Below are 132439 nucleotides of genomic sequence, written 5' to 3'. Positions count from 1 at the left end.
CCATTCAATACACTAATCTAGAGATGATTATAAAATCTTTTATCTAGTAGTTTTCCATATGAAATCGGCTTAGTTGTTATTTACTGCATTTTCAAAGATTATTTTACAAACATTAATTGAAAAAAAAATCCATCTATTTTCTACTTATTCTTCAGGACTGACTTTATATACTTCCTCTGCCGCATTTTGACTCCCTGATTCCCCTAGTTGGACATAAATTCTTCCTTTCTGGAGTTCCCACATAACCTTATTTGTATGTCATTATTGTACTTCTACCTTGCATTATAGTTACTTGCATATATTTATATTCTTCACAGGGAACATCATAGAGCTTTGTCCACAGTGGAAGGAATAAATGAACAAAAGACTGACAGTATAAAACGTAATAACGCTCTGGGGATACCAAGAGAGTTCTTACATACTCATCCCTGTTGCTTGTGAAGAGATCACCCAGGAAACAATATTTGTGCATGTTTTCTGAGCTGGGGGCCAGAATTACACCAGTACTATCCCATTTGTGTAATGGGGCAAAGAATTTCTTAATAGTGAAGTCTTTATACAAAGAAACAAGGGTTCCTGCATACAAATTCTTGCTTTCACAGTCATTAAATAGGGGAAACATGGTCAACATGACAAAGACAACTAGCTTGCACACACAGTCAAAGGCTATTTGCAGGGTTTGTCATATTGGCAGTGGTCAGAGTAGTCTTTGAGAAAATCCATGTACAACTTACATTTTCAAGATTATGAGCATAAAATTCCTGAGTCAGAAATGACTCTGCTACTCCAGGGGTTCTAATACTTCTAAAATCAACCACTACTCATTTACTGAGCTCCACAGTGGGCAAACCATTGTGGGGAAACATCCCATTTCAGGCATTGTCTATTCTACACCAAGGGGATTATTTAAAACTATCCATAAATATATTATAAAACATCATCAATATAATAAAATATGTGATAGGTGCTATGTGAACAGTATAGATGGTAAAAATTCTAAGGATTTAGAAAAGATGTTGACCACCCTAGGGATGGTCTAGGGAGACTTGGATTACATTTTCTTATCAGACACATAGCCTCAAGGGCCTTTGGCTTTAAAGTTCTTTCTTTCCTTTTCTTTCTTTCCTAAGAGTTGGTTTAACGTGGCCAATCATGTTGGAAAATAAATGAATAAATTTAATATGGCGTCCAACCCCAGCTGGTTTTAATAGTCTGAATTGCTTTTAAGACAAACTTGTAAGAACAAGTAAAGAACTTCCTGCCAAACTATATGAATGCCATCTGGCCTGAAGTGAGATCTTGGTGGTGGTCTAAGTCCTTTCACAAGGAGAGTACAATGTACCACAACTATTCTGGCAGAGCTTGGAGGTCGGTGGGGGGGAGTTGCAGAAATCTCACTAGAAATGTTAAATGAGGAAAAGGACCAGAGATGACTGAATAGACAATATCTCTGGAGAGCCAGGAGCTTTCATGTATTTCAGAGAGTTTGCTATGGTGAAACCATATTAATAGTTGAGTAGAACACGAACTATGGAGTGAAATTAGTGGGACGGAATCAGAAAGAAAACAGAAGAATGCTGTCTGAGGATTGTATGTGACACCAGTACATAAATCAAAATTTGCCAATCTTTGAATGTTTGTTTAGCATACTATGAAGTTATTAAAATTACCATAGAGACTACCTAGTCACATGGAAATATGTTCATGAAATGCTAAAAATTTAAGAGATAAAGATATAAGTTCAGCTGTACAGAATGCAAAAGTGCAAGTGAAAAAGACTGGGAAGAGTTTGGACCCCAAAAGATGAGTTATTGTGTTGCATGATGGAGTAAAGGTAATTTTCTTTCATCCCCTTGTATTTCCTAAAATGTCCATAGCTTGATTATATTATTTTCGTAATTTAAAAACATAGTACCTTTATTCAAGAAATATTTCATGACTTCATGGTTTTTTCAAAGACATATTGTTTATTATCTCTACACTCAAGGAATGTTGAATCTAGTAAGGGGGTAAGACATAAAATCTTACCAGTAGTGTGCAATACATAAAATAGGAGAGCCATAGGAAGTCAGATGAAAAACATCACGTAGGACTGTCATGATCATGAAGGCTTAATGAAGGCAGTGAAGTTTGAACGCGAACTTGAAGGACAGGATTTTAATAGATTGTGTTGAGCATGAAATGGCATTCTCTGTGGAGAAATTGTGCAAGCAAGAGGGCAAAGATGGAAAAGCATAGCTGTTTTTGTGGAAAAACAAAGATTCACATTGCTCACTGAACAGAGTAGCAAAGAAAAATGTGACTTGAAAGTGAGGCTGAGGCCAGATTTTAATGTATCTTTGCCAGGCTAGATGTTGGATTTACTCATTTCATCTTAATAGCTGAATGTATATTTTACTTCAGGGTTTACAAGGTGCAAAGTGTTTTCACATTCTATTTTTTTTTTAAACATCTTTATTGGAGTATAATTGCATTACAATGGTGTGTTAGTTTCTGCTTTATAACAAAGTGAATCAACTATACATATACATATATCCCCGTATCTCCTCCCTCTTGCATCTCCCTCCCACCCTCCCTATCCCACCCCTCTAGGTGGTCACAAAGCACCAAGCTGATCTCCCTGTGTTATGCAGCTGCTTCCCACTAGCTATCTACTTTACACGTGGTAGTATACATAAGTGCATGCCACTCTCTCACTTCATCCCAGCTTACCCTAACCCCTCCCCATGTCCTCAAGTCCATTCTCTACATCTGCATCTTTATTCCTGTCCTGCCCCTAGGTTCTTCAGAACCCCCCCCCTTTTTTTTAGAATCCATATATATGTGTTAGCATACGGTATTTGTTTTACTCTTTCTGACTTACTTCACTCTGTATGAGAGACTCTAGGTCCATCCACCTCACTACAAATAACTCAATTTCGTTTCTTTTTACGGCTGAATAATATTCCATTGTATATATGTGCCACATCTTCTTTATCTGTTCATCTGTTGAGGGACACTTAGGTTGCTTCCATGTCCTGGTTATTGTAAATAGAGCTGCAATGAACATTGTGGTACAAGACTCTTTTTCAGTTATGGTTTTCTCAGGGTATATGCCCAGTAGTACGATTGCTGGGTCGTATGGTAGTTCTGTTTTTAGTTTTCTAAGGAACTTCCATACTGTTCTCCATAGTGGCTGTATCAATTTACATTCCCACCAACAGTGCAAGAGGGTTCCCTTTTCTCCACACCCTCTCCAGCATTTATTATTTGTAGATTTTTTCATGATGGCCATTCTGATTGGTGTGAGGTGATTCCTCATTGTAGTTTTGATTTGCATTTCTCCAATGATTAGTGATGTTGAGCAACCTTTGATGTGTTTGTTGGCCATCTGTATATCTTCTTTGGAGAAATGTCTGTTTAGGTCTTCTGCCCATTTTTGGATTGGGTTGTTTGTTTTTTTGTTATTGAGCTGCATGAGCTTCATGCAAATTTTGGAGATTAATCCTTCGCCAGTTGTTTCATTTGCAAATATTTTCTCCCATTCTGCGGGTTGTCCTTTTGTTTTCTTTAGGTTTTCCTTTGCTGTGCAAAAGCCTTTAAGTTTCATTAGGTCCCATTTGTTTATTTTTGTTCTTATTTCCATTTCTCTAGCAGGTGGGTCAACATGGATCTTGCTGTGATTTATGTCATATAGTGAACTGCCTATGTTCTCCTCTAAGAGTTTTATAGTGTCTGGCCTTACATTTAGGTATTTGACCGATTTTGAGTTTATTTTTGTGTATGGTATTAGGGAGTGTTCTAATTTCATTCTTTTACATGTAGCTGTCCAGTTTTCCCAGCACCATTTATTGAAGAGGCCGTCTTTCCTCCATTGTATATTCTTGCCTCCTTTATCAAAAATAAGTTGACCATATGTGAGTGGGTTTATCTCTGGGCTTTCTATCCTGTTCCATTGATCTATATTTCCGTTTTTGTGCCAGTACCATACTGTCTTGATTACTGTAGCTTTGTAGTATAATCTGAAGTCTGGGAGCCTGATTCCTCCAGCTCGGTTTTCCTTTCTCAAGATTGCTTTGGCTATTCGGGGTCTTTTGTGTTTCCATAGAAATTGTGAAATTTTTGTTCTAGTTCTGTGAAAAATGCCATTGGCAGTTTTTGTTTCTTTTTTATAAATTTATTTATTTATTTATTTTTGGCTGCGCTGGGTCTTCGTTGCTGTGTGCGGGCTTTCTCTAGTTGTGGAGAGCGGGGGCTACTCTTCGTTGCAGTGCACGGGCTTCTCATTGAGGTGGCTTGCGTTGTTGCAGAGCATGGACTCCTGGCATCCTGGCTTCAGTAGTTGTGGCACATGGGCTCAGTAGTTCTGGCTCGCAGGGTCTAGAGAGCAGACTCAGTAGTTGTGGTGCACAGGCTTAGTTGCTCTGCAGCATGTGGCATCTTCCCGGACCAGGGCTCGAACCCATGTTCCCTGCATTGGCAGGCAGATTTTTACCACTATGCCACCAGGGAAGCCATTGATGCCAACTGCAATGCCACTGATAGGGATTGCATTGAATCTGTAGATTGCTTTGGGTAGTATAGTCATTTTCACAATGTTGATTGCAATCTACGAACATGGTATATCTCTCCATCTGTTTGTATCATCTTTAATTTCTTTCATCAGTGCCTTATAGTTTTCTGCATACAGGTCTTTTGTCTCCTTAGGTAGGTTTATTCCTAGATATTTTATTCTTTTTGTTGCAGTGGTAAATGGGAGTGTTTCCTTAATTCTCTTTCAGATTTTTCATCATTAGTGTATAGGAATGCAAGAGATTTCTGTGCATTAGTTTTGTATCCTGCTACTTTACCAAATTCGTTGATTAGCTCTTGTAACATCTTTAGGATTCTCTATGTATAGTATCATGTCATCTGCAAACAGTGACAGCTTTACTTCTTCTTTTCTGATTTGGATTCCTTTTATTTCTTTTTCTTCTCTGATTGCTGTGGCTAAAACTTCCAAAACTATGTTGAATAATAGTGGTGAGAGTGGACAACCTTGTCTTGTTCCTGAACTTAGTGGAAATGGTTTCAGTTTTTCACCATTGAGAACGATGTTGGCTCTGGGTTTGTCATATATGGCTTTTATTATGTTGAGGTAAGTTCCCTCTATGCCTAGTTTCTGGAGGCTTTTTATCATAAATCGGTGTTGAATTTTGTCGAACGCTTTTTCTGCATCTATTGAGATGATCATATGGTTTTTCTACTTCAATTTGTTAATATGGTTTATCACATTGACTGATTTGCGTATATTGAAGAATCCTTGAATTCCTGGGATAAACCCCACTTGATCATGGTGTATGATCCTTTTAATGTGCTGTTGGATTCTGTTTGCTAGTATTTTGTTGAGGATTTTTGCATCTATGTTCATCAGTGATATTGGTCTGTAGTGTTCTTTCTTTGTGACATCTTTGTCTGGTCTTGGTATCAGGGTGATGGTGGCCTTGTAGAATGAGTTTGAGAGTGTTCCTCCCTCTGCTATGTTTTGGCAGAGTTTGAGAAGGATAGGTGTTAGCTCTTCACTAAATGTTTGATAGAATTTGCCTGTGAAGCCATCTGGTCCTGGGCCTTTGTTTGTTGGAAGATTTTTAATCACAGTCTCAATTTCAGTGCTTCTCATTGGTCTGTTTATATTTTCTATTTCTTCCTGGTTCAGTCTCAGAATGCTGTGCTTTTCTAAGAATTTGTCCATTTCTTCCAGGTTGTCCATTTTATCGGCATAGAGTTGCTTGTAGTAATCTCTCATGATCCTTTGTATTTCTGCGGTGTCAGTTGTTACTTCTCCTTTTTCATTTCTAATTCTATTGATTTGAGTCTTCTCCCATTTTTTCTTGATGAGTCTGGCTAATGGCTTATCAATTTTGTTTATCTTCTCAAAGAACTTTTAGTTTTATTGATCTTTGCTATTGATCTTTGCTATTGTATCCTTCATTTATTTTTCATTTATTTCTGATCTGATTTTTATGACTTCTTTCTTCTGCTAAGTTTGGGGCTTTTTTGTTCTTCTTTCTCTAATTGCTTTAGGTGTAAGGTTAGGTTGTTTATTTGCAATGTTTCTTGTTTCTTGAGGCAGGCTTGTATTGCTATAAACTTCCCTCTTAGAACTGCTTTTGCTGCATCCCATAGGTTTTGGGTCGTCGTGTTTTCATTGTCATTTGTGTGTAGGGTTTTTTTGATTTCCTCTTTGATTTCTTCAGTGATCTCTTGGTTATTTAGTAGTGTATTCTTTAGCCTCCGTTTGATTGTATTGTTTACAGATTTCTTCCTGTAATTGATATCTAGTCTCATAGCATTGTGGTCAGAAAAGATACTTGATACAATTTCAATTTTCTTAAATTTACCAAGGCTTGATTTTGTGACCCAAGATATGATCTATCCTGGAAAATGCTCCATGAGCACTTGAGAAGAAAGTGTATTCTTTTGTTTTTGGATGGAATGTCCTATATATATCAATTAAGTCCATCTTGTTTAATGTATCATTTAAAGCTTGTGCTTCCTTATTTAATTTCATTTTGGATGATCTGTCCATTGGTGCAAGTAGGGTGTTAAAGTCCCCTACTATGATTGTGTTGCTGTCGATTTCCCCTTTTATGGCTGTTAGCATTTACCTTATATATTGAGGTGCTCCTATGTTGGGTGCATAAATATTTACAAGTGTTATATCTTCTTCATGGATTGATCCCTTGATCATTATGTAGTGTCCTTCCTTGTCTCTTGTAATAGTCTTTATTTTAAAGTCTATTTTGTCTGATATGAGAATTGGTACTCCAGCTTTCTTTTGATTTCCATTTGCATGGAATATCTTTTTCCATGCCCTCACTTTCAGTCTGTATGTGTCCATAGGTCTGAAGTGGGTCTCTTGGAGAGAGCATATATACGGGTCTTGTTTTTGTATCCATTCAGCCAGTCTATGTCTTTTGGTTTTAGCATTTAATCCATTAACATTTAAGGTAATTACTGATGTGTATGTTCCTATTACCATTTTCTTCATTGTTTTGCATTTGTTACTGTAGGTCTTTTCCTTCTCTTGTATTTCTTGCCTAGAGAAGTTCCTTTAGCATTTGTTGTAAAGCTGGTTTGGTGGTGCTGAATTCTCTTAGCTTTTGCTTGTGTGCAAAGGTTTTAATTTCTCTGCTGAATCTGAATGAGATCCTTGCTGGGTAGAGTAATCTAGGTTGTAGATTTTTCCCTTTCATCACTTTCAATATGTCCTGCCACTCCCTTCTGGCTTGCAGAGTTTCTGCTGAAAGATCAGCTGTTAACCTTATGGGGATTCCCTTGTATGTTATTTGTTGTTTTCCCTTGCTGCTTTTAATAATTTTTTCTTTGTATTTAATTTTTGATAGTTTGATTAATATGTGTCTTGGTGTGTTTCTCCTTGGATTTCTCCTGTCCTGTATGGGACTCTCTGCACTTCCCAGACTTGAATGACTATTTCCTGTCCCATATTATGGAAGTTTTCAACTATAATCTCTTCAAATATTTTCTCAGTCCCTTTCTTTTTCTCTTCTTCTTCTGGGGCCCCTATAATTCGAATGTTGGTGCGTTTAATGTTGTCCCAGAAGTCTCTAAGACTGTCCTCAATTCTTATCATTCTTTTTTCTTTATTCTTCTCTGCAGTCGTTATTCCCACTATTTTATCTTCCAGGTCAGTTATCCGTTCTTCTGCCTCAGTTATTCTGCTATTGATTCCTTCTAGACAATTTTTTATTTCATTTATAGTGTTGTTCATCATTGTTTGTTTGCTCTTTAGTTTTTCTAGGTCCTTGTTAAACGTTTCTTGTATTTTCTCCATTCTATTTCCAAGATTTTGGATCATCTTTACTATCGTTACTCTGAATTCTTTTTCAGATAGACTGACTATTTCCTCTCCATTTGTTTGGTCTGGTGGGTTTTTACCTTGCTCCTTCACGTGCTCTGTGTTGCTCTGTCTTCTCATTTTGCTTAACTTACCGTGTTTGGGGTCTCCTTTTCGCAGGCTGCAGGTTCATAGTTCCCATTGTTTTTGGTGTCTGCCCCCAGTGGCTAAGGTTGTTTCGGTGGGTTGTGTAGGTTTCCTGGTGGAGGGGACTGGTGCCTGTGTTCTGGTGGATGAGGCTGGATCTTGTCTTTCTGGTGGGCAGGACTGCGTCCAGTGGTGTGTTTTTGGGGTGTCTGTGACCTTATTATGATTTTAGGCAGCCTCTCTGTTAATGGATGGGTTTGTGTTCCTGTCTTGCTAGTTGTTTGGCATAGGGTGTCCAGCACTGTAGCTTGCTGGTCGTTGAGTGGAGCTGGGTCTTAGCATTGAGATGGAGATCTCTGGGAGAGCTTTCACCATTTGTTATGATGTGGAGCCAGGAGGTCTCTGGTGGACCAATGTCCTGAACTCGGATCTCCCATGTCAGAGGCACAGGCCTGACACCCAGCCAGAACGCGAATACCCTGTCAGCCACACGGCTCAGTAGAAAAGGGAGAAAAATAGAAAGAAAGAAAGAAAAAAATAAAATAAAGTTATTGAAATAAAAAATAATTATTAAAAATTTTTAAAAATTTAAATAGTAATAAAAAAAGAAAAGGAAGAAGAGAGCAACCAAATCAAAAAACAAATCCACCAATGATAACAAGCGCTAAAAACTATAGTAAAAACAAAACAAACAAACAAAAACCAGACAGACAGAACCCTAGGAGAAATGGTAAAAGCAAAGCTATACAGACAAAATCACACAAAGAAGCATACACATACACACACACAAAGAGAGAAAAAGGAAAAAAAAAAATCTATATATAAAAAAAAGGAGGAAGAGAGCAGCCAAATGAATAAACAAATCTACCAATGATAATAAACTCTAAATACTAAATTAAGATAAACATAATACCAGAAACAAGTTAGATGCAGAAAGCAAACCCCAAGTCTACAGTTGCTCTCAAAGTCCACTACCTCAATTTTGGGATGATTCGTTGTGTATTCAGGTATTCCACAGATTCAGGGTACATCAATTTGATTGTGGGGATTTAATCTGCTGCTCCTGACGCTGCTGGGAGAGATTTCCCTTTCTCTTCTTTGTTGGCACAGCTCCTGGGGTTCAGCTTTGGATTTGGCCCTGCCTTTGAGTGTAGCTTGCCTGAGGGTGTCTTTTCCCCACCCAGACAGGACGGGGTTAAATTAGCAGCTGATTAGGGGGCTCTGGTTCACTGAGGCCAGGGGGAGGGAGGAGTACAGAATGCGGGGCGAGCGTTCGGGCAGCAGAGGCTGGCATGACGTTGCACCAGCCTGAGGCACACTGTGTGTTCTCCCGGGGAACCCTGGAAGTGGGATCCTGGGACCCTGGATCCCAAGACCCTGGAAGTGGTGGGCTGCACAGGCTCCCGGGAGGGGAGGTGTGGATAGTGACCTGTGTTTGCACACAGGCTTCATGGTGGCTGCAGCAGCAGCCTTAGCATCTCATGACCGTCTCTGGTGTCCCCGCTGATAGCCGTGGCTCGCTCCCATCTTGAGCTCGTTTAGGCGGTGCTCTGAATCCCCTCTCCTCATGCACCCTGAAACAATGGTCTCTTGCCTCTTCAGCAGTTCCAGGCTTTTTCCCAGACTCTCTCCCAGCTAGCTGTGGCACGCTAGCCCCCTTCAGGCTGTGTTCACGCAGCCAACCCCAGTCCTCTCCCTGGCATCTGACCTCCAAAGCCCGAGACTCAGCTCCCAGCCCCCGCCCGCCCCAGCGGGTGAGCAGACAAGCCTCTCGGGCTGGTGAGTGCTGGTCGGCACCGATCCTCTGTGTGGGAATCTCTCCGCTTTGCCCTCTGCACCCCTGTTGCTGCGCTCTCCTCCGTGGCTCCAAAGCTTCCCCCCTGCCCACTCGCCATCTCCACCAGTGAAGGGGCTTCATAGTGTGTGGGAACTTTTCCTCCTTCACAGCTCCCTCCCAGAGGTGCAGGTCCCATCCCTATTCTTTTGTCTCTGATTTTTCTTATTTCTTTTGCCCTACCCAGGTACGTGGGGAGTTTCTTGCCTTTTGGAAAGTCTGAGGTCTTCTGCCAGCATTCAGTAGGTGTTCTGTAGGAGTTGTTCCACATGTAGATGTATTTTTGATGTATTTGTGGCGAGGAAGGTGATCTCCACGTCTTACTCCTCCGCCATCTTGAAGGTCTTGTCTCCACATTCTTTACATGATTTTCCCAGTAATGTTTTGAAGATGAGATTATCACTCCATATACAGATGAAAAAACTGAAGTTGGAGAGACTAACTGATTCCCCAACGTCACAGAGTAAGTTCCTTCCCCTGCTTACTCTTCCCAGTGGTTCATTCAGAACAACAATATAGCATTTGCCATAATGCACCATCATTAATTGTTCACTTTCCCCTCCAACACATCCTATTTGCATTTGGAAAAAGCAGTCAATCCACCAGGAATTCCTATGAGACTTCAAATGTTTAAGAAATTTATTTTGTGAGCAGGAGAGTATGGTGGTTTGAGGTGGCCTAAGATTAAAGTCTTAGTTTGAATCCTTGCTCTGCTACCTATGAGCTGTGTAACTTTATCAAATAGTTTACCCTTTCTGAGCATGTGTCCTTACCTTTCACATACAACTAACATTTACTTTATAGAGCTGTTTAGAGGAAAAAATAAGAAAACATGTATAAAATGCCTAGTAGAGCGCCTGGCCCATAACAAACGTGAAGTTAGTGGAAGTGTTATGTTGTTTGTTATAATATTGCTGACATAACTTTGAATTCATAACTAAACCCTATTCCTTTATTCCTTTTCCCTAATTTAGTTCAATCAGTTCCCAAATGGCCCAGATTTGAGGGATTTGATGGGAAGCCAGGAGCCTGCCTTCTCTGTAAATGTAGGATGCCTTGGTCCTGCAGCCAAATGTTCACCTTCCCTCCTGCCTATTCCCATATGTCATTTTTTTGTATGTAGGGGATTTGGAAGGTCACAGAGGAAGAGTCCACTTAATAAGTGAAAAAATGGAAGGAGAGGTCACAATGAAGGATCACTTTGCCTGAAGTGATATAATTCCCCTGTGCCTGAATAGACAGTCTTAAATGTCAACTCACTGCAGCCATCTTGTTTTGTACATCTTCAGTGAGCTGAAAACACTAAGGTAATGCTGCTACTCCTGCTAGTGTTAAGAACTGACATTTACCAAGTCCTTAATATATGCTAGGCAACAGCCTGGAATAGAATGGAATAAGCCACTCAAGCTTCAATTTGTAGAAGACTTTTTCCTTAGTCCTATTCCATTGTGCTGCATTCTTGAAGCACATTATCAGGACTTATCTCTAGAACTGAACCCTGTGTTTTTACACCAAACCTATAGAGCCAGCCAATAACGCCATTAAGAAACCCCACCCAATATGTGGCCCATATTTAATGCTTGATGCAGAGCAGCACTTTACAGCTGTACAAATCAAACAGATTATTTGGATATTTTCTTCTTTTTTTTTTTTATAAATTTATTTATTTATTTTTGGCTGCATTGGGTCTTCGTTGCTGCGTGTGGGCTTTTCTCTAGTTGTGGTGAGCGGGGGCTACTCTGTTGCGGTGCACGGGCTTCTCATTGCGGTGGCTTCTCTTGTTGTGGAGCATAGGCTCTAGGCGTGTGGGCTTCAGTAGTTGTGGCACGCAGGCTCAGTAGTTGTGGCTTGAGGGCTCTAGAGTGCAGGATCAGTAGTCATGGTGCACGGGCTTAGTTGCTCTGTGGCACGTGGGATCTTCCCTGACCAGGGCTCGAACCCGTGTCCCCTTCATTGGCAGGTGGATTCTTAACCACTGTGCCACCAGGGAAGTCCTATTTTCTTCTTATATTGACCTTTCTGCTGCTTCTTATTGCCATTTTATTTTCCACCAAAGTTCCAAATCCTCTAGGTCAGGCGCTTCTAGAAAGTCAGGCTTGATCAGTCATGGTCTTCCTCCTACCTCATCTACGGGAACTCAGTCTGTTAAGATACCCAGCAGTGTGTATTAATTGGCTTTGGTATGCTTTACCAATCTTATTTTGGCTGGTTTGCTTGCTCATTTAAAAATATTTTAACCTAGAGAACCAGGTTTAATCAGAAGCCTGGCATTTACAGTGATGCCTTTTGGGATATGTTCAATAAACACTTGGTATTACAATGTTGATAATGATGCGTTTGTTAAGTGATGTAAGTGTCAAGCAGCTGGGAAAATAGAAATTTGGCCCTCACAGGGGAGAACAAACACAAGTACTAATTTTAAGACCACAGACACAGCCTAAGTAATTAAAAAATCTGGTCCTACACTCACTCCTCCAGGTTTAGCCAGTTTTAGTTTAGTTATGGACTTAAAATAGGTGGTCCCTTGGGATTAGGAAAAAGCCAAGTATATTTGCTTAACTGATCATGATAACTGGTCAGCACTAGAGCTTTTGGGGCTTCAGAGTATATGAAAGAAGTTCTGCAACAACTAGCCATTGGCTCAGGATAAGAAGCTACTATAGAGAAGGGTCTTTTCTGCTATGCTACACTAGCATGGAGAACTGAAGATTCAGTGGGCAAAAGAAACTCCATTTCTCTTGCTTCTGTAGAATACTACAGAGGGTCAAATGACCCTCTAATTATCAGTTTAATCATTAATAATGGAATATTTGGCTGGGAAGCATTAAATTCTTTCTAGCTTGCAGCCTCTTTACCTGGAAGCTTGCCCAAACCTGCAGCCACGTGCCTCAGTTACTCCTACTGTCTTCCATAACCCAGTCCTTTCCTTGCCCTGTACAGCTTCTTTTTCAGGTTTCTAAAAAGAAAATAAAATGGAACACTATATATTTATATAATTGCCCTAATTAAATATGTGATTCATTTATCCTAAGTGTGCAAGTATTGTTTAATGCGTATCATGCTTCTAACAATTTCTATAAATACTTGGTTATCAGATCTTGGATAAGTATGCCTTATTGCAACACTCTTACAGTGGAAAAACCAGATTCAATTCATGATTTTTAACTCACAACACTTTTCTCTGAAACATTCCATAATTTTTAACATTGTTCGCACTACATACATACTACATATTGCCAGGAAGCTAAATAAACTTGTAAAGTATATCTGCAGAATAAACATATTTATGCATTTACCTATTACAAACCTTCAAACAATTTAATGTGTAGATTTATACACATGCTTTGTAAGTCAGAATAGGAGAGACAGTTGAATTAGTACATAAAGTTTTTATTTCAAGTTTTCCCCTTCCAAGCAAGCTTCATTTACACATTCTAATACTGTACAAAATTTACATTCTCTGTGACTTATTTATTCACTTTTCACTTTCTAATAGTTTGTGCCTTTCTGAAATACAGAAAGCTTTACTTATAGTTCTCATAAATGCTTTTATTTATTTTGGCTAGAAATAAAAAATAAATGAACAACAAGTCCAAGGAAAGCAAATCCCCTTGTAGAAATGGTGACTTTCAGAAGAAATGGGGACCGTTGACGATAAAACGTTTTGAAGGAGACCTTGTATTCTTCATGACGTCAGATGGGATTTTCTCACAAAGTACTGTAACTTTTCTTTTTTTCTATATACTCATATGCGATCAAGGAAAAAAGAAATGAAAGTTGATTGCACTGGATATATATATATTTATATATATATTTTTACAACGGATCCTTTGGATCTGAACATACAAATAAATACAAAAACAACAAAGATTGCACTTTACTGTAGAAACGGCATTGGATTCTAGTACACCCATCCATCTGGACATGCTCCGCAGTGAAAACTTATCACCAAGGCATTTTTAATCTGTGGCTTCCCTGTGCGGTTGTTTTTGAAAGACACACTTGTTGAGGGATTCAACAACATCTCTGGGTGATTCACAAAATATTTTAGGCTTTGATTTATTCCTAACTATTGTTGTGCCAGCTCTGAAGAGCTTGAAAAGCAAATCCGCGTTCCTGCTAGCTTTTCTCTTTTGATGGGCCGTATTGACACTGTCTCATGCTCTCCTGACCTTCTGTTCCTAAATTCCTCATGCTTCTCAAGACAGCTAGCTATTGCTCGCTTAACTGAGCCCAGGCATCTCTGGTGACAACAAAGAAATGTGATGAGTTGGGGGGAAGAAGGAGGGTCCGTCATGGGCTTCTCTAGAGCCACATCTAGAGCTTTTTTTAGAGCCGAAGGTGAGGAAGAGGGGGAGGTATTTTGTGGACAGAGAGAAAAGGGGACAGTTCTTAAGAGAAATCTGTCTTTTCGTCCCTGAATTTCCGAAAGCAATCTCTCAGTTTTCATTAGGCGTTAAGTTTGGGTCAGATGTGCTATTTACAGAATATTCAATATTGCATGACTGTCTTTGTCAGTCCTATATTTTTGAAGAAAGACCAGGTGTATTCACGATTTATATGCTGCTCCAAAAGAGAAAGCGTGAGCCTCTATAAACTGAATAGTGATACAGCGTATTTTGTCTTAATGTTTCTGATAAAATGGAGGACACAGAAATTGTGACTCTGGCTAGCCTGGAACCTACAGGGCAGAAAGCAATTGCTACAAGAGCCAATATCTTTCTCTTCTACATTCCCACGAGGTGCTGTAAGGGGCAGAAGGTATATGAAATGAAGTTATATGGAAACAAAAATGTTCCTCTTTAATCTTATATGATTTTCTATAACTGTGTTGCCTACGGAATCTGTGAAGTAGCCACAGGTTAGGAATATAGAATCAAGTGGCAATTTCTGTAATGTGGTGTGAGTATTTTGATGGGTCAAATTTTGAATCATTCATGAACACAATATCCCCAAAACTTCAACATAGATCACATGCAGGTAGACTACAATGCACAATACTGATCTTAGGTCTCTCTGGGGGGCACTCTCCTGTATTTTATCTTTCTCCTTTTGAAAGTTGAGATCCATGTGAGGAGTTTTTGTAAAGCTGGGACAAGTTAAAACCAGTCTGAAATGGAAGAGTCTGTCACCACAGGAAGTTCGGTGTAATCCGAGTTACAGACAGCGTACCTGTTCAAGAATAGGTCTTTTCCTTTTGTAGCTTCTTGTAAATCATCAGAAACCAAGAATGGGGTTTCGGCAGTTGTACCATTAGGATGTATTGTTCCTATTGTAATAGGGATGTCACCCGTCATTGCTTCCTAGAATGTGATACTGTTCATTCCAGGGTTTCCTGGTGTTATTTGTTGTAAGGTACACAGGCAGGCAGGATAACTGTTGCACAGGCTGGGCCTGCCAGGGGTTCTGCTACGTCTCCTTCAAGTTCTGTCCAGCTGCCTTTTTCTGGACAATAGCATATTGTAGATGACTTGTAGGCTCCCTGGAATGGCAGAGCAGAGAGCCTTTAGAGAATTGCCACAGCAAGCTTATTTATCACATTTACATTAGGAAGACAATATTTTTTCTCTGCTCTTGCTAAAAAATTCCAAATGAAAGCAATGGATTTTAAACCATTGTACTCTAAGGAAAAATTTGGGATTGGCAAGATTTCAAAATCTGGGTTTTTGTATGTGTGTGTGACTAATAATAAAAGTCAAGCACCTACAACACCCTAGATGATTTATAAATCCCTTATGATAACTTACCTCAAGTTGGAAATTATCCCTCTGGTTTAAGTTTAAAAAAAAGAAAAATTTATCTTAAATATTCAAATAAAAGAAGTAAATTGGATTTTAGATTGTCACCTCACTTTTCCATTTTTATCTTACTACTATAGAGAATCAGAGATGGGGTTCAAAACCAGTTTAAAATAAACTGGAAATGAAGACGTGCCAACTTCTTCACACACTGACTTATTTATTTTGAAAAGGCCACATGAGAAATAAAAAATGTCTTTAATCTTGTTTCCTTTGTCAACCTCTGAGGCTAGTGCTTGTATAATATGTCCCTTCCTAAACCAAAGCAGCTTTGTTTTTACCATAGGCAAGAAACAAACAAAAATTCCAACCAACATAATCGTTTTCTGAAAGTGTATTCCTGGTGTCTGATTCCAAACATACATACTCTTGCAGCTATCAATTTCCACTAGCGAAAGAGCACATGTACCAATATCTAGTGATATATGTCAATACACATTCACTTCCATATAACTAATAGCTTTTTTAAAGCTCCTCCAAACTTTATATAACAACCTTGTTGGATGCAAAAGAAATAAAACTAATTAATATTATTAAAATCCCAAATTAATCTTATAAAACCAACACATATAAATAGGAAAATATAGGAACGGTCATCATTTAAAAAGTGACTGTGTAGACCATTAGACCCTATGTGTCTTCTGATGTGATGTTATTTGAATTACACAGCCACCTCCTTACGTGTTCTTGCTAAAATAAATAAATAAATAAATAGATAGACAAATAAATAAATAGATAAATAAATAAATGGTACATAAATAACCAAAAAATTTAAAACAGAGAAAAGCTGAACTTAAGTCCTTATCTCTAGCTTCCAGTCTATAGGAAATAGGGAGACAGAGGACTATTTTTAAATGACAACATAGGAAATCATTAGGCAATTCGAGAGTATCAGATATTCTATAAGGTAACTGACCTTGCTTTTTCAACATGACAATGGCATGGGACAGGAAGAAGGGCAGTAGTAATTCTCCAGATTGTAAGAGATGTATGAGATATAATAACCAAATACAAGTGAGACTTTTTGGATCCTGATTTGAACATACCAATTTGAAAAATACACTTTTATTCAAGTCAATGGGATAAACTTGAAAATGGATTGCATATAAAGGAATTATTGTTAATTTTATTGAGTGTGATAATGATAGTGTGTTTACATAAGCAAGTGATTTTTTTTTAGAGGAATACTGGAGCATTTAGGGTGAAATAACATGTCTAGAATTTGCTTCAAATTGCTTCAACCAAAATTTTTTAAAGGGAGGATAGATGAAGTAAGTACTGCAAAGCACTGATGGATGTCAAAGTTGGATGGTGCGTTAACAAGGGCCCATTGAATCCTCAGTTTTTGTGTATGTTTAGAAATTTTCATCATAAAGAGAGGGGAAAGTGGAAAGCAATGGCAAATTACATAATCCTAAATAGAATTTGTGGGTAACTGAACAATGAATTTCCATTTTTTATGCTTAGCTGGTCAGAAACTTTTCAGACTCTCCCAGTCAAACAGTTTTAATAGAACATTTGTAAAAACCACTTCAGTCTGACTTTTAGTTGGAAAGCATGGGGGTGGGAGGGAAGCAGAGACCTACCTCACTTTGCAATACAATTGACCAGATAGCAAGACAGCTCTACAGCGACCACACTGATTCTATTTTATGGCTTAAAGCAATTTACTGCGTGCATATAAACATGTTACTCTTAAAAGGTACTTGTGTGGGTGGTAACACATTTGGAGAGAAGCAAAAAGGAAGCACAAATAAAAAGGAAGAGGAGGTAGATATGGACACATACCATACTCCAGCTGTAGCCTCCCACAAGGTAGATGCTGTCATCTAGCACTGCACAGCCAGGACCACTGCGACCCTCCAAAATGGGAGTCTGGAGAATATTCCACTGGTCACCTTTTGGGTCATAGCATTCCACGAGCATCACATCGAGGTGGGAGAAACCTAAGTGACATAGCAAAATGGAATCACCAAAGAATAAACTCTCAGGGTCCCAGTTTAAGGCTGGGGCTTCTTTTTGCAAAAGGACTAGGGCTAAGAAGTAGATGATTGTGTCTTTGAAGACACATGGATAAGCTGACTGGTGAAATTGGGAGACATGTCAGAAAGACCTAAGAAACAAACAGACAAACAAACAACCCTCGCCCCCCTCCACCTCGCCACCGAAACTCCAACCCTGGATGCTTTGGATTACTTTAAAGCAAAAATGCCTGGCTAGATGTCATTGGTAAAAGCTGATTTACCTTGGAGTATCAGTAAAGGTTTACTTAAACCTTATTAAAAAAGGTTTAAAATAGTAATAGCTAAAGCAAGCATTTTATAGACTGCTTACAATAAGCTGGTTGTTTTCTAAGTGCTTTGTATAAAGGAGCTCATTTAACCCCCTCAAGCACCCTATAGATAGCATTATGTTCATTTTATAGAGGAGAAACTGAGGAACAGAGGGAGTTAATGACCTGAGTTAGTCATACAGCCATTAGATAGGCTGAGATTTGAATCTGGGTGAACAGGCTTCAAAGGTCACACTTTTACAGACTAAGCTTTATTGCTTTTCTTAAGTGAATACTCACTTAAGTGAATATTCAAATATTCATTTGAGTTCTCTCAAAATCTTTTACTTTTTTCTTTTTACAGTCTGATTATATGTATAAACAGCTGTGATGATGTGAATGGTTTCCAGTACCTACTAAGGATCAAGGTTTAGAGCAGGGGGCTATCTTCCGCTGAAAGACTTTTCCCACTTTTGATAAAATTTCTCAGTGGCTGGAGCAGTTACTAGGTTGCAGAGAACAGCTCATTTCCCCAGACTCCACCGAAGCCCTGTCTTTCATTTAGGGAGTGAAAAATCCTTAATGGGAGCTTCAGGGTCACCGAGCAGACCAAACCTTTAAGGATTTTTTTTTTTTAATGGTTAAACACATGCTATGGATGTTTGCTAGCTGACATATGGTAAATTAGTCAACATACTGGTGTCTTCAAAGTAACTAAAGAGATAGACCAAAAATCAGAAAAATTTTCACTCTTGAAGTGGTGGACAGACTATTTCAGGCCACTGACTTTTTACGTAAAATAAATCACATAAGGGAGGAACACATTTGGGATAAATCACATTTGGGAGCAAGAGAGCAATGTGCTTACTGCGACCCTATGATGCAATCCTTTCCTTTAACATTAAGAGTTTGATGATAATTGTTGAAGCGTTTATATGAAATGGGGATTTGGGCAAGTTTCCCTATCTATCTATGAGGATATGTGTGCCTTCTCTGTACCGAGTACATACGTTGACTATAACCCTCACAATTACCAAGGAAAGGGTAATTACCCCTTTCTTACAGACATGAGGTAAATGTCTAGAGTAAGATCACACAACTCTAAGTACATAACTGGGATTCAGACCCAGGCTTAGATGCAAAATCCATACTCTTTCCTCCTTTCACAATGTCTTCCTGAGCTAACCTAATTCTGATGTGCATGTGCTATTTTTCATTTAGGTTGTCATTACCCAAGCCTTTTCTGTTCAAGTATAACCTTAAATACTAAAAGTTCCTAAAATATTAGGCATTCTTGTGCAAAAGAAATTAGTAGGAGTCATATTTTAATGCAGAAAGCTACAAAGTTAATATAAAATATGTTGATGTAAAGGAATGAATGGTGTATGGATTGAAATGAAAGAGCACCAGTGAGGGCAAAAAAGAATGAAAAGGGAAGAGTTTGAAGCAGTAAAGATAAATTCGCTTCCACTGAGGAGATCTCTAAGGTGAGAAGCAGATCTAGACCAGAATATTGACATTTCTGATTGAATATGAACTTGGAAATACTTACTTAAAAATTACACTTGTCCAGTATTTATTACATTTAGTGATAATATGTATTATGAAAAATAGAAAAAATGTCTATATCTAACTCATGGTTTAAGATGGGTATATGATTGGAAAATAAATGCACAGAATCGTGTTATATGCCATACCCAGATGGCTTGTTTCTCATTTTGTTCAATTTCAAAGATCATGGATGGTCAGAGCTGGAAGAGATTTTAGAGAACAACTTGACCACCTTCTTCATTTTCAGATGAGAAAACTGAAGCTCAAAGCAGTTCAATAATATTCTCAATATCACAGGTCTCTCCGCTTTCCTGTCAAATTCAGTGTTATACACATGCACACAAACTACAAAAAAGTTGCAGTCACATACATACACGAGGAGGGAAACAAGCCAAAATATGGCTCTAAAAAGACTATGCTTTAAATGTTACTGATTAAAAAAGCAAATGGAAAGAATTTGAGAATCATAGATGGTTCGATATTCAACTCTTCAAAGAAATAATTCTAAATTTAGACATGAAATTCTACTGTTTTCTTTAAGAAAAATCACATACACGCTTCTTTGTGCTTCTCTGACTAAAGTTCTTTATGATTATTACAAAAACAATTTTCTGGAAAAAATCCATTACTATAATTTTGGTGATAAGGAATCATTTATTTTACTGAATTCATTGTTACAACAAATTGTTTGTGCTTTTCAGTTATTAATGCTCTAGTCTTTTAATTTTTCTGTAGACATCATTATTCATTTCTTTAATGTATGTGGTAACTTCAAAATAATCCTATCTGCAGGAGAGCCAAAATAAGTGCTTGCCCAAGCCAAGGGTACTGCTAAATTGCAAAGAGTAGATTTTATTTGGTCAACCTGTTTTTTTAGTTGATTAACTATGATTATCTAACAAGAAACCCCCTTAGCAAGAAACATGAGATGCAAATGTTATTGTGATTTAAAAAAAAAGACCTTTCAAATGATTTCCTCCAATTGCATACAAGCGATCATTCATTACAGCCAAAGTGTGGATGGCGCGTTTTGTGTTCATATCTTGTTTTCGAGCCCAGACATCCATGACGGGGTCATAGCAATACAGCCATGGGACATATTCTCCATTGTGTACACCCCCTGTGAATTAAGCATAGACACACAAGTCAAGAAAATGCCTTGGAACTGAACTTTGTAACACAAAGTGGATGAATGACTTGCCTGAAATGTATATTTTCCCATTGTGCACTGCTCCCGCATGAGCTGCCAGAGGCTGTGGCAAAGGGGACACATAACGCCATTCATTTGTTTCTAGGTTATAGCACTCCACGCTGGACAAGTAGCCAGTTTCATTCCGTCCACCAATAACGTATAAATGTTTGTCCAACCGACACGCGTAGAAACTGGCTCTTCTACAATGAAAAAAACCAAAAAACAAAACAACCCAATGTAAATCACAAAAGGAGTCCAGTCAGTCACAGGAAGGGGGGACATCCTGCTTCAGAAAGGGGTGCAGACCTTTGGAAATTACGCATATAGCTCCCTTCTAAATCTGAGACCTTGTACAGCAACCATCTGCAGTGCCCATGCTGGTTAAGATTATCGATACTAAAGTCACAGTAGAGGAGAAATTGACAAACTCTTTGTTTCAGCTCTTTTTATCTTGCTTTTTATACACTGTTAAAGTGTTCACTAATGTTTGGGATATTTGGTACCTTGTAAGGATATCACAGCTCAATAAGACAAAGTGAAAAATGAGGTAGATAATGCAACAATAATAAATTATCTTGACATTCACTTTCTTTATGGTCCTTCAAGGGTCATTGTTCCCAATTTATAAGAGAACTACATCATCAAAATTTTTCTTCAATTATCATGTTTTTCTTTTTTCCTCCCAGGACGACTGCAAATAGAGAAACTTTTTCAACTGAATATAGTGTTGAAATCTTGCTCTTATATAACCCATATTAGGAATTTCATCTATGTAGCTTTTGGTGTTGATTCTTACGAACCTATAAGGATATTTTAAAGTCTCTTTTCAAGAGAAACTATTTATTAAATTATCCCACCTGCCATCAAAGGCAAAAGACATGCAAGCTGTGTTGAAAGGACTGGAGACAGGGAGGCCAGTTCTGAGGGAGAATATAATCTAGGAGTGAGAGATTGAGGACCTGAATTAGAGTTTTAGTAGAAGACATGAAAAGAGGTGATGAAAGATATTTTAAAGGAGGATGTAAGGCTTAGTTACTAATAATATATGAGAGCTGAGGGAGAAAAGAGGTTGGAAGAGGACTCAAAGATTTGGAGTTAGGATGACTAGGTTGAAATCTTAAGCAAGTCCTTGACCTTTTGCTTCTTTTTTTCTCATTCATGCTACAGGAATAATATACTTCATAAGGATAACGTATGGTTCAATACTGAAAAAGTACAATCATGAAGTGCCAAGCCCCTCAGAGAACATAATTTATGTTTGTTGAATTAATGGTTTTTATAAAAATTGATGCCAAGACTCTTGGGCAATGTCAACAGCAAAATAAGGAGCCCTAGAGCTTTTAAATCAGGTAAACCTATATTGTTTGGAGATTTTCCAAGTTGTGTTTACTAAGTGTCAAAACCTCTGGGAAGCAGTATATAGCATCTTGATGAACAGTTTGTTCTCTGGAATCAGATTGCCTGGCTATATGACTTATTGGGTGTGTGGGCTTTGACATGTTACTTAACCCCCTCAGCCTCAGATTGCTCATCTGTAACATATGATGGTATCTTCCTCGTGGGGTTGTTTGTGAACACATGCGTAAAGTGTTTGTCATAGTGTCCAACATTTTGTTCATGCTCAGGAACTATCAGTTGATATTATTTGGATAAAAAGGTTTTAAAAATCAGCTATCAAGATGTTTGCATATAAACTTTTCTGAATAGTATTTTAAGTGATGACTAAATTCTTTAGTGTTTTTATATAATTTATACCATAAATGTATGGCCTATGTTATGGATGGTGATATATGCAGTTTTATTTTCTTTTTTCCAGCTTTATTGAGGTATAATTGACAAAACTGTAATACACGTAAAGGGTACAATGGGATGATTTGATATGTGCATACACTGTAAAATGATTTTCACAATCAAATTAATTAACACGTCCACCAGCTCATGTAGTAACTTTTTATCGTGTGAGAACACTTGAGATCTACTCTCTCAGCAAATTTAAAGTAAACAATACAGTATTATTAACTATAGTTACCATGCTGTACATTAGATCCTCAGAATTTACTTATCTTATAATTGAAAGTTTGTACCCTTTGACCAATCTCTCCCCATTTTCCCCACCCTTATCCCCTGGCAACCACCATTCTAATCTGTTTCCTTAAGTTTGACTCTTAAAATAAGATTCCACATACAAGTGATATCATACAATATTTGTCTTTCTCAGTCTGGCATTTCACTTAGCATAATCACCTTCAGTTTCATCCATGTTTGTCACGCAAATGGCAGAGTTTCCTTCTTTTCTATGGCAGAATAATATTCCATTATATATATTCACCACATTTTCTTTATCTATGTATCTGTCAACAGACACTTAGGTTGTTTCCATATCTTGGCTCTTGTGAATAATGCTGCAGTGAACATGGGAGTGCAGATATCTCTTCAAGATACTGATTTTGGTTCCTTTGGATATAGTGTATGCGAAAGTGGGATTGCTAGATCGTAAGGTTCAGATAGTCCTGAAGTCTGAAGTCCTGAAGTCTGAAGTTCAGATAGAACCTTTTCTGGATAGTCCTAGAATTGTTCACATCATTGATAATTTGAGAGTAATATTTTGGCTATGATTTTTTTCCCTATATTTTCTTGATGGTTTTGAAAGAAATATGTGCTGTACAAAACTCGGAAAGATGATGAAAGGAAAAAGAGAGAAGGATAAGAATAGGAAGGAGGATAAAGAGCAAGTGAGATAGATTTCATTAAATAAGGGTTGTTGTTATCTTGGGCCCGTGTCTTCTGAGGCATATATGAAACTCCGAAATTGTGAAAAGAATTTTTTAATAAAATGTCATGTATTTTATATATATTTATGTATATATGTGCATTTTTTGGAATATGTTTGGAGAAAGATTTTTGGGGGAAGTTTTTAATCAGATTATCAAGGGGATTAATAACCTAAAAAATTTGGGATTTCCTGGTATAAAGAAGTAAAAACTCATCTAAATATAAAATTGGGTTTAAAAACAATAGCAAAATTAAGTGCACACAGATGGACCACTGGTTCCTTCCATTTCTCTAACCAGATTTCAATTGCTCTCTTATTGAATATGATAGGTCAAGGTTATTTTACTAGCGCTTTTACCTTCCCAAGTTAAAATATTTGATTGAAAAGACCGACTCACGTCTACAAAAATCTGTACTAAAGTAACACAGATATTTCTTTGCATCGTTGACACCAGGGTAGGTCAGTGTCCCTCTTTCATATGATTCTATGACAGGTTTTGGGGCGTCTGAAATCATTAATTTACTAATGTTACTAATAGGCCATCTTTAGTGGGCCAATCCCATAGTTTGGACCATGTGGGTAATGTACTATATTCTGAATTCTCCTATGTATTATGTACTATATTCTGGTTTAGAAGAGAAAAATGTTAGTCATGACAAGTATGAAAATCCTCTATTTAATGAAGTTTAGATAGTGGAGAATAAGAGAAAGATCTTCTTTTGGCAGTGTGAACTCCTTTTATCTTGTCTAAAGTTCAGTTTTCTCACTCTTTCTGTTCTGGCTCCTTCGTTCCTCTCTTAACCCGAGGGAGCCTGTCGGAACTCTCTATTCTTAGCCCAGGCGTTCCTAATTTGAGGCTCCGTGTACTCCTAGCTTTATCCACACAGTGTCACTGTTAGGTTCTGAACGGGGGGGAAAAAAAAAAAATCAGTAGGTTTCACTTCCTGACTAAAAGTGCATTTTTATGCAGAAATTTTAATAGCGAAGGTTCTGAGTCTCTGACTTATTCCCTTGCATGCCCAAAGTGAGAATTCACGAAATGCATTATAGAAACACTGGATAGTTAATGGTCTATCAGCAACTGTGAACATTTGCTCGAGGCTAAAATTTTACCGTACCAGGTCTCTCCTGGGAATGCTCCCTGCCCCACCTACCCACATGAAGAGCACACCTGATTAGGCTGTTTTATTTTGGGGAAAAAGGAAGCTCAAGATTATTGAAGATTTTTTAACGGAATTATACTATTTGTATTTCAAATTGTTCTTCTCTCTCTCCTCCACCCCTCCATCCCCTGTCCCAATGCCAGAGAGGATATTTAATGAATTGAGATAAGTTTAAAAAGACTACCAATGACCTCTACAAATATACTTTGAAACTGTGTATTGTACAGATCTTTACAAGTTCTTTCTGACCCTTAGGTCAGAAAACTGAGATTGTATCTCAGTTTCAACTTTTGACTTTTACCATCATGTTATAAACAACAGATTTTTAAAACACAGTATTGTCTCCCATTGTTTCTTGTAAGGCTGCTAGAAACATAGTATTTAAATTTGGAAACATCTTTATTGTATTTGCTTCCAGCTTTTCACTTAGTCTGTGAAACTTAAACTTTGTTACCGGTGCTCTCCAAATGGCTTTCTCTCTCCCTCCCTCCCTTCTTTTTCTTTTCTGTTTCCAAGACTAGCTAGGGGGTAATATCTCCACAAGAATAATACCTAAAATGTCTACTTTTTTGGAAAACAACATTAAAGTCACCAAAGCATTTTTATTGATCCAAGTGTTCATTTTTGCCCTCTTCTTACTGAAGAATCAAATCCTAAATCTGAGACCAAAACAACTCAACAGCTTTACATTTATCTTTGTACTTTTGTCTAATCACTTCTGTCCGTAACCTCATAGGCAGCAGGCATACAATTCATGAGTTGACCTATGGTTGAGTAAGCCTGGAGGTCACGTGCCCATTTCTCTGCTGAACTGGGAGGGTGTTCTGCACTTTTCATAAATTTATTTATTTATTTATTTATTTTTTGCTGTGTTGGGTCTTCATTTCTGTGTGAGGGCTTTCTCCAATTGCGGCAAGTGGGGGCCACTCTTCATCGCGGTGTGCGGGCCTCTCACTATCGCGGCCTCTCTTGTTGCAGAGCACGGGCTCCAGACGCGCAGGCTCAGTAGTTGTGGCTCACGGGCCCAGTTGCTCCGTGGCATGTGGGATCTTCCCAGACCAGGGCTCGAACCCATGTCCCCTGCATTGGCAGGCAGATTCTCAACCACTGTGCCACCAGGGAAGCCCCTGCACTTTTATTATATTCTTTTGGACGCTCTGATTAGGTAAAATAATCCTAGGAATTTTCCCAGCCCGCTCTGTAAGAGTGGGTGACCCCAGAGGTGGCTTTCAATGTGTTTCTATTATTCTCAATCAGTTTGGTAACTTCTCAGCATAGTAACAACTCCTCAGCAGTTAGGCAGCAGCTAATGGAAGGAGGGAGGTGGGGAACTTCTGGTGAGTTTGACTCATGATCTATACAATGCAAAATTAACTCAAATGTCTCAAGAAACCTCTTTTCTGATCTGAAGAGTATCTCATATATTTTAGATTTTTTCCCCTTCTTTGTTTAATCACCAATTAAACCATGCTGGTAGCTAACTGTACTTGCTATGTTGAATGGAAGCTCGGGAATGACAGAAAAATTTCATTTTAAGTTATGGATTGCTGCCTAGGTCAACCAACCCATAGGAGATATGGAGCTAGAAGATTGACTGGGCATTTGTGAGATCTGCCTTTTCCCATTCAGCTCTGGAAGGAGCTCTTTATTTGGTCTATCGAGTTGATTGTTCTAAATCTAAAAAAAAACTTCTTTTACTAGGGACCTGACATGATATACCATAATGACTTCGAAAGAAACGTTAAACAGTCCATCCTGTCAACGGTGGCTGCCGGGTGCCGACAGACCATGGCAGGTCTTTTTATCAGGTCAATGAGCTGCTAAAAATTGTCTAAGTAGGACCCTGCCATGATAGGCCATAGCGCCTCAGAGTAAGTCATTATAGAATATCAAGTAAACAATACACATTTAAAAAAATTACTAATTAGGTTTTGCAGCAATACTTCTCATCCTTAGGGGCTCTACAGTGAGATAATTGACCGCGACGTGAGTTATGCCTCCCAAACCCAAGGCGTGAAGGTTAATTATCGTGGTGAACAGCCCCCAGCAAAGGCGACCATAGTGATGAGATGCTGACATTTCAAACATGTTATTGATGTGTATTTTTAAAATGTTTTTTTAATAAAATTTTTTGGAATGGTTTTGATTAAAGGGTAAAGTGATGCAGCTACAATAACAGCAACCAGAAAATAACCCCAAAAGGAGAGAAACAAGGTACTTTGGAGAAAGACATCAGGAGAGGCTTTTATATATACATGTATACACAACAGGAGGATTGAGAAGTTTGTCAGGATATTAACTGACTCAGAATAATTTCTTGAGGTACCTTACAACTAGACATCCCCTAATAGTGTCTGTGGTCCTTAGACTATATTGTGCCTCATCATTTTCAATGTATAGCTTTTAGTCTCCTGAAAGAGAGTTTTAATATGCTTATATGGAATGGGAAGTTAGATATTGTTTCTTTAGAGCAGAGATTCATACTCTCTTTCTGTAGTAATGTACCTTTTTGAGGAATGGTATGATCTGAAAATTTCTTTTTAACTTTGAATTTATGATTAAGGATTTAACTTGATCTCAGTGTAATCTGATTGAATGTTTAAACAAGGAGATGTTAAGGTTATGAAGGAAATAAGAAAGAAAATTATTTCTTAGTCCAATCGAGAAGAGGAAATAGGTTGTAGCTTATCGTTACTATTATATTGGAAAATTTGCTCAAGAAGATGTTGAGCTATTATTTGAAAAGAACCAAGTGTTCAAACTTTAGTGTGTGAATTTACATGTGCATATTAAGACATGGTGTCCTGCCTAAGTAACAGTCAGGAGAACTGAATATGTATAAACATAGTTGCCTTATTGTCCTCTGATGCCAGGAGAACTGGGTGAGATAACCACTGCATACATTAAAAATGAGAGGACACTTTGCAAAACTGTTTTCTTTGTAAGCTAACAAATCACCTGTTTTTGAATGTACGATGGGGAGATATCTGAGGAGGTAAATGTAATGAATTTGAGACTGTGAGACCTGAAAACTTCAATATTAAAATTTCTGCATCAAAGTATATACATATCATTGTGAGAATGGTGTTTTATATTTCAGTGGTAAGATTTAAATATATTATAACTAAGAAGAGTGGAATAGCCAGTGAAATTGTAGCTCTGCTTGTCAAAAAAAAAAAAACAAAAACCAATTCAATGTGGAAAAGGAAGACAAGTCATGGAGGGCATTATGCTAAGTGAAATAAGTCAGACGGAGAAAGACAAATACTGTATGCTATCACGTATATGTGGAATCCAAAAAATACAACAAACTATTGAATATAACAAAAAAGCAGCAGACTCACAGATATAGAGAACAAACTAGTGGTTACCAATGGGGAGAGGGAAGGGGGGAGGGGCAAGATAGGGGTAGGGGATTAACAGGTACAAACTATTAGGTATAAAATAAGTTACAAGAATATATTGTACAACACAGGGAATATAGCCAATATTTTATAACCATAAATGGAGTATAACCTTTAAAAATTGTGAATCATTATATTGTACACTTATATTGTATAGCAACTATACTTCAATAAAAAAGTGAACTTTAGTAACAAAAAAAGGAAGACAAGTCATACAAATTTTTTCTTCCTCCATTGGGACAAATAATTGACTTATTTGATTATTTTTTCCATTGAGTTAATAAGGCAGTTAGTCTAAGTTGGCCAGGCCAGGTTTTGTATTTGACTCCTGTGTCTTTCATTGGCTCTGTTTAGCGTACCTTATCATGGAAAACCATTCAGCATCCTTGCTTCCAGTAAAGCAGCCACAAATGTTTCAGACCTAAGAAATAGACACTTACCTTTCTTGCATGGGCGGAAGTTGTATCCAGCTATTAAATCGGGGATCATATCTGCTGACAAAATTTGTACTGTGTTTTCCTGTAAAAATATATTTGAGACACTTAAAACTTAAATTCCTTTGTTGTTTTGCACATTTAAAAGTATTTTATAAGATGCCTCTGTTCTCAGGTTTAACAAACAGATGAATTAAGTAGAGGGACTATCTAACACAGTATGAGAAGTGATAAGTCAAAAGAAAATCTTATGTGCCCCTTCGAACGTTTTTCCTTTTTTTCTTCTTTTCTCCTCCACTTTTTCTGGGGGGAGGATGAGTTGGAATAAAAATAAATCAACCATAATAATAAAAGCAAGTATGTTTACCAGACTAGTTTTATCCCAAAGTTAGGGTAAAATTTCTGTATTTTGGTGTTTATAGGTTTTAAAAACATGAAGTTATTGTCTATACATAATCAGTTCCAGAGACTAACTTGTGTGATATCTCTGGATAGAACCTTTTTCTAAATGATCCAAGAATTCTAGCAGTGGAAGAGTCCACTCGGTCTCCAGGGAAACAATAGCAATCACTACAATAAGAGTTTGCATTAGGAAATCAGTTGTAGGCTATGACTGTCATGCAAGTTCTGTTTGTGCATTTGGGGAAAGCACAGTTGCTGTGATGTATCACAGGTACATTTACTGAAATGGGAAACATGCATCCTCAGAGCTGGTTAACAAGCTTATCTCCTCTGTTGAGCCTAAGGAACACAGTAATGCCTCCAAGGTATTAAAATGAATCTTGTTTTACATACAGATTGACACCAAAGCAAGAAATAGAAGCAAAAGAGTGTATTCCATTTTCTGTGTAGCAACTGAGATGACAATCATCTAAAGCACCTGAAGTCTTAGCTCTAAAAGTCTGTTTTTCATTAATGTATGTGTAACTAACCATTGAAATATAGGTACAAAACTTCACCACAGGAATAAACAGATAGGATTGTGTGTGTGTATGTGTACACGCACTCACACGGGCATGTATACACAACACAATTATTAATTGCAAGAATATATATTGAGCGCTCACTCTGTGTCTTATGTGTTCTAGGTTCTGGAAATATGTTGGTAAACGAGAAAGACAAAGTCCTCGTTCTTATAAATAAATAAACACAGACTTGTAAATAAATACATATATAATAATGCTATAGTTTCTTTACCAAATGCCAGAAAGAAAAATAAAGCAGGGATTGAAAGAGGGGAAGCCAGTTTCAGCAGGATGGTCACCTGCTCACAGATATCTTCTGCAAGCCATGCAGATATCTACAGAATTAGCGTCTCAGGCAGTGGGGAAGGTGAGTATAAAGTCCCTGGGCTGGCCATGCATTCAAAACCAGCAAGAATGCTGGGGTGACTTGGACAGAAGTCGAAGTATATCAAGGTCCAGACATGGTGTGTCTTGTGGACTGGTGTCAAGTTTCGTCTTTTGTCATAAGAACATCAGGAAGTCAGTAGAAGGTTTTGAGCAAATGAGAAACATGGCCTAATTTACCTCTTATCATGATCACTCTGGCTGTTGTGTAAAAAACTAGACTGTACAAGGGCTGCTCTGGAAGTGGGGGACCTGTCATGAGGCCATCGCAACAGTCAAGGCAAGAGCTGGCTTGAGTGGAGGTGGAGGCAAGATATGGTCAAGTTTGGGATCTATTCTATGGGCGCAGCCAATAAAATTTTCTGATAGATTGAGCATTGGTATAAGAAAAAGTAAGTAATTAAAGACGACTGCTAGGTTTTTAGCCAGCGGAACTGGATGGAAGGTCATGCAATTTGCCGAGGTGGGGAAGACCAGGCAGGGGGAGTTGGGGGGTTAGGGAGGGAAGCCATGAGTTCTGTTTTGGACTTAACCTTGAGAGGCCTATCGGATCTCAAAGCATAAGTGGCTGGTAGGCCACTGGCTAAATGAGGCTGCAGGTGCAAATTTTGGAGTCATTAGTCAAGAGATATTGTTTAAAATCAAAGAACAAGATGAAACTCTTTAGGGAAAGGGTATGGAAATGGAAGATAATGAGTGCTGGAAATGAGCCCTGGGGGGGAAGAAGAAAAACTAGCAAAGAAAAGGAATTGTCAGAAGCAGGAGGAAAAGTATGGTGGTATTTCAGAAGCCACGTCAAATAGTGTTTCAAAAAGAGGAGTGAGCAACGGAGAACTGACCACAGGATTTGGAAACATGGGGGTTGGTGGTGACCATGACAAGCATTGTTTCAGTGGATAGGAGGGCAAGAAAGCCTGAGTGGGGACTCCTCAGGAGAGACGAAGATATAAGAAAGCAGAGGCAAGAGGATAAGCAATGCTTCTTAGGACTTTTGACACAAAAAGAAGATTATAGCAGGAAGATGCAGCATCAAGAGAAAATTTTATTTAGTTCTTGGTTGTGTTTTTCAATTCAGAAGTACTCCAAAGTCCTTGAGTAGGCAAAAGGGAATGAGGAATAGGCTTTAAGTTGGAGCAGAAACAGTAATAAGAGAGATATGTTTTATCTAAAATATACGAGTAGCCATGGATTTGGTGGTAGCAAGATGCAGATTTTATCTTTTGATTGCTTCTGTCCTCATTGGACTAAGAAGCAAGGCTATCAGCTGAGAGTGAGGAGGGAGGTTTTGGAGAAAGGTATTTGAGGAGAGAGGTGTGAAATAATTAACTCAGAGGGTGGAAGAGTGCCATTGACCAGGGAAACTTAGTGGAGTTGGCTAGTAGCCAGCATGGTTCATTAGTAGCCAGCATGGCCGTATGGTTTTCTATGTCCACATTTAGTTGCTCAGGGGGAGGGGAGAGGTGGAAGAGAGTTGGGTTCAACCAGGACCAGGGCTTTACCAGGCAAGTATAATAGGAGAGAAGGACACGAGGGCTGCAGGTGTATGCACTAATGTGATTATAAGGATGGGCAATAGAATATAAGCTCATAAGGAGGGAAGTAAGGGCATGAGGGGATGACGGACAATGAAAAAGTGGTAGGGTAGAGTGAAGGAGGTGGCATTTCCAGGATAACAGTGGGTAGCTGCCACATAAAGGGGCAGCAGGTGGTAAAATCTGAAGACATCCTTTAAAGTGGTGAGTTTTAAGGATGTGGGAGTGGCAATGAAGAAGAAGTAGAAAAGCTATCAGCCTCCAATAATGTGAAATATAAGGGCGGGGGTGGGGAACAGAACATAGTCCCCATTGAAGAGGGTAGCTGGGAAAACAGTCCTCTCAGAGAATAGCCAGGCTTTGATTAGAAAAGAAGCTGAAGGGACCATTTAGGGAAGAGTTTAAGGATTATAGGGATCTTGTTGATGTGAGATCATGAGTTCCAAGGATTGCATGGGAGGGTTTGGATGGCCTGGTTGGGTGGTAAGTCAAGTTTTATTTGGGGATTACAGAAAGAGTTGGGGATTGCAGAAAGAGTTAAGAGTGCCACGAGTGAGTATGACCCAAAAGACTTGGATCCCACAAAGGGAGGCTCCAACCCAAGGAAGGATTATGTCTAGAGTTGGTTTATAAGAAAGTTTTTGTAGAATTTGCAATCATCTCCCTGTAGAAAAAAAGCCATTCTTGATAGTCAGGTTTCAAGGTTAATTCCCAAATGTATCTGAAGATCAGGGTTGTTAAGAGGAATGTAGAATATACACACCATGTATAAGAGTGTTTCTCTGTGAAGTTTGGCTTAGAATTTCCATTTGGAGGAAGACATCTGCCTCTTTTCAGCAATGGGACAGATGCCTTCACATGCTGAGCACAGGTGGTGGAAATCAGCTATTTGCTTTGCTTATTGGTGGTAACGGCAGTGGCCTTCACTCAGAGAAAAGGCTAAGCAGGGACTGGTGTGATTTCGATGGAAGATGAAGAAAGAGTTTCCAGAGGCAGAGTTGCTGGTGTGAAAAAAGGGCAAGGATGGAGGATGGGAAGATAAAAAGAAGAAAGATGTTCTAAAGTTGGCAAAGGATGTGCAGAGGGGATAATAAATCTTAGAAGGAATGAGTGTGGTAGAGTGAGGCAAGTGAGATAAAATGGGGACATTCATTTCTTCCTTGTGGCTTTCATTGACACTGCTTAGAAGCTTGAGGGGGTAGCCACATGCAATGAAATTTTGGAATACTCTTCACTCCTTTAGTTTCTTCTCATCTATTCCATTTTCTTCTAACTCTTCCTCCACTTCTTCCCTTTTTTGATGATGTCCTGTCACCAGACCCTGTTGTTGACTATCATTTGGGAGATAGGTAAAATGGGGCAGGGGCGGCAGTTTTCAGCCAGTGGTGGAGGGGAAGGAAGGAGGAAGACAAGGAAATCCCCCGCGGGCAGTTTTTTGGGGAGTCAATCATCAGTAAGTGACAAATGTAAATTGGTTCTCTGTTAGTTGGGGCACTGAAGGAATATATGCATGTGTATTAGCATATTACAATGCAGTCTATCACTAATGACATGAAGGGAGTTAATAGGAGTTAATATCTATAGCTGAGTAGAAAAAAAATGTATGTATCTTGCTTATATTTCCAGTAACTCATATGTTTTATGATTTCAAATTTTGGTCCTGTAATCAAGATAATCAGTAAATAAAATTATATTTGTATTTTATGTGTACCTATTTGTGTTTTATGAGCATGTATTGAAATGTACTTTTTTTGTATTTCATTCAAAGACATGCATCTCAGGCACCATTTTCATAAGGACTAAAGTTTAACTTAAGATTTCATCTTTGGAACTGATGTATACATAACATTTAAACTCATGGATTTTTAATTTTTCCTCCCTGTCAGTAGTGAAATTAAAGCATGTTGTATATTATTATAGCATTGCTGTTCTTTATAAGTTTGGGTATTAACTGCTTCCTTTTTAGTTGTATGAGGTATTATAGAATGAAAATCCTATATTTTTGAGATGATGGTGTCCCTTCATGGTTTTCTAAATGGGGAATAATGAAGAGCTCTTTGGGAGCCAGTAAGAGCTGCTGTCCATGGTGACACAATACTGATTTAATTTCACAAGATCAAAGGCAAATGCACAATTGTTGTTTAATATCTAATTAAATACATATGTTTATGTGAGGTGGGGAGTGTGATACACTGGTTAAAGGCTGAGGCTCTGGAGTCAGACAGACCTACGTTGGAATCACTCATCTTCTTGCAAGCTGTGTGTCCTGGCAAGTTGTTTAAACTCTTAGGGCTTAGACTCCTCATAGTAAAACTAGAGCAATCATGCAACAGGCCTCATGGGATGGTCGTGAGGATTAAGTGAAATGATGCAGATGAGTGCTTAGCAAAGTTCCTGGGAAATAATGAGTACTCAATAAATACTACGACTAATACCAAAATGGTCAGCTGTGGTTGACCAGATGGATGGAATATGAAGCTCCATGGAAACCATTTAAGGGATGGTGGTGGATGTGTGTTTTGGTACCTAGCTGAGATACTTTTACCAGATTGGTAAAAGTTCCCTAGCTGTTCCCTAGCTGCTGGTTGTTGGTTGTTCATGGTCACAGCTGCTCCCTCTCTAGAGAACTGCCCTCAGCTGAACAGGCCACTTCACTGCCCACCCTCACCCCCACCCGGGGGAAGGCCTCAGCCAATGACTGATTGGTTGACATGAGGTACAAAAGACTGGCCTGCTTGCCTCACAGTGTGACAATTATCCTCTGCTTAGGAGATGCTAATCAGTGGCTCATCAGCATTTACCCAGATCTATATTAAATGACCTCAAAGGCGAAACAAGTCAGGGACAGAATGACTCAGATTTGCAGGTGGAACTCCCAAAGTTCTAAATAAGGGTCTTACAGAAAGAGAGTTGTGAGCTGCTAGGCCCATATGGAGACTAAAAGTAAACAAAATATAGTAATTAAAGTTTTACTGAAGTTCAATTTTGAGCCTCCTGGCGGCTAAAGCAAAAGAGACACATTAAATCATATGATTGGCGTTAGAAGTAATTGTTCAAAGCACACCATGCCTCAGTACTTTGGTTTGACAAGGACTTGTCACGCAGGTCTTCACATAGAGCACGCTGAGTGGTGGCAGTGAAAGGTGCCCCCACAGGAAATGCAATGCTGTGCTTTCTGTAGTCTTTTCTCACAGCATATTTGTTGAGGGCTTTAAACTGAATCACTGCTCCTCTCAGGGGTCAGGGGGAGGCAAATCAGTGAGGTCCAATGGCGTAGTTTTATGGGAATCTGAATTAGCTCAACGATAAAATCTAGATTCTCTAGACTAGAGGAAGGAATATGTCCCTTATACTCGCCCCTATTCCCCCCACACATCCTCTCGGTTGTGTGTCTGATAGAAGTTGAACGGTAAGCAGTGGCAGGTTATTTTGGGCAGGGGGGGGCAGGGGTAAACCCAGGGAGTGGGTTTTCTGTGTTGCTGATTAAGGTCTGTCTCACAGGAATGGGAGGTTCATAGTGATTTGTGAAAACTGAGTTGTCGCCCCAAGACTGGTCTTTTAGCAGAGGCTTATCCCACGTGGGAACGGAGGTGGGCTGAGAGAGCACCATCATTAGAAACAGGACTTTCCATGGGACTTCCCTGGCGGTCCAGTGGTTAAGACTCTGCGCTTCCACTGCAAGGGGTGTGGGTTCTATCCCTGGACGGGGAACTAAAATCCCATATGCCGCGCGGTGCGACCAAAAAAAAAAAAAGGGGGGGGGGAAAGAAACAGGACTTTCCAGCCTTCTCTTGTTATGTGTTAGTTTTCATCTGGCCTTCAAGAAAAGAAACAAAAAAAAACCCCAAAAATGAAGTTTTGCAGATTCTTTTTTAGATAAACCTGCTGGCTGTGTACTGTTTCCTTACAAATGCTCCATTCTGTTCAAATCACTTCCTCGGAAGAAGAGGTTAAACAGGAAATGGAGAGTTTACAGTGGATTGTATATTGGCCAGGGTTTTTGTTTTGTTTTGTTTTAACATATCAAATCAGTCATTGCAAAGATAAGTTAGAGGAGAGATATTAAATATTTTTGTTCCTGATCCAAATCTGTTTCTCCCAAAGCCCCAGAACCATCTCTCCAAACCTGAAAGATATGAACCAACAAAGCTGATCTTGAGAAAGAATGTCCCCTTCTCTTCAAAGAAATGTTCTTGGAGGCTGGCCTGGGTTGTTTTCCTTTAAGATTTTCTAGAGTGAACAGATGTAACAATTTTCTATAATTTGCCTTTGTGCAGATGCTGAAAGAGAACATTCACCATAAAATATATGCAGTATATGTAATTTCAGCTGGCTGTTCTGGGGGTTTAAAGCAAAAATGTGTACCTGCAAGCTGTTTTATGGTTTCTCACTCATAATGATCTCTGTTACACAGAAAGCTACAACTGCAACCCCTCCTTCACGTGCAAGATTTCCAAAAATATCTTGATAATTTTGCGTGTTCTGCAAGGCGCCAGTGTTCTCCCTACATTAGGCTTGGGAAGTGTATTCAAATGTTTACTTTCTCTTTGTGATACAATTATGAAGTAATCGCATCAACAGGGAAGATGGTGGATAATCTGTGGACGAAGCCCTTGCAGAAGATGCAGCAGCCGGAACAGGTGTCAAGTAATGAACGCTGCAAAGGAACTTCAGCTCAGGCCATGTACAGCGCGACAGCAGATAATGCTTATTTATTGAAACTGCATATTATTATCCTGATAAAATGGGAGAAAAGTGGTGGAGAAGGTGGTGAGAATTCTTAATAGTTGCCGCTTGCTACCTCCCTTGAGGGAGTCTGGGCTTACGCTGGTGGCATTCCTCAGGGGATGGATCAGGAGAAGGGCTGGGCGTCACGGTGAAGCCAAATCCCCAGACAGTCCATGAGTGAATGCACTGCTGCGTGTGTCCTCTGCCAGCTCAACGGTGGACCCTCCCTCCAATTGTCAGCCCACTTCACCGACTACTTCGTTTGTCCCTGCTGCACAGAAATATGTTTTCCACGGTAATTACAAAATGGACTGCCGCTGGCCCCTCTCATCACACACAGGCTTGTTGAGCACCTACTGTTAAGTGGTTCAATAGTTACCGTTAGGGTTCCATTGGTCCTCTCCGCCCAACACAAACAGGAAGTTTTCCACCTCCACAACGCAGTGATGGGCGCTGTTGTATGGCATAACTGGAATTGAGAAAAAAAAAAAAAAAAAGACGTATAAAATTTTCCATCTTAGGACTTGATACCTTGGCTCACTAGTTCTGTGCTTTCACCAAAATGTATAAAATGTGAGACTAAGTCAGAAGGAAGAAAAGCACATAGACAAGCAGAGTGGGGCACCCACCAATCCACAGTGGCTCAGCGGTGTGTTCCCAGCAATTGCCAACCCCACCCCTTTTGATTAATTTTACATAATGTTATTCTGCAAATTAGTCAAGAACAACCTGTCGGGCTGCTTTCAATTCTTAAGTCCTCCTCACCTGCCTGATGATGGGGATCGTGCAGTCTACAACCATGACTGACACTCCCAAATGGTCAGGGCTGGGGCTTACTTCTTGGAAGAAATAACCCAGCATCCACTTGGAGCCATTAAGCTGCTCTGCCCAAACTTGGCTTGCTGGCAATCTTTCCATAAACAGACTCAGGGTGCTTGGTTGCTTTCTATTCCACAGCAATGAGCAAGCTGAATTTCCATACAGTTTTAAGTTTTTAAATTAAGGTCCTGCTGATTTAATGCCTTCTCCAAATGTATATGCTTAATTTCCTGTACAATGTCATTAGCAGCACAATCACACATTTTCTATCTATCTGCTTAAGAGCTCTTCTGGAACAAAGATAAAAACCGTCAGGAACATCATAAATATCCATTCCCCTCGTCTTGCCCTGCTCTGCCCCAAATGTGGTGGCTGTGAGGAGGGAAGAGTGATTCAGAAACCCACCAAAGGTTTCGCTGGATCTGTTCTCATTTACATTTTCTTTGGGGAGACACACACAACAAGAATAGGACGCCCCCGTCACCCCGTGTGCAGTGCAGTGTTAGTCTCTGCTATTATTATGTCATATGGCGAATGTAAACTTACACAGCATTAGTTATCATATCACAGGCAGTGGTTTGGGCCCAGTGACACCAGTAGGAAAAATGATGTCCTTGTTCAGCTCATCATATGGGCACCTTAAATCTAGGTGAGGACAAATGGGGAGGTGATATGCATGTTCAGGCAGGGAACTTATTGCTTGACACGGATCAACAGAGCACTTAAGAAACCAGTGCAGTGGGAAATCAATATGAGTCAGGGCCAGCTCGTACTCTGTACTCTTTTGCCAATGGAGAGAGAGAGAGAGAGAGAAAGAGAGAGAGAACGAGCCTATCTTATACCCAATTTACTTTGGATGATATACATCTCATTTCACTTTGTTTTTATTATCTTTTTTCTCAGAATGCACTTATGCTGGCTAAGATATGTAAACAAAAATAAGGAGAAACAGGCATAGCTTTGAAACCTGTAACACAGCCTCTGAAAGAGCAAATCAGATCGTTTACGCTTCATATGAAAAGATTTTAGGAATTTTCATTATTCTATTATGTATTCATTTTTGCTGTGAATATTCACTATTTTCGAACTTATAGCCACAAGGGAGAAGACATTGGTACGGAAACCCTGGATTTCTGGGATCATGTAGAAATTGGGCGTGCCAGGGATTTGTGTGGCCCATGAATTAGGTCAATTGATTTAGGGAGTCACTTCAGCAATGTCCTTCTGCCCCTCAACCCTTAGTTATGTCTTTGGAAAATGCTTTTAACCATATAGCTTCTGCAGGCTTCACTTCTCAGAGCCCATTGGGGCAGAGTATATGTTGAGTTCATGCAGCAACTAAAATTGGGTGACTGGATACGTTTTGAACATCTTTTTTTCTTTTTTTTAAATTAACTCATCATTGTTTGGATTATGATGCTGGTTGCCAAACACCAAACAAAACTATGCTACCCATATATTATGTATATTGTGTATTTTGTGAACAGCCTGGTGCTACTCTGGTTTATCACAATGCCATCGGGGCAGTAAACTTACAGCATTGTCACCTGTAAGCATATACTCATATGAGACATGCGTGTAAGGACAGCGGCCACTGATACAACCAACTTACTTTATGACTACCAGTCTTCCAATATTTATTTAAAATTTTTGGTCAGTTCAATGCCCACATTTTATAAGTAATAAAAAGTTGTATTATCTTCTTTTCAACCGGAAGTCCAGCTTTATAATAAAGCACAGACTCTGAAAATAGAACAACAGTTGTGTTTTGTTCTTGCCATTTACTTGCTCCCATTCAGGCAGAAATTAAGTGAAGGAAAGAATACATGATTTATTCTTAAGCCTCTTTCTCATTTGATTACCCCTATTGTTATGCTTTATGCAAACAAATGAAACTATTGCACTAAACTAACTACTGAAACTTTCAAAATACGAGAAGGTCTTTGAAATGCTAATATAAAGGCTGCTTGAAGATATTCTCATTTATCTACCCATTTTTACTCCTGTTTTAAAACCTTGTATGCTATATTTCTTGGCTCTTTCAGCATTTTCATTCCTGAATTGTTGTCTTTTCTGATTTATTACTGTGAATTGAGAGGCTATAAATACACACAAATAACTCTTTGGGATTATTCTGAATGTAAAACGCTCCAAATCTATTAGGAAAAAATCGATATGAAATCAATGTTTGAGTTTTGCAAAAGACCTCATTTCTTTGACTTCTGATTAAACCTGAACGAAAGCAAAATAAAGAGGGCAGTGATCAAGAGAAAACATCTGCTTAAAATGGCACTGGGTACCGCAATTATTGATTATCTTTTAAACAACAAGGAAGACATGCCCTCTCCCTTCCAGATTTCTCTAGGGATGCACGCCGGCCTCGCCCTCACAAGCAGGTACCGGAGGAGAAGTTTGTACTCCCTGTTCATATACAGCCCGGTGTGAGTTTTTAGCGTGTCAGTCAGTGAGTTAGAGGGAAAGGGTAAAGAGAAGCTAATCAGGATGAAATGAGATTAAAGGCTGTCTAATTTTACAGCGACTGTGATCCATCAGCCACTGTGAAAGTGACAGTGGAAATGAATGATGGAGACAGACAGGTGGGGCTGTACATTTCACTGATTTATCCTCAAATGCACTGGGCCTTATTTTATTGAGTGAACATGACCGCATTTATCATGACTGTCATCTAAACCCACTTCCCTCCATTTAAAAAGGTCACTTTACTCACAGGGAGTAGGAGAGAGGCACTTTCAAATCAGATTTAAAATCTAATAACACGTGTTCATAAGGCCCTTTGTGAAAATTCTCAACTTTATTAAACAAACTCGAAGTGCTAAAAGGAAAGGGGAAAAAAAAGCTAGAAAACTGAAAAGGAAGAAACCTTTGGTCATCCGAGGGAGCACATTCATTTAGTCTCTAAGTTTGAAGCAATTTGTACCATTTTTGCCTTTCCCACTCCAAATACCTGCTATTCTATTCTAGTCTGGGAAATTCAATAAAACATTTACATTTAATATTTTTAATTAAGAAAGTAGGAAGTAGGCCATCCTTGGAGAGGATATTAAGTCACAGTATTTACTCTGCAGGATGACTAATCATCATACACTCAATAGATGTTAGCCATTATTACAAGTTGAATCTCTGCCACAATTCACTTACATACCTGTTAATTGTTTTCCCATAATTTTAAGGCCACAAAAATCTCAGTGACACATATTCTTTTACCCCTCCCTGTACAGTGAAATGAAATGTACTGGCACGTTGTACACAAAATTGGTCTTTGTGGATATGAAAATGAAGAGTCAAACTCTCAGAGTATTTTGTGTTACTTTTCACAATAGGAACCACCCTTTACCAAACATTTACTCTGTGCCAGGCATTGTGCAGGTGCTATATACATATGAGTATATGTAATTATATTTATATATAATTACCTATATTATATCTCTGAAAATATAACAGCACTTACGATTCATTCTTACTTGCTCCTAATCAGGCAGAAATTACATGAAGGAAATAATATATGATATTATAATACATGATAAAATATAATACGTGATAAAATATATCTATATTTTATTTGCCTATATCTTTCATTTAATATAACTAACTATTAGGGAGGCATTGGTCATTCATTTTATTTCTGTAAGAAACACTGAGGCCTTGAGAGGTTAAGTCACTTGTTGAAGGTCAGACTCAGCTAATGAATGGCAGAGATAGAATCCAAACACAGGGATATCTGGATCCCAACCCATGCTCTCATCCATTTCACTCTACTGATTTTCAATAGGTATGTTCATCCAACCAGCAAGTAATTACCAAGTACCTGTGTGTTCAATGATGGTGTTCCTGAAATTTCTGTATAATTTTTTGGTATTGAATCACAGTTTAAATGTTTCTTATTTTCATATTTAAAAGAATCCATAATTAAAGCAAGTGGACATTCTTTTACATTTTTTTCTATAAATCCACATATTCAAATAGTGGATTGTCTTAAAGTAAGACACATTTACATGTATTTGATGGAGCCAGAAAAACACTGACCAAATCAGCTAGTTAAGGATGGGTAGAGTCTATTGGCAGAGGGTTTTTATTTATTTTTCAAACGGCGAGGGCATATTTCAACCTTGCGAGCAGATTCAAAGTATCTTGGGCACAGAGGCCCTTTTCCTGGCATATAAAATGTGCAGGGGTCTTGCTGCATTTACGAAGGCCTTGTTCTACTTAAGATCCACACTCCTGTTTCCTCCCATATTTTATAGCTAAGGAATATATATACCTCTTCCAACAGAAAATATAGGTATCCTTTGCAACCACAGATTTGCATGAACATCCAAACAAGATTGCATAGGGCTATGACAAGTTTATAGGATTGCTAAATACATGGCTGTTGAATGTTTATCATTTCAAGTAACATTTATGAGGGTCTTGATTTCCTTTTGGCTTCAAATACATAAACTTGCAAAACTGTCAAATATGACATAATTTTTTGGAAAAAGTAATTAATGCCCATGTTTTATAAAAATACAGTCTTATAAAAAATAATGATATACAGGAACAATAAGTTTTCCTCTTATGCCTCTCAGGCTTTCAGTTCCCTACTGCAGAAGCCATCCCTGTTATTGTGTTCTTGGATTTTTCTTCCAGAGAGATTATATATACGGGTCATTTTTTGTTAATACAATTGACACAGCATTCTATGGGCACACTGTTTAGTACCTTGCTTTTTTGCACTCAAGAATACATTCATTTATTCATTCCTCACCAATCAAAGACCTGTTCAGCTGCTACTGTATGCGAGGCAAGGTTCTACCCGCTGGGGAGGTCATGACAGCATCAAGGAACGTTCGAGTCAGGGGAAGCATGTAATAAACATGGACACAAATAAATAGGTACTTTTGTTTCAAATGATAAGTGCAATGAAGAAAAGTAAAGCTGGGTCCAAGGAGGGGAAGGGACAGGGTGAGGAATTTTGGGAGTAGTCAGGGAGGGCTTTCTGAACAGATGACTTTTGAGCAGAGAATTGACAGAAGTGAGTAACGGAGCCATGCAGGGGTAGAGGTAGGCGTAGATGCAGGAATAGCAAGTGCCAAGGCCCTGGGGCACAGATGTGGAGTGTAGCAAGAGCAGCAAGAAGACCAAGAACAGAAGGATCTGAGAGGAGGTCTGGGAGGGAGACCGAGGCCAGATCTGTGCGACGGTGCAGTCTTGGTTGGAGGACGACACTTGGATTGCCTACCAGCCCATTCTTTTCAACAGCCATACTGTGTTTCATCTGAGGGGTGTCCTATAACGTGTCCTATCCCCTTCTGATGGCCATTTATTAATTCACTCAGCAAACATTTACTAAACACTCATTATGTGCAGATACTTTTCTGGTTGCTGGTAATAAAGCAACGAATGAAGCTGACAGCGTCCCTGCTCTCCGAGACCTAAAGGACAGGTAAAAGAAGAATGTAAACAAATACACAGTGGAATGCACAGGAACACACCCAGGCGACGACAGACAATGTAAAAAGGGAAAAACAGGACAGTGTGTTAGAGAGTGAGTGCCTGGCTAGCTGAGGTGGTCAGGGAAGGCCTCTCTGGGGACTGGCGTTGAAGGTAAAGTTTGAAGGGTGAGAAAGGGCCATTGCGAGAAAATAAGGGGAAGGGATCCTTGCAGAGACCCTGGAGCACGAATGAGCTGGGCGTGCCTGAGCAGCCCAGAGAAAGCCTCTGTGTCTAGAGCACTGAGGGTGAGGGCTACAGAGGCATGAGAGAAGTCAGGAGGCAGGCAGAGGTTGGGTAGATGGGTCTTTAGAAGCCAGGATAAGTGGTGTCGATTTTATTCTTAGCATGACGGAAAGGCATTGGAGGGGTTTTAGCAGCAGTAGGACATGATCTGATTTATGTTTTAAAAATATCACTCTGGCTCCTAGGGATGTTGTAGGAGTGAACGAGGGAAAAGAGGAAGATCAAGCAGGGCGCCCCTCCTGTGGTCCAGATGAGGGACGATGGAGGCTGGATGAGGTAGGGGCGCTGGGGCTGGAGGGAAGGGGATGTGTTGGAGGTTGCTGCTATTACAAACAGTGGTCTTCCGAGTGTCCTCATGGGTCCACAACACGCATACACGAGCATTTATCTGTAGGATTAATTCCTCCAAGTGAAATTTCCGGGCCAAAGGATGGGTGTGTCTTACATTTTAATGGATACCATCACATCGTACCCCTTTTTATATCTGTACCTTTGCCAACACAGTAGGTGAACAATTGGTGTCTAGTTAAAATTTAAATCTCCATTCATTTGTGATAGAGGTTGAGCATCTTTCTATATGTTTCAAATCCATTTGTATGGTATACATTTTTCTGTTGCTTTTTGACTTCTTGATATCATAAGTTGCCTATAGTTACGTGATTTCTGTTCTTAAAGTGTTCTTTTCTATGGAATTATCTATACTGGCAAAATAAATGATACTTTGGAAGCATGGTACTGCTAGAATATATATTTGTGCAATATTTACTCATTAAAGCAAATTCAAATAGTAATTACATGCTGTTGAAAACGAATATAACCTGAAAGAAAGGTGCCTCAGTCTAATGACATTGAAAGAGTATTTCTTGCCATAGGATTGTAGAGAAATTTTTTTCTTACATTTTCTTCAATTTTATAGTAAGTATAATTGAGAAACATAAATGTTTAAAATTTTACTAGTTTAATCCTACCATCCTGTCTTTCTGCAAAGATCTAGAAATTTGTCCAGTGCTTCTCTGGAGGTAGAAACAGACACATAGTCAAACATCTTACATGACGCACGTGCTTGATACATATTATTGAATAAATAATGCACAGAAAAGGTTCTGTTACTTTTTTTTCTGTTGTATATGGATGGTTACTATCCTTGTAAGCTGCAAATAAATGGAAATGTTTTGTGTATTTGGGGATGACTTGATCATTATAGATAGTGAGTCTGGAAAATTAAATCCCGTAAGAAATTCACATGGTCTGAATCCAGTGATGAGTTGGTGAAGGTTCTGAATTAACCCAAAGGTGGCCAACACTTTCTCCTCACTCCCAACTTATTCTGCACACACAGAGCTGGGATCCCACAGTCCCACTGGAGACAAAGTTGTTGAAGTGCGTTTGAAATGTATAAATCTGAAAAAGAGTGCCCATGCGTTAGGTTTTGGAGGCTATGCAAGAACAAGAGAGTTTGCTTCTCTTTCATAATTCAAAATTGTATCTAAGGGAGAGTTTTCCTGACAATGAGTATTGCTTTGTGACTCTCTCCTCTGTGCCACTATTGTAGTAAATGCATGCCTTTACCCTATACTTGCCAAGTCATGATACAGTGTATTAAAATCATCTGTCTTTTGTGTGTCATCCCCTAAAGGATCTGTAAGCTCCTTGAGGCCAGACTGTGTCATTTCTATAGCTTTATGCCCACCACAATGCCCAGTACATAGGATAGTACAGCCTTAGGCATCACTACAGCTTTTATACCTAATACAGTAATTAGAAATATTAGTGAATCAATAAATGTTAGTAGCATGAATGAGTGAATGCTAACTAAGAGAGACTGTGGCATTTACTTCTTTGGAAGGTGTAAAAAATGTATGGGTACCAGAAGATGCGAAGGAGGGAAGAAGTGAAAGAAAGTGAAGAAAGGGAAGAAAGATATATGCCTTAGATCAGGATTCTATGGCATCTAGGATGGATGTCACCCTATATGCAATAACATGTGTTAAACAAAGGAGGTTTGTAAGTTCTTCAAAGACTGTGACGTATTTCTTTAGGATCTATTATAGGCCTAATTGTGCCAAGGTCAAAGGTTTTCAATAAATCCTTGTTGATTTACAGTTTTAGCTCTGAGCACTTAAATGGAAGGAAATGCTAACAACCAGAGGAGGCTGAGGGGACTTAAAATAAGACTTCTATTAGCTATTCAAGCAAAACTCACTTTTCAAATTACGACTCTATTATTACCATGCGGTGTACCAACTATTTTGTTTTGTTTAGTTCTTGATATGTTAGTTAGAATTTTAAAATAGTTTTATTTTCACTTTTGGAAAGTAAAACATCTTTGGGAATGAACACTGCAATTTCTTCCAAATGCTAGGGTTTTTTTTTTTTTTTTCTGTTTTAAAGTGTGTTTTCAGAGACACATTGATGAAACATGCTAGTGCTTTGATGTTTGTCCTTTCCTAAGTGCCAATACAGTATCTTCCTGATCATGTCTTTCTGGAGGAGTGAGAAATTGCACTTTTCATTGTTCTACACCTAAAAAGGCTCAGTAAAAAAAATAGTCAACTCTGTAAATGAATTAAAGTAGTAGAGCAACTCACATTATTTAACGTGTGAAAATAAGATCCTTGACAAAGGTCAAAGGAGCCAGGGCTATTTATACTGTGAATGATATGGCAACAGGATAGCAAAAATGATTATGAAACAGCTTAAATTCTCTTAGATGATGGCCCCATAGTTACTGACGGCGGGAAGAAGGAAATGGGTATGGTTCATAGAATGAGGATTTGTAAAGAAGCATTTTCTGATGTAGATCACACATACTCAGTATTGGAAAGTGAACTCCAGTGGTTCACTTTAAAATCCAGGAGACAGCAAAAGAATCAATCAACCTCTTCATTCATTTTTTCATTCAAAAATTCGTATTGAGGGATTAGTTATTGTGCTAAACTCTGGGACACCATTCCTGTATTTCAGAGCTCACAGTGTAGAGAGAAAGAGAATGTGTAAACAGAGAAATAGAATACACAGTGTTCTAGAAGAAGAACAATGGAAGCACCAGGGAGGAAGTGACCGTAACTTCAGGGAGGAAGCAACTGTAACTTCAGGGAGAAAGTGAGACTTAAGATAAATCATAAAACCAAGACGGGATTTTCCAGGTTGTCACAGCAGCAAAAGTCATCATCAGTAAAAGGAACATGGATTCAACAAATACTTATTGAGCTCCTACTATGTGCCAGATCTTAGGCTAAGTTCTAGGGATATATTTTAATTGGATTATTTTTATAAAAATGATTATTAAAATTAGATCAATTTCCAAAATGTCCTTAATACTATGATCACTATACTATATCAGCTATTATGTTGAGGCCAGAGAAAACGTGTTTGGGGAACATGGGAGCAAATAAAAAGGGTGGGCTCTTACCTCCACTGTCCTTTTGGGCAGCCTACTCCTCGACTCAAATTCCCTCTGGAGCACTCTCTGCTTAGACAACAAGCAGTCATGGCCTCTATCCTAATTGAATTTCTCCTGGTATTTGGAGCCACCTGATGGTTCTGGAAGCAGGTGGTAGGATTATTAGAACAGTGAGCAATACCATCGTTCCTTTCAGACCACCCCTCACGGCATTTGCGCTTGCCGTTTCAGGACATCATTGGGCTATTGCACTTATTTGATTTCAAAGGACATTTCGTTGCAAAGATCCAGAAGGATTTGTTATATACTCCTCCATGGTCATTTCATGGTGTGTGCATGTGTACCTTCCCATGAGCCCATGTGTATGTGTTGGATCTGGGAAGCACGAGGGCAGGTGGGCTGGGCAATGAAGACTGTACTGAGTCAGTAGCTTATAACACACAGGGGAAATGAAAGTGCCATCCATGATCTTAGGAGATGAGCCCCTGGTCTTGGCCATCACAAGGCACGTAGAACCATCTCTTGAGAAAGTTCTGAAATCTGTATTGCTGGAAAAAGTAGACAACTTTTTGGAGCTGTGCAGATCCGAACAGGGAAACGTGTAGGCAATATGATGAATATTGAAGTTCCATTTTCTCCTTTTTTTGGCACCATTTTTTACTGGTAAAGCTAGAGAGTCATTGAATGTTAAGTGATATTTACTTAGGAATATATTTATGAACGTGCATGACTATTTGTCACTTTTATTGTCTTAGAATTTAGGTTGAGACCCTAAGGCTGAAGCTAATCTAAAGAGTTGTGTCGGGCCTTTTGGCGGGTAAGTGCTGCATGAACCAGCCTCTGGGAGACTTGACCATCTAAGTTCTTGTTACTCAAAGTATGTTGCACGGACCTGCAGCAACCTCACCCGGGGGATAATGAGCAATGCAGAATCTCCAGGACCCCCCTGGACATCCTGAGTCAGACTGCATGTTACAGACCCCACGGGTACTCTAGAGTCTGAGCATTCCTGAGCTACGACAGGCTGGTCCAGACCACCTGCACTGGAATCACCCGGGCCCCATCCCAGACTCCTGGGTCCCAGGCCTGACCTTCTGAATCTGAATTTCTAAGGTTAGGTCCAGGAACCTGAAATTTCAGTATGCTTCTGAGATTGTTCTTAGGTACATCGACAGTCACACTAATCCCGAAAAGACTTGGTCCAAACAGTCATGTTTAAATTGGGTCAGAAAAACTGAACTCCTTAAACTGTTTTGGTAAATTACTTCCTTCCGTTTCTATGGAAAGCAGCACTTTTGTAAGTCAATGTCTGGCAGATAGTTGGTGCTCAATAAATGTAGCTTTGTTTAAAAAAAAAAAAAAAAAAAGGTCTGTGCCAAGCCATTGATGCCAGACTTTCTAAAAGTGGTTCCTAATCTGTGTCTCACTGGTCATGTGATTGTGCACACACACACGCACGCACACACACAAACATTTTGCCTACATATACAATGATGTGGAAGACTATTAGTGGGTAGGGATTTTTTTTTTTTTTTAAGAGAGTGGTTGTGGGAGACTGTGGAATCACTGGGCATTTTCCGTCCACGGGGGAACAGAATTCTCCTCCCATCCTCCACCCCAAAAACAAAAGCAAAGGCTGGTGGAAGAATCTTGGACCAGATGTTTCCGTGCTGTCTGGGGCTTGGCCAGCAAAAGGAGAAGTCTGAAGACAAGAGGCTGGTGGGAGCCGTCTGTGATGGGAGTGTGCAGGGAGAGAGCGGGGGCAGACGTGGCCTGCATTTCTGGGTTTGGTGGAACAATAGCACCCAGTACCTCCCTGTGGGCTGAGCTGTGGGTCTGTTTGGTTAGAACTGCCATGAAAGGACCCCCCCACCCAAGAAGATTAATTGCTAGTTCAAGATGACCTTAACAGAAGCTATGTGGTAGACAGTGGGAAGTCTTCAGAAAAAGGTTCACAGCAGAGCCCATAAAGACAGCTCATGAGAAAACCAAGTCAGCTTTACCGCATTTACCTCCTGCAAGCCAGGTTTTAAAAACACCAGGCAAATAAGAGCTTTTCTCCCTTTGCCTTCCCCTCCTCCAGCTCTATCTCTGGTTGAACCAGACTACTTGCATGGCTGATTTCCATCCAAGGGTGGGTCAGCCTTTCTCACCCTCATATCAACCTCAGTGTGCAGGAAAGATTTAACACAGCAGGCTTGAAACCGTTATCCTTACAAAGGCCTGGCCTTTCCTAGAAAGGTTGGACTTTGGCTGATGTTAGGGAACTTAGATTTCAAGAGTGTTGCCACAACCTTAACTAAGAGTGGCTGTCTGTGCCCAAGTTGTACAAAAAATGGGATTTATGCTGAGTGCCTGCTTTTCTTCTGGGAGTATGGAGTTTTGGTATGTGCTAGGCAGATGTCTACCTAACCAGCCCGCAATAAAATCTTTGGGTATTTAGCCTCGGATGAACTTCTCTGGTAGAAAACATTTCACAGGTGTTGTCACAATCGGACACTGGAGGAAATAAATGCATCCTGCGTGACGCCACTGGGAGAAGACCCTTGGAAGCTTGAGCCTGGTTTCCTCTGGACTTTGCCCCATGCACCCTTTCCCTTTGCTGATTTGCCTTATACTTCCCCCCTGTAATAACTCATAGCTGTGAGTATGACTACATGCTGGTCCTGTCGGTTCTCCTATTAATCACTGAACTTGGGGGTCAATAGGAGACAGAGAAACTTCAAGTGTATTTAGAGAACAAGGTTTCTATTGAACATCCCAAGACACCTGGGGCTGCTTTAAGAACTTCCTGAGGTGTAGCCACAGGGAGAGACGAGACATCCAATAGAGAGGTTTTGGAAAATCTGTGGTTGGAAAAAAATGAAGTTGTTTTCGGTTGGCCCCATACGTGAAGTTCTTTCAATAAACTGATCGTGGATATACGTATGTATGACATGACTGCTCCTGGACTCTGGGTAAACATGGGCTCCACATTTCCTCTGGTTGGAATCAATGTGCAAATCACCTGAGAATCCGCTAGTGCTCAACACTGTCTCATCATAGGTACTAGAGCCTTTATTGGATTATTTGACACTATGGCCCTTTTTATTTTCTTGGGAAATGTGCAGTCACTGTATTAGTTGAAACACTAATACAGACACATAGGAGACCATCTGTCAGGAGTGTACAGTGGTCCAGGAGCTTTGTGGCAGAGAAAGCCAGAGAAAGGAGCAGTCACTGGGCCTTGGCTCCATCAGGTATCGATGCACAATCTTCAATCTCTCCCCAGCCATTACATCCTTCTGCTGTCTTCACAGGGTGCTTTGCCTTATCTCTTTTTAAAAAAAAAAAAAAAAAAAACCCCAAACACAGAAAATGCAAACTTCTTTATCCCGCTGTTCCTTCCAGGTATCCTTAGAGCACCCCATCCCCTGGACCATAAATCTGGGCTCGAAATCACAGTGCTGGACACAGTGAGCGATTGGTCTTGAGATGGTCCCATGACCCAGCCAGGCCCTTCAGAGGGGGTTGCACCCTGGCACTGACAAGAGGAAACCTTTCCTTTCTGACCACAGATCCTGGAGCTGCTTGGGGCAATGGAGAAGCAGGTCTGAGCAAGGAGAAATGAGGAGAGATAAGAGGAGAGGAGGAGTGAGGAGAAATGAGACCACAGTTCTGAAATTTTATTTCTGCATCGTCCATAAGGCCGGCCCCTGCCCTCCTGGTTATGTGGCCCATGGATCCGTTTACCCACTGGACTTTTATGAAAGCCTCCTAACAGTCTCCTTGCTTTCATTCTTGTCCCCTTTTGGCTCAATGTTCACAGAGCTCTCAGAATGATCCTTTAAAAACCAAATCAGATGAGGACCTTCACTTCTTGTCAGTCCTTTCCTTACTTGCCATCTACCTTAAATAAACGTTAAAGTTTTCAGAATGGCCTACGAGGACCATATGGCATGGTTGCTGGCCACCCTTCCAACCGCCTTTCCAACCACTGTCCCCTCCCCAGTGGTGCTCCGGCCATATTAGCTTCCTTGGGAATCTCCCCAACGTCCCAAACACATCCCTGGTTGAGGGACTTTGCACTTGCTATCCTCTGTCTCTTGTGTTCTTCCTTTGTGTATTCCCATGGCTCACGCCTTCACTTTGCTCAGTGTCTGCTAGAGAGGGAGATCTTCTCTGACAATCCCATTTAAAAAGCATCCCTTGTACAGCAAAGTAAATCAGGTATACGTATACATATATCCACTCTTTTTTAGATTTCCTTCCCATTTAGGTCACCACAGATCATGGAGTAGAGTTCGCTGTGCTATACAGTAGGTTCTCATTAGTTATCTATTTTATACATAGTAGTGCACGTATGTCAATCCCAAACTCCCAATTCGTCCAACCGTCCCTTCCCCCCTTGGTAACCGTAAGTTTGTCCTTTACATCTGTGACTCTATTTCTGCTTTACCAGTAAGTTCATCTGTACCATTTTTTTCTAGATTCCACATATAAGTGAAATAGTTAAGCAAGTAGACTCCAATAAAAATTAATAAAAAAGAAAAATAAATAAATAAATAACCCCCTAACTCAAAGACCAAGTTGGAGTGGATCTGAGATTTGTCTCCCACTCCCTTGCTTGGTGACCTGCAAATAAATTCTGACTTTGCCACAAAAAAAATAAAAAATAAAAAAATAAAAAGCCTGCCCTTTCATTCACCATTCCTTCACCCTGCTGTACTGTTCTTAACAGGTCTTAACTGTTCGACAGATCTTTTGTTTATAAAATATTTTCATACTAATATATTAGCTGCATAGGTAGGCAATATACTAATATATTACCCATGTGGCTGCATGATTGTCTTGCTCACCACTGAATCCCTAGTGCCTAGAAAAACGTCTTGCACACAGAGAGCTCCCGATAAATATTTGTTAAGTTGATGACAAAATAGTTAAGTTATATTGAATTGGATTTCTGTAACTTGCAACCAATACTTTTAAATTTCAGATGGAGAAAGTAAAGCAATTTAGTTAAGGTAGACTAACAATGTAATAAGCATGTGGCTTTAGCTCCTAGGTTCAATATTGGAGACTAATGTGCAATTTGCCTTTTAAAATGGAAGACAGTAGAGTGTCATACAGATCTAGGTTTGATATCATTTAACTGTGTGAATTTAGAAGTCATGGTTTTCTTCATCAGTAAGATGTGGGTAATAATATCTACCTCACAGGGCTATTGGAAGAATTCAATTAAATTGGATAACTTATGGAACACACCAGGCTCATTACAGACAAACTATAAAAGTTAGTTCTTTGATTGTCCCCTTTCCTTTGTTCCTCCTTCAAATATTCTTACATTGTTTTATTTTACAAAAGACAAAAACAATCTGCAAACAAGCAAAATTCCTTCACTTGCAATATTAACTAGTTGACAAAAGCATGAAATTGGTAAAGCATACATTTGATATGGAATGGACTTTAAAACATAGTTTTGGCTTATTGGGGTAGAAATGTATGGTCCCCAAAAGATTCACATTTGGATTGTGGCTGGGATGAAGTGACACAGGTCCCCATATTATCAAGACGTATGTTGATGATCCTTATGTGGTTTAAACTAACTTCCTAACAACACATGTTTTGTGAAGATAAGAGATTTCATTTAGTTTTTACTTAATATATATCAGACACCTACTGTGTGCTGTGTATAAAACAGAGAAGAATCCAGGGGCTCATGTCCAATGGAGGAAAAATTTATGTGCACATGAAAATATAATGCAAAGTAGACTGTAGTTAATGACATAAGTCCAAAGTACAGAGAAGGATGAGGCAAATGAAGAGTAATATTTTTAGTTGTCTTGGAAAATAAGAGCTAAAAGGAGATTTGTGATGGGTCCTTGAAGGAAGGATGGGAGATGGACTGATGGAGAGGGGCTCGGGGAATTCCAGTCAATGCCATCTGTGTGCACAGAGGCATGGTGCCTGGGGAACTGTTAGGGAGCTTTGTGGGGCTGGAGTGTAAAGTAAGATTTGAAAAGCAATAGGATGTAAAGTTGGGAAAGTAGTGCAAGACAAGGTCAGGGAGGTCCTTGAATACCAAAGAGCCAACGACTCTCAGTAGAGAGGCCGTGAAGGTTTCAGGAGGGCAGTAAAGCCTTAACCAAGTGAACAGGGGATCCTGTGCTTAGATCGTGCTAACATTCTTTCATCACCTGCACATGTTTCTACTAAAATAAAGAAAAGCCATCATCTTAAAGATCATAAACGCAACAAAAAAGAGAAAGGTCTAGAGGGAGAAAAAAGCAGAGTATAAGCACCTTTAAGTGTCGACCCAGAAAAGGTAAAACATAACCACATGTAAAGGCTAAGAGGTGAAGACAAGGAAAGAGGGAGACATTGAGAGGGGGAAAAAAAGACCTTTAACTAAAACATGACAATGGATATATGGATTATTTGTGGAGAAGGACTAAGCAAGAACATATTTATAATAACATAGGGGAAGAAGAGAGGGAGTAGTCCTAATAACTAAAAAATTAGATATTATTGTAAACAAGACTGTCCTTCAAACACAGCGTCCATGTCAATGTGGATTCTCCTTCCCTTCCAGCTGATAAAATGGGGAGTAGCGTTACGTCTACCCCACAGAATGGTAACTACTCTAAGCATTGTTACTCTATAATGTACGAACCACTGTTTAGCTCTTACTCTCCAGTAAAATAGCCAATAAATTGTTGTCTTCCCTCAGGAAAAGCATCTGAGCATCAAAGGCTAGTAGTGAGGCTTAAATCCATTACCTTCCTCTTTTCCACTGTCCCTCATACCCCGTAGCCCTCATGTCCTTACTTCCCTCCTGACTCAGCTTAGATTTCAATGTTCACCTTGTAATCATTTCCTGGCACACACTCTAAACTCTCTTGCTCCGTTCTCCATTCTTCACACTTCTGTAGAAAAACCAAATCTTGGTTATATCCAGCCCCACACAACTGCATGTGGCTGGTGATATTTATACCATCATTTAAAATTCATGTTATTGTTGCCTGAAATTCCTACTGTGTTCCCCTACACCATTTATTATCCCATCAAGGGTTAACAAACTACTGTCTAAGGGCCAAACTGGGCCCGCCACATGTTTTTGTAAATAAAGTTTTATTGAAACATAGCCATGGCCATCAGTTTACATTTTATCTACTGCTGTTTCTTTGCTGCAATGGCAGATTTAAATAGTTGCAACAGAGACCTAATGGCCTGCAAAGGATGAAATATTTACCACCTTGCCCTTTAAAGAAAAAGTTTTCTGACCTTTGTCCTAAATGACTACTCCATACCTTGTTCTCTCTCCTCAGCTCTCTAATATCTGCTCCCTGATTTACTTTTAGCTGATAACCTTGTTTTCTATTTCACTGAGAATATATAACATTTAGAAAAGAACTCCCGCAGGCTCTCAGCATTGTACCTACCAAATTACCTGCATCAGTATTATCTAAACTCGCCTTTCCTTTTGCTTCCTTTTGTTATTAAGGATGGATGGGCCATCCACGCTCATTTCTAAAGTCAAGTCCTCCGTTCGTGTCCCATTCCCTCTTGACTATTCAAGGATATTTTTCTGAGCAATTTTATCATGTCTTGTGTCTTTAATTTTTTCCCTCTTTATCAGACCTCTCCTATCAGCAGAGAAACATGCTGATATGTTGCCACCTTAAAAAAAAACTCTTGAATCAATATCCTTGTTTTCCTCCCTATCCCATTTCTCTGTTTTCCCTTACATAAATAATTCTCAGAAGAGTTGTCTTTACTCAAGGTTTCCAATTATTCCCCTCCCATTTTCACTTAAGCTTTTTCAATTAGGCTTTTAGCTTCATCATTTCATGGAAACAGCTGTTGTTAACGTCCATGTTGCTCAAACCAATGTCATTTCCCAGTGCTCAACTCATGGGATGTCTTTGCAGCATTTAGCACAGATCACTCTCTACCTGTGTCCTTCCAGGAGACCACTTTCTCTGGATCCTCCTCTACCTGACTGCTGTTCTCTAGTTTGACTCGTGGCTGGCTGCTTCTCATCAACTCAATCTGTAAACGCTGGCATGCCCCCAGAGCTTGGCTTTGAAATCTCGTCTCACCTCCATCACTCACTGTCTGAGAGATCTTTCAGCCACATGACTTTAAACACCTCAATACAGCTCCACTTGGGTACTAAATGGACTCTCCAACTCAACATGCCTCCAAACAAACCCCTGGCTTTCCCATCCAAACATTTCCACCTAAGTCAGTGTCAACTCTAACCTTCCACTTGCTCAGGACAAAAACTTCAGTAGAAGAATCCTTGACTCTTTTCTTTCTCTTATATTATGCTTGATAAAAATAAATTATTCATTTTTCATGGGATAAAAGATATCCTTTTACACTTTTTCTTTGCCTACTCACAAATACATAAAAATGGTATGCATATGATATATCTGCTTTCCTAATCTGCTCTTTTCACTTGTAAATGTATGGTATTTTCATTTTCAAAACAGTATAGATTTTCATTGGTCGTTTTTAACAGTGGTATGCTATATTTTTTGGTATGGATTAACTAAAACTTACTCAGCAACCCCTAATTGTCGAACACCTGAGTTTGGTTCTTATTAATTGTTCTTATAAACAATACTGATGTGAATATCTTTGAACATGTGAATGATTATTTCCTTAGAACAAATCTTAGAAGTAGCACTGCTGAAGTCAGGACCGTTCTGTTTCTTAAAAGTCTATCTTTTATGTAATTTACATATAACTGTATAAAAATAAATAAATGCATTTTCTGGATTCCTAGATGAGCATGATATACTAATCTATATAGATGAAAATCACATAACAAATAAACTACTGATAATTTAGTAATGTTCTTTTACCAATTACACTTGAATTGTAGTTGTGAATCCAGTGTACGTAAAAGACATTGTACATTTGATTTATAGAAAATGTGCCTTGTGACTGTGGATTCAAGGTTCTTGTGGTAGTTGCATGTCTCCCCAGGAGTTCATGGACTGGCAACCACAGCTTTGGTTGATGATTTAGAGAAGCAATTCACTTAGCATATGATCATAAATGGAACCTATTTCCTCTCCCATCCAAGTTGCTCACTTCTTGACATAACAGTGTTACAGTAGGAATATTAATTCTGGTACTAAACAGGCAAGCAAAAAGTTCTCATTAAAGCAGAGTGATTACAGATATGTAGTCAGAATAGAGTAGGATTTTAACAGTGGGCTATTTAAATTAACTTCCTTGATCGAATCTTTTTATGTGCTGTGAGGGCTTCCCTCTGGAATTCCTGGCAACCCCTTCAGCGTTCCTCAGGTTCTTGGAGAAATGTGGAAGAAGTCAGTCTGCTGATTGTCATGGCTGCACTCTGCTCAAAAGCCTTTCTTGCACTGCTGCAATTTTGAACTAAGCCACTAGATGGTGTACACTGTTCTTTGCTTGCCCCCCAGAAAAAGCATCAAGAACTATGCTCAGATATGGCTCTAAGTAAGGCCAACGAAAACAAAGAGGAAAATTACGACGGTAAGACAAGATTTGGGGGATCTCTTTAAAACTCTGGTGTCCTTTTTTTTTTTTTTTCCTGATGCAGACCATGCTGATTTAGAGAATAATATAAACGTTATTCTCTTTACTCCATTTCTCCTAAGTAATTCCAAGTATCTGAGCTGGACAAAATCTCTCTCTCATTCTCTAGCTATTCATGGTAACCTACACTTGAACTTCATACTTCAGTGCTGAAAGCAATCTAAATAGTTTATTTTCTCTTTTAGAGACTCATATGGACACATACTTAGCAGAGATATCCTATGCTGATATTGTTAAAGACAGATTTTTTAAATAGACCAAATTTTCCAATAACTTAAAAGATCTGCAGGTAAGTCCTTTAATACAGTAAGTTGCTTTCAGTTAAGAAGCAAACATGTTAGTGAAGAAGTTGAAAGAATAAAAAAAGTCATCTTCGGGCTTCCCTGGTGGCGCAGTGGTTGAGAATCTGCCTACCAATGCAGGGGACACGGGTTCGAGCCCTGGTCTGGGAAGATCCCACATACCGCGGAGCAATTAGGCCCGTGAGCCACAATTACTGAGCCTGCGCGTCTGGAGCCTGTGCTCCGCAACGGGAGAGGCCGTGATGGTGAGAGGCCCGCGCACCGCGATGAAGAGTGGCCCCTGCTCGCCACAACTAGAGAAAGCCCTCGCACAGAAACGAAGACCCAACACAGCCAAAAATAAATAAATAAAAATTAAAAAAAAAAAAAGTCATCTTCCTTACCTTAAAGTAATCCCCCAGATTTTACAAATAACACGTGCATTTAAACTATGGATGATCCTTTTTGGATTAAGTAGTTTCACCACATTTTCTACCCTTTCTTGTCATATTAACCTAAGGTCTTATGTGAATCACAGCTCCTCATCTCAAGTGGTAGTTGACTTTCTGAGTCCTTAATAGTCAAAGATGACTGTAGCAAATCAATATGATCATCCTTTGTGGGGAAATATCATTCAAACCAACTGGGGTCTTTGAGCTGACAAAAACAGTTCCAAGTTCATTTCTGCTACACAATAATGAGATGCAAAAATGTCTATAGGTGCACCGTCAGTTGGAAAATCGAAAAAGTCAGTGAAATTACAAAAAGGCTTTAATGGTGCTTCTGAAAACAGACATAATTTTATGTTCTCGTTTTTTGAATTACATTTCACTTGACATTTAGAAGTAATTTTAATGGAAAATTTTTTATTAACTGAGAAACAAGAATTCTTGGACTCTAATGATAAATGATGACTCTATTTTAAAAATAGAGTCAACTCATGATTATTCAATGACCAGTGGTCTGGTTCCTATACTATTCTAATATTATTATTTCTTCTGTTACCTCCTTTCAGCCTGCTCTTTGGTTATTTAATTCTTCAGAGAGTAGGTAAAACCAAAGGGCAGTGGTAAATACAAATAAATCAATCATGTATCAGCTATGAAAAAACTTTGATTTTGTGTGTATGTGCGTGTGTGTGGTGAGGAAAGGGGATGATAAGGTTAAAATTTTACAAATTGTGAGATTTGTAGTTTGCTTGAATTCTAACAATCAATTTTATCCCTTTACTGATACAATTAATATTTAGAAATTGTTTTTTTTTCACACACACACTATATTTTATTTTTACAAGAGATAAATAGACTGACACCAAGCATTGTACATGGATGACCACAACAAAAGCAACAATAATTGCAATTACCAAACATGAAACACACTCATACTATGTCATAATATTGACATTCAGTCCAGTAATCCTCCATTGTAACAGCTCCATAGAAATTGGTTTTTTTACATGATGTTTTGTATCTAGTTTATATTTTTAGTATTTTTCAGATACTGTTTTTGTAGATATAAACCTTTTTCATTAGGACTCCTAAAAGCTTTAGGTTTAATTTCTTATTATTTACATATTCTTATTCACCCTGCTGTCCTCATCTGCTAGTCTAGGCTGGGCCTTTAAGAGTAAGACCAACTCTGATTGAGACTGAAGTGCCCTCTCTCTCCAAACTGGCTTTCCTAATTAACGATGGTCAAGGTATTAGACCAATAGCTCCAAAACGTCTCATGCAACATGTTGTATATATGGGTCACAGTAAATGAATGCACTGAGTATTTTGGTTCTATTTGGCCCATTTTTAATACATGAAAAAGTGTTATCAGTTCCTGTCATTGTTGTATTATGGGCAGTCTTAAGGAAAGAATAATTGTTACAACTGCAGTTTGATGATAGATTTAAGTAAATACATTGAACTGGAAAGAAAACGTGTGGAAGCGAGAAGGACAAGGAGAAGAAATTCCGCATGGTTGCCTGAAATTTAGGCTATAGAATTCACATTTCCTCATGGGAGCTAGATGATGAACTGTAGAATTAGTCTACAATTCAGACGAAACACTTCAGGCAAAACAAAGGGCTACTACAAGACTCCCAGCTGTTCTTCCTTTATCTACTCCTGAAAAGTTGGTATTCATTCATTCCTTCATTCATGTACTCAACAAATATTTATTTATTGAACTCTATGCTATGCCAGGCATTGGACATACATAATCCTATTTTCTTAGAGTCATTAGTTCTTTTTTTTACTCCATCTCTTCTTCCTTTCAGATCTCAATTTGCTTACATGCTGACTTCAGAATTTGTATTTCCAGCCTTTTCTCCTCTGTCATATAGACCAATATTTTCCAGTCCTTCCTGGATAACTTCCCTTAAATCTCTCTCAGTCTTTAATTCTTCCTTCCTTCATTGATACATTCACCAAATATTTATTGAACAATTACAACGTGCCAGGCACAAAGCTGAATATGATGGATAGAGACACCACAACTCAGTGTTTAAGACTCAACTTATTCCATCCTTCTCTAAACTTGAATCTTCTTGGTTTCCTCTTTTGAGCAAAGGCATCAACTCAATTTAGCTCATCAAGCCAGACTGTCTCTTACCTCCTAGTGTCCAGCATTACCAAATGAAGTTTAACTCGACTATGAAATGAGTTTTAATTTTGCCATTCTTTCATTGTTTTCATAGCCATTGCTGTAAATCAGGCCCTAATTATCCCTTGCATGGGTTATGTAATAAATGGTTACCCTGTCCCCAACCTCTCCTTTTCTAATTTACCCTAAATTAACTTTTAAAACACAGATTTAATTATGTTATTACCCTGCTCAAAGATTTTTGGTGACTCCCCACTGACTATAGAATAAGATCTGAATGGTTTTCACCTGACCCGTTATACCTGCTCTCAACCCACTTTTCAGCAGTTCCCAACTCTTTGCAATTTCCTAAGTTTAAAATGCAATGTCACACTCTGCTTTTGTTTACGTTGTTCTCTCTCTGCCTGGAATAACAAGAACTCATCATATTTGTATGTCACTTTCCAGTTTATAAGGATTTTTCCCATGTACCTTCCATGAGGTAGGCAGGGATCATTTCCCAGAATTTAAAACCAAAAGAGCCAGGGCTCTGAACATGTAAATAATTTACTGAGGGTCTTATGATTAGCAAGGGAGCCCAGATACTAAAAATCAATGGGCCCTGGCACCAAAAAGCAGACTAGATTGAGGTGTAGCATTTTTACTGAATAAAATGAATTTGAGGCATAGGTTTCCCTCTGTATTTGGTGTCATATATTTTATCTAAGAGCAACTTTTACACAGACAGCCAATTCTTAAATTCCGTATATCTTTGGACTTATTATACTTATCAGAGTTTAAAAAATAATTTCAACATTTTATAGTCACTATGGTAAGCGCCATCCTATTTTCAATCTTTGTGTATTTTTACAGTGATATAAAATATACTCACAATATTGGTACAGCCTAGCTTCCATGAACATTTTGTAAAAATAGCACCTGCAAGTTTCATCAAAATGTGCTACAATTTGGTGGAAACACACTATTTCAACAGATATTTAGCAGTACCTGTTTTAATACACAGCTCATAAGAAAGAATACGTTTTCAAAGCTTGCCCACAATGTTTGAACTTGAACTATAAATAAGATATGTGTATAACCCATAAGTCCACTCTTTGAAGACCAGAATGAATTGGAATTTCTCTCATCGTTAACAACTATAAGCACCTTGGGGCCTCACTGTATAACATTTTATGTATATCTCAAATAATTTGATGTTAACTCTCATCCAAATTGATCACTGGAGGAATAAGAGGTGAAGGTAACTGACTTTGATGTTTGTCAGTTTATTGATTTCCAGGTCTGCTTAAGCTGCTATTGTAATTTAGGTACCACAGTCATTTCTTCAATGATTATTACATATACTTGACACAATGGCTATAAAGAAACATAAAGCACAGTAATTCTTGCTTTCAGCCTAGGAAGGTAGACATTTATTTTATTTATGTATTTTTGTTTCATATTTAGACCTTTTAATATTGTCTCAAATATATTAATACAAATATTTCAAAAAAAGTCTAATGTATTTTACATCCCCCACTTTTATAGATATTGTTGACTTAACTTTTTTGCTTTTAGAAGAAATTCATATTAAAATAAATATATTTGGAAGATTAGAAAACATGAAGTATATATATACATACCCTTTGTCTATATATATACCTTTTGTGTATATATATATATATCATGACTGGGTTTTCTCTTTTTTTTAATTTAATTTTATTTTATATTGGATTATAATTGATTTACAATGTGTTAGTTTCAAGTGTACAGCAAAGTGATTCATTTATACATATACATATATATGTTCTTTTTCGAATTCCTTTCCCATTTAGGTTATTACAGAATATTGAGTAGAGTTCCCTGTGCTATACAGTAGGTCCTTGTTGATTATCTATTTTATATATGGCAGTGTGTGTATGTTCATCCCGAACTCCTAATTTATCTCCCCCTCCCCAAGAAGGTAGACATTTAAACAACTACAACACAAACAAACAATAAGCTTTCTAAGGTAGGTCTGGGCAGGGAACTGTGAAAACACAGAGAAGAAATCAATTATTTATTAGAGGTGGGTCAGAAAGCGCCTGCTCAGAAGGACATTTATGGCCAGGTTGGTGTCCTGCTATGTGCTCCCTTAGCAATCTTTGCCTACTTTTATCTTGACCTAGCACATTATATAGAACTGAGTCATGTATGTTTCCTGGGAAAACTGTGGCGACCTTAATAATATGGGCCATGTCCTATTTGTATCCCAAGTTCCAAGCACAAAGCTTGAAACAGAGCAAGAGCTGCACAATTGTATGTGCAATTAGAACGGAAGAGCATTCCGTGCAGAAGAAAGGGAATGAGCAATGGCCTAGGTGTCAGAAAGGCTACATCTCAGGGATCTGCATGTAGTTTGGAAAAGCTGGAGGAAAGGTGTGGAACGGGACAATGGGTATAAAGTGAATCCGGGGAGGCAGGCTTTAGAAACCCTGCTGAGGAGCTGGAGCTCATCTTTTGGGAATCTACTTTTGGGAATTTGCGAAAGATTTTATGTTAGGGATCGACAAGGTGAATTGAGATGAAGAAATAGATTCAAGTGGATACAGAAGATAAAAATCACAACACTTGTTGACAAGATGAAGAAAGGACTGGAGGAGAGGGACAAGTCAGGGATGACACCTGGGTTTTCAGGTTGGGGAGATGAAGATGCCATTCACCGCAATGGAGACCAACAAAGACAATGGGTTCGAAGGCAAGATAACGATTTTAAGGCCAAGTGGAGATGTTCAGGAGGCAGTTGGAAATACAGCAGTTGGTTTCAAGAGAGAGCTCTGGGAAGAAAATACAGATTAGGGTTAGGGTTAGTGTTAGGATGAATGGCCCATCATGAACTGTTACAGATGCCATGCTGCAGGAAGCGTGTTCAGGATGAGACGAGGGCCCAGGATGATGTTCTGCCAAACACTAGTACTTACAGAGTAACTAAAAAAAAGAAGCATCCAGGATTACTGAGAAAACACATTTTTCACAAAGTTACATTTTCGGAGTAAGAAGATGACTTAACCAGACAGACACAATTTTCATCGAGATGAAGGGCATGTTAGAAGTACTAGAAGTACAGAATGGATGCTCTCTGGACCAGAAATCATTGCCAAATAAACACTCCATGATTTCAAGACCAGGCCCACCAAGCTTCCTCATGTATGAACAGTGTTAATAATTGTCAAGACTCTCCTCTTCCTCAAGTTCTTCCTCTTCCCCACCTTTGGAAGCACATGTGTTTGAAGATCACCCCCTTCACATTAGTCTTATTCACTGGAAATATGGGAGAATGGTGAGATGGCACAGTGGCAAGAGGAAAAGTACAGTTGTCGAGAACAAAGCATGTTCTCTAGAGAGAAGGCTCTTTACTCCTGTGTGGGCCAGGAGTGTGCTGGTCCTCTGAGGCTGGTGATTTCCAAGCCACTCTAAAAACTATACCCTCTGTTCCATGACTCTGGACACTTAGATGACATGAGGAGGCAGGGGACAACCAAAGTGGCAAAGTCACACTTAAAACCCTGCTGAGAGGACAGCTGGGCATTTCTTAGTACAACTGACCCTTGAACAACGCAGAGCATTCATCCAAGTGTAATTTATAGTCGGCCCTTTGTATCCGCGATGCCTCCACATCTGGGAATTCAACCAAACACTATGGTGTAGTACTGTAATATTTACTACTGAAAAATATCCGCATATAAGTGGATCCACGCAGTTCAAATCCACGTTGTTCAAGGGTCCACTGTAGTCTGCAGAGTGACGCACCCCTTGGGCTTTTAGAGAGGCACAGGGATGCCCCAGTTGTCTGCCAGCCCTGAAGCCCTGGTACCATAAATCATAAGAACCTGTATAAGTAAGAGGTAAACCATATATTTAAGGGATAAAAGAGAGGGGAAAAATGGCTTTCAAACTAGATTTATATTGAAGTTAATAATACTCACTAAAAATGATGTGAAAAAAATTTTTTAAAAAGAAGAAAAAAGAAAGAAAAAAAAGAAAAAAGAAAAAAGAAAAAAAATGATGCGTTATTGACATCTACATTCCCTGAGCATTTGTTCAGGCTTGATGCCTTTGAAATTTACATTTTTACCTGTTTTCTATTCACTTCAGGGAAGGGTTCCTCTCCCCCAACCCTGACACATTTGTTTTAAATGGATTTTTAATCAAACTCTTCTTTTTCACATGGCTGATCTTCCTCAGTTGACGACCTGAAAATCTCTGTGTGATGAAAGTGTTAGAACACTTAGTGCTCCAGTGGACACAAGTTTGGGGACACCTTCTCCAGAAGTCTCCTTCTGCTTTCAGATCTCAAGCACAGTGAACCCACTTGCCTGATTCACCCATTTTAAACCCACAAATACCCATCTGACTTTGAAAAACAGTGTGACTCTCCCATAGGACCCTCCTGACAATGGCTTTTCCTTCAGCATTTAGTGCCAATCGGAGGCCCCAGCTCAAACCTGTGCCATCCCTCAGATATGTAGGGCCTTTTTTTGATCAGAAACAAGGCTCAAGTCTAACGCGATATGACCAACAATGACAAAAAAGAGAGAGAAATGTAACCAAAAGGATCCTGGGACCATGGAGAGAAGCAGTATAGTAGCAGGGCAGCGCTCTGTACACAAGGAACTCACAGAGCTCAACAGGGATCTATGCTATTGAAGGCAGTGGTCTGAGTTCTCACCTCAAACACACTTGTGCTTTCTGCTAAAGGTGAGTCAAACCACGAATTTTCACTTCATCACATTAATGTGTGCAAAGCATAACACTGTACCATGGAGACTGTCTTCAACATGGCAAGAGAATCACAAGAAAGAAGAAAAGTCATCCATCTTTGAAAAGTCAAACAAATATTCACGGTCATTCTTACTATGGGGGATGGACTTAGGATAATACAGGTTACAGGCTTGATCTGTAACTGGTGTGCAGGCTTGGTGGTACCATGTCACTATCTCCTTGCTACCTGCCTCCACTCCAATTTGTTTACTTGGTAGTGGGCCAGTTTGACCCAGAAGAAAATATAATACAGCTCAGGTTTTAAGGAACTCTGGTAAGCCGCACTAAGTATTACAGTTCCAAAGAACTGCAAATATCTGTATTTTGACATTGTCAATCGAAGGGTTTGGTGTCTAATAAAAGGTGGCTTATGAATAGTGAATGCTGAACATCTTCTGATTGCCCTGCAGATCCACTCTCCACCCCAATGAGCCTGCTTGGTTCTTCCGGGTGCTGATGTTACTGACCACATCTCGGGGCTCCCTTTTCTCTGGCTTCTGGCTGCATTTGGTTTCAGAAGACTGAGGGAAGGAGAAGAGAAAGGTCAGGGTATTTCTTTCCCTAGCTTTCTTCTTCTGCGTCAGTGTGGGCTGCCTTCCTTGTTTGAATAAAGTGTCTATTAGATGGTCATCTCAACACAGCCCTCTGTCTCTTGTTCTGGAAACTTTTCTCTCCCCTAGCCTTTCAGTCCTAAGAGTGGTGAAAGTGGCCCACTGTGTTAGCACTGAGGGATGGGGAAGGAGGTAAACTACTCCTTGAGGTGTTCTTAACCATTGCCCACATCTCTCTAAGTAACTCACTCATAATTAAACATCTTCTGTTTCCTGTGTTATTCACCAAATATGCTTTAGCTTTAATATAGCACCTGTGAGTTCTCACCGCTGCGTTATTTGCAATCAAGGAATTAATTATTTTTCCACTCAAAATGGTTTGAGTGAATTAAAAGCTTCTGATATAGACTTTTCTAAATAATCCAGTTGGAAAAAAAATACCATGTTAAAAAGAGTTCAAATAATGTCAGTTACAGGTCAAAGAACTCCTAATAAGGTTTCATGGAACATGGCTTAATAGAAAGAACACTGAACTAAATTAGGTCAGAACCCACGGGTTTGAGTCACAGATTCATCAAATATTACATGACCTTGACAGGTCACTTAACTGCTCTGAACTTTAGTTTTCTCATATGTCAAACAGTGATAATAACGCCTGTCTTGTTTATCTCACATTGTTATTGTGGGGGACCCAGTGAATGATAGACTTGAAAGTGCTTTCCAGTTGTGAGGACTAGATAGGGATATAACCCAGAGTGGTTATGAGGATATAATTTAGCCAATAAATAAGCACATAAAGTTCCGTTATCCTAGAAAGCCCTCAACCCATGTCCATTCTTATCCTTAAAATCACAGCGACAAGATAAAAGCAGTGCAATGTTGAGTTTAAGAGGCAGGCTCTGAAGCCAACTGTTTGGGTTCATTAATTTGGCTCTACCACGAAAAAGCTTGGACACGCTCCTTGACTTGGTTGCCTCAACAAGAAAATGGGGATAATAATGATCTCAACCTTACGTTGTTACTGTGAGTATTAAATGAGATAATCCGTGTAAAGCAGCGGTCCCCAACCTTTTTGTCACCAGGGACCAGTTTCGTGGAAGACAGTTTTTCCACTGACTGGGGTGGGGGGTGGTTTCGGGATGATTCAAGTGCATTACATTTATTGTGCACTTTATTTCAATTATTATTACACTGTACTATACAATGAAATAATTATACAACTCACCATAATGCTGACTGGAGGCGAAGCTCAAGCAGTAATGGGAGCAATGGGGAGCAGCTGTAAATACAGATAAAGCTTTGCTCCCTCACCTGCCACTCACCTCCTGCTGTGCAGCCCGGTTCCTAACAGGCACAGACCAGTGCTGGTCTGTGGCCCGGGAGTTGGGGACCCCTGGTGTAAAGCATGAAGCACAATGTCTCACACATAGAAGTTCTCCATCTACATTAACCTCAGCCACGAGATGGAGAGAGACCCCCTCAGTGGAGACAGGGTCAGAGAGGGTACAGCATCCAGCTTTTGGAGTCAAAATTTCATGCCTTGGAATATTAACTCAGATATTTACTAACTGTAAGTTTGATCAAGTTATTTAGTCTTTCTAAGCTTTAGTTTTTTAAAATATTCATCAGGATAATTATATCTGCCTTAAAATGGAATCTCGTGAGCACCAAATAAGAGGTATGTAATGTGCTTAACACAATGCTGGATACATACCTCTTAACACAAAGAGGTATGTAATGTGCTTAACACCAAATGGAATCTTGTGAGCACCAAATAAGAGGTATGTAATGTGCTTAACACAAGTGCTCAATTAAAACGGTCATTATCATTTTGGTGTTGCTAAAATCAAAATTCCCCTTCCTTGTCTTTTTATCCCTTACTTCTTTTGCATGAAGAGTCCACAAAGAGGCTGGTTTACATAACAAGTATGTGCAAGTTCAAAGACAAGTAAGCAGAAAAACCCAACTACACATATTTAAGGGCTGGACATACCTTTGAAAGGCTGACGTCTCAGTGCAAGCAGTGTATGACCTCCTGGAGGACCCCATAACTAATGAGCCAAAGTTTAGCTACTTTTGGTACTTGCCTGTGGCCCTGGCAAGTGTGAGTTAATCTCCTCATTTAGCATTTGTCCCGTGTTTGTGAGGCATGTCCTGTGAAATAGGCAGGGGAATGGAGGTAATTAACAAAGTAAATATAATGTCTGCCCCCATGTTGCTGGCTGAGAAAGTGCTTCATTTATGTTCAGAACAGAGTCTGTCTCAAAGTTAAATATAAAGGTCACAAAATATTCCCTGAGGGTCAGTATGGCTTGTGATTTAAGGACGTGATCTCTGGAGGGAAACTACCTGAGTTCGAATCTTGGCTTTGCTTTTTACTCCTGGTGTTAGACAAGTTATCTTACCTGTTTATGCCATGGTTCCTCCTCTATAAAATGGGAGTCATAGTAGAACTTGCATCATTGGATTGATTGTTGTGAGGATTAAATGAGCTAATATATATAAATGTCTTAGTCAGGACAATAAATATTAGTCATACTTACCATGATAAGTATTGTTTTATTACAAAGTGGTGTGATTTGTGAATAAAATAGACATGCCCTTAGATTAGAGAGCAAGTGTTGGCAAACTATGCATGCAGGACATATCCAGCTCTCCACTTATTTTTATAAATAAAGCTTTATTGGAACACAGCTTCGCTTATTCATTTACTTATTGTCTATGGCTGCTTTCATGCTACATTGGTAGTTGAGTAGTTGCGATGGACATCTTACGGCTACAAAGCCCCGAATATTTTCTATCTGGCTCTTTATGAAAAAAGTTTGCTGATTCCTGGATAGAAAACTACTACTAACATATTTTTCTCAGAAGGAAAAGTTGGCATAGAAAACATTTATTCTGGGGAAATATGTTTATAGCGTTTGCACTCTGTCGAGTGACATATTACACACCGCAAACAAGTGTAACTCAGAAGAGCTCGGAAGGTACTGCTTTGTGCTCTCCCTGCCCCCATCAGTTCTGCTTAAGGAAGCAACGTGCATCAGGATGATGCTACTAAACTACTTTCAGCAGAATAAATGTCCTGTTATTTTCCAGTAATGTTAATGGATTTGCGCCCTTCCAGCCTCTGTTTTCAGTGGGCTTCCATTATCAATAGTCATATATGCTTATACAGAGCTGGCTGGGGTGCAGCCTGTGGTTTGGGAAAAAAAATTCCCTCTATACGAACCCAGGTGAACTGTAAAGGGAATTCAACTCTCACCCCTGGCTTTTCTCAGACCTGATAGAATCAGGCATTGGCTATCATATTTGTAAATGACTGAACTTTATTTGGTAAAAGGAACAAAAGCTGCTTCTTAAAAAGACAAGTATTTTCTGTTTCTGTTTCTTTTTAAAAAAAAAAAAAACAGAATATGTCTACAAATAATAAATGCTAGAGAGGATGTGGAGAAAAAGAAACCCCCTACACTGTTGGTGGGAATGTAAATCGGTGAAGCCACTATGGAGAACAGTATGGAAGTTCCTTAAAAAACTAAAAATAGAACTACCATATGATCCAGCAATCCTACTCCTAGGCATATATCTGGAGAAAACTCTAATTCAAAAAGATACATGCACCCTTATGTTCATAGCAGCACTATTTACAATAGCTAAGACATGGAAGCAACCTAAGTGTCCATTGACAGATGAATGGATAAAGAAGATGTGGTACATATATACAATGGAATATTATTCAGCCACAAAAAAGAATGAAATAATTTCATTTGCAGCAACATGGATGGACCTAGAGATTATCATACTAAGTGAAGTAAGTCAGACAGAGAAAGACAAATATCATATGATATCGCTTATATGTGGAATCTAAAAAAATGATACAAATGTACTTATTTACAAATCAGAAATAGACTCACAGACATAAAAAACAAACTTATGGTTACCAAAAAGGGCAATGGGGGAGGGAGGGGTAAATTAGGAGTTTGGGATTAAAATATACAGACTACTATATATAAAATTGATAACCAACAAGGACCTACTGTATAGCACAGGGAACTTTACTCAATAACTTGTAATAACCTATAATGGAAAAGAAACTAAAAAAGAATATATATAAATGTATATATATAACTGAACCACTTTGCTGTATACCTGAAACTAACACATTATAAATCAACTATATTTCAATAAAAATTAAACAAACAAACAAAATTTCTGTTGGGGAACAGAAATTATTAACAAATGTTTCATGTTCAAAAGGATGTTGATCTCAGAAGAGGTAATGTGGTTAATTGTGTGAAAAAATCCAAAATAAAAACTTTTAGTTATAAAATAAAATAAAATAAATAAAACAGAAAATGGAAAATTTAAAAATTTTCCAAAGGTCAAGAAAGGTCATTCCCTCCAATGAAAGTATTGGGTAGTGCCACGCTTCTGGCTTCATCTTGTACCCACGTCCACTCAAGCTTTTCAGTTCGGGGCTGAAACGAGCTGGAGCAAGACATGGAAGATGAATCCCCAATGCCGAGATTAGCAAATGAACTGGACGTTAGAGATACATATAAATTATGAGAAACATTGTGGATTATTTTCCGAATTAGATCAGGAAACCTATTTACATGTATATGTGACAAACACAATACAGGATATCCAACCTTGCAAATTTAATAAGAAGATTGAAAACAAGTAACCATTACACTTCTCCTTAATTCATCTGCACATACATCTTTTGATTATCACTCAGGTGGGGAAAATGATTTGGGTTTTTGACAAGAATAAAGACAAAAAAAGGATGCCTTATCATTTTTTTAAAAAAATGAAAGCTCTAACGTGGAACAAGTAATTTAATCCAAGGAAATTTTATGCACACACAAAAGCAGCTACTGATATTTGGTAAAGTTAATGATTTCGGTAATGAAAAACTTCAAGCAAATTTATGAATGAACAGGAAACGAAGATCTGAGATTTACCAACATATCCAGACTGAGGAATACCTCGGCATCATTAGTACGAGATAAATCAGACAACTAACCCGAGACAGCAAAATGCACGGCTTTTCCCTCTTTAGGAAACTGTATTTTGCCACACAGCCCTTACAATTGTAATTTTTGCAAGTGAGAAGGTATACACAGAAAGCAGTGGAAGGAACTGCAAGGCCCCGGGAAGTGAAAATCACCTCTTTCTAAAATAATTTTCACCTAGAAATAACCCAGTATGTACCATATTCTTTCTTCAATCTTCAATTAACAACAAAGGGGTAGTGGAAGTTTCAACAAAGAAACATGCATGTTTCGGATATTAATATATTCCATTTGTGCAGAGAATATTCCATTTTATCCTGCATAAAATGCTGAAGTCTAGTCTTGCTTCACCTTTAACTATTTTTACGATTTGCCCTCTGTCATTACTATAGTAATGAGAAACAAAACACAGTGCAGGCTCTGGAGCTCTATTTGGGTACACACTTTGGCTCTGCCATTTACCATCTGTGTGACCTTGAGCAAATGACTTAATGTTTCTGTGCCTGCATTTCTGCATCTGAAGTAGAAACAATCATAGCGCCTAATACCGTAGAGTGTAACTGCGAGTGAAGTGCCTAGAATGTGTGCCTTGCACACAGCAAGTGTTTAATAGCTCTTAGCTTTGTTATATTTTTTCCTGATGTGTGTCATTTGCCAACTATAGTGAGTTGAACTGTGTCCCCCAAAAAGATATGCTTAAATTCTAACCACCAGAAGCAACCTGTGAATGTAACTTATTTGGAAATAGGGTCTTGGCAGATATAATCAAGTTAAGATGAGGTCATACTGGATTAGGGTGGACCCTAAAGCCAGTGACAGATGTCTTTATAAGAGAAAGGAGAGGAAGATTTAGACACAGAGACACAGAGGAGTGACACAGGGAAAAAGCCCAGGTGAAGACAGGGCAGAGATTGCAGTGATGAAACTACAAACCAAAGAAGACCAAAGATTGCCAGGAGCCACCAGAAGCTAAGAAGAAGCAAGGAAGCATTATTCCCCTAGAGTCTTTGGAGGGATCATGGCCCTGCTGACACTTAGATTTTGGAATTCTAGCCTCCAGACCTGTGAGAGAATAAATTTTTATTGTTTTAAGCCATCCAGTTTTTGGTACTTTGTTATGGCAGCCCCAGGAAATGAATATAGCAGGTAACCTCGATGAAAAAGTGGGACTTCCCTGGTGGTCCAGTGGTTAAGAATCCACCTTCCAATGCAGAGGATGCAGGTTTGATCCCTGGTTGGGGAACTAAGATCTCCCATGCCTCGGGGCAACTATGCCCACACACCACAACTACTGAGCCCCCGCACTCTGGAGCCCACACGCCACAACATAGAGAGCCTGGGCACCACAACCAGAGAGCCTGCGTGCCGCAGTGAGAGATCCCCCATGCCGCAACTAAGACCTGACACAGCCAAATAAATAAAATAAATAAATTAAAAAAAAAAACCCCATAACTCCTCAAGGAAAACCTTGAACAATTAAAAAACAAAAACAAAAAGTGGGGATTTCTAGGAAAGAATGAGGTGAAATCCCAGCACCTAGAAGAGAGCTCACAGGTGGTTCATTGGGTGTTCTTTGAATTTAGTTATTTCATGGAGTCACCGATTTTTTAACCTTGCTTAAAGGGGAATAGGTTTGGGCCAGCAGACAGCTCTCCTAAGTGACTGACCACATCACACAACTTTATCTAGAGCTGTGCTGTTGATACAAAAGCCACTTGTCACAAAGAGTTATCTAAATTTAAATTCATCAACATGAACTAAAATTAGAAATTCAGTTTCTCAGTTGTATGAGCCATACTTAAAGTGCTCTATAGCCACATGGGGCTAGTGGCTACCATATTGTATTGTGAAGATACAGAACATTTCCATCATTGCATAAAGTTCCATTAGACAGCATTAGATGATATTTGTATTGTAATAGGATTTATTCAGCAGGCAAGTAAAACAAGCAGACAGTTCATGTAGAAAAAAGAAAGTGTCATATTCTTATAATACGGGTAAGCAACTCCATTTTTTAAGGAATAAAGAAAAAGTGAATATGGAATAATTGATACTTGGACAGCTGCTCACAGGAAGTCTCACTTGTTGAATGGCCTATTGTTTTCTTCTTAAGGTCACCTACACCACTGCTTTTCCGTAATTTGGACAAAGGGTATTGTATTCAATTTTTGTAGACTGAAAATTAGTACCACAGAAAACTCGCCTATATCCAATGCCAGGCATCACTATGGAAAATATGGCTTACTTTACCTGCATCTGGTTGAGATACACCTCGTATAGAATCGGTTAATTATTTGGTCCCTTAATACTGTGAAGGAGGTAAATGCTACAAAGTGACAAATGAGATCAAGAAATCTGTGAGCTACAATCTCTCTCCTCCTCTTCAGATCTAATCATATAGATGAATAAATTGCTATAAAAAAATACCAAAAATGAAACTAAAAACAATGACTGAATCATTTTTTTTAGTCTCATGTACTCTGTGTTCAGGTAGCAAGAAATTTAATTCCAGTCTAACCAGTCTCCTGTGATTTTTTTCCCACTTTCATCTAAGATATTTTTAATGCTCAGAGGTGTTATAATAGAAAAGCATGTATTTTTGCCTGGTTTATACCCATCATCCTTACCATTACAACAAGACAAAAGCATTAAAGTAAAATTAATCATGTCAAAAGATTTTAGCAAAAACAAGTGAGACCATGCGTAAAGCATCGCTTTGTCTGGTGTGAAGTCACGCTCTGATTAAAAACATATAATGAAAGTGAAAGTGATACATCATTGCCTTAGCAGTAGGATTTTCTAAAAGTGCTTTGTGGCTCTCAACATAAAAATGTGGCAAGGTTTTCGTCTTTGAAACTCACAATGATTATTGTTCTAGCTAGATAACTGGAATTCAATCTTAAAATCTTTTCTTTAAAGAAATTAAGACTTAATGACCAAATAAGGCATGTCAGTAGGATTAATAATTAGCACACCCTGTAAGGAGCAGTAGTTTGCCTTGACATCCAGACACAGAGATAAGAAAGTATCTGCTCAACACTCCCCTTTTACAAAACCATCTTTAGTGCCAGCTAAATACAGACAGGCCCTTCAGGTATCTTCTATGAAGCATAACTGTTTGCTTCATCGAAAGCAATATCATTAATAAATACTAAGGTATGGTCATAGTATGATCCATTCCCCAGTAATGGAGTCATTTTTTATATGATACACAAAACCAAAAATTCTAACTGGCCAGATAGTCACAAAATATAGATTTAGTTCCTTGATGCCACCATAGAGTCATGTTGTGAGTCTGAAAAGGAACAGTTTGCTTATTTGCACTCTGCCTTAATTACTCCTTTATTTTGATGGAGTTATTTGCATATAATAATCACTGCCCTAGGTTTTCATTTTTTTGTTGTTGTAATTTGGAAAGTCATTTCAATTCCTTTTTTATCATCTCTCTCAATGATAAAAACCATTCTGTTCTATGGGAATTATGTGTATCTATATGATTTATATCTATATTTGTTTTTGTATAACTATATTATAGATGCATACTAGTTGACATATAATGAACAGTAGAACTAGTAAAAATCACATAAACTAGGACATATTTAAACTATTTGAGAGGAGTCCAAATTAGAAAAATTCCCTCTCAAATGCATTATAATAATATTTGGAGTGTACTTTAAAACTTTTCCTTTAACGTAGAGGCATCTAATCTTCTGTGAATAAAGATCAGTCCCAACAATAAAGTCACATTGATGCAGGAAGAGATAGAAAGATGCATGGAGCAGCTATGACCTCTGACTGATAACTGCTCATAGGAGGAGTGAGAATACTTTGCACGAACAAGAGTGAACCAAATATTTTTTGAACGTAAGGGTGCACTGTTGTAATCATTAGGGCTACTGAACAAATATTTTGATTATCCTTCTGAGAGCTTGGGAGGGTTGCATTTCTCCACCTACTTTGAAGTTAGGTGTGGCCATGTGATTTGTTTTTGCCAATAGAATCTGTTAATTCAGGCCAGAAGCTTAAAGATTCGGTGTGAAATTTTTCTCTGCTCTCCCTTGGCAACCGGAATAAGGCAAATAGTGGAATTTCCATCAATCTGAGTACCAGAGGAGGAGAAATGGAATAGAGACCTAGGTAACTTACCATAGACATGTGACATGAAAAGAAATAAATCTTTACTTATATAAGCCACTAAGATTTGGGGATTGTTGTTATGACTGCCTAACCTAGCCTAGCCTCTAAAGGATATAGGCATTGGTTCTAAGAGGGCCCAGTGGCTGATGACAAGGAAACTGATGCTGGAAGGTGGAAAGATGGAAATGCACATTATGGTATGGAAAACCACTAGGTAAAAACTGTTGTTTGCTTTTACTTGGATGGTTAATCAGTTATTTAATAAACTTCCACCTCCAAGGAAAGAGGTTGGAAAACAGAATGTTGATAGTGTGTATTGGTTGCTGTTGGCTGTGCTTGGCAAGATCTGCAAAGAAGAGATGATCTCACAAAAAACATCGGCCTATTTATAAGCAGGAGTGAAAGAAACAGTCTCAAAATCTAGGAGTGTGCAGCATTGGAAGAAGCAATGTTTTTCAGTCTCATCTGGGAAAAGATGAAATTGAAAAGAATTTTGAGCAAAAAAGGTAAATTAAAACTCAGCTTCTCGGGGGTGGGATGAATTGGGAGATTGGGATTGACATATTCATACTATTAATGTTATGTATAAAATAGATAACTAATGATAACTTACTGTATTGCACAGGGAACTGTAGTCAGTGCTCTGTGGTGACCTAAATGGGAAGGAAATCCAAAAAAGAGGGGATATATGTATATGTATAGCTGATTCACTTTGCTGTACAGTAGAAACTAACACAACATTGTAAAGCAACTATACTCCAATAAAAATTTAAAAAAAACAACTCAGCTTCTGTCCATCAACAGAGGAATGGATAAAGAAGATGTGGTACATATATACAATGGAATATTACTCAGCCATCAAAAAGAACAAAATAATGCCATTAGCAGCAACATGGATGGACTTAGAGATTGTCATACTGAGTGAAGTAAGTCAGACAGAGAAAGACAAATATCATATGATATTGCTCATAGTGGAATCTAAAAAAGGGGTACAAATGAACTTACCTACAAAACAGAAACAGAGTTATAGATGTAGAAAACAAACTTACGGTTACCAGAGGGTAAGGGTGGGGAGGGACAAATTGGGAGATTGGGATTGACATATACACACTACTATATATTAAATAGATAACTAATAAGCACCTACTGTAGAGCACAGGGAACTCTACTCAATACTCTGTAATGGGCTACATGGGAAAAGAATCTAAAAAAGAGTGGATATATGTATATGTATAACTGATTCACTTTGCTGTACACCTGAAACTAACACAACATTGTAAATCAACCATACTCCAATGAAAATTTAAGAAAAAACTCAGCTTACTGACAAAGAAAATTAAAAGTACCGCTTTTGGAGTTTAGAGTTTTTGAGCATGAGTCACCAGTTCTCCTTGCTTGGCCCTCCAATAAACCTTTCTCTGCTCCGAACTCCAAAAAAAAAGAAAAAGTATTGCTTTCACAGTAATTTTACCACCTTAGAGTATCTTAGAAGAAAGTTTCAATGAAAGGAGAGACACCCAATAAACTCTTCTAACTCAGGGAAAAGAGTAAAAAGGGAGCTTTCCCAGCACAGCCAAGTAGATAGACAAATATAGAGAGTATTAGGGAGCGAGAGAAAAGAGAGAGAGAGAGAAGAGAAAAATGGCTATAAGAAAACAAAGGAAAAAGCAATATAAGAAGTATATCAGAAAAGTGCATATGGTCACTAGTCATGGAGTAGATGGAAATATAAATATAAGAAGACAGCTAAGTTTTTTAGAGGATGAATTACCAAAAGATTCACTAGTCTGGACTACAAGAGCCTCTGACAATTAGAAACTTAAAATAACCATTGTCCCCTAAATGTCTTAGACATGAAATGTACTTAGAAAACTCTTCCAATCCTAGGAAGTGTACAATCCTCAGGTTCACTTCAGATAAGGAAGATAATGAAAAAAGAAGAATCTTCCAAACAGTGGATCCATGGCCATGGAGAACAAAGGCTGATGGGCAGAGTTAGGGAGGACTCTCATCAAGGAACACAACTTTGGGTAGGCACCCTTCCAAATGCCTATTTGGTGGGATTGCTAAATTGCTATGCTCTTTCTAAATTAAAGAGTTTGTTGTGTTCATACTGCCCCTAATCTATCACTGTGCATTTTGTGTTAGGGAGCCAGATAATTTGTCTCTTTATTTGGTTTCCAGATCAAGGGGAGTCTCAAATGAATCCTGTGACTGAGCAGAAATTACAAATGTCATTTTTAGTTGCCAGTGCAAGATGCTTGCAGCTCATTCTTCCCCCTGCTGTGCTGATGGTAGAAATGCCTGTTAAGGTAGAGCCTCATATGCCTGGATCCCTGAATGACTCAGACGTCCTCTGCCAACCTATGCTGGCATTTAGCATGAGTTACAACTAAGTTTTTTGTTGGTTTAAGATTTTGGAGTTGTTTGTTACCACAGCATAATCTAGCCCATCCCAACTGATACACATAGCTTCATGCTAGAAATAGAAATTTCATTCTGAGTCAAAAGTGTGTCTTCTTCAGATGGCCAAGAGGCACATGAAAAGATGCTCAATATTGCTAATTATTAGAGAAATGCAAATAAAAACTACAATGAGGTACCACCTCACACTGGTCAGGATGGCCATCATTAAATGTCTACAAATAATAAATATTGAAGACGGTATGGAGAAAAGGGGACCCTCCTACACTGTTGGTAGGAATGTAGGTTGTTGCAGCCACTATGGAAAACAGTACGGAGATTCCTAAAAAAGTAAAAATGGAGTTGCCATATGACCCAGCAATCCCACTCCTGGGCATATACCCAGAAAAAACTATAATTAAAAAATATACATGCACCCCTATGTTCATAGCAGCACTATTTACAATAGCCAAGACATGAAAACAACCTAAATGTCCATCAACAGATGAATGAATAAAGAAGATGTGGTATATATATACAATTGAATACTACTCAGCCATAAAAAGAATGAAATAATGCTATTTGCAGCAACATAGATGGACCTAGAGATTATCATACTAAATGAAGTAAGTCAGAAAGAGAAAGACAAATACTGTATGATATCACTTACATGTGACATCTAAAATACAACACAAATGAACATATTTATGAAACAGAAACAGACTCACAGACATAGAGAATTGACTTGTGGTTGCCAAAAAGGAGGTGGGTGAGGAGGGAAAGTTGGGAGTTTGGGATTAGCAGGTGTGAACTGTTATATATAGGATGGATAAACATCAAGGTCTTATTGTGTAGCACAGGGAACTATATTCAATATCCTGTAATAAACCATAATGGAAAAGAATATGAAAAAGAATATATATAACTGGGTCACTTTGCTGTACAGCAGAAATTAACACAACAGTGTAAATCAACTATACTTCAATAAAATTTAAAAATATATATGTAATTAGATTTAAAAATAAAATGTATAACTGTTACAAAAAGAAAAAAAAAAGTGTGTCTCCTTTCTCAAACCTTTTATGATAAGAGCAGAAGACAAGATTCACTTCTTTTTGGTTATAAAACAATACAAAATGGAGTCAAGTAGAATAAAAATATATCAAGGGGCTTCCCTGGTGGCACAGTGGTTAAGAATCTGCCTGCCAATGCAGGGCACACGGGTTTGAGCCCTGGTCCACGAAGATCCCACATGCCACGTACCGATTAAGCCCGTGCGCCACAACTACTGAGCCTGTGCTCTAGAGCCCGAGCCACAACTACTGAAGCCCGCATGCCTAGAGCCTGTGCTCCGCAACAAGAGAAGCTGCTGAAGTGAGAAGCCTGCGTACCGCAAAGAAGAGTAGCCCCCGCTGGCTGCAACTAGAGAAAAGCCCACATGCAGCAACGAAGACCCAACATAGCCAAAAATAAAATAAATTAAATAAATAAATTTTTAAAAAATGTATAAGGGAACAACTATATTACAGATGCTGAGCCCAGAACTTTATTGTATTATTTTATTTAATTTTCACAATAAATCTAAGAGGTGAGTATAATTATATTCACAGTGCAGATGAGAAGGATCAGAGAGGAAGCAGCATGACCAAAGGCTCACGGTCAACAATGTCTGGGGGTATATTTCCATTTAGATCTGTCTGTCCTGAGAGGTATTGCTCTGTGTCTGTGCGTGTGTGTGTCTGTGTGTGTGTGTGTGTCTGTGTATAGTTTTCATTTTTGACACTGCTTCCGAGACAGATTTAAAATGTCAAGAAATCTTCATTGAATTATGGCTTGTCAGTAAATCTTACATGCAAATTTCATCACTTACACGTCTTAATTTGCAGTTTAGTTCATAAACCAATATTATATTCTTGACCTCTAGGAGTAGGATATTTATTCAATTAACCTGTACTAGTTCTACTCTCTGAACGGGGAACTAATCCAAGTGCATTGGATCCATTTAGATTTTCATGGGTGCAATGGGTCGGCACGGATTAAATCCCATTCATCTGCTTGGAGTCTTGACTAACAGCACTTGTTGGTGAGACAGACTGGTGTGGTACGTGAGGCAGCACTGTTTGAGAGAAACACAGAGACCGGTGTTCTATTCCTCATCCTGTCACTAAATCATCATGGGGCTCTGGGTACGACACCTCTGCCCTTTCAGTCATTTAAAGTAAAAACCAAAATTGTGAATGCACCATAGAAGTGCTTCCATGGTCTGGTTTCTGCTAAGGCCTTTAGCCATACGTCATATCTTTCTCCCCCTCACCCTTTGATTTCAGCCGTGCACCTTCTTCCTACAGGGTCTTAGGACTTACTTTTAACTAACCTGAAGCAATCGTCTCTCATATCTTTACCTGGGCATCTGGCTACCTCTGTCTCATCCTTCAGTTCTCAGCTCAAGTGTCACTTCTTTGGTGATATCGTCCATGACTCCTACACTAGATCTGGTCTCTCCATTACACGACTTGGTATATTTTATACCCTTCCTTCAGAGCACTATCACATCTTGCTATTACATATTGCTATCTGGAATTATTTACTAATGCTGATTCCCCCACTAAACTCTAAGCTTGGTGAACACATGATGCTATTTGCTTTGACTCAGCATTGTTTTTTCTGTATCTAGGACAATGCCTGCTACGTAGAAGGTATCACTTATATTTGTTAAATGAATGAAATTAATGTGTAAAATGAGAGGGTTGGGTAAGAAGATCATTTAATCTTTCAGTGCTCACATGCAACGGTTTGCTGGACTTCGCCTGCAATTTGCCTAGGATCGACACAGAGCAAATCCAAGCAACCCGTATCACTCATACCTCCTTCACGCCAGATTCAGTAGCAAATACCACAGCTGGTGTGTAAAGAAGGCATCAGAATTATTGGTACCCATGCTGTTCTCTGGCGAAAAAGCAATTGCCATATTCAAGGGAGGTATATATAAACCAGAAATAAAGTCAACTGGTTTTTCTAGTCACCCAACTTACTTGAAATACAGTATATAGAGTGACCACCACACATATTTTTTTTAAAAAAATCTATGAAAAATCCACTAATGCACTGGTGCATGAATACACAGCAGCAAATAATTCAAAATATATAGCAATGTGCAGCCATGGATCCCAAATTAGAATCGAGCTCATTGAAGGTAAAATTAGATGCTAACATATTTTAAAAGTCCAAACACAATTCTCTCTCCTTCTTCTTTGCCCAATGTCCTGGAAACAATTACTCCATGAACTGAAATTCAAAGTTCCAAGCTAAGAGAGAAAAACTGCCATGCTATTTTTTAAAACCTTTAGATCACTGTGTTTTCACTAACGCCAAAAATAAAAATGAGAGGGGTATGTCTACTCTCAATTCTTAATTCTTGAACCTATCTTAGGAATTCCTTGAAACGGTCCCATACAATAGGGCTCTTGGTTAACTCTCCAGCCCCACCATATACCTCCCCAACCTCAGGCTCTCGATAGATACACAAATTCATTTCAGTTTCCAGAAGGCACCAAGTCTATCTTGCCTTTTGGCACTCCCAGTACTGGACCCTTTTATTAAAATACTTTATCACCCACCTCTTTGCATCAATAATTCCTACCCGCTTTTTCCAGCTTTACAGAAGGTCAGTTTTAGGAAAGCCTCCCTAACCTCCCACGTTTAGATGAAGGGCCCTTTTTGTGCTCCCATAGCAGCCCAGCTTTCCCTGTGTATTCCTCAGCACACTCTTATTGTAACTGCTTCCTCTGGTTCTTGGAAGGAGAGATGATCACATTCTACTTTACCACCCAACACAGAGTGGGTGTGCAATAATTGCTTGCTACATAAAGGAATAAGGTCTGTAGTTAAGTCTAAATTCTTCCCAGGCATTTTGAGTCATTCTGGAAGCACATAGTTGTTTTCTGAGGTTCTCCTGCAACGAGAAGTGCGCTATCTACAGACCCTACCTACCTGTCTAGAAATTAAATTAAATTAAACAATTTGTGGGCTTTGGTTCTTGGTAATAAAGATCATATGAATAGAGGAAACCTACAGGTATAAAACCCTCAATTAAGCTTACTTTTTATTTCTTTCAAAACAAATGATAAGAAATGATTGTTTTCGACTAACTTGCCTTTCCTCTCAACATATCCTCAAAGAACAGAAATGAACTGAAATCAAGAAACAGAGGACCAAGAAAAAAGTCTGATCAAAACAGTCAACGTGCAGGTTTATTATTCCCTGAATAACCAGCAATTAAACCATTCTCCATTGCTCAAATATCGGATAAACATCAAATCTATATTTATATTTTGGAACTGAAGTTCAATGTCTTAGATAAGATGTGTTTTCTCAGTAGTCTTTCTTCAACATTTATGGAAAGTATATTTTTTTAAAATAATGAAGAGTCCACCAGCCTCTGATGTTTGTTACTCTCCTAAAAGAAATCGATGACGCCCAGCCCCAGGACCGTTCCTGCGTGGTGGATGGGATCAAGTTCACGGTCCTCCATGATCCATAGAAGACAACCCAGGAAACCTCTGCACAATGGTTTCTTTTATTTTCTACGAATGAAAAAATACAAGTCCCCAAATCCTTGCACTACCAAGCAAAGAACAGAATTGTAAATTGAAAGGAAGAGGAAAAAAGGCATTTCCCCCTTCCTCTAATGAAGGGAACTGAAAGTGGCCAAAAGAAGGAACACACCTTTCTAACCTAGCTCTTCTAGTTTTCATTCTAACCTTATTAAAGGGAACTCCTCAGCAGCACATGGAGAGATAAATCTATATTTTGAAATCCTTTTTCCTGGCATTGCTCACAGAAAACAGTAAGAAGCATCTAATAAGTAGACTCTCTTATCTGAAATGTAGCAAAAAGAAAGTCAATTTCCAGGAAACACTTTACTGACCAGTAAAGAATGTGGTCAGTGGGGAACCCAAATAGAACAGACAGCCCCTCTGTACTGCCTCCTGGGAAGGAAGGTAAGCTGCTTCCGAACGAGGACTTCATAAAAACTTTGATGTGTCAGTCATATGCTATGAAAGTACATAGTAGCCATGGGAACTGTTTTGTTTGATCTTTAAACGAAGGATTTAGGACCTGCAAAGTGCAAGAGGCATGCTTTTTGCATTGGCCATTTTAGTATTCATGTCTCCTGTACTGCTTCCTAATAGGTTAAGAATGAAATGGCAGACTGCGTGCAGGAGTGAGAAATGCAAGAAAAGCAGTACTGTAAAATAAAAATGAACAAAAGTGCATTTCAACTTCCCTTTCATTATTAACAGTCAAGAGAACAACAATGCCAATACTTAACATTTCACATTTACAAAAGGACCTACCATCATTTTTACAGGGTATTTCTCAGTACTTTGCTGATAGAGGCTGGGGAACTCTGTAACTATTCTTAATATTAATTCTATAATGTTAAATAAGTGATGTTTTTCCAAAGAGGAGGATAAAAATGAAGGTTGTGTTAGCATGTTACTAAATCTTTTCAGTGAGAATAATCATTCCCTTTGCTGTTTGGGTAGACCAAGCCACTGGTTAGCTGACTGTTGAATTTTGTTTTCTTTTTTTTTTTTTTTAAAGATTTATTTATTGATTGATTGATTGCTATGTTGGGTCTTTGTTTCTGTGCTAGGGTCCTCTCTAGTTGCGGCAAGCGGGGGCCACTCCTCATCGTGGTGCGCGGGCCTCTCATTATCGTGGCCTCTCTTGTTGCGGAGCACAGGCTCCAGGCGCGCAGGCTCAGTAGTTGTGGCGCACGGGCTTAGTTGCTCCGCGGCATGTGGGATCTTCCCAGACCAGGGCTCGAACCCGTGTCCCCTGCATTAGCAGGCAGATTCTCAACCACTGTGCCACCAGGGAAGCCCCTTGTTTTCTTTATGTTAGGTAGAACCACTTTTTCACTTCCACTCACCTCCACTCTATTCAATTTCTTGTTATTTGTGGACCCCTTATATAGTGTTTCTAAAACATAAATAACATAACAGAATAAGAGCTAAAGAAAATTTTGACCGACTTTCCTTTTAATTCTTCTTGGTTTTATTACATGTGTAAGTGGTGTGGCACCCGTAAGTGGGCATCTGTGCTCCTGCCCGTGGATGGCATCCTTCTAAAAGAAGCACGTCTGTGAGACAGGCTGGAAAATGTTTGCTCAAGCCAAGTGGGTAAAGGATTCTAAGATTCAGAGGCTCTAGCTAATCTCAGGTTTTAGGTTTTTGCTGGTTAGCTTATTTGTTAGTTTTTATGGAGAGAGTCATTCAGTAAATGAGCAGACACCACACCAGGAACTGTCTCCTAGCATTAATTGTCATCCTCAACTCCCTGCCAATTAGCTTGGCAGTTCTTCGGGGTCAAAAAAAAAAAAAAAAAAACGACCGTGGGAAGCTCTGCAATTCCTAATGTTTCATTGGATTTGGAGAGAATTTGGATACTTTCTTATTCCAGTAAGAAACATTTCTTCATTTATTATTAGATGGGCCAAAGAGTGTGGAAATTGATCAGTTACCTGACTTATTTATTCAGTTTAGCCAAATAAGACGCCTTAATTAAAAAATACAAACCAGCAGCAGAAATCATCCAAATAAACTGTCTATATTTCTCCAATAAACCTAAAAAATATGCTTTCACTTGGGACCATGTAGTCACAGCCCAGCAAGTAATAAACTCTATTTTTTAAAGTACAAGCCAAGTGAAATGAAGAGTACAAGTAGAGTAGACATTTATTTCAAAGCTGTGAGCTGCCTGAGTATAGGAAAAAAAGATTCAAGATCTTTGAAAATGTTCCCATTATTCGAACTTTTCTATACATTAATGTCTTTATTTCCTTCAATTTCAAATCTGATGAATGGAGTCAACAGAAACCCATCTATCTTTACTTCTTAGTCTGCAGATTACTACATTCAACGTATAAAAACTAGAGAAAATGGTCTCCCTACTGAAGCAGTGGGTCTTTGTGTTGCATCTGTTACAATGTAATTTGTCTCTCCTCTTCCTGGAGAGCTTGAGTTGACTGAGGCCTCCAAAGTATAAAGGTACATACAGTTCTTGTGCTAATATTGGTAACAGTGTTACAACAATAGCAATAGTATCTGCAATTTATTGAGTTCCTGCTATGTGCTAGATGATTTACAAACACAATTTTATTTTAAAAATACTCAAAGGATGCTGCAGAATGAAGAAACCATGACTCAGGACATGTATATGACTTGCTCAAGGTCACAGATGTGGGTTCGAACCCAGGTCTGACTGACTCAAGTTCGTGCTTTCTTACTACATCTTGCTAAGTAAAGAGTTAAATCAGGCAATATGAAAAATTGAAGTAGGGTGACCCTATGTTCCAGTCTATACCCGTTGCCCCAGCATAATTAACAGAGCCCCATTTCATGCTCTAAAATCTCCTAGGTTGAACAATAAATTGGATGATCACCCTGTCTCTGAACAAGGCTTGAAATGAGCCTAAGATTTTTCTTAGGTATTGTTCATAATGCTTTAATTAATCTTTTTGCCTTTAATGTAGGGCTTCAAACCACTAGAAAATTGGACCTTGCCTGATGGATTTGGGAGAAGAGATGGATTTGGGAGTGAATATCACTTATCGCTTGGGTGTAATATCTCCCTGTCCCTTGGCCTCTGTTTCTCTGTCATCTCACATCAAGAATCTCTTGTCCTTCCTCTTTCCTCTCTCCTCCTCCCGGTATCCATGTCTACTTCTGTGTAGGCTTTCTCTATTGATCAAGTGTCAGAAAATTGATTCTTTGGTTTTATTTTAGCTTGAGTTTCTGACAAATCTTGAAAATACAGCTTGCTCAACTCATTCAGATGTTTAAACCACTATGAACGGTATTTTTGTCAACAAGAGAATGAAAATCATTTGAAGGCATCTCTAACTTATTTTTCTTTCTTCCTTCCTAATCTGGCTTCTACTCTCCATCACTTTGTTACTACAACCAGAGTGTATAGGTGTCCAGGGAGCTTTCTCACTGCAGTTCCTGGACGATGCTACTGCAGGTTTCGCTGGGGTAAGCCAGCTCCAAAATGTATTATTTCAAGCACCACCTCACATGTCTTTGCTCCTCTCCTGCATTTATGGGCAAACTGTTGTCCTGTTTCTGTTATTTTAAAGGGCTTTCAGTAAGAGGAGAGGCAATGACTTTTTTAAAAATCTGCTAAAATATATAACTGCTTAAAAGACGCATGCAATAAGAAAATCTAACTTTCACTTTTGTCGGTTTTAAATGTATGGCTTTGATTTATGGATCAAAATTGCTCATTTATTATTTTATCTATACAGCTCTGGGCAATTTTGACAGTTAAAATTTAGTTTTATTGACCAGTGCAGCCACGGTGCCCACAAGGGGACCGGTGCACACAGCCCGCTGCACTCAAGAAACGATGATTTTTGATTCCATGACCGAGTCAGATTGGGAATCATAACCGATGTAACAATAAGTTCCAAATCTCAGTGCCCAAGGCAAGAGGTTTGCTGTAAAACACAATCACCCTTTAAGGAGGGGAGGAGAAGAATCTTGGGTGGAAGTTTGCAAGCACAATTTAATGCAGGAGGGAGAGGTCCTGGGTATATCTGTGCATCTGAACAGTGGAGCAATGGAAGGGGATGGTTCTCTAAAGACCCAGGGCCACAGATTAAAGGTTAATGAGCAAAGATGCCTAAAAAGCAAAATGAACATTAGTTACAGAGACAATGAACATTAGTTACAGAGACAATGAACTAAACAATCATTTTGACATGAGAAAATTTACTAGTGCTATTAACCAAGCTTTCCCCTTTCCAAGAGCAAAACCATAATGGAAGAATTTCTTTTGGAAGATCTCGGTCTTCCCTCCCCCTCTGTGGCAACACACACAGAAACACCAGCTTAAGTGCACTGATTTTAGGCCAGTTTTAATTTAGGCCTCTTCCACTACCAAATTGGCCACTCTGCAAGTTAATTTAGTCTTTTACTTTAAATCCCCTGTGATACATAAACACACCTCCAAAGGGTAACAAATCAATAAAATGTCTAATTTGATTAACCATGTTTTCAAATTCATCAAGATAGCTCTAACCTGAAATAAATAGGTGGGTAAATAAAGAAAGAAAGGCACTCACTTGTGAGGATTTTCCATGTCTTCTTTTCATCATCATAGTACTGAACCAAATTGCTGGGGAGCCGGTCCGGCCCAGGAGGCAATCCACCAACCAACAACAGCATTTTCTTGTTAGAGCGAATTCTTCACCCAAAACAAAAGAGGAGATGAATAACCACATTATTGTAGAGCCTCTTTAGTGGCAACAAAATCATAACCATCAAAAGAATGTTCCCTGCTTGCAGATTTCTATTTCATTTTTTTCCTGTTTCTTCTCCCATTCATGTCTCAACAATTTTTTTGAACCAAGCAGAAAAATGATCAGAAGCACGGCATATCCCCATACTCAAGGAATAATAAGCTCCTTTTATGCAATTTGTTAGAGGTTCATTCTAGAACGACCTTTTTCTTATATTATCCCTTTAAATCATCACTCTTTACAGCTGAGTACACATGAAATGCTCTGGAGTTGTGCTAAGGTTAAGCATTGAAGTTGCATGTCAAAAATCGTATTAGTCAAAATCATTATTATAAACCATTCTCCACTCAAAGAACCTTGAAAAAATTAAGGTTATGCAGAGACTTTGTGAGCCAACTCTTTAGTCACCCAGCGAACTTCAAATACCAGTTTGGTACAATTAGTAGCCCAGGGCTAACTGGGGTGGGTTCACCAGCGCGAACAGGACTTTTTAATTTAGCTGAGACTTCTGCCTTCATCCTCTTCCCAGCTCCTCCTCCCCCTCCCCCCATCCCAGGGCACCAGTGGCGACACAGCAGCACCAATTGGTAAAAATGAGACTGTGAGGTTGTTTTGAGCCTCCCCAGAGTGGAGCCCTGCCAACGCTTGCCACTGATCCAGCGGCATGAACTTGCTCAGCTGTGCAAAGTCACTCTAATTCCCTCCCTCTGTTTTTCTACCTTCTCCCCCCAGGGGGCAACCACTGAAAGGAGTGACTACCCACCCATCAAGAGCTGGCAATTCGCTGCTATTAACCGTGACTGTGATCCCCAGTCTGCCTGGCAGCTCCTGAGAACAGGCCTGCAATGTCTCATATGCAGTAAAAGCTATAAGATGCACCCTGGCCGGCGCACTCGACCTGATGGATGTATGATCCTCGGGAACAGTAATGGATTGAGCTCACTTGCGATTGGACGGAGGAGGGGAGAATCAGCCCCCCACAAGGGCCCTGCTGATTTAACGGTCGCTTTACATATAATTGAACCTTTCGTTCACCTGAAAGGCTGAAGGTGGTGATGGAAGAAACGAAACAACCATGATTGAAGGAAAAAGTCAATAAATGTAAAAGGGTTCCTCTTAAATATGATCACCACCCACAGCGTGGCTCAGAATCTATTATTACATATTCAGCCTGGTCGTTCTGATTCAAGGACGCTTGGCGAAGTACGCCCTTGTGGAGAAGCACTGTTTGTTGGTTAAGAACCTAACATTCGGAGAGTTAACTGAATACAGTTAATGACATTTCCACGGGAAGGAAGGGAACAAGAGAATTCCTTTAATGAAACTCTGGAGCCATAGAATGCCTCCTGTATGCCTCAGCAGAAAAAAATACCTTCTGGAAAACCTCCTATCAGGGACTCATGCATAGGGGGAGCTGTACTTGTAGAAGAATGTTCAATGTGATGTCAGCTTGCAATATTAATTTTGCCACAAACAAAAAAACTCGACTTCTTTGAAGCTGAAGTACTTTGGAACTGTACCCATGTGCCTTATAGATCAGTAGTTGGGAAACAAAAGCAATAGCAAAGAGCTCCATATTTTGAGGATGTCAGCGATTGGGGTGGTTTGTTGACAGGGGTTAAGAAAATTCAGTGCAGTAAGTACCTCTCTTTTATTTGCAAACAATACATAATCCATGTGCCATATATTCTCCTAAATGCCTGGTTACAGAACTGACGTAAAACAATTTTTTCCTGTAGGTTTAGCGCAAATAAACAACCACTCTGTGAGTATAAGTTAAGATGAGAGCCTCTATATTTTTAGATGGCTGTCAGTTTCCACGTGTAGACAGACCTGTTCAACGGGAAGTCCCGATTCTGTGGCTGTCGTGATCTGACACATGTATGTGCTCTAGACTGAAGGTGGGGACAGATGGACCGGTATCTACCGGTTAGACATAGAGGCAAGGACTCATTGGAATGGTGGTATGACCAAAGCAATGTAATTAAATCTTTGTTTTAATATTTAAATAAATGTACTGCTTTTAAAACGTGTTTCATGAGTGACAAAGGGAGATAAACGCATGGCTCAAATATGTTTGTAAGGGCGTTTCATTCATTGATAAGGACAGTCTCCCTGGACCAATCCCATTGGTGATTTTCACCACCTCCTTAGATGGACCATCTCTGCAGATGAGGAGCAGATTGAGAGTCTTTGTCCTTTGTGCCCAAAGAGCCAGTCATTGCCATCTGTCCCCTAAGAACTGGACTGAGATTACTGATAAATAAACCACTGATCAACTGGCAAATGGTAACAACTTCCACCCTGCCAGCAAAGACACTGTTTAAAGGCTAGCTGGCATAGCAGCTGTGAGAGACTTCACATCAACTAGGACAAGTCTCTAAACCACCCATGAAGAATTACATGGAAGTAAAGGAAATCCCAGCTCCCCTCATGGGCTGTGTGTTTTCTGTAAAGGAGCAGTTCTCCTAGTTCATTACATTTGGCCTTCTTAGTGAGTGAAGACACATTCTAAAGCTTTTGCACTATTATATTTATATCATCATCCATTCAATGTATAGCTTTCTTACTTGCAGTATTTTGTTTCTAAAGTTTAGTGTTACTCAATGTTCCAACCCGGTATTAATATTATTTAATTCTAAATAAAGCTTAAAACTCTACCTTGTGAAGGTGACGCACATAGAAAGCAAAACCAGGATAAAGCATGTGAGAAGTAGCATAGTACAGAAGAAAGAACACATAAAATAACAAAACACATTTAAGTGGTTTTCTCACCATTTTCTCCATTGACTCTCAAAACAGCCCTACATCATAGGTATAGTTCCATTTTACAGGAAAGTGAGAAAGTTCTTATAGTCAAATAAAGTGGCAGAAACAGGGTTCAGACCTAGCCCTTCTAACTCTACCAGGTCCATGATCTTTTTAAAATTCAAATTTATTTAAAAATTTTTTATTTTACCATAAATTCTGGTTAAGACCCAGGTGACCTGGATTCTAGGGCTGATTTTGTTATTCAGCAGAGTGACTTTGTATAAATTACTTGGCTTCTTGGAGCCTATGTTTTCTCATCTTTAAATAGAGGAGTAATATCTGATCTGCATCTTCAAAGGATTGTCATGAGGATTATGTGAAACAATGAAGTGAAAAGTTCTATGTAAACTCTAAGGTAAATTATTATTAATTTATCTTTAGTATTAATACGATGTGGGCTTTATTTCATTATGCCAAACCTGATTAGTTAAAAAAGAAAAGTAGTATTTTTCACAGAGATACTTGTTGAATTTATATATATAAATACAAGTTAATTAAGAGGGTTTCACTACCTAGCTGTTATCTTATAATTGTATGTTCTTAGAAAATTATCATTTTAATTATATTGGCTATCTTGAGCCTTGTTATAAGAAAATATACATCGGACATTACATAAAACTGTGAACATTTCTGGATCCAAATAAAGAGAACTAATAGAGATTACTCTACATTTCTTATTTCTTAAGAATAAAACAAATGAGAAAACCCAGCACATATTTTACTTTGATATAAATGCAATGTCAGCTATTCAATTACTCCTAGAAACTAATACACGTGAATAATTCCTGTGGAAAAGCTTCCATTCTTTTTACAGTGTGCAATTATAATAGTGACAATGACAATAATGACAGATCATAATGAATGCATATTGGATATTGAAACCTCTGATTATCATGCCATGTATTTGATGTGTGTGAACTTCAATTTGAAAACACCATGAAAAAAGATACCTTGTGAACTAGAAAAGTAAAATTAGAAGAATCTGAATTAACTTGCTGAAGGGGGTTTCAATTATTCTCTTCTAAACAATTCCAGTGGAGCCTTACAGGTTTAATTTTAGATTAGGCAAAATCTACAATATTGCAATAATTAGAGTTCCTTCATATGGCAACATAGTATACTTTTTAGAAGCTCTTTACACAGGAAGCCAATTTAGCCAAAATTAATCTGTTCTCTTTAAGTCTGTTAATATTTTAAAAATACTCCTTTTTACTCCTCATCTTAGCACCACTTAGACCAAAGTAATATACTTAAGAGTTAAATAATTAGAGAAACTTAAAGAGCTGAGTATGTCTTGATTAATAATATTATTTAGATGCCTTTGGGTCCCTAGATTCTTGCAAAGAAAAATATAAGGTTAAAAAGGCGATGGAATTTGAAGGTCTCCTTTGTTCCAGCTCAGTAATTGCCCAACATTTACCATGTGTCACATTTGTGCGTGTGTGTGCGTGTGTATGCGTGTGCGCTGGCACGCATAGGTACTTTGGTTCCAGGGATGAATGATTGAAGGATAACCTAAAACCTCCTGGTGTAAACAAATTTTTCATCATACTGGTGTTCTAAGTATGGTAAAGTCTCATTTATTTATATTTCAGTGATTTGGAACTTTAATAATTGGGAAACAGGCCAGATAAAGTTTTCCTTCCCAGGATACATATAAACATTTTTTATTGACTAGATTGCAAGAAGTGTTTTAACCAGTTTAAGAAATCAGCTGGTCTGCTGGCACTTTAGAGCCACCCATGTACATTTAGGCTAAGTTCATTTTGCAGATAACTAATCATTATTTATTTATTAAAGAAAATGTTCTGCAATATTCTTAAGAATCATTAAGTCAGAGAGTTAGAAGAGAACTTTGAGGTCATCTCGTTCAGGGATTTCCAAGTCTGGCAAGTCATCAAAATCATCTGAGGGGATTAAAAAATTAAGATTCTTGAGATAGATTCTTAGGTCCCAATTCCCGGAGATTATGATTCAGTGGGATGAGGCCTTAAAAATCAATAATGTTTCACAGTTTTCTGGTTGATTCTGACACACAGCCAGACTTGAGGTCACTGATTTGGTCCAGTTCTCTACATAATGTAGAAATCCTTTCAATAGTTTTTTTTTTTATAAGTATTCTTATTAATTTGGAAATTTATAATGAAATGGACCTTAGTTTTTCAAACGCACTCTATTGTGGAAAGTTGTTGGACAGTTGTGTTAGATTGATTTTTTTTCTCCTTATGCTGAGCTGAGTATCTGCCAAAGTCTTTCAGAGAAAAAGAGCAAGGTGCTGTCATGGCAGCACCTCCGATAATGGCAGATAGTTGCTATATGTCCTCTCTTTAGCATGTTGAAAATTTCCATTTCTTTCTGAAAAAATTTCCATTTTCCTTATTAAAAATGTACTCAATGTACCTTATTAGAACTGTACACAATATAACAAATATGATATTGATATGTGATGTGATGTATTTTTTTAAGGCTTTTTAAAAATCACAATGGTCTTTCAGCTTCCACAATGCAGTGCTGGTTCCTATACAGCTTCCAGCTGACTACAAATACAGATTGTCTTTAAAAAACCAACCCAGGTTGTCAAGTCAGGCTTTTCCCTATCCTATATTTCTTCTAATTAAGTATTTTAAATATCAATGCATTACCCTTTTTAAATGCTTTTCTATCCTCTACTGATTGAGACACTTTGTTTCAATTAATTTATCATTTAGCAATTGTTAATTGAGTTTCTACTATGTTCCAGTTTCTGCTATGTTCTAAGCACTAAAGATCACGGTGCGAACAAGAGGAATAAATTCCCTGTTCTTCATGGCAGTTACTTCCATTCTAGTGGGGACATCTATTGGAAATATCACGATTCTCCAAGCAGGACAGCCTGGTTGTTAAGAGTGTAGGTCTCACAATTGGGGTGAGACTTTTGGCTTTAGCTCTTCTGAGATGAGTGACCTCGGGCTAGCTTCTTTGCCCTCATGAATCTCGTTTGTAAAACTGGGATAAGAATAGACCTAAGGCATAGGTTTGTTTCATCTTCAGGATTAAAAAAAATATATGCAAAGCATTTATAGCAGTGCTAATTAAACGCTGTCTATCACCATCCTCCTCCTCTTCATCGCCATCATCCTAAGTATAGCCATTCCTTTGTGTAATCTGCGGGTTTGATAAGCGAGTAGCCCATGTCCCCATCCAAATTTTATTATTTAGAAGTAATAGCATCACATTTTCATGGTTTAGATATTTTAGTCACCCAACTCATTCTCTCTGAAATGATACATAAATACTGGGATTTTTACTCTGTAATTCCCCATATATGGTCTTCAGAGGTGTATTGCCATTTTTTTTTTTTAAACAAAGATGTAATGGAAAAACTAAGCAGTTTTGAAGGGGCAATGTAAATGGGGGTAGATAATAATTATTCCATCTTTCAAAGGCCAAGTTAATTTTAATTTAAGAATCAGCCAGACTTGGACTGAAGTTCTCTTTTTACCACTTCATATGTTTATATCCTTGGGCTGGTATTCAACCTCTTGAAGCCTCAGTTGCCTCATCTGTAAAGTGGGAATGTTGTGAGGGTTAAATGAAGTCATTTAAGCATAATTTGGAAAAGAAATGGCTGCAACTCGTAAACAAAATTACCTTCTAGAGCTAGTCTCTTCAACCAACGAAAGGCACTTCGTGCTGCTGTTGCCTTTAAAGATGAATGTCTCTGCACAGTGAGGGGAGACAAAAACTGATGCTCCCGGGACTTCCCTGGTGGTGCAGTGGTTAAGAATCCATCTGCCAATGCAGGGGACACGGGTTCAAGCCCTGGTCCGGGAAGATCCCACAAGCCGCGGAGCAACTAAGCCTGTGCACCACAACTACTGAGCCTTTGCTCTGGAACCCTCGAGCCACAACTACTGAAGCCCGCACGCCTGGAGCCCGTGCTCCGCAACTAGAGAAGCCACCACAATGAGAAGCCCGCGCACCGCAACGAAGAGTAGCCCCCGTTCGCCGCAACTAGAGAAAGCCCGTGCACAGCAACGAAGACCCAACGCAGCCAAAAATAAATAACTAAAAAATAAATAAATTTATTAAAAAAAAAAAAAAACAAAACCCGATGCTCCCAACATGATCCAGTAGGGAGAGGCTGGAGAAGACTGGAAGAAGTTATGCCTCTTTCCCACGACTTTCCAACTTCAGTGAACTTTGCTAACCCTGTGATGGCTTAGCATTTTATACAAGTGGTGAGTGAATGTGCAATTTCACATCTGGTGGTACAGCAGTGGTGTTTGGTAGTGATCCGGAGGCAGGGAAATTAGGGAAGATGTAAAGCCCTGGGGATTCACAGAGACAAAGACAGGTTTTGGATTTCCACAGGCCTTTGGATTGAAGGGGTTTGCAACAATTTTACCGGGTCTTTACCAGAACTGAAAAGCCACCAGCTGACATCTGAGTTGCATATGGAAAATATGTATGTAGTTCCCATAGTAATCAATCGATAAATGACAATGGTTATTATTATGCATAATTATTAAACTTACAAAGCACTCATTTGAAAATCCATCTTTGGAATTTTGACATTTTCTTTTATTGTTTAGAAGCCTTTTCAGGTACCATAGGTTCACTGTTTATAAACAGTCAGAATATTTACTGCACAAGCAAGTTTAGCAAAAATATAAAACCACTGGGCTTCCTACAATGGCATTGGTCTAGATCTCATTCATAAATTCAATCCACTCACTCTTGGCTGCCATCTCTCTCTGTTAAGGAAGTCCCCAAACCTTATGATATTCAACTCTCCAAATTTTATGGTAGTCTTGACTCTTCTCTCATTTTCCTGCTATAGTCAATGTTGTACCAAATCCTATGGATTCTAGAGCTGTAACATGTACACACTGCTATATTTAAAATAGATAATCAACAAGGACCTACTGTATAGCACAGGGAACTCTGCTCAGTATTCTGTAACAACCTAATTGGGAAAAGAATTTGAAAAAGAATAGATACATGTATATGTATAACTGAGTCACTCTATTGTACACCTGAACCTAACAAAACATTGTTAATCAACTATACTCCAATATAAAAAAAATATATCTTTTCATTTCAACCAAACTGCCAGTAGCCTGATTCAGCTGGGTTGCCTTTCTCTTGAGCTGTTGTAATAGTGATGTCCTTGTTTTGTAAGCTTCTGCTCCCATCTAATTTACCCTACATGCTTTGTCAAATGAATTTCAGCAAAGCCTGACATTAACAATCAATTACTTCGGTCCTCTTTTTATAAACTATCAAAGAATTCCCCATTACTTATCCTCAATAAAATGCACATATCCTCTACATTATAGCCTCCCTTTTCTCTCTTTGTCTCTCTGTCTCTCTCAAACACTCTCTCTCTGTTTCTCTGTCATAGGTTAAGTGCCTTGCTTGAGATTCTTTTCACGGATAAAACAGTTTCTGAGTTAAGATCTGAAAAACTTGAAAGAGGAATTTCAGATGGAAACTGCTTAGACCGTGGGGAAAAAGTAAACAGAGAAAGATCCCAAATCAGTAGCCAGGAGGAGACTTTCCAGATCAGCTAGCCTTCCCTAAACTTCCAGCTAGAAGGGTACCCAAAAGTCCCCAGAGGAGAGCTGCTACCCCTTTCTTCAATTTTTCCAGAGAAGTAAACTCCCTGGAGAACTTGTTCCAGCTGATTTGCTGTTGTATTTAGGTTTTTTTAAATCATAGCTGTTCTTGGTAATTATACAGCAGCTTTCATCAGAAGAGCCTTTAAATAGACCTGGTAATGCCTCTCTGAGGTAGGTAAACATAAAGTATCATTATCCCCATTTAACAGATGAAGGAATAGAGGAAAAAGGGTTTGGGCACCTTTTCCAGTGCCTCAGGATGGGTTTTATTTCTTCCATTTCACAGAGGAAATGTCTCTAGGGCTTTCGCATACAACCCTTCTGTGATTCTCAGGAATGGCTGAAAATGTCTTTGCTTCCATCTTCTGACACTTTTTCTCCCGCCAGGAGTCTGGCTGCGTGGTGAGTGGAGAATGGTCAGTCATATACAGTATTTAGTTTTCCTAAAATGGAAGTAACTTTAAGATTTGTTTGATCATAACGACAACACAGGCTCATTGAGAAAAATTCTAAGTATAGTTAAACACAAAAAGGACTTAGTACTACATAGGTACTCAGTAAATGCTTGTTGTAGGAATGAAGAAATGATGAATAAAAGAACGAACTGGTGAAAAGAGTCAAAGTCATTTGCAATCCCACTAATCCAGATGCATGTCATTACAGATTCTTATCATCCTTTTTTTTCCTCATCTGTTTTAAGGTCCAGTCAGTGGGTGTGGTGATGGGGGTGTCAAAAGGCAAAAAGGAAAGAGGAAAAGCCATGTTTCTGAACCAAAATGTGGAAGAGTCAGAGGGTGACATATTGGAGAACAGACAGTCTTGTTGATTAATGCCCAGATCTAACCTGCTACCTAGGATCAGTGTTGTCCCCCAGAATGGGAGCTACCCACGATAGAGGGAAGTTTACCAAATTTCAGTTATTAGCACAGTACAGGACCTTAATGATCTTGGCCATATCCGTATATTATTTACTTAATATTTTATTTAAAACTCATCACTTTAAAATGCTTCATCCCAGTCTGTTCTAGTCTTTCCCAATGGTGGCCGCTCTTTAGAACCACCTGCGAGAGCTTTTATAAAATATTTAGGGTCGGGGCGCCTCTCAGAGATTCTGATTTCATGATCTACTGTGGGACCCAGCGTCGGTGTTTTTTAAAAATCTTTTTAAGCTTTCTGTGCGATTCTAATATACAACCGGTATTGAGAATCATTGTTCTAACAATTATATTTATGAATCACGGGCTTCATGGGTTAACCGTGTTTCATCTCTGATACATGTTAAAATATAGTAATACCTAACGATTAAAATAAATGTAAAAATGGTTTCTCGTGTACCATCTGAAATGGTCTCACATTCTACCAGTGGCAAGTAAACCATAGTTGAGGACACGCTATAGTAAATGGAAGAAACCAGGACTTTAAAATCTTGAACCCTAGTCACATTCCAACTTGGCCCCTTCTTATAGGTTTGACCATGAGAAGCTCAACATGTTGAATGACTGGAGCTTTGCATGTTACAATTGTAATGAACCATCTTCCCACTCCTTCACTTCTCACCCCAGCCCCTGTAGCACACTAGTACATTCTTCCACAATTCTTCACTGACACATACTGAACTCAGAATGTCACCGGGTCCCCCAGCATGCAGGTGGGGTAGTTTGCTGATGTTTTTGCTACATTTCTCTGAACACCAAAGCTGTAGATGGGTTCATGATGGCAGAGGCAGATATGACAAAAGTGTCTTAAGGTCCTCATCTGAATCCATGAAATGTAAGCCTCCCCAAGGCTTAGTTCATAAGCCAGAATGGGTCTATCTTTATATTGTACATAGCATTTCACACTTCACTCCTGGTCCTCTGCTTCATGAGGAAAAATGGCTTCCAGCCAACTTTATACTCACTGCATTTCCACCACCCCCCCTCTTCCCAACCTCCTAGATTAAAGCTTCCTTTGGTAATTAGAAGTAGTTGAATATCTTCTTTGCGTGATTACCTATATAATCTCTAATTCTAATACCTAGTACATAGTGACTTTCTGAGGAGCATGAATTGCAATGGGAATAGCATCTCATTAATCCTCCCTATTCCTGGGAGGAAGTTGTGTGGCAAGTATGACCTCTTCGACTAATCCTCCTGCCTCCAAGTGGGACTCGGGGTCTCCCTACTCACTAGCACAGATGCCACCCAACACGCTGGCAGGGACACCAATGTTTGTGTAATAGGAAAAAACTCTTCTTCTTGCTCAAGAGAGAAGTGGTTCTGTGCAGCCTGTCACCAAGGAGCTATTCAAGCTCTGTGTAGCCTAGTGACGAAAAGCGATAAAGCATCACTCTCATGCCAGTGATGGACTCCTAAGTAATGCCTGCGTTTAAACCCCTAATAAAGGCCAATTATTAGACTACGCTGCCTCTTGAGAACCAATCTCATTATTGAGACTTCTCTCTCTCTCCCTCCCATCTGGCCGCCTTTCTGAAGAGAAAAGAGTGACTTCCTGACCTGGGGAAATGTTGGTACCTGCTGCACAAGACAAAGTGCAGAAAGACACAAGATCACATGATGACGCTGAAAATCCAAGTTCAGGATGTCACATACCTCCCACTGAAATTACTTGTATCTGACAGTCCAAGACCTAACAGTAAAAATGAATCTTTAACAAAATCACGGTCCCTAAACAGAAGTTCAGCCATTCAGGATGAGGGGACAATGGCCTGACTGACACCTCATGGGTCTAGAGACTGATTTTATCCATTCCTCTAACTCCAGGGAAAGATTTCTCGTGGGGAAAGTAGGAAGCTCGTTCTGAGTAACAGGAGCCAGCCTCCTGCCAGGCAGGCTGTTGCCAGTTGGAGCGTCACTGCAGGAGTGGTCATGCAGAGAGGTAGGGAGAAAAGTTAGTTAGTAACTGAATGTATTACCCCATGCTTCTCTGGGAATATTCATGGCAATAAATAGGTATCCATCTTCAAGAAAAGGGAGTTGTAGCTGATACCCTCTACGTGGGCCCAGAATTTATTTTTAGGGGAAGAATAATGTTATGAAATCATCCTGGGATTAAGATAAATAAAAGTTATCCTCATTTTGGGGTAGAGAAGCCGCGAGGGACTGAGGCAGGCCTGGGGTGTGTGCTGTGGAGACGATGAGGTGTGGCTTGTGGGATCCAGTTCAGGGACACCCCGCTGAGGTGGGTGAAATAGGAATTTCTTATCCTCCTCTTCTTTTCCTCTCCCTCCCTGAGGGGAGCCAGTTCTTTCTGTTCTTTGCTGCTTCACCAACCCTGGAGGGGCTAAGTGATAAAGGAAACCTTGGCTCAAGGGATCTGCAGGATCTAGGAGGCCCTCCAATGTCTCCCCAGGAAGGGGAATTTGCAGAAGCCTCTCAGACTTACCGATCAGCCAATCCCTGACACTGTCCTTTTCAATCATCAGATCTCTGACAGGCAGAAACAAATTATTCTGGGAAAATTCACCACATTCTCTGAAGCTGAATTGTGGACTCTATACTGTGTGGCTTGAATTATCCTGAAAATTCTCTAGCGCAGTAGGTACCCAAATTTCATCATCAGGAAGCAAATGCCCTAGAGTCCGGTAATTCCAATAACTTTCCCTAAGACTCATTTCCCTTTTTCTCATGTCAGTGAATCTGATTTCTTTTAGTTTTGCAATAAATTTTCCTTAAACTTATCTTCCAGTAAATTGCAATCAGTATTTTCTTCCATCGTCCATAGATATGTAGCAAATTGGAAAACAGAAGCATCTGTTTAGTCTCGTGATTTTCACAATGTGGTCCCAAAATCACCCAGGAAGTTGCTAAATATGCAGGTTCCTGGGTCCATGTTCCAGATCAATCTATTTAGAATCTCTGGGTAGGACTAGGGAAGATATGTTTCAGTAAAAAAGCTCTATGGTTGATTCTTCAAAGAACTACTGATTTAGGCAAGATTTTATGGGGCTGAGGAAAGCAGATCTGTACTTTTTTTTTCTCTTCTAGGTTTGTATTATTGGAGGATCTATCAACACATTGCTGACTTGGAAAATTGCTCATCTGCCTAGATAATTTTGCCTGTATAGATCTAGTTGAAAAGTAACATTTCAGTTAGTGCCTCGAACCTGTTTTATAATTCCTTGTGTTCTATTCTTGGCCCTTGTTTTGGACTGAATGGTGTTGCCTCCAAATTCTTATGTTGAAGCCCTAACTCCCAATGTGACTGTGTTTGGAGATAGGGCTTTTAGGAGGTAGTTAAGGTGAAATGAGGTCATAAGGGTGGGGCCCACATCTAATAGAACTGGTGTCCTTATAAGAAGAGGAAGAGACACCAGAGATTCCCTTCTTCTTCTCCCCACCCCACCCCCCAGCTCTGCATACAGAGGAAAGGTCATGTGAGCACACAGTGAGAAGGCAGCTGTCTGAAAACCAGGAAGAGAGACCTCACCAGAAACCAGCCCTGCTGGATCTTGATCTTGGACTTCCAGCCTCTAGAATAGAACTGTGAGAAAACAAATTTCAGTTGTTTAAGTTACCTGGTCCATATTTATTCTGTTATGGCAGCTTGAGCGGACTAATACAGTCCTTAACAGAACTATCCAGCCGACAAGAACACAGGGCAGAACGATGCCAATGACTCTCACACTCATTTTTGGGGATTGACACTTGAGAAGGAGGCTTCAATGGTCAAAACCTGCGCGACTGCTTTAAGAAAGGATCATCTTAATTTCACCACACAACAGCTGTATTTTATAGCAGTCAACCGACCACTCACCATATGGAGAATTTGGAACATGGGAGGCAGACTCCTTATCTCCTCCTCTGCTTGGTGCTCGGCTACTTACATATGCAGTAAATGTTAACGGTTAACAATGTTCCAATGAAGGGAGGGCAACCAGGAGGGATAAGAACAGATACGGATAAAGGAGAGAAGTGATTCCCATAAGCTTTTGTGGCAGACTCTAATTAGTGTCTGTAAAGCTATAGACATACATTTCTTTGTGCTTTCAGACATGTTAAATGTTTCTCATGTTCTGAGATTCTAAAGTTTCCTTGCCATAAAAAATGGGAAGCACTCTCCAGAAAAATCTTTCTGAGGTGAGACTATTCTTTCTAGGTCAAAAAGACTATTGTGTTCTGGAACCTGGGCTCTCAGTTTGACTAGGCTGATGCAAGACTTGAGGGGCTTCTTCCTGTACAGGGGGTGCCCCTTCCTTGGAATGGATTTTTGCTTGCTGCTGGTTTTGTTTGCTGCTTCCTAACTCTGGAGCAATCACAGATCTTGAGTTTGAGTGCAACAAAGTGGTGTTTAACTATTTCAGTTTTGCTTTGTCTGCTTTCTCTTTCCAAATTTTGAATATAAGAATGTCTGAGTGACAGTTGAAGTTTATTGGGCTTCTCAGGGTTCTGAACTGACTACCTTGAATTAGGTATCTTCTCTATAATTCTGCCGAGGGAAGAAGGTGCCTGCCTTCTAAACACACAGAGTGACTAATTTAGGCAATTATCTGCTTACTTGGGATCTGTTGGTAGTGCTACTAAAACCCATGAAGTTATCGCATGCTTTTAATAACACTTTGTCCCTTTGAATAGCCAGATAAGAAATCCACGTTAAAATTTCTACTGCTTTGCACTCAGATCTATGACGGTGGCCTGAAGTCTTCTTTGTCGTGTAATAGACATGTAAATCTTTTAACAGAAAGCAAGAATTTGATTGTTCAAAGAGATTCATAATCAAAATAGAAATTGTTCCGTCCAGAAGCATAAACATTAAGCTTAGGAAATGATTTGCTGAACATTCTGCCATATCCATACACTCAAAGCAAGAGTTAGTGAAGTAACCTATGGGAATTCCCTGGCGGTCCGGTGGTTAGCGATCCACGCTTCCACTGCTGTGGGCCTGGGTTCGATCCCTGGTCAGGGAACTAAGATCCCTCCCACATGCTGCACGGTGCAGCCAAAAATAAATAAATGAATAAATAAAAAAATTTAAAAAAAAAAGAGTACCTACTAAGAGTAGTAAAAGTAATTTCTTGTCAAGAGCAGTAGATATTTTTTGTCCCTAAGGAAAATTGCAAGGACACTGTAGCAAAGGAAGATGAAACCGGACAAGTTATTCTCATGATGAATTTAGCTTTTGCATGTCAAAAACTGCCTTGGTGATACGTATAGGGAAGCCCTCAGTTGAATGTCAGCCGTGACTGAAAATTCTGGGCTGTGCTGTTTCTTGCTGATCCCCACAAGGAACACTTTTGCATCCCCTTTCAAATAAGAGCATCTGTTTTTCAGGTTTTATTAAAAAATTTCTTCTTCTTCTTCAGTGGTTCTTATGAGTCATCACTGTCTTGGCAGTCAAAGAATTTTACCTCATTTCCCTAAAATAATTATTGTATAAACATAGTTTGAATAAAAATTTCTGATGTGCCTTTAAGACAATGTAAATAAATAACTTGAGTAATAAATATTTTTTTCTTTGAATAAAAGATTTGCTACACCAGGTGCAGACTATCACTTGAGGAATATAATGCCTAAATCAACGTAAAGCCAAAATAATCACATGAAGAAGAAAACAAACAACATCAAAATCAACCACAGATAGTTTCCTCTGCCCCACTAAAAACCAAGAATTTTAATAAGACATATATGCCTTAGAAAAGTATCTAGAGAATTTTCCACTGTACATGTGCATGCATTTGATTTTCATTTTTGTCAAATGGATCACCCAATTCCTGCAGAAGGTGGCCCCAGCTGTGATCTAGGAACCATAAGAAGCCCTCCTAAAAATGCCAAAAAGACTCTTACGACTCAATAAGAAAAAGAAAATAACCAAACTAAAAAAATGGCCAAAGGATTTGAAAAAAACTTTTTTCCAAAAAATATACAAGTGGCTAATAAACACACGAAAAGATGCTCAGCATTATTAGCCATTAGGGAAATGCAAATCACAGTGAGATAGCACTTCGCATCCATTAGGATGGCTACAGTCAAAAAGGCAGGTATTAAGTGTGGGCGAGGATGTGGAGAAATTGGAGCCTTTATACACTACTAGTGAGAATGCAGTGCAGATGCTTTGGAAAACACTCTGACGGTTCCTCAAAAAGTTAAACATTTGTTCAGTGTTAACTGTGATACCATAAGACCCAGCAATTCCACTCCTAGGTATGTATCTAAGAGAAATGAAAACATATGTTCACACAAAAACTTGTACATAAATGCTCATAGCAGCATTCTTCATAATAGCAAAAAGTGGAAACAAACCAAATATCCATCCACTAATGGATAAAGTGTGGTTTATCCATACAATGGAATATTATTTAGCCATAAAAAGGAATGAAGTACTGTTACATGCTACAACATAGATGAACTTTGAAAACTTATGCTACATGAAAGGAGCCAGCTCCAAAGACCATATATTGCATGATGCCATATTCCATATGAAATGTCCAGAATAAGAAAATCTATGGATTTATGGAGACAGAAAGTAGATTAGTGGTTGCCTACACCTGCAAGGGACAGGGGCAGATGGGGGCTGATTGCTAATAGGTATGGGGTCTTTTTGGAGAGGGTGGTAAAAATGTTCTAAAATTAATTGTGGTGATGGTAGCAAACACTGTGACTATACTAAAGCTCCTTGGACTGTACACTTGAAATGGGTGAATTGTGTTGGATGTAAATTACACCTCAAAAAAGCTGTTCAACCTGAATCCACAAAGGCTTTTCTAACTTTTCCAATTGCTGACATGGATAGAACAAGGGAATGGGCCAGACTCAGGACTGGCCTCAGCTCTGTAGTTTACTCAAAGGTGGATAAAATGGACACTGTCAGCTAAACCTTATCACTTCAGAGCAGCACTTGGGATTCAGACTGTGAGAATCTGGTTCTAGAATGATCATCCTGTATATGGAATTAGGAGTCCTAACAAGTGAACAGAAAGGCAAATTGGATATAAACAGAACTATTCCTATAAAAATAAAAGCTATCAATGATTAAGTATTTACCGTCACATACTGTGTTAAGTGTAGTACATACATTCTTCCAACATTCAGAATTGCCCTGATGAGGTGGGTAGCATTATCTACATTTCAGAGGTAAGCAATCTGAAAACAGATTAAGTAAATTCCCCAAAGAGAGCCAGCTTTTAAGTGGTCAAGGTGGGATTTGACCTGCATCTGTCTGAATTTTAGGTCTTAATTACTCTGCAATGGAACTGTTTAAGATATTTGCACTACAACATAACATTTTTATCTGTACCTCCTATTATGTCATATTCTCTTTCTCTCCATACCTATATCTCCTAGCTTTACTCTGTAGTCTGTACCTACAGATGTTATTCTGGAGTGAACCCTTGCGAAAACCTTAAGACAGGGAGTTTACAGGAATTGCCACTGACAGTAGTGGTACAGTTGTCATAGTAACCAATCCACCAAATTGGTCCCTGCTAGGAGGCCCACGCTTCTGCCTCTATAACACACCAGTATTGGCTGGGAATCCCTCACAGTATCCATGGCCCCGTTAATGCGTATGGGGTAGGAAGTGCTGAGGTCCTGGTGTGCATCCTAAAGCAGTAAAGTTCTTCCTTCGAAGTTTCCCTCTCTGACTCACAGATTTTCCATTCCCTCTTCTAATCCTTTTCATTTGCCCAGGATGTTCCAGTGTGCTTGGTTCTGAGGGGTGCTAAAAATCAGGGCCAGACAGAGTCTGCTGCTTTGTTCTAAGCAGGATTTACAAAATACGACTATTTTCTTTTTGGCGAAAAATTGACCCTCCCAACACAGTAACTCCTCACTCAGTGCCAGACTGTGAATCTTTGTCCCGGCCCCACCCACACGCAAAATAGACCCTTAGCTGATAAAAACACCTCTCAGAAGCCACCGTAAAGAAAATTTCAAGCTGGCAGCCCACAGTACGCAGTGTCGGGGGCTACGCACGCAGACACGCAAACACATCTGTCCCTCCGCATCTTTCAGCGATGCCCCTACATTTTCAAGGACTCTTTTCTTCTCTAACCTAGGTCTTTCTCTCTTCGTCCTCCTCTCCATTTCACTGGCCTCATCTGTCTTCAGAGGCACCTGAAGGCACATAAGGCAGGGAAGTGAAACCGACTGTAATTCTTCAGTTCACTTCTCTGCAGCCTCCAGTGAGCCAGTCTCCATACGGTGGCCCAGCCGAGCTCGGAGGAAGCTTGGGTCCCAGCGCAGGTGTAACTCACCAACCCGCTCGCAGGCGCTGTGGGAGCAGAGAGCCAGACACGGACGCCAGAGGCTCTGCGATCGGCAGCAAACGAAGTCCTACATCGAATGTATGAGATTAAAAAGAGGAGGGACTCTCCTCTGTGAAAGGAAGAAATGGAGACTCTTATACCTAAAAAGGCCATCATTTTCAGGAATGAAATATAAATTGCTGAGAGCAATCAAAAATTCTGATTTTCCCACTTCCTTCTGATGACCTTGTGTTCACCTTCGGGTCCCTCCAACTTGACTCTTAGGTCCTTAGAAGTCTGACTATTTCTGTGCTGTCAGTGAAATCACAAATTATGTTCAAGAGTTTTCTAGATGGGCAAAAAAGTATTCAGGTCACTTTGCTTAGTGTATCTTTTAAAATTAAAAAGAAATCAATTACAACTAGCACTTTCTGTTTGTAGTTTTTTCACATTCTGAGCTGATCCTTACCAAAACCCCAGGAAGGTGAACAATAATTCTTAACCCATTTTACTGATGTGGGACTCAGCTAAAGTAGAGCTAAGATACACATTTAGGTTTACGAATTCAAAGGTGGCAGTGTTTCCAATACAGTATTGATCATTTACTCAGTTCAAGTATAAAAGCATGCTGACTTTTCCATATGGAATTCATCCATGCAGTGGATAATCCTTAGCAGAGCCCACAACTTCTTCTGTGATTTGGACAACCCTCCCTGCACAATCTCTGGCCACACACACCTTCTTTCAGCCCCTGGAAGGTACCAGAGAAAGAACTCTTTGGCCACTCGGACAAGGTTACAGCACTGTGTTATACCGTTTCCCAGCAAATGGCACTTTTCCAATCTATAGCATGTATTACCAGTGTGATTAATCTGTGTACTTATTTACTTTTTCCTTATACGGTAAACCACATGAAGTCACGAATGTGTCTGTCTTCTTCACTCTGTATCTCAGAGCATAGCACAGCGTTTGGTGTGTTATACATGTTCAACACAAGTTTGGGGGATATTTCGTGGCAGAACTTCTTGTTAGTGGTAACTTCGACGCATCACCCCAAATTCCCACCGTGGGAGTGGCACGGCCATGGGCATGGGTTTAGAAAATCTGCCCAAGGTCATGAAGGTCCCCTTGTTTCTCAGGTCTGCTGCCAGCTCTAGTTATACTGAGAATCAAGATTTACGAAGAATACAGTTACATTTTCATCTCCTCCTTTGGCATAACAGACTGCCCCTTTAAACCCTGATGTTTCTGAAGCTACTGCATTATCTAGCACAAGAACAAAAAGTTATTTATAAAACATCTTAACTCAGATTACAAATATATAATTATTGAACTGAATCAAATTATAGGAGTGAAGGGTCCATGACTGACCATTTTTTTCTTGTTGAAAAATTTTTTCTTTTGAGGAAAAGAGGTTTTTTTTTCCGTTTAGTGGAACTTTGTCTATAACTCTGCAAATTATACGTTCACTATGTAGTGACTTAAATGCTTCTTAATTTGTGCTTATTAGTCCAACAAATATTGAGTGTCTACTCTCCAAGCTCTAGAATTTTCTTGCCCATCCTCCTTTACTACTAGTTCTCTTTTTCTTTCTTTTTCAGATGGTTTCTATCTTAATAATTTCTTTGATTTCCCATATTTCCTTGCATTTTTGTTACTGCTGTTTTTTCTTCTTTTTTTTTACTTCCGTTTGATTTATTTTCTCTCTTTCTATCACAAATATTTGCTATTTTCATTTCCCAACTACAGTAAGCTTTCTCTAGTGCCTTTCTGCTTTACTTCTTATGTTGCAAATAGTTCTAACCTGATTGTCATTAATATTTGTGAGTAAATAAGCCCTTTTGATATTTACAGTAAAATAGACATTCACTCTATGTTACAACTGAGAGTCCTTCCCCTGGTTAACTCACTGTCCTGCCCATATCATAACAGTGCTTATTTGTTTGGTTTTTTTTTTTAAGAGAAATCATCATTAGTAATTCATGCATCAAGAATTATCTTGGATGTTAATGGAAATGACATAGCACTGAATATATTTTCTGAAATTCCAAACGAATGACAGAAGGCATAAACACTACACTGTAGCAAATGTTAAAATGATTTTCTTGAAACAAAAGATAAGCAGAATAAATTTTCAATTAGAGTAATCTTATTTTCTGTTATTAAAACATACGAGTATTTTTATAATTCTGACTTCTACCTGTTGTATTTATCACTTGTAAGTATCACCAATGTGAAGAGTTTTCTCTTGTCTTCACAGAAACAAAGCTGATAGCTTCTCTAGGACTCCAGTGCACAGAAATCTAGGGGGCTGGGGGGAATCTCTTGGTTCCAATACAAGCTCCAAGGCTTTGTTTTGGTTTATTTTATTTTCACAATTATTTTTCAAAGTTAAGCTGAAAAGTTCTTATTTTTATTGATTTATTGAAAATATATTGGCTCATCTTATTTTTAGTAAGTCAGTATCATAGTGATAAATCTCAGCCATCTCATTATTTAGCCCCTTAATCTCAGAACTAATAATTGAGTATGGTTGACCAGTAGGAAAAATTCTGGGCTTTCTACTCTCTTCCTCTCACTCTTCTCCATTGGTTGGGTGGTTTGAAGATGTGTTAGAGGGTTGGAACTGTTAATCACTACTGTGCTGTGGTAAAACAAAGACATGGGAGGTGTAGATTGGAGTTTGCTTTTCATAGAGGCCATATTTACAATATGCACTCATAATAAGAGACTATTCTTCAGATGATGACAATTGACTCCCAACTCAACATTATTCAGATAATTGGACAACTTACTTATTTTCTCTGAGCCTCAACTGTCTAATATTTAAAAAGGTTGAAAGGACTAGAAAGAATGTAAGTAATATGTCAAGCTCACTCATGGTAGGTGCTCAATCAGTGATAGGTACCATTATTACTGGCAAACAGCAGTTGTGTGCGTGTATGTGTGTGTGTATGTAATCATCTTTAAAATTACCTCCATTTTTATCTTTCATTGGCTTTGTCAATTCACCTGAAACTGAAACAAATCCTAAGTGTCCACCACAATTATATTTAAGACCAATACTCATTCATACTGAACTCCCACTTTGGGGTCAAGTCCAGGCACTTGATCTAGTCGGGGAGATAGACACATAAGCCAAACCTACAGCAGCACGCACGCTCCTCCAGAGGTTACCCACTTTGGAGAAGGCAGGGAGGTTCTATAGACATACTCAATCCAGCTGATTCACTTAGAAGTCAGGAATCCTGCCAAGAATGCCCTTTGATCACAGCAGCTGGAGATACAGGTTGGCATTTAGAAAAATAATTGTTCACATGTTCATTCATATGCCTAGATTCGTTTATTCGATATGTACATGTCAATCTCAGAAAGCAGTGTGTTAAATGTACCTGGCTCCTCTACTTTCCTCCTGGAAATCATTAAAATACCATATCAATGATATTAAAGCCTATTCTAAATAATGACCAATCTATGTTAGTTGGTTCTATATCCAGTATGTTGGAAAAAAATGAGCAACGCATTCACTGTTTTAATTAATCACCATTTACCTTCCTGGGGTTGCTATTCAAATTCTTAAGTCTTACTATAGAAAGCTGAAATTTTAACTTGGCATGGTAGAATTATTTAGATTTGAATTCCTTCCAAACAGAAGCAAGAAGATCAGAGGGATTCTTTCCACTAGAATAAGGGCAAAATTTTGTGTCCATTTTGTTCACTGATGTATCCCAAGTGCCTAAAATGGGTTTTGGCAAACTATGACTCACAGAACAAATCCAGCTTGCCTCCTGTTTTTATACAGCACCCCCCTAACACAAAATGGTTTTTAGATTTTCAAATGGTGGAAAAGAATCAAAAGAAGAATAATATTTCATAACATGTGAAAATTACATGAAATTTCAATGCTCACAAATGAAGTTTTATTGTAACGCAGCCATGCTCATTCATTTACATATTGTCTATGGCTGTGTTTGTGCTACCAAGGAAGAGTGAAGTAGCTGCAACAGAGTTAGTGTGACCCTGAAGCCAAGTATAATTACTATTTGACCTTTTACAGAAACAAAAAAGCTGACCTTTGGTCCAGAATAATACATCTCCTTAACTTCTTTTAAAGTCAGATACATTAAAATTTAACCCTCACAAATGTCTTTCCAAAAGGGAAGTCTGAAACCTACATATAACTCTAGGGTCAATCACCAGATTATATGATAGAATAGAGAGGCTCATAATAAGAAGCAGAACACCATGGATGAGAACACGGACTCAAGAGCCACAACTGCTTGGGCTCAGACTTTGGCTCTACCACTTACCAACTGTGCAACCATGGGCAAAATGCTTAACTTCTCTGTGCATCAGTTTTTCCTTGCATAAAATGAAGCAAATGATGGTACCCATCCCTTAGGGCTATTATGAGCATTAAATAACTTAATATTTGTAAAAGGCTTAGAATATCACCTGGTATGAAGTAACTGTTGTAAGTAAAGTAACATTTTTCACTGTATTTTTAAGATAAGAAAGTTGAGATACTTAGAAAGTAGCTAAGGTAATGAGTGAGCCTCAATGTGTTCATAAGTATGGGGAAAAAAAACAAAGATGAGTTAAAATTTGAACATGTCCACTATTGTCAGTAAGTCCTCTGAGCCAATGCAATGCACTAATATCTACTCTAATTGCTTTTTGATTGTAGGATATAAGTATCTGGCTCCGATATCTGTGATATAATTTTGTAATCAATGGCCCTGTTTTAGATAATAAACAAATTGTATTCTGAATGGTTGAGTGACTTCTGATACAAAATCTAACTACCTAACAAGTTCTTATCTGAGGGTATCAAATTGACATAAAGGGAAATCACAATTTAGAGGGTGCATGGACACCAGATTAGTTTGCTTTGTTAAGGTTGTTATTCAGGTCTTAGGAAGGGAATCAATAGAAAATATTGTCCTACACTTAAAGAAACATTTTCTAAGCACAAAAACCAGGAATCAAAACTGTGCCTTAAGGAATTCTAATGGCTTTTTAGTCATTGCAAGTCATTTTAGCAAATAGATAATTAGTATTTCTGATGTTTAAATAGATTTTTACATTAATTTATATGAACTCTTTAAAGAGACTTTTGCAGAAAGTGAAATCTTTATAAGGTAGCCTTTTATCATCTATAAAATATAATCTCTTGAAAATTATACTTCAGTACAGGACTGTATACAGGACTGTAATAGCTGGTGATAAAATATTTTAAAAATATAATTATTTTTATGAATGCTTTTCTATTACAGGTGTTCTCCTGGAGGAGGTTCAATGGACTTTTGTTATGTGCAATAGTAACATAGGGTGGAGAACTTTTGGTAAAATGTAACACTGAGGCTTTCTTATTTTATAATTTTGTTCCTTCAACTTTCACTAAACATTTATTTAATTGTTACATTGTGGGAGGTGCAATGAAAATGTAAAAGAGAAGTTAATTAATCCAGTCCAGTTTGATTTACTTGGGACAATTACTAAATTATGCATAAAAATTTTAAAAATACAAATAAAAAAACTTTTTGGGTTACATAAGCTAAACTTACACTACAAGTCTTTTGATATTTACTTTTTAATGCACTAAATGTTGCATGTCATGTCACTTTATTAAATTTTTTTGCTTTAGAAGCCTTTAATAATGACTTTCCCGGAAACTTTTTCAAAACTTATTTCTTAAATGTCCCATTTCTTGCAAAAAGCAATATGAAAATAAGAAATAGGACTTCAAAATATTTTAATTTTTGTCCATCTAAGTCCTGTGGTCTTAAATTAGTTATGTATATATTTTAATAAGATAATAAGTCTATTATTTTTAATATCCTTAATGCTTAGTTTGCTAAAATAAAATATGAATCTGAGTATAATTGTCATAATCAGAAAAACTAAACAACTAGGAAAAAATTAAATTAATTTGCATATTTATAAAGTCTCTATGCTTGGCTTGCTTTATTTTTCTAGACTTAATAAAAATTCAAAATTACTCAACAATTTAAAAAAATATTTAAAATATTGTTATTATATTAATAGCCCTATATTCTATAGATAACGTGTACTCTTAAACAAGTAAATTCCTTCTGAAGTTATTCTATGTGCTTGTATTTTGAACTTATTGCAACAGACGGGCCAATTTAAATTTTCCAACTCCTTCTCTGAATCTGAGGAACTCTTTCATATTTAGACTACAGGTGGATAAAAAGTAATAAATACAATGCCCTTCCATTCAACTGTCTTCAATAAAAAGTGATGCAATTTCAAAACCAATTGTTTAACACATTTATCCCTCTGTTAGACTACAGGTAAGGCTGAGAGAACATTTTTGTATTGCTCTGATGCTGTAACAAATGGGCTGATATCATACTATTGGTTGCAACTTACAGCATTTTTGTCTACATTTAAGTTAAGATCTTGATGGGTATTCTTGCATTCTTTCTGTGAATTAAAATTAGAATAATGTAATTAGTTCCTAAAATTAAAATGCTTCAGTTACTAATAATGGAACAATGTCTAAATTATATCACTTTGAGATCAACAATAGGTTCACATGAACTATTTTCCGTATCTTCCTCTTTTAAAGGAAAATACAGTTTTCTTCCTATTGCAGAAGTATCAGATTCTTGCAGCATCCATGACACTTGTAAGCATTCAGTGGTCAGACGCCACTACATATCCTTCAAATGATGTGGCCCAGTGAAGCTGGACGGTGTCGTCACAGAGCCAGGCAGCCTGGTATCAGCCATCCACCAGGACAGAGCCAGCAGGCCCCAGCTGGCATGCTGAATCCAGACTAAGGTGGAAAATGGATTTTGCATTTTGAAAGTCAACTCTTCCAACACTGAAACCTAGGACATATTTATCAGGTAAAAGTGCATTGAGGACTTCAAGCTTATTTATTGGATCAAATTTATAATGCTTATTTCCCCAACTTACCCTTAGAACAAGTTCAATCTTAATTTTATTATCCTTCTGGGTTTCTGAATTTATACTAGATTGTACATTTAAAAAATATGAATAAATGTATGTTCAGGACTGTAACATAATAGTATGATACATGCTAAGTTAAGTATATTTGTAAGTCATTTATAAGTCACAAAAGTTAAAATAACAGAATATTGATCACCAGTGTTCCTTGGTGTGGTAACATTTGCCCGTCACATTAAGCTTACCATCTTGATCTTTAGGCAAATTGGAACTCTTACAAAATAAAAATACATTCCATGTTCTTGTCGCTTGGACTCCTGTGTTCACTATTCAAGCACATGAGTTTGGATCCTCGTTTCTGTTATTGTCTTAACTGTCATGTTCTGACACTACAATTCATTTCTTGCAAATAGCAGAAAAATCAAGTTACAAGATTTCTAAGTTCAAGATTTCCCATGCCTCCCGTGGGCCTCACCTGAATACAAGTGCTCCCTAAACAACTGTAGAGAATATCTTTCAGTTTCCTAAAACTTTAGTTACCTAGGTCTGGTAGAAACATCATGACGGAAAAAATAAACATTTAATTCCATAAGGCTGCAGAAAGCGGACCCCATGTTTAAGACACTGTTCTGAGTGGGAAAAGGCCACAATGGATTCTTAAACCATGTACTTTCTAACATAGCACTTAGGTGGATTAGACTGGGATAGCCTGGCATCTGGAATCATGACGTTTTATCATGAGAAACTGAGAAGATACTGCTTCTCTTTTCTAAAAAGAGAAAGCAACCCTCTGCTAGGGGTCATTTTAAAAGGCGTTTAAAATTGGAGCCAATAAAACATGATTGTCAATTCCATCAGTCTTTTTTTTTTTTTTTTTAATCTCAGCAGCATTTTTCAAAGGCATTGTTTCTCTCTGCACTTTGACAGGAAATCCCACGTTCATTACACACAGGGGACACATTCCAAATAGCAACAACAACAGCATTAACAACTCTCCAACTTCTTTGTGACTTCAGAGCAGGCGCACAGACCTAACTGCAGCTAGATGACCTTCCCCTCCTCTCAGTTTTCAACTGTGCTTCCCTTTGACATGGGAACTACTAGGCAGGATTCACTCTGACACCCCGAATCCTCTTGCTTTGCTGTAAGGAAAGGTTTTGCTTTTTCATAAGAGAGAAAAGTTTGCCTGGGTATGGGATGCCAGAATTTCTAACAGCGACCCTAAAAGACAAAGCCTTTCAGAGCTCTAAGCAAACCCCAGTCGCTGAAAAACAGAAAATAACTTGAGTGTCAGAATGAATGAAAGCTTTCCTCCTGGAGCATTGCCTGGCACTTCTGCTTGCCCAAGGCAGGAAAGAGGGGGAGCGGGGTGGGGACTTCTCATCACAGAATCCTTTTTCTTAAGCAAGCATATTTTGAGATGTAGAGGGAAGCCTGGATTAAAAGGGCTCCAAAGCTGTACTTCTAACTGCCTGGCCTTTGACCCCACCTGCCTGTCAGTTTCAGCCCGCAAGTCCCACATCTCCGGCTCTGGGGATACTGAGACCGTGGGCTTTCTAGCGCTCGGGGAAGCTGTGAGGCCAGTTTCCTGTTGACCTCTCAGGGACTCTGAAATCAACTTTCCCCACACAGTCTGAATTGTTTGTTTTCGTTTGTTTTCAGCCTGCCTGAGCCTCCCGCCCAGCCCACCCCTATCCCCCTCCTGCCTGCCCCCTCCCCTCCCTCCGGCCTCTCGCCGCCCCCCCCCCACCCCTGCTTTGTTGTCTCATACCTGCTGGCCAGGCTCTGCCTGCAGTGCTGCCTGAAGGGCATCAGGTGGTAGTTCATGGCGTCCAGCAGCAGCTTCTGGCAGACCGGGTCGGTGCGCATGAAATCCACTGACTGGACCCGCTCCACCAGCTCGGGGGCCGGGATGAGCGCGAAGCGGAGGCGCTTCATGAGGTCGGGCGCGTACTGCATGCGGGTCTCGCGGTCGTGCTCCAGCCACAACACGGACATCTGGAAGAGCGCCAGCTCCGACTCCACGGGGGGCGGCAGCGAGTCCAGCAGGGCGCGCATCTCCTCGAAGTTGAGCAGCAGCACGTCCTCCACCAGGTACTTGTTGGCCAGCTTCTTGGTCTCCTCCAGGCCGTGCAGGGCGGCGATCTTGCACACTTGCTTGTAGTTCTGCACCGAGATCTGGTCGTTGAGGAACTGCACGCAGAGCTTGGTGACCTGGGGGATGTGCAAGATCTTGCTGACCGACAGCACCTCCTCCACCGTGTCCAGGGAGAGGGTCACGTTGGCCGTGTAGAGGTACTCGAGCACCAGGCGCAGCCCGATGGCCGAGCAGCCCTGCAGCACCAGGTTGTTGATGGCCCGAGGACTGGTCAGCAGCTTGTCGTCGGGGGAGGAGGAAGGAGTCCCCGGCTCCTCCTGCGGCGGCGGCGGCTGCTGCTGCTGCGGCGGCTGCTGGTCCTTGGGGGGCCCCAGACCGTCCTGGCCGCCGCCGACCCCTCCCCCGAGAGGGGGGTGACTGGAGAAAAGCGATCGGAAGTACTGCGAGCAGGAGGCCAGCACGGCCTTGTGGCAGTGGAACTGCTGGCCCTGGGCCGTCAGGGTCACGTCGCAAAACAGCTGCTTCCTCCACAGCAGATTGAGGCCGTGCAGCAGGTTGTCGCTGTGGCTGGGGTCGAAGGTGGAGGTCCGGTCCCCGGATCTGGACATGGCGAGCTGACTCGGCGCACCTGGCTTTAAACCCTCCTCCGACCTGGCAGACGGGTGGGGGATGGGAGGGAGGGGAGAAGGGTAGTGGAGGGGGTGGGGTGTGGTCGGCGTGGGGACGGGTGTGGAGGGGAGGGGAGGGGAGGGCGAAGAACCACAATCAGTGCTCAGCTTGGCCTCCGGACCCCGACCCTAGGAGGAGGTCTGAAGGCGCTGGATCCGTGAGCGCCACCAGAAGGGCCCTGTCTGGGGTCCGGGCGCCCGTTCTGCTCCCTACTACGCCTCTCGCCACCGCCCACACACTTCGTCCCCCACTTTCCTAAAACCACCCGGGCTCGGCTCTTGGCAGCGACAGCGGTGGCAGCAGCGACGGCAAAGTGGCGGCTGAGGCCGAGACACCCCGTGGGCTCGTGTCCATGCCGGGCCGAGGCGGGGAGAGGCCGGGGAGTGGGGAGCCTGGGGGTGGCCCGAGAGCGCAGAGGCGACAGTCGGCGGAGCTTCCAGGTCAACTCGCGCCCGCAGCTTTGCTTTTCCCAGTTGGTCCAGTTTTGGGGGGTGGGAACGGGGACACGACAGGCGTGCGGGCGGGCGATTCTTCGCCCTCCAAAAGCTGGGGACCCCTTCGATTAGCCGTGCTGCCCCGAGAAACTCCTAGACTAATAGTCTGAGGGAGCAGATAAAGCCCTTTCTTCTCCCGGGAAAGTGCAGCGGAGCGCGGTGAGGACCAGCTCAGTGGACTCGGCAGAGGCGGGAGCTATCCTTATCAATTCTAGCTCATTTCCCTCACCCCGGCCCTGCCTGCTTCCCTGCTTCGCAAACTGTTGGCTTCCCAGTCACCACTCAGTTTTGCTAATTTTCCAGAGACGCCTTTAAACCTGGCAGGAGAATCCCTCCAGCCCCAGACCCCCTCTCCCCCGCCTTCCCCCACCCCCTGCATTTCAAAGCGCGGAAGTTCGGGCGTGTATCTCCCCTTCCCCCGCGGGGCGGCACCGAGGAAGATGAGGAGGAAGGAAGTGGGTCTACTGGGGTGGATTTAGAGTAAGAGCCGGGAGGCCCGGTGGGATTCGTGTGGACGGTTCTCCCTCCCGGGCACTAGGCGCAGTGGCTTTAACTCCTGTAACTATGAGAAGTTCAAGTTAACTGGCAGGTGTTGGGGGAGGGGCTGGGGGCTATCCGATGGGGGGGGCGCAGTTCGGCGCGGGATCTCTGCAGCCAGCGTTGCCGCCGAAGCCGCAGCTTCCTTCAGAGCCCCTCGGTACAGCCCTCCCCGAGGCCCCCCACTAGGGGACCCCGACTCCCCCGGCCCTGGAACTACTTGTGTAAAAAGTCTGAGCCGCCCGCATCCAGGCGGAGGAGGGCAGGATGGGGGGAGGCGCGGCGAAATCGATGCGCCAGGTCCTTAACGTGTAATTGCACCTTCTAGGGCTGAGCAGAAAGGGACCCTTTGCCCACACCCCGCCCGCGCGCCCGCCAGCCCGGGAGATCCGCCGCCGCCGCCGCGGCCGCCGCCGCCGCCGCCGCCCGGCTCAGAGGGATCCCGCCGGACCTGCCCCTTCCACTGCGGCTCACTCTGCCCTGCCTGGCGCCAGCCCTGGATCGCCGGCTTCCTATTTCCACCGGACTGGGCTCCTCTCGACTCACTTTATCATCCCGTTCCAGGTGGACCCTAATCTCCCGCGAGCTCCCTCCCCCGGCAGCACCCCCCCCCGCCCCCAAATCTCTGGCTCTCCTGAAACATCTCCCAGAGTCTCTCCTTTTAAGTGGACTCGGTCATACCTCCCTCTCGCTCTCCCCGGTTCGTTGTCTTCCCCCCCCCACCCCATCTTTTCCTATTCCCCTTCCTTCTTGCTCTCCTCCTTTGCCTTCCCCCCTCATCTGCTTATTTCTTGCAATAGGAGTTTTATTCTTTATGAGCGTTTGCCACACAACCACCCCCCCCCCAACCCCTCTGAAAGACTCCCTTCGCGTCCCTCCCCACCCGGCCAACAACCCAAAAGACAGAACAAAATACACACACAAGGCAGACACAAGGCCAGAAACTTACCTGCTTTCAACCAGCTGCAAAGTCAAGGCTCACTTAAGCTCCCCCCCAAAAATCAATTGTCCTTCCTTTTTAAAGGTTTGCTCTCTCCTTGGGAGGGGGAAAACACCTTCTGGTTCCCAACTCCAGGCAGTCACTCTTTACAATTTATTTTGTCGTACATCATTTGATCACCATGAATTAGCAACAGCAAGAAAATGTAGGAGAGGGAGAAAAGAGAGAAAGAGAGAGGGAGAGAGAGAGGGAGAGAGGGGAGAGAGAGAGAGAGGGAGCAGAGCTTTCTGCAAGAGAAGAAGAAGAAAAAATGTACGTGTGACAAATTATGCTACCAAGAAACAACACATCATTATCCTTGGGCCTGGGGCTCAGTGAGTCGTAACGAGAGTAATAGGAAATCCACGGTTGGGGAGAGAAACGGTCGTGCTTGGCCAGTAGAGAGACCATACAGGGGGATGGATGCTGGAGAGACTCGCAAAATTATGGCTCAAGGCTATTGTAAAAATTGTCGAGCGTAAATGACTGCGATTTCAAACATCTTTGGAAGAAAGAAGGGGAAAAAGCGAGCCCCCCTCCCTCCCTCTCCCTCTCTCTCCCTCTCTCTTCTCTCTCTCTATAAAGAACCGTCAAGTTTTAGTGCGCATTGCTAATTAGTCAATTTCTCTCTGCCTTCACAGGCTGGCGACTTCGCTGCTGAGCTGAAACTGCTAATTTCTGTGACCAGCTTTTTTCTTAGCTGTGATCTGGATGAATGAGTAGCTGTCTCACAGAGATGACAAAAATAAACTCTAATCCCCCCCAAAATTTCCACTACGTCTTTCTCATGCATAGATTTATGATCTTCAAGCGCTCTGTGCAATATGCAAACTTTTTGTGTCTGTGTATGTGCTGTTGTTTCCAGATTTCACTACATTGGTATGCTGCTTTTCCCTTTCACCTCCCCCTCACCCCTCACACTATGAAATGCAGAAACCGTCTGATCTCAAAGTATGCCAAGATGCCACTTTATAGTGTCTTGGTATTTGGGGTTTGAGTCTGACTTGGAAGTCAGGAGCCCTTGCCTAAGAGGTGAGTGGCTAAGTGTACAACGGGGGGTGGGGGAAGTAGACAGAATAGAGGACAGTCCTTTGCTTTACATTTTTTCCCCTGCACCATTCAAGCTTTATGATCTTGTTGGAAAACATTTTCTCTGGTTATACAACCATCTCTGAACTTCTCTGTCAGCTTCAAGAGTAAGGATTCAGAAGTCACAATTTTTTTTTTTTACTGGAAGATTAAGCTTATTGTCAGATGTGCCTTTCAATTAGGAGTCTTTGATTTGCAGGAGCTAGAATCAAGTGCTAGGAAAGTCAGCTGCAATTTCACAAATATAACCTTTAAACTTTGGAGCTCATCTGATATATAAGGTCGGCCACAGAGAGCTCACATTTTTGACCCTGCTTAGCATGCAAAATGAACCCCAGCATGACTCTGGAATTTTTGCTGTACCAGAGATTCATGTGCATTTTGGTAGAGGACATGTTCTCTAGCCTTACCTCATGATGTATTGCACCCTTACATTTATAGCCCTGCATTTTGGTTGTCAGTGGGGGCTGGAGGTGTCCAAGAAAGAAGGAAAAAAAAACAAGCAGAGAAAAGAAGGTATGCCCTTGAATAAAATGAACATGGAAGAAAGCTGGACTTGAGTTAGATTGAGTTTTGTTTTCTATGAAATGTATGAACATGATTCATTCTAATTGACATGTGCTCTGATTAGTAAACTTATTAAAATACACATCAGGGCACCATTGAAAGCCTGCCTTTTTACCTTCCCCTTTGATTGGTGACAGGTGGAAAGACACCTGCTTAAGGGAGGGGGAAACCTGAAAATTCTTTGGTTCAGAAATCAGGAATTCCCCATTTAAAATGATCAACATTAACATGCATATGGGATATTTACTCTTGAACAGATGAGGAAAGATCATACCGAAGCGTTTATCCTTCACAAAGGCCTTTCTCTATCAAGGTCCTAGATTATCTGACGGTAAGACTACTTTATTCAGGTCTTGCTGAGATGCTGCATTCTTATACTCATATTTATAATAAAAAGCCCCAATACATGATAAAATAATAGAAAAGGACTTTTTGATTAGAGCAGGGGAAGGAAAGAGAACAGATCATCCAAATCTTCTGGCCCTCCTATTTTTGTTTTTTTTTTTTTTTTAATTTCTCTTATTTAGGTCTTGAACAGGAAGACTGTGTGACTGTAATATAACACCTTTTGGGGGTTCTGTTTCATTAGCAAGCAAAGCTATCAAGTGTGTGAAGTGTCACCAAACTCTCTGACACGCAAAGTATAATTTTATGGTACGCTTTTGCTGTTGATCTTTTATGAGCTTCCAATGAAGTATTTGAAACTAAACCCAAAGGCTAAACCCAAAGAGTATTGATCACTTAAATTATTGCCATCTTTCCATTTTATCATAAAGGAATTAGGAATGAAGGTTGTTTTGTAGACCTTGCAGTATCTTAGTTTTGAATTTATATATGTATATGTATATATATTTACTGATAGGATATATTGATATTGATATATAATTATGATTACTAGGACCTTTGCTGTTTTCAAACAATATAAAAGCCACATTTCAAAAATTTTAACTACCTATAATTGTAATGCTTATTTAACAACTTGGACGGAAGGGAAGGGGGACCCGTTGGGGGTTGCAATTCTAAAACAGCTGTTAAAATGAAGAGGTTAGGCTGTTTTCTTCTGGATTTTAAAGATACACTATTTGAGAATGTTTACCATTCAGAGAAAAATTACAGTTATGGCTATTTTGTAAGCAATTAAAAAAAAGAATATTGATAATAAAAAAATCCGTTCTTAATCTGTGTGTAAACCAGTGTTTATATCATATAAATTACATACCTCCAATATCTTGCCCTGGCTTTGACTGAAATTATCGCAGAACTCACAAATGATATGACACTATTTACAATAAATCCCGTTATGAAAGATTCAATTTTTGCAGCAATCGGATGCTAGCTACTAAGCGTTCGTAAGTATTTGAATTTTATCTTACTTCACTGTTCAACGTACAGAAATTGCATCTGTGTGTTTGATCTGTCCTGCTGAGCACTTACCAGCAGCTTGCATCTCTGCCACTATTGTTTTTAAAATGGCAGGAAGGACGTGACTAGTCAAGAGCCCTCAGCGGGATGGATTTCACATGGCGTAAGAGGAGCCAGAATTGTCTTATAGAAAAAAATTAATTATGATCATGTCGTCATCTAATTCAAACAGTCTTCATACTTTGACAGAATTATCAGATTTATTCATCAGTGAATCTGCATTTAAACTAGGTACAGTGGAAAGATGCTGAAAATGCTGGCACTGAGCAGTGTAACGAGAGCTGCCACCAGCTCTGGGCAGGCTGGTCAGCCTTCAGGGTGCCAGGGACCCAGGTGTATCTGTGGTTCAGGTTGCTCAGGACCATCTCACCGGACTGGGTGAACTTAATTTTATCTTCAGAGCAGTTCAAGAAGCGTTTTCCTGCCTAACAGGAAGGGACAGCCACATTGAAACTTTATTTCTCTGGTTCTTGACTTTTCTGCTTAAGATTGATGAATTATCCTCCAATTATATCAATATCAAAGCCTGGCCTCCCCGTGCGTCTTTCGGTTAGTAAATACTGCTTCCCGTGGCCTGACCTTTCAGATTGCCACCATTGTAAGATGGGTGGACGAAGAGAGGTATTGTTCCATTTTACAATAAAATGGAGGAAGGAAGGACCTCTTGGCTCCCCAAAGCCAGGGAGTGGCAAAACCCAGACAAAACTTGCAGGTTTCTAGTGTTTTATTTTAAATCTTGGGGAGATGTGGCCTGAGATACCACAAACCATCAGCATCAAGAAGCTTATTGAAGAACAAAAAATCTGAAATAACAATAAAAGTCAAGAAATAGTGCTATGACTAGCACTTAGTCAAAAGCCAATGCTTTGCTATTGCCCCGGGGTCGAATCCAACCCCTTGGCCAGCATCCTGGGTTCCCAGGATCTAGTTCTAATGCTTCTGGGAAGTCTGTTGTTAGCTGTTTTCTGAACACAACCCGCTTTCACACCACAGTGCCAACGCTTAGGTTGTGTTCTTACCAGAGGCCTTGGTTCTCTACGTATAGAAACGGCATCTAGTTCTCAAGATTGAACTCAGATTTCTTTCCAAGGTGAAACTTCCTGGCAACTTCAAGCAGACTAATAATAGCTAATACTTATTGAGCTTATTAACTTGTGTGGTGGACACTAGTCTAAATCATTTAGGTGTTTTATTTTCTTAATCCTCTTGCTAATCCTATGAGAATTTGGTAGACTGTAAGAATGGCCCCAGTCTCCATCCTTCCCCATATAAACACCCCATTATAATGTGGCTTGGTTGCACTTCACATCAAGAGTGGAGTCTATTTCCCCACCCTTTGAATGTGAGCTGGTCTTGTGACTTGCTTTGACCAGTAGAACCTGCCAGAAATGACTTTGTGCCGGCTCCAAGTCTGAGCCTCAGGAGGCCTTGTATAATTCAACTCTCCCTCTCTGAACCCTGCCAACTGCCATGTGCAAAAGCCCAGGTTAGCCTGTGGCACATGAGATGCCACGTGGACCAAGCCATTGCCCAGCTGACCTGATAACCGAACTCAGCTGTGTGACTGAACTTAGCCGAGGCGGAAGAACTAACACACTCCGAATTACTGACCCAGAGGACACTGAGCTAAATAAATGGCTGCCGTTTCAAGCTATTTGTTTTGGGGGTGATATGTTCCATAGTAAAATTAGCTGATAAAGAAAGGTTCTATTACTATCATTTTACCAATGAACAAAAATGCGGTGCAGAGAAATCAAGTAAAATTTTCAGGGTCACACAGCATTTCAAAGGTAGAGCTGAGATTCAGACCCCACAATCTGACTCCAGAGATGAACCAGTCGGCTATACCAGCCACAGAAGAAATGCCTGCCTCCTGTGACCTACATTCATTCATTCATCAAGCATATGTCAAGTATTTATTATATACCAGACAATGTGGTAAACACTGAAGATACAATGATGAATAAAACTGCATTCTTGCCCTCGAGGGGCTAACATTCTAATGGAGGAGACAGGCAGGTAGATTACACACAGCAAGTGAGTAATTACAATGTGATAATTGCTCTAATAAGGGTATGTGTAATGAACTACTGGAGCAGAAAGGAGCAGGTTCCTAACTTTCTTATAGCACTTATTATCTGTAATATTCTTTTGACATTTATTATCTACTTCTTTGTATTATTAGTTGCTTATTTAGGACAATACGTTTTATGATCTCAGCTAGATTATAAGTTTCTAGGGTAGAAAGAGCCTAGTGCCTGGTAAAATTTCCCATGGAGCCTGGCTCTGTATCTTGCCCATCGTAGTTATTCAATAAATATGTTGATAGACTATGAAAGGTAAATTTTCAAATTTATCAGGGTAACAGCAGAAAGAACAAGGAGGTATTTTATAATCAGAGACTGTGTTTGGCATTTGATAAAGTGGTATTATTCAATTCTTTGATTATATTGACCTATTATCTAAAAATTAATAAAAGTCTTTATAATATTGTGAAGTAAACTATTTACTGTTCACAGCACACAGATAAGAGTTTAATGGGACCTCAGTGAGTGCTTCCCTCAAATCTCACCTATGGCAACCATCACTCAGCAAAGTGCTCTAAATCCTTGAAGAGAGCCGCAACTTGTATGGAAATATTAAACTACTAAGCATACATAGCACAGAACCATATCTCTAAGCCTGGACTCTGGAAGCAGATCACCTGCATTTGAATCCTAGCTCCACCTCTTTCCATATGTGTGACCCTGGGCAAATAATCTCTCTCTGCCCAGTTTCCTTATCTTGAGGATCAGGATAGTTGTAGCACCGCCCTCCTAGGGTTTTATGATGCTTAAATTTTTGTAAATATTTGTAAAAGTGCTTAGAACAGTTCCAGACACATTGTGAGTGTCATGTGAATGTTTGTTAAATAAAAAATAAACATATGAAGCTAAAGATTTTTTTCTTTTTCAGCTTCCTTTTTCTTTTCTGCACACTACGTCTAGTGCTCAATAATTATTGGATGGAGGAAGGAGTGAAGACATCTACTTTTCTCAAGGGTGCAATGATTCATGACGCTGTTCAAGAAGCAACTGGTCACTTTAACGAAAGAACCTCTAGTTTTGACTTTTCATTTTAGATATTTTATGTTACAGTTTGTTTACCTATAGTTTTAAAAGTCATCTTTCTTTTATCTTTGGGGACATTTGGCATTTCACATACATGTCTTGAGTAACTGAGATTCTAAAAAAATAAGGATATTTATTATTAATGATAGTTTAATGATAGATGGCAGAATATACTCCTGATTCAGAAAAGCAGCTCTTTGGCGATAGTTCTTCATGCCAATGACTGAGATGAGAGAGGATGTTGGACACTTCAGCTTCTGTCTTTTTTTTTTTAATTGGAGTCCAGTTGATTTACAATGTTGTGTTACTTTCTGCTGTACAGCAAAGTGAATAAGTCATGCATATACATATTTCCACTCTTTTTTAGATTCTTTTCCCATATAGATCATTACAGAGTATTGAGTAGAGTTTCCTGTGCTATACAGTAGGTCCTTATTATAGCTTCTGTCTTTGATGTTACCTGTGACTCTGGACAAATCACTGTTCTTCTCCAGGTCTCAATTTCCCCATATATGGAGAGAGATAGCATTTGGAGAGAGGTAGCATTTCCTTCATTTAACTACTGTATAGGTTTGCGCTGAGGGGAAGTGGCTAGAGTGAATGGTCCCCAAGAACAATTGGGAACGTTCCTAGTGACTTGTGGAATAAGATGAAGATTTAGATAATAGAAGAAGAAAAATCTTCTTCACTCCCTGAAAACTGCCCAGAGGCTTGGGGCCAGAGGTATTTACCCAGTCATCTTTGTGGAAGTAGTCAAATGCAAACAACAAATCCAAAATTGAAAGTATTTTGAGTGTATCAACAGAAATTATATTAGATACATTCACAAATAAATGCTTTTTTTTTATTCAAACAGAAAGTCACAAAAATTATAATCATCCTCATCAGTTTACTCAGTCCCATGTAATTAATTTTTTTTCATCTTGATCTTTTGTTAGCACTTTTATGAATTCATCAGTTTTCCATTAGAGTTCTGAAAATGCTTATTCATTCATTTCAGCAGTATAGTCAGTTACCAGAAACCTGTACTTGTCAGAGTCTTTTCTATGAATTCCTTGAAGATGAAACTCTTTTATAGTAAATGCTTTTATATGCATCAAAATTTTCAAACAGTTGGAGTTTATGGGAAAGTATTTGTTTTACTGTAGAAATGCCCTATTCCGAATGTTCATTAAAGAAAGGCATGGAACTCTTTTCTTATAAGCAAGACAATGCACCTTTATCATAAAGAGTTATCAACCAGATTTGCAAATTATCCTAATCACCTTCTCCACCCTCAAATTTTTCTTTTATTTGTGGCAATATTTTTTCTTTCTCTTACTGATTCTTAAAAACGAAGGTAAGTATTGCTGTGTTGGAATATTCATCAGCCCGTTGAAATTTTTTTTTTATAGTTAATAGAGAAAAATGACCTAAGTTTTTTAGTCAAATACTTATATGCCTAATCATTAATTATCATTGTATCATTACAAGGACATACTATCTTGACTGAGGTCCAGTTTTCCTTAGAGATGACCTGTTTATACCTTGAAATATCTGTTTATTTCTGCTCTCAGCTTCTTTGATTAGTGCAAATTTTCCCAATTTTTCAATTTTTAGAATAATATTTCTCTGTTGCTCTGCCTTATCCCTTTCTCCATATCCTCTTTACTCCTCTATGCCTTCTCAGTATACCCAATCCTATTTTTAATTATATTACGTTTTATAATACAATATTTCATAGTATTTCAGTAAAGTTTCAAATTGTTCAAATTCTATGAATTAATAGTTTTATTGTTGAAGAACTGTTTGACAGTTTGGATAAATTTTGGGAGTCGGCTGGCTTAGGTGACTAAAGAATTCTGCTGGGTATTTCATTTTATTTTATTTTTTAAAGACAACTGACTACCTAATGGATATGTTTTCTCAAAATCTGATAGTAACAGGCAGCCACTGCTAATACAACCCAATAAATCTGAATTGGAATCTTTTCATTTTGTCTTTACATCTTATTGAGCTCACCAATAGGACTGATTTAAATTCTCTGTGGGGACTTAAATCCCATCTGCAAGAATATTTTGTCCAGTTTTATCTCATTTTATGTGAATGAAGTCCATAGTTTATTCAGATTTCCTTAGTTTTTACCTAATGTCCTTTTTCTCTTCCAGGATCCCATCTAGGATAAACACATTACATGAAGTTGTCATATTTCCTTAGGCTCTTTTTGGCTATATAGTTTCTCACACTTTCCTTGTTTTTGACGACCTTGAAAGTTTTTAGGGATACTGATCAGATAATTTGTAGAATGTTTCTCAATTGGGAGTTGTCTGATGTTCTTCTCATGATAATACTGGGGTTGTGGGTTTTGGGAAGGAGGACCACAGAGGTAAAGCCCCATTTTAATCACAGAATATCTAGTTGATGTTAAACCTGATCACCTGGCTGAGGTGGTATTTGCAGTAAAGGTACTCTTTATTTTTTACTCCTCTTTCTATAAAAAGGATGTTTTATTCACAGCCCACACTTAAGGAGTGGAGAGTTTAGCTCCAGCCCCTTGAGGGTGGAGCATCTACACAAAAGATTTGAGATTTGTCTGCAAGGGAGATTTGTCCATTCTCCTGTATCTATTTATTTTTCTTTATTTAGTCATTTATTTATATCAGTATGGGCTCATGGATATTTATTTTGTACTTTGGGTTATAATCCAATACTACTTTATTTATTTTGCTGCCGGAACTCTTCAGCTTTGGCCATTGGCAAGTCTTTCTGTTGGCTTCTATATTCCTTGACATTCTCCCATTGTTACCTTCCTCCCTCACTCCTCCCTCCCTTCCTTCTTTCCTTCCTTGCTTCCTGGCATGGCAAAACACTGCATGCTCATCTTGTTTATTTCATCCCCCAGTCCTAGAATCAACAATTTCTCCCAGGAACCCTGCTTGCCTTTTTGGAGACTGTTGTTAGGAACAAAGATCTGGACATTAGATTGCTAGTTGATACTGGGGTGTTTCTTTTACACATTCTCAGCTGACAGAGCAAGCTGTATGTACACATCTATACATGTTTCTATATGTAACCATCTGTATCTATATTAAGCTCAACATGAGTTCATACTCATGTCCCTAACTCTAATCCACTAACAGCCAACTTAATTTTAACTAAAATGGTTTACATGGGAAAAACATGAGGAGAAGGAAGAACAGGCAAAACAGCGTCCCTGCTTTGGGGTAGATGAGACCAGAGATGACACTGAACTCCCAAAGGATGTAAACAAGGGCTCCAATGGAGGAAGAAACTATTAATACATCCTTTAGCAACAATTTTCAGATTTACTATTAATAGGGTTATACTTCAAACGTTTTTAGGGTAACATGCAGCAAAGGAATACTTTGCAACAGAAGTCCAATATCTTTTCAGTTGGACTTTTCGAAGTCCAATATCTTTTCAGTTGGACTTTTCGAAGTCCAATATCTTTTCAATAGGAGAGATGCCAGGATTCTGTAGCCTGAGAGGGAGACTTCAAACACAGCTCTATTGGGAGGAGGCTATTAGACAAAGCATCCCAGCCTAGTCCGATCTTGCTTCTCTAGGCCATTGATCCTGATGACCACTGGAAGTTCCTATAAGAGGGGTGGTGAGGGGTGGTTGAAGCTACAGTTCACCTAATAGTTCAATGTCCCGTAGGAATAGGAGGAAAGAACATGGGACTTGGAATAGAAAGAAATGGATTTGAGGGTCACCTCCACCATTTGTTAGTAATATAATTATCCTAATATCTCTAAACCTTGGTTTTCTCATTTGTAAAATAAGATAATAATAATTCCTATAATATTTAATTTTTAGGGGCAGTGTAATGATCAAGAAAGCTAACATATGTGAAAGTAATTTGTGAACTGAAAAACAATGCAAAAAATATTCTTATTTATATTCTTTGCAGGAGGAGATCACACATATGTAGGTAGTTGCCGGTGATATAGCATGGTGGTCAAGAAAGTGAATTCTGGAAAGAGATTGCTTAGGTTAAAATCCCAATGACACAGTTTACTAATTGTGTAAAATTGGTCAAGAAACAATTTCACTGAGATTCAGTTTTCTCCTAGATAAATGAGATTCATTTATCCCATAAACTCATTGTGAGAATTTGGTGGGAGAATGCCTCGTACATGGAAAACACTCAATATCAGTTTGGTGAACCCCAAATAATTAATTCACAAGAGAACTGAGAAATAAAGCTATCCCCATGTTAACTTTCCGTGGATTTTAGTTTAATCATCTATGGAGTAGGGAGGGGGTTTGTACAGTTGCTAACTTCCTTTTTAGCTCTAAACCTCAAATTCTGAATCTCTATTTCCTTGAAATGCTGATTGAGGCATGGGAAATGCGCTCCCAGTTCATAATGCAGAACCTGGGTAAATTTCTTGAGGTAAGCTAGAGGGATTGGCCCCTCAATTTAGCTATGATGCATTCCCCCCACTTCAGTGATCAGAGAAGGCTACAGTTGGAAAGGCCCTCACTTACACAGGCCCCTTCCAAATCTCTGGGAGGGGCCTTTGCAATGTGTAAAATCTGCAAAAACAAGACATTTTAATTGCAATCAGTTGATTGCTATTTCCACTTCACTTCGACTTTCCCTCATGTCAGATGGTATTGGAGGGACCTTGAACGTTTTTGAGAAATGGTGAAAGGGAAGGTGATCCAGGAGTTTAGTGCAGATTGAGGTAGTAGGATGTATTTATGTGTTCACAATTACAGATGTTCCTCCACTTACAGTGGGGCTATGTCCCAATAAATCCATCATAAATTGACAATACCATAAGTTGAAAATGCATTTAATACACTTAACCTACCAAATATCACAGCTTAGCCTGGCCTCATGCTCAGGACACTTACACCAGTTAACAGTTGGGCAAAATCATCTAACACAAAGCCTACGTTATAATAAAGTGTTGAATATCTCATGGAAGGTATTCACTACTGTGCTGAAAGTGAAAAACAGAGTGGGTGTCTGGGTACAGAATGGTCATAAGTGTATTGGTTGTTTACCCTCGTGGTCACGTGGCTGACTGGGAGCTGCAGCTCACTGTCTCTGCCCAGCATCACAAGAGTGTATCTTACCAAATATCGCTAGTCTGGGAAAAGATGAAAATTCAAAATTTGAAGTAAGGTTTCTACTGAATGCATGTTGCTTTTGTATCACGGTAAGTTAGAAAAATTGTAAGTCATTGAAAAATTGTTAAGTCGAACCAACATAAGTCAGGGACTGTCTGCACTTCCAAGTGGTTGCTAGCCCCCTGCAGTGAAAGAATGACCAACAGAAATATTCTGACTTCCCACTGTGCTGACTCACACAAAATAGAGATAAGAAGGTGTAGGAATGGAAGTTATATTATCATATGAGTGTGTACTGTTGCAACAGTTCCTGAAGAACGTGGAGGTATTTAAGATGATTCTCTGCACAAGAAGTTTGAAATCTTACAGCTCATATATAAAAGAACTTACAGAGCTTCTCTCAACTATGCATATTACCCACACATACAAGTTGGGAAGCTGAAAGAAATTTTCTAAGCTACTACAATAAAAAACCCAAATTTTGATCAATCATGTTAAAAGAAAGACTAGAAAGACTAATTGATATATATTTTTTATTCTCTAGAAAATAGCATTACAAAAACTTTGCCATCATGCTAATTGAAGAATATGAAGCCAAAATTTCAGGGAAAAGAGTATTAGAGAGGTGCGTATTTGTCAGTTATTTAGTTAAAATTATGTGATTTTCGTGGATTATTTATGTTTGTGGTATTGCTAGCTTTTTAATATTTGTAATTTTATGCACCAGAGAATGCGTATCTGCTCCTGTATGTACCCCACATTTGCTTCTTTGAGGATCCTGCCAAATCTCTTAGAAGAGGCTGTGAGAGTAGATGGATTTCTACTACAGGCAAAACAGTGTCCCTGCTTTGGGGTAGATGAGACCAGAGACGACACTGAACTCCCAAAGTATGTAAACAAGGGCTCCAATGGAGGAAGAAACTATTAATACATCCTTTAGTAACAATTTTCAGATTTACTATTAATAGGATTATACTTCAAACATTTTTAGGGTAACATGCAGCAAAGGAATACTTTGCAACAGAAGTCCAATATCTTTTCAGTTGGACTTTTCGAAGTCCAATATCTTTTCAATAGGAGAGATGTCAGGATTCTGTAGCCTGAGAGGGAGACTTCAAACACAGCTCTATTGGGAGGAGGCTATAAGTTCATACTCATGTCCCTAACATGATGTACAAAGTTCATACTCATGTCCCTATGAGTTCATACTCATGTCCCTAACTCTAATCCACTAACAGCCAACTTAATTTTAACTAAAATGGTTTACGTGGGAACAACATGAGGAGAAGGAAGAACAGGCAAAGTCTGTTCTTCATAGTCTTCATAGTCTTCAAATAGCATGATGGCAAAGTTTTTGATGTACAAAGATGCAAGACTGAATTTAGATTTCCTTTTAGATCCTTTGTATTTCAGGAATCTTCTCCGTGAAACGAAGAGTTGAGCCTCTCAGAGCTTCCTTCTGTTTGTACGTCTCCTTCCCTACTGGCTTAGAGGAATCTGGTGGCTCCCAAGGGCTCAACTTGCTACCTGAAGCCACTCAGGCAATTGACTTGGACTTGTTTGTTCCAGTTGTGCTGATGGATTCCACTATGCATTCATCATTCATTCATTCATCAGCAAAATATTTACTGTTATGTGTAAGGTGACCTCTGCACTCATATGTTTTTTCCTTAGAACAAATGCTTTGAGGTTTGTGCAACGGAAGAACTGGCACTGCATGAAAATTTGATTATTTGATTATTTAAGCACATTGTCACTTATCGATATGGATCTGAAATCTGCGGAAATTTAGAAACTCTTCTGGTATCTTACCTCTTAACCTGGCTTTTCTTGAAATCATACAGATTCATGATAGCAATTTAGCAATCTCCACCCCAAATATCTTTAGTCCAATGGCAGAATCTGAGGGTGTATTTGTGCTAAATGGATCTCCTAATAAAAATGCAATTTATTAAAGTGATTTAAAAACTGCTAAATTATTTTGGAGAATAATGTATTGTTGATCAAAACATCTGAATCACAATTTAAGTGGTCAAGTTCTCTATTCCAGGGTAGACATGGTGATTTTGTCTGAATGTATGCATGCATGCACATATATATGTGCACACATATATGCATTCATGTGTACATGTGAATTTCATATTTACATACATACCATCTAAATACATAGATATACATATATAGTATGTCTAATTACTGTACATGTGCACTCTGTAAAACTTAAGAATTACTGTACCCATCCTTAGAGGGAATGATGTATTAAAATATGGTTTAGGACCAACTTAATAGCTTTAGTAGAGAAAGAAATATTACCTGTGTCCTATGACCTACGTGGATTTTACTATTTAGGAAGACACACACTTGTTTGCTCAGTGGCTTTGTATATTTCCCAAGAGTAGGGCACCAGGTGGTAGGTGCCAACACTAAGCAAAACATTTGCTCTCCCCTATAAATATTTCAAAGGGGACAACATCAGCCCCCAGTATCCAAATTCTTGTCCAGCTCTGCCCCTAAGCAGGGAGTGAATGGAAGGCATATGCTTTAGGTGAGGGGCTATCAGAGCCCATCTCTGGCATCCAGGCAGCAAATAGTGGCAAATGAGTCTGAGCTGTGGATCAGCTGGAGGGTAATTGATCATTCTACCCTCTAACCACAGCAGGTGACATCAACCTGTTATCACGATAGCCTAGTCGAAAATGAACAGGAGGCTGTGTCTGTCTCCCAGAATCCCCTTCACGTCGGAGGTGCTCTCCTGTTCACTCTCCCATATACCCTACTGAGAAGATACGCAGCTCTACCGTGAGGGCCCAAGGGTAACAAATAATTTCTGAAGTTATAGCTTACTGGAAGCTTTCATGCACTTACTCTTCTGAAGAAAATGAATTTACTACATTGAATCACACGCCTCTTAAAATATCCCTGGCTCTCCACAACCTACAGATCTGTAACACGCCAAAAAGTACTGATGGACACTGATCTATTAAACTATTTCCCCAAAATACCTACAGTGTTTTCATATGAAACAGAAAAAAAAATCACTAAAGCTATGGTTTGCCAGACAATTACTTTGTCAAATCTCAAGAAATTGCATAATAAATTGTATACATGCATCAAACATGAACAGCAGAGTATAACAAGCTATGTCTTTCCAGTCTACTTGCTCTCTCATTCAAACAGCAGCTTTTGTTTTCAAGAACAATTCTATATCCCTTTTGAAGGCTTTCATAAAATATGGCTATACATTTATCTATCAAACTAAGTAGAAATAATTGAAACACTTAATATGCACAGTAATAGGGAAACACATGAATAACTTCATTATTAATGTCTATCGATTATTTATGTTTTCAAATAGGCAAATGTAGCTGCTAGTATTTTGATCACGTAAATCTCTGTGGATTTTGGTTTTACCTGTTTATTGGCAAATTTACAATCCACATTATGGGCATTTTTATTGCTTTACACACTTACTTGACATGTACATAACTGAGGTCAGTTTACCAACTGACTAGTGTTTACTCAATTTGATTACTATGTTACATTTCTGAGCTTATTTTTCCAAAGGGAAAATTAACTGTACAAGGAAGCCCAGTAAATCTTTACTTAAAAATTCTAAACTTTAGATTGATTTCAGCAGTGAGTTTGTATTGATCTCAAAAGCTTTGCGTTCCTAACTAAAAACTAATCTTTATTTCACCTTTTAGTGACTGCAGTCATAAATATGCTCACTCCTACCAATGTAGAGTGGATTAATGGTTATTGGAGATTGGGGCTTCCATCTGAGTCTGGGAAACCTTAACCTTTGGAGGACAACATGAAGGCACTTACCCCCTGTCAGCTATAATCCGTAGGTCCATTTTTGACATTTACCTGAGTGTTAAAGAGGAAGCAGAGCAAGGACCGGGGAATAAAGCTCTAGAAATTCTGCTTGGCTATTAATCACTCACTGTTAGATTGACTGCTGTGCCTGATCTAGCTGCTTCCGGCCATCAGAGTCACCAGAAGGCATGGCCCTTCCACTCCACTTTGGAACCCCAGTAAACTCCTCCTGGGGAAGACTTTTACCGCCTGCCTTTGAGGAGGGGCTTATCGTGTTGCTAAAACCCATCTGTTATTATCCTTCCAACTTTGCTGTACTGATGGAGCAAACATTTTGGGAAGTGTGTCCAACCCATTTGCAAGATCTAATTATAGAGAATAAAAGAGTTAAAAGGGAACAGAACAGAATTTGTTATCAAGGGGTGATCAGTAACATTCCAGGCAGTGGCGGACAGATGGCTGACAAACGGTAAGGAAGCTGTAAAGCAGGGTTTCTCAAAGCATGGTCCTTGGTACCTCTTGAATCACAATAGCTGAATTAGAGTGTGAACTTAGAATCTCCTGGGTGCCGGCATCCCAGACTTCAACAAGCACTCCAACAACATGTTCCCCAAGTGTGAGACCCACAGTTGTAATGTGGGTGTGTTTTACCCCTTCATCACTTCCTGTGGTGGGAAGTAAAAATTCTGATTTCCTTGGATCTGATGGCAGACATTACTATTAGGTAACCCAATATCCATATTTTTCTTTCTATTTAATAATGAAGCCTTAATTTTCACCTAAGCTCCTTGCTGCCCCAATTATCATTTCCCAGCCTTCCTCACAGCTAGGCGCAAGAGGGGCTTTTGCGTAGCGCTTATAAAATGTCTCCTTTAAAAATGGGAGCATGCCCTTTTTCTTCCTTTTCTCCAATCTGTCCCCTAAAATGTGCCTATATTAACTGGAGCCTCAACAGCACATCCTGGACCCTGATGACAAGGCTGATGGGATTGGTGGGTCAGAGAGCTTGCCAGGGTCTGGGTCCCTGATGGTTTCATGAAACCACCACACTGGTCCTCGAATGCCTATGACTGGATCTTTTTTACATGACAGAATAAAACCTGTGTGTTTAATCCCTTAATGGGAAAGGGGAGCCACTGTAATTCATAGCTGAACGAGATTACTGACTGGTACAGACACCATTTAAGACTATGGGTTAACTTCAGGCAGAATCCTTCCACTGCAGATGACCCCAACTTTCCCCCCGAAGCATTATTTTTGACTGTGAGGGTGAAAGCTGTGTCTGAACAGAACAGTGACTGTTATGTTTTTGTGAGCTCTGGAGTCAGAGGGGTACTCCTGGTCCTGCTTCGAATTTCAGAAAGGTATGTGTGTTCCTGCCTCTTGTCCACAGAAAGGTGATAGGTTTGCAGTGGCTAGTTGGCCACAGGGGTTCTAAGGAGGGTGGCGGCCCCAAGGACAGACGTGTGTGCAAGAATCTAGATTGCCTGTTAAAGCAGTTGATTACTTAGTGGTGCCCTCCATGCTACATGAAGTTAACCTTTATCAGATTTAAGGCTAGGACTATCACATATGGATGAAATGCAGTGTCTTAAAGACCTTCGAAGCTTACTTAAAGTGTCCCTTTTACCTTGAGGAAGAAGAGATTGTATTTCTTTCCTCCCGTTAATGTTTTGATTTTTTGTTCCCAAATCTGATGCTATCAAGTCATTATCTTTGAGTAGTTATAGCATTTCCAACACTTACTGTCAAGACTCTTTAAGATAACGTGCAAATACAGCAGGCAACGTTAAGATTCTCTTTCCTTCACCGATGCTGGCTCAGTTATTGAAATCATTTATTAGATGGTTTTTCCCGTTTCCCTTTTCTCTCTCATTCTGCTATAAATGCAGTTACAACTTTTAACATGCTTACCTTTATAGATACATTGATTAATGGGATGTCTATAGATCCACTTGCAGGATAATTTGTTATTAAATTTCACATCCAACATCCAGTGTGACCCTGGTTATGTTAGAACAGGGATTCTCAAAGTGTGGTCCCTGGGCCAGCAGCACCAACATCTCCTGAGAACTTGTTAGAAATGCAAATTCTTGGACTCCATCCCAGACCCACTGAATCAGAAACCCTGGAGGTGGGGCTCAGCAATTGGTGTTTTTACAAGCCTTCTAGGTAATTCTGATGCTCATTCAAGTTTGAGAATGAGTGTTTCAGAGTAAGTCTAGTCATATCTTCAAATCCACACACCAAGAATGCTTAAGAGTTAATATTCCTTAATATTTCCTCACAAGTGAAATCTTAGAGGGACGCCTATATGTTGGCTGGTAAAATAATATTATTTAATGAATGAACATCTAAATGAATAATATTTAAGTGTGATTTGCCAACGAATTAGGGGGAAAAATCTATGGAGTATTAGGCAAAACCCATTTGAATGGAGAGGAAACAATGAAAAATGTTCCCATTTTCTAATTATATATTAGACATTAAGACATTTGACAAAGGTTAATACTCACTGACTTACAGACACACTCGAGACTGACTTATTGTCTTCATTTTAATAGAAACACAAACTCAAGATAGCTATGGGTCATACTCATGAGGCCAATCGTCTTTCTGTGTTATTATTAACTACTATTAGATGGGAGAGTATAATTTTTCAAGAACATAAATATAATATTTAGGAATTTGTTTAAGTGATCCTTAAATCCATTTTTAAACTATAATCTAAGTTAGGATATTATTCTCCATTAGTTTACTGAATATGGCTTAAATAGTATTTTTTAAAAAAATTATATTAAAATTAAAAATTATCTTTAGAAAATGGGAGAAAATAATACAAAGAACTTCTTTAAAACAACCTAGCTTCTAGATAAGTGCTAAGTTTATTAAAGGCATTAGCCAAATACTTTTACTAATATTCCAGGATTGTCATTCTAACCAAATATTTCAGGGTTTGATAATAGTCCCTCTTAGCTCTGAGACTTTTAAAAAATAGTATCAATCCTAAGACTCTTAATCTTTTCGTAAGCTTTCCAAAAAGAGCAAATCCCAAACCACAGTGTTTTGAAGCAAACTTCTGATAAAGAATTTGGAGCATTTTCAATAAGAATAACTTAAAATTAAATTTCCAGGAGTGTGCTTTAGTGGAAAAGATTCAAGCTTTGGAGTTAGAAAACTGGGCTTGAGATCCACCTCTGTAATTTACTAGCTATAAGGCCAAGTTATATATCGCACTGAGCCTCAGTTTCCTCATCTGTAAGTTGGGAGTGATATTAATAACTGCCTCATAGAGTTTTTGTTAATATCAAACAGAACTATGTGTGTTGATTTTCCAGCCTAGAGACTGGCAAATAGAAAGTCCTTGATATAGACTATCTCTCATTATTATGAAAGAAAATGCAAATGTACATGAAATAATTTGTAAAACATAAAAGAATGCATAAA

General features: G+C 39.3%; 1 protein-coding gene across 1 annotated transcript; it reads right to left on the bottom strand.

The window, feature by feature from the left end:
* Positions 1-13207: 13207 nt before the first annotated feature.
* KLHL14 (kelch like family member 14) lies at positions 13208-114561 on the bottom strand. The gene is made up of 9 exons (XM_007167052.3): positions 113871-114561; positions 110895-111872; positions 84413-84534; positions 36373-36462; positions 28391-28469; positions 20620-20810; positions 20380-20538; positions 17384-17541; positions 13208-15279 (listed from the first exon to the last, which is right to left on the bottom strand). The coding sequence occupies exons 2-9, from the start codon at positions 111827-111829 to the stop codon at positions 15139-15141; spliced, it is 1875 nt and encodes a 624-aa protein (XP_007167114.2). The 5' UTR covers positions 111830-111872; positions 113871-114561; the 3' UTR covers positions 13208-15138.
* Between the last annotated feature and the right edge of the window lie 17878 nt (positions 114562-132439).

The sequence above is a fragment of the Balaenoptera acutorostrata genome, chromosome 13, assembly GCF_949987535.1.
Source record: "Balaenoptera acutorostrata chromosome 13, mBalAcu1.1, whole genome shotgun sequence".
In the NCBI taxonomy this organism is placed as follows: Eukaryota; Metazoa; Chordata; class Mammalia; order Artiodactyla; family Balaenopteridae; genus Balaenoptera; species Balaenoptera acutorostrata.
This window is presented reverse-complemented; position numbering and strand designations above follow the sequence as displayed.

Bases quoted from the DNA above. Each gene is read 5' to 3' on its own strand.
- KLHL14 (XM_007167052.3), bottom strand. From the start codon at position 111,829: ATGTCCAGATCCGGGGACCGGACCTCCACCTTCGACCCCAGCCACAGC. The intron at 20,539-20,619 runs GCAAGTCATTCA...CTTAATTCACAG, and splicing joins TGGGAAAATATACATTTCAG to GGGGTGTACACAATGGAGAA. The intron at 15,280-17,383 runs GTATGTGTCCAT...CTGCCATTCCAG, and splicing joins GAGGCTACAGCTGGAGTATG to GGAGCCTACAAGTCATCTAC.